Below are 144179 nucleotides of genomic sequence, written 5' to 3'. Positions count from 1 at the left end.
GGATAGGCCTGACTAGCCAACAGCGGGACTGCAACTGATGAGTACAACCTTCCCACAATTTTCGTCTGTGAAGAAATGCCAACAGATGGGGCCAGAGAGGAAGTAACACACAATCTTGTACTGAAGGGAACAAAAACAAGAAATGCTGGAAATACTCGGAACTGAAGAAGGGGTCACTGACCCGAAACGTTAACTCTGCTTCTCTCTCCACAGATGCTGCCAGACCTGCTGAGTACTTCCAGCATTTCTTGTTTTCATTCCGTATTTCCAGCATCCGCAGTATTTTGCTTTTATTCTCGTACTGAAGGACCTGCTTAAATGCCACTCTGCACTCAGTATTGAGGATTGACGAAGACACTGCTGGGTCAATGGACCTTATTTTCTGATGTCACTCTTTCTCTCGCACTTTTGTGTCAATGCCTTTTTCCCATTAGCAACCTCTCTGTCCAGATTTAGAAAGGAAACTGGTCCTAACAACTGGCAGCAACTGCACAAACTGGCCACAGGATGGTGCTTACAGAGCTTCACGAACAATGAAGGTACGGTCATTATCACATTGCTGTTTGCACAAGTTTGCTGGGTACAAATTGACTGTCGTGCTTCCTGTATTACAACAGTGACTGCACTTCAAAATTATTCATTTGACTGTAAAGTGCTTACAGCCATCCTGTGACACAGGATTGAGATACATGCAGAGAAAAAGAGAGAGACACAGACAGATAGAGAGACAAACTGGCAGAATGAGATGGACATGAACCAATCGCAATGCACTCCAGTTCCACTGGGTCTCCTTGGGAGGAATGTTGAGTTTGGGCTATAGATCCACCTGAAAGGGCGAATGTGGCTTCAGTTTGGTGTCCCATCTGAAAAGCAGCATCTCTAGTAGTGCTGCACTCCCTCAGTCCTGCACTGGGAGTGTCAGCCTCGATTATGGGCTCAAATCTCTGCACCCACAACCTTCTGACCCAGGAGAGAATGCTGCACAATGACCCATGGCTGACAAACTAAGAGTGCGGTGCAGAGTTGGTGTGAGACTGCAGTCACATGTAGGCCCACACTGGGTAAGGACGGCAGGTCTCTTTCCCTATGGAGCATTAATGAACCTGCTGGGTTTGTTTCCAACAATCCAACAGCTTCGTGGTCATTTTCATCGGGTCCGGATTGTGATTTCCACATTTTTTAACTTCATTCAGCTTGTCAAACTGCCGTGGTGGGATTTGAACTCTTGTTCTCTGGATTATTGGTCCAGGCCTCTGGATTACTAGTCCAGTAACATAACCAGTGAACTAGGCCAATATTGGGCCACAATAGTAATTGAAAGTCAGGGACTGCCCAAATGATAGAGTGGAACTATAAAGCAGCACTTAAAAGCAATAACTGTTCACTGACGCTCAGTGACTCACTGATCTCCTCAACTCATTAAAGCTTTCGTCCAAGCATAGACAAAAGAGCTGAACTCAAGAGGTGTGGTGAGAGTGACTGCCCTTGATATCAAAACAGCATTTGACCGAGTACAGCATCATGGAGCCTCAGCAAAACTGGAGTCAATTGGAATCAGGGGGAAAACTCTCCGCTGGTTGGAGTCATACCTAGGGCAAAGGATGATGGTTGTGGTTGTTGGACGTCAATCTTCTCAGTCCCAGGACATCACTGCAGGAGTTCCTCAGGGTAGTGTCCTTGGCCCAATCATCCTCAGCTGCTTCATCAATGACCTTCTCTCTATCATAAGCTCAGAACTGGGATGTGAGCTGATGATTGCACAATGTTCAGCATCACTGGCAACTCCTTAGATACTGAAGCAGTCCGTGTCCATTTGTAGCAAGACCAGCAAGACCTGGACAACATTCAGACTTGGGCTGATAAGTGGCAAGTAACATTCGTGCTACACAACTGCCAGGCAATGACCATCTCCATCAACAGAGAATCCAACAATCGCCCCTTGGCATTCAATGGCAATACCATTGGTGAATCCCCCATTAGCAGAATCCTGAGGATCACCAGAAACTGAACTGGACCAGCCATATAAGTCCTGTGGCTACAAGAGCCGGTCAGAGGCTGGGAATTCTGTGGCGAATAACCCACCTCCTGACTCCCCAAAGCCTGTCCACCATCTACAAGGCACAAGTCAGGAATGTGATGGAATACTCTCCATCACAAGGGCACAAAATGTACTCTGGGTGGGGGATTTCAATGTCCATCACCAAGAGTGGCTCGGTAGCACCACTAATGACTGAGCTGGCCGAGTCCTAGCTGTTAGACTGGGTCTGCGGCAGGTGGTGAGAGAACCAACAAGAGGGAAAAACATACTTGACCTCGTCCTCACCAATCTGCCTCCCGCAGATGCTTCTATCCATGACCGTATTGGTAGGAGTGACCACCGCACAGTCCTTGTGGAGACGAGGTCCCGCCTTCACACTGAGGATACCATCCATCATGTTGTGTGGCACTACCACCGTGCTAAATGGGATAGATTTCGAATAGATCTAGCAATGCAAAACTGGGCATCCATGAGGCGCTGTGGGCCATCAGCAGCAGCAGAATTGTACTCAACCACAATCTGTAACATCATGGCCCGGCATATCCCCCACTCTACCATTACCATCAAGCCAGGAGACCAAGCCTGGTTCAATGAAGAGTGCAGGAGGGCATGCCAGGAGCAGCACTAGGCATACCTCAAAATGAGGTGTCAACCTGGTGAAGCTACAACACAGGACTACTTGCATGCCAAACTGCACAAGCAGCATGCGATAGACAGAGCTAAGCGATCCCATAACTAACGGATCAGATCTAAGCTCTGCAGTCCTGCCACATCCAGCCGAGAATGGTGGTGGACATTTAAACATCCAACTGGAGGAGGTGGCTCCACAAATATCCCCATCCTCAATGATGGGGGAGCCCAGAACATCAGTGCGAAAGATAAGGCAGAAGCATTTGCAACAATCTTCAGCCAGAAGTGCCGAGTTGATGATCCATCTCGGCCCCCTCCTGAAGTCCCCAGCATTACAGATGCCAGACTTCAGCCAATTCGATTCGCTCCGTGTAATATCAAGAAACGACTGAAGGCACTGGATACCGCAAAGGCAATGGGTCCTGACAATATTCCGGCAATAGTACTGAAGACCTGTGCTCCAGAACTTGCCCCACCCCGAGCCAAGCTGTTCCAGTACAGCTACAACACTGGCATCTATCCTGCAATGTGGAAAATTGCCCAGGTATGTCCTGTACACAAAATGCAGGAAAAGTCCAACCCGGCCAATTACCGCCCCATCAGCCTACTCTCAATCATCAGTAAAGTGATGGAAGGTGTCATCAACAGTGCCATCAAGCGGCACTTGCTTAGCAATAGCCTGCTCAGTGATACCCAGTTTGGGTTCCGACAGGGCCACTCAGCTCCTGACCTCATTACAGCCTTGGTTCAAACATGGACAAAAGAGCTGAACTCAAGAGGTGAGGTGAGAGTGACTGCTCTTGACATCAAGGCAGCATTTGACCGAGTATGGCATCAAGGAGCCCTAGCAAAACTGGAGTCAATGGGAATCAGGGGGAAAACTCTCTGCTGGTTAGAGTCATACCTAACGCAAAGGAAGATGGCTGTGGTTGTTGGAGGTCAATCATCTGAGCTCCAGGACATCACTGCAGGAGTTCCTCAGGGTAGTGTCCCAGGCCCAACCATCTTCAGCTGCTTCATCAATGACCCTTCCTTCAATCATAAGGTCAGAAGTGGGGATGTTCGCTGTTGATTGCACAATGTTCAGCACCATTCGTGACTCATCAAACACTGAAGCAGTCTGTGCAGAAATGCAGCAAGACCTGGACAATACCCAAGCTTGGGCTGATAAGTGGCAAGTAACATTTGTGCCACACAAGTGCCAGGCAATGACCATCTTAAACAAGAGAGAATCCAACCATCTCCCCTTGACATTCAATGGTATTGCGATCACTGAATCCCCTGCTATCAGCATCTAGGGGCTACCATTGACCAGAACCTGAACTGGAGTAGTCATATAAATACCGTGGTTACAAGAGCAGGTCAGAGGCTAGGAATTCTGCAGCGAGTAACTCATCTCCTGACTCCCCAAAGCCTGTCCACCATCTACAATGCACAAGTCAGAAGTGTGATGGAATACTCTCCACTTGCTTGGATGGGTGCAGCTCCAACAACACTCAAGAAGCTTGACACCATCCAGGACAAAGCAGCCCGCTTGAATGGCACACTATCCGCAAACATTCACTCCCTCCACCACCGACGCACAGTGGCAGCAGTGTGTACCATCTACAAGATGCACTGCAGCAATGCACCAAGGCTCCTTAGACAGCACCTTCCAAACCCACGACCTCTACCAACTAGAAGGACAAGAGCAGCAAATGCATGGGAACACCACCACCTGCACGTTGCCATCCAAGTCACACACCATCCTGACTTGGAACTATATCGCCGTTCCTTCACTGTCGCTGGGTCAAAATCCTGGAACTCCCTTCCTAACAGCACTGTGGGTGTACCTACCCCTCATGGACTGCAGCAGTTCAAGAAGGCAGCTCACCACCATCTTCTCAAGGGCAATTAGGGACAGGCAATAAATGCTGGCATAGCCAGTGACGCCCACTCCCCATGAATGAATTTTTAAAAAAACTTGCCTGGATGGGTGCAACTCCAACAACACTCAAGAAGCTCGACACCATCCAGGAAAAAGCAGCCCGCTTGATTGTCACCCCATACACAAACATTCACTCCCTCCAACACCGACGCACAGTGGCAGCAGTGTGTACCATCTACAAGATGCTCTGCAGCAACTCACCAAGGCTCCTTCAACAGCACCTCCCAAACCTGCGATCTCGATCACCTCAAAGGACAGGGGCAGCAGATGCAGCGGAACACCACCACCTGCAAGATCCCATCCAAGACACACACCATCCTAACTTGAAATACTATCTCCGTTCCTTCATTGTTTATGGGTCCAATTCCTGGCACTCCCTTCCTAAAAGGATCTTGTTGGTGTACCTGAACCACATGTACTGCAGCGGTTCAAGAAGGCAGCTCACCACCATCTTCTCAAGGACAAGGAGGGATGGGTAATAAATGCTGGCCTGTAAAAGAATGAGAAAAAAAACTCATTTACACATACATCCCGAATGAAGAGAGAATCAAATGGACATACTGGCGATGAGCATGAGATCAAACGGTTAACTTGGAGCCTATCTAAACAGAGATGACTCCTTGATGGTACCAAAGATGTCGGTTGTAGAGGCTGATCATGTTACAGTGATAAAATATGGTCTCAAAACCTTGTTACAGCGGAAAAAAACAGCGATAGGCAGTGCAGACGTGACTTAGAATGAGGAATCGAGACAAAATAAAGGAAAAGTAGAGAATATCTACTGTCTGTTTAAGACACAGTAAGTTCCTCTTTATATAATAAAAGCAAAATATTGCAGATGCTGGAAATCTGAAATAAAAACAAGAAATGCTGGAACCACTCAGCAGGTCTGGCAGCATCTGTGGAAAGAGAAGCAGAGTTAACGTTTCGTGTCAGTGACCCTTCTTCGGAACTGACAAATGTTAAAAATGTCACAAGTTATAAGCAAGTGAGGTGGGGGTGGGGCAAGAGATAACAAAGGAGAAGGTGTAGATTGGACAAGGCCACATAGCTGACCAAAAGGTCATGCAGCAAAGGCAAACAATATGTTAATGGTGTGTTGAAAGACAAAGCATTAGTACAGAAAAGGTGTTAACGGACTGAATATTGAACAGCAGCAAGTGCAAACATGAAAAAAATGGTGGGTAAGCAAACTGAACAAACTAAGGTGAAATGAAATAAATGCAAAAAAAGGTTGTAAAAAATGTAAAAAAGAAAAAAAGAAAAAACAACTAAAAATGAAAGTAAAATGGGGGCTGTCATGCTCTGATATTTATAAGTTCCTCTTTACATGGGTCATGTGCACAGCTCATTCTCAAAGCATACTCCACATTTTGACCTCATACATTAACTCCAAAAGTTAACTCCTTGCCCAGTCTACAGAAGTTCAATTGTGTTAACAGTAGTAATTAGTTGTACAGGTCTAGTCATTTCAACAATTAATAATTCTATAGTTAACATCCAGCTCTTGGTTAAATAAATAATAGGTGTTGTCTTTCTAATGTTAAAAGGGAAGACTTACTTTTATACAGTGCCTTTCATAATCTCAGGATATCACCAAGTATTTTATAGCCAATACAGTATTTTCTGCTGTACTAGGGAAACATGGCAGAAAATTCAAACAACAGTGGGATATGAAGCAGGTAATCTACGTCAGTGATGCAGGTTAAGGGAATGGATATTGGAGCAAACACCAGAGTCAACTGCCCTGCTTTCCATCCAATAGTGGGCATGGGATCTTTTATACCCACCTGGGAGGGCAGACAAAGCCTTGGTTTAAGATCTCATCTGAAAGGCGGAACCTCCAACAATGCAGCACTCTCCCAATGCTGCACAGGGAGTGACAGCCTAGACTGTACTACTCTAGTCTCTGGAGTGGGGCTTAAAACCACAATCTTCAGATTCCGACATGAGAATGCTACCACTGAGCCATGGTTGACCGAATACACTATTAAATAATAGCTTTAATATTATCACCTGACTACCACCACCTAGCAACCAACAAGAATACAAGGTGTTGTTTTTATGAGGCAGTGATGGGCCCCACGCAAACGTTTCAAGGACTCCCTGAAGAAGTCCCTCTCCGTGTACCACATCGACCATTGCCAGTGGGAAGCACAGCCGTAGATCGTGATGCCTGGAGATACTACATCAGGAGATCTATATACACCTTTGAGACTGAGCGAAGAACCAGCGTGAAAGAGAAAGGAGGAGAAGGATAGATCCATTTTCCCCCAGCGGCAACTACACCTTCACTTGTCCCGTTGTGGGAGAATCTGCCGGTCATGGATAGGCCTGACTAGACACCAGCGGGCCTGCAACTGATGAGTACAAACTTCCCAAAATCTTTGTCCGACATGGGGCCAGAGAGGAAGTAACACACAATCTTGTACTGCAGGGCTTGCTTAAATGCTACTCTGCACTCAGTATTGAGGATTGACGAAGACACTGCTGGGTCAATGGACCTTATTTTCTGATGTCACTCTTTCTCTCGCACTTTTGTGTCAATGCTTTTTTCCCATTAGCAACCTCTCTGTCCAGATTTAGAAAGGAAACTGGTCCCAACTTAACTGGCAGCAACTGCACAAACTGGCCACAGGATGGTGCTTACAGAGCTTCACGAACAATGAAGGTACGGTCATTATCACATTGCTGTTTGCACAAGTTTGCTGGGCACAAATTGACTGTCGTGCTTCCTGTATTACAACAGTGACTGCACTTCAAAATTATTCATCTGACTGTAAAGTGCTTACAGCCATCCTGTGACACAGGGAGAGATTGAGATACATGCAGAGAAAAAGAGAGAGACACAGACAGATAGAGAGACAAACTGGCAGAATGAGATGGACATGAACCAATCGCAATGCACTCCAGTTCCACTGGGTCTCCTTGGGAGGAATGTTGAGTTTGGGCTATAGATCCACCTGAAAGGCAAAGCAGCAGCTCAGGCAGTGCTGCACTCCCTCGGTCCTGCACTGGGAGTGTCAGCCTCGATTATGGGCTCAAATCTCTGTACCCACAACCTTCTGACTCCAGGAGAGAATGCTGCACAATGACCCATGGCTGACAAACTGAGAGTGCGGTGCAGAGTTGGTGTGAGACTGCAGTCACATGTAGCCCCACACTGGGTAAGGATGACCGGTCTCTTTCCCTTTGGAGCATTAATGAACCTGCTGGTTTTTTTCCCAACAATCCGACAGCTTCGTGGTCATTTTCATCGGGTCCGGATTGTGATTACCAGATTTGGTTTTTTTAAACTTCATTCAGCTTGTCAAACTGCTGTGGTGGGATTTGAACTCTTGTTCTCTGGATTATTGTTCCAGGCCTCTGGATTACTAGTCCAGTAACATAACCAGTGAACTAGGCCAATATTGGGCCACAATAGTAATTGAAAGTCAGGGCCTGCCCTAATGATGGAGTGGAGCTGGGGTACAACAAGAACAATAAGAATAACAACAACTTGTATTTAGACAGGACCTTTAACTTCATATAAACGTTAAAAGATGCTTCGCCGCAGCACTGTTGAGCAAAATTTAATACCGAGCCACATAAAGTAGTGGGACATGTTGACTTATGTTTTGAGGAGCATCTTAAAGGAGGAGAGTGAGGTCGAGAGGTTTCGGGAGGGAATTACAGAACTTAGGGCCTAGCTGAAGGCACAGCCGCCAGTGGTGGAGCGATTAAAACCAGGGTTTGCACAGGAGAGCAGAATTAGAGGAACACAGGGAACTGGGAGGCTTGCTGGGTTGAAGATGCAGCTGGTGGCGATCTTGTCCTCGATGCGGGCTTTGTGATTCCCTTCAGCAGCTCGGATGCCTCGGCCAGGCTTTCCAAGTAGCACCATGCAAAGAAGGCCCAGGCTCCATCGGCAGCAGCACTGAGTTAGCTAATCTCACCCGGTGGGGGACTAAGCCCCAAACAAAGCAGGAAAGGCCCAGGCTCCAAGCCGGCCTGTGTTGAAATAGCTGGACTTTCCTTGTAAGGGAGGGATGGAAGGAAGCTGGAGGAGTTTGCAGCAATATACTGCTCTGAGTGACTGTCCTGTTTGACACTTTTAGAGGGGAGAAGATGGCATCGTGGTAATGTCATTGGATTAGTAATCCTCAGGTCCAGGCCAACGCTCTGTGGACATGGGTTCACCGCCCACCACGACAGCTGGCGAAATTTAAATTCAATTAATTAATTTAAAAATCTGGAATTAAGAGCTAGCTTCAGTAATGTTGCCACGTAACTGTCAAGGGAAATTAGTGATATGCAACAAATGTTCATTTGCCAGCAATGCCCAGATCCCATGACAAAAATAAAAAAAACAGAATTTTGCAGCTTGCACTGTGATTGGCACGTTGGACCTGCGCATGTCCTTCCAGTCAGGGTCAGCCTTCAGGTAGTCCACATCTAGGTATTTCTGTTTCTCCTGTCGGGAGAAAATAGATAACAAAGAGTTAACACGGGGCCAACAGTGAACAAAGAGCACTCGCTCCCTGCTCCACCTGGGAACAATGTGATATCGGACATTTGACACCAGAGGCCAAAATTAAAATTGCCGCCCCAACCATACCCTCCTTTTCAATTACAGCTGGAAGCTCCAACGTTTGGGGTGGGGGTGGGGCAGCTCCTCCTGCCTCTCCCTTTCATGGTGTGACGTGGTCAGAGGTGGCGGGGCATCCTGCGCCCTTTCTGCCTCACTAGCTGCCAGTGGAACGTACGCATGCACAGTGCAAGGAACATAGGAAGATTGGAACAGGAGTAGGCCATTCGGCCCTTCGAGCAAGCTCCGCCATGCGATAACATCATGGCTGATCAGATTGTGGTCTCAACTGCACTTTCCTGTCTGGCCCCCCCCATAACCCTTGACTCACCTGTCTGTCAAAAATCTAACAGCCTTGAATAAATTCAACGACCTTGCCTCCACTGCTTTCTGGGGAAGAGAACTCCAAAGACTAATGACCCTCTGAGAGAAAAAAATTCTCCTCACCTCTGTCTTAAAAGGGAGACCTCTTATTTTTAAGCTGTGTCCCCGAGTTCTAGTCTCCCCCACAAGGGAAAACATCTTTCTGGTATCCACTCTATCAAGTCTCCTCAGGATCTTATATGTTTCGATAAGATCACCTCTCATTCTTCTAAACTCCAATGGGTAAAGGCCCAAACTATTCAACCTTTCTTCATACTATACGTCCCTCATCCCAGGAATGCAAGGTAATAACAAATGCAGAGAGGGTGGCAGTGCAAATGACGGCTACCTAAAAAGGAAGAAAGAAGTCCTATTGACACGGTGCATTCCATGACCTCAGGACGTCCCTCAGCATGTTACAGCTGATGAAGTATTTTCGAAATGTGGTCACTGTTGTAATGTGGGAAACACGGTAGTTTACTTGTGCACAACAAGCTCCCACAAACAGCAATGAGATAAAATGGACATTTTTTTTTAACTGGATGCGGCAATAAATATTGGGCCCAGTGCACTGGGGAGAACTCCCCAGCTCTTCTCAAGTCGTGCCATGGGCTCTTTAATGTACACCGGAGAGAGCAGCTACGCTTCAGTCTTATCTGAAAGACAACAGCTCCAACAGTGCAGCTGTCCCTCAGCACTGTGAGTACCAACCTGGATTATGGGTTCAAGTCTCAGAGCTGGGATTTTAACCCATAACATTTTGACTCAGAGACAAGCGTGCTACCCACTGAGCCATGGCTGACAAGTGCAGTGGGTAGTTAAGAGTCAACCACATTAGTGTGGGACTCAAGTCACTATCGACCAGATCAGATAATGACAGCAGGTTTCTTTCCCTAAAGAACATTACTGAACCTGCTGAACAATCCAACAGTTGTGCAGCCATTTTCACTGGTCCCTGATTTTGATATCCAGTTCTTTAAACTCTATTCAGGTTCTCAAACTGCCACATTGGGGTTGGATCTCCTGCTCGACAGATTAATGATCCAGTAACATCAGGCCAATGTTCTTCACACTGATGTCAAAGCAGAATACTGCGGATGCTGGAAATCAATGCTTTTCCACAGATGCTGCCAGACTTGCTGAGTTTTTCCAGCACTTCCTATTTTTATTTCAATGAGTCCATCTCTGACACTTCCCTTCCCTCCCTCGACTTCTCTGTCTACTAATATTCATTGTCAGCCCACCGACTCCCACAGCTACCTCGACTACACTTCTTCACACGCTGCCTCCTGTAAGGACTCCATTCCATTCTTCCAGTTTCTCCATCTCTGACGCCTCTGCTCTGATGATGCTACCTTCCATGACAGCGCTTCTGATATGTCTTCCTTTTTCCTCAACTGAGGATACCCCCCCCCCCCCCCACCCACTGTGGTTGACAGGGCCCTCAACCATGTCTGGCCCATTTCCCGCGCCTCGACCCTCACCCCTTCCACTCCCTCCCAGAATCGCGACGGGGTTCCACTTGTCCTCACTTTCCACCCCACCAGCCTCCATATCCAAAGGATCATCCTCCGCCATTTCTGCCACCTCCAGCGTGATGCCACCACCAAAGGCATCTTCCCCTCCCTTCCCCTGTCAGCATTCCGAAGGGATCGTTCCTGGAGTGGAGCTGGAGTGCAGGAAAAACAACTTGCATTAAATGGCGCCTTTAACATCATAAAACATCCCAAAGCTCTTCACAGGAGCGCTCGTAGACAAAATAGGTCATGAAGCCACATGAGATATTCTAACGTCTGGCCGAAAGCTTGATGAAAGAGGCCGTTTATTAAGGAACGCCGTAAAGGAAGAGAGAGAGGTAGAGTGAAGGAGAGGTTTAAGGAAGGAATTCCAGAGCCAAAGTGCGGCCGCCAATGTTGCAGCACTTAAAATCGGGGATGCGCAAGAAGCCAGAATTGGAGGAGCACAGAGATGTAGGAGGGTTGTAGGGCTGGAGGGGGTTAGAGGGCTCTGGAGGAGCGAGGCGTTGGAGGGATTGGAAAACAAGGCTGCTAGTTTTAAAATTAAGATGTAGCTCAGCGAGCACAGGAGTGAGGGATCGGTGTACGGGACTTGGTGCGAGTTTCGACTCGGGCAGCAGAGTTTTGGATGAGCACAGGTTGATGGAGGGTGGAAGATGGTTGTTCAGCCAGCAGTACGTATGGTGAGTCAAGTCCTGAGGATTTCAGTGGCAGATCAGCTGAGGCAGGAGCAGAATCAGAAGTTACAGAGATGGATATAGGTGGTATTAGTGATGGTGGGGATATTTGGTCGGAAGTAGGTAGTCTTAGTGATGACATGAAGCTCATCTTGAGGTCAAGTACAATACCATGGTTTTGAAAAGTCTGGTACAAGGTCCAGAGTCTTTCCCCAGCTGGTACGATCCTGCTCAGTATTTATATAATCATAAAAACACAAATAATACAACACAGGAGCTAGTCATTTGGCCCATTGCACCTGTGCCAACTCCCTGAAAGAGAGCTAACCAATTTTTCCCACTCTTCTCCTCACCCATAGCCCTGCAATTCTTTTCTTTTCAGTTATGTATTCAATTCTCTTTTGAAAGTTATTACTGAGTCTACTTCGGCCACCTCACCCGATGTGGTACCGAGGCACACAGACACACACACACACATGTACACATGTACGCACCCGCGAACACATGCGCACACACACAGACACAGACACACACGCACATATGTACACACCCGCGAACACATGCGCACACACACAGACACACACGCACACATGTACGCACCCGCGAACACATGCGCACACACACAGACACACACGCACACATGTACGCACCCGCGAACACATGCGCACACACACAGACACACGCACACATGTACGCACCCGCGAACACATGCGCGCACACACAGACACACATGCACACATGTACGCACCTGCGAACACATGCGCACACACACAGACACACACGCACACATGTACGCATCCGCGAACACATGCGCACACACACAGACACACACGCACACATGTACGCACCCGCGAACACATGCGCACACACATACAGACACACACTCTCTCTCTGCAGGAATGGCCCATGCTCCAAATCTGTGAATTCAAATCAAATGAACTTCACCATAACAAATTGATTATAAATCGAACTGTATCATAAAATCTGTTCTATTATGTATGCTTCTACTTAACATGAGTGTAACAGGTGCTGTCATACTAAATATGTTTTATGCAAACGTTGGGTGTGTGAAAATGTATAAATTATCCAGTGACTGTAATGCTGCGATTGTTGATACGATTAGTTGTGCCTTTAACAACAGAGGGGTACTGCTTCTTTAAAAGTGGTTGTGTTGTTTCATAGAAAGCAGTTGGGGCTGAGCACCACACAGAGAAAAGTCAGTGGCAGCTTCAGGGCCTTGCAGAGCTGCTCATTGTAACCAAGTCACCAACCAGCAGACTGTTACGGACAGAATTGAGAGGGAACTGAAACCCCACTTTTCACTTTACTGCCCGGAATCAGCATGTTTTTGACAAGGAAAATGAGTGTGTTTCTTAAGCCCTGAGTGTATGGCCAATTTGAATAACCAGCAACACACGTTTCATGGGTTTCAATAAAGAGGATTATTTTTATTCACACGTTCACACCGAAAGTCTAACACTACTTCACTCACTCACTCACCACGCACGCGCACACACTCGAGAAAGAAAGCCATTAAAGAGGACAGTGCACTTTTACCAATTACAAGCAAAGGAATAGCTTGTCTTGGGGAAAAGGCACGTGCTGCGGGTCTGGTGAAGAAGGCATTTTCGCTCCTGAAGTGCAGTTACGTGGATTCGACAGACGGAGTCAGATATCAAAGTTGTTGCAGGATTCTTTCGAATAGGTGGATTTTCAGCAGGTCATGAAGTTAGTAGCTGTCGTCTCATTACCAGGAGGTCAGTTTTCTGCACTGGAACAGGCTTAGAGATCTTAAGATGTTACAGCCTCCTGTTCTTTTAAGGCACAACAGTACTGCCTTGTCTGCTTTCTCTGAAGCTGTTGCTTGCTGACTGCCCAGCTTCTCCCTGGTGCTTCGAGTAATAAGATCCGATATCCGTGTTTAGTTTCAGTCATGTAACTGTTCATGGCCATGACTACACAATGGGGAATGGATGGTGGCCATTTGCACCGACTTATGGTTTAACTGGTTTCTTACAATGCCCTCGATAAGCAAGGGGGTGAAAGGTAATCGGGGGTAGTTGGAAATGTGGAGTAATCCATTCAGCCGTGAATTTATTGAATGGCAGAGCAGGCTCGAGGGGCTGAGTGGCCTACTCCTGCTCCTAATTTGGATGTTCATATCTATTCTCGCATCTTCATTAAGTTTTGAACTCGGAGACAGTGAGGAGTCCGTAGACAGTGAGTTTTGGCGAGGACCACAAACAATAGGAGGTGTGAATTTCATAAATGGTTTCATCTTGGTATGCCCATTCAAGGGAAGCTCTCCATCTATGGTCATTCAGTTGCAAAAGTCACCTGGCTTTCGGTGGCCATCTTTATGCAGCCCTTTTACTGTTCATTGTAAAAAAGGAAAATTCAGTTCGTGAAGATTCTATGATGGATACAGTCTACGTATAAAGTTATGAATCGGACATGCCTTTACTGGGTATGACAAGGCAGAGAGTCAGCAACCCGGTCAGACCTGGCTCTCCGAGCCAAATATAAGCCGCAGAAAAATCTCAAGATTTGGAGTTTTCTTGCGAGTGAGCCTGAATTTGACTGAAAACTCACAACTCTCACGGCAAATCTGCAAGAACTGGCATGCAAGATGTACAGCATGGAATCAGGCTATTCAACCTAACTTCTCTGTGACACTGTTTATGCGCCACGCAAGCCTCCTCCCACCTATCAGCTGACCTTTCTACCCATTGCTCCCTCACGTATTTGCCTGGCTTTCCCTTAAATGGATCTACTCTAATCGCCTCAACGATTACATTTCATAATCTCACCATGCTCTAGTAAAGAGATTTCTCCTGAATTTCCTATTGGATTTATTAGCGACTATTTTATATTTATTTTTTCTAGTTTTTGTCTTCCCTGGAAACTTCTCCTCCACAACTGCCTTATCAAACCATTACATAATCTCAAAGAACCTTTTCAGGTCACACCACAGTCTTCTCTGTTCTAGAGCAAGTTCCCCTCCAAGTCACACACCATCCTGACTTGGAACTATATCGCCGTTCCTTCACTGTCGTTGGGTCAAAATCCTGGAACTCTCTTTCTAACAAGGGGTTCACTAATGTCCTTTAGGGAAGGAAATCTGCTGTCCTTACCTGGTCTGGCCTACATGTGACTCCAGACCCACAGCAATGTGATTAGCTCTCACATGCCCTCTGAAATGGCCTAGCAAACCACTCAGTTGTATCTAACCGCTACAAAGTCTATAAAAAGGAATGAAACCGGACGGACCACCCGGCATCGACCTAGGCACCGGAAACAACAACGGCAAACCCAGCCCTGTCGACCCTGCAAAGTCCTCCTTACTAATATCTGGGGGCTTGTGCCAAAGTTGGGAGAGCTGTCCCACAGACTAGTCAAGCAACAGCCTGACATAGTCATACTCACGGAATCATACCTGACAGACAATGTCCCAGACACTGCCATCACCATCCCCGGGTATGTCCTGTCTCACCGGCAGGACAGACCCACTAGAGGTGGTGGCACAGTGGTATGCAGTAGGGAGGGAGTTGCCCTGGGAGTCCTCAACATCAACTCTGAACCCCATGAAGTCTCATGGCATCATGTCAAACATGGGCAAGGTATCGTCCTACTGATTACCACCTACCACCCTCCCTAGGCTGATGACTCAGTACTCCTCCATGTTGAACACCACTTGGAGGAAGCACTAAGGGTGGCAAGGGCACAAAATGTACTCTGGGTGGGGGACTTCAATATCCATCACCAAGAGTGGCTCGGTAACACCACTACTGACTGAGCTGTCCGAGTCCTAAAGGACATATCTGCTAGACTGGGTATGCGGCAGGTGGTGGGAAAACAATAACGAGGGAAAAACATACTTGACCTCGTCCTCACCAATCTGCCTGCCGCAGATGCATCTGTCCATGACAGTATTGGTAGGAGTGACCACTGCACAGTACTTGTGGAGACGAAGTCCCGCCTTCACATTGAGGATACCGTCCATTGTGTTGTGTGGCACTATCACCGTGCTAAATTGGATAGATTTCGAACAGATCTAGCAATGCAAAACTGGGCATCCATGATGCGCTGTGGGCCATCAGCAGCAGCAGAATTGTACTCAACCACAACCTGTGACCTCATGGCCCGGCATATCCCCCACTCTACCATTACCATCAAGCCAGGAGACCAACCCTGGTTCAATGAAGAGTGAAGGAGGGCATGCCAGGAGCAGCACCAGGCATACCTCAAATTGAGGTGTCAACCTGGTGAAGCTACAACCCAGGACTACTTGCATGCCAAACTGCGTAAGCAGCATGTGATAGACAGAGCTAAGCGATCCCATAACTAACGGATCAGATCTAAGCTCTGCAGTCCTGCCACACCCAGCCGTGAATGGTGGTGGACAATTAAACAACTAACTGGAGGAGGTGGCTCCACAAATATCCCCATCCTCAATGATGGGGGAGCCCAGCACATCAGTGTGAAAGATAAGGCTGAAGCATTTGCAACAATCTTCAGCCAGAAGTGCCGAGTTGATGATCCATCTCGGCCTCCTCCTGAAGTCCCCAGCATCACAGATGCCAGACTTCAGCCAATTCGATTCACTCCGCGTAATATCAAGAAATGACTGAAGGCACTGGATACTGCAAAAGCTATGGGCCCTGACAATATTCCGACAATAGTACTGAAGATCTGTGCTCCAGAACTTGCCGCACCCCTAGCCAAGCTGTTCCAGTACAGCTACAACACTGGCATCTACCCTGCAATGTGGAAAATTGCCCAGGTATGTCCTGTACACAAAAAGCAGGACAAATCCAACCCAACCGATTACCGCCCCATCAGCCTACTCTCAATCATCAGTAAAGTGATGGAAGGTGTCATCAACAGTGCCATCAAGAGGCACTTGCTTCGCAATAACCTGCTCAGTGACACTCAGTTTGGGTTCTGCCAGGGCCACTCAGCTCCTGACCTCATTACAGCCTTGGTTCAAACATGGACAAAAGAGCTGAACTCCAGAGGTGAGGTGAGAGTGACTGCCCTTGACATCAAGGCAGCATTTGACCGAGTATGGCATCAAGGAGCCCTAGCAAAACTGAGGTCAATGGGAATCAGGGGGAAAACCCTCCGCTGGTTGGAGTCATACCCTGCGCAAAGGAAAATGGTTGTGGTTGTTGGAGGCCAATCATCTGAGCTCCAGGACATCACTGCAGGAGTTCCTCAGGGTAGTGTCGTAGGCCCAACCATCTTCAGCTGCTTCATCAATGACCTTCCTTCAATCATAAAGTCAGAAGTGGGGATGTTCGCCGATGATTGCACAATGTTCAGCAACACTCGCGACTCCTCAGTTACTGAAGCAGTCCGTGTAGAAATGCAGCAAGACCTGGACAATTTCCAAGCTTGGGCTGATAAGTGGCAAGTAACATTCGCGCCACACAAGTGCCAGGCAATGACCATCTCCAACAAGAGAGAATCTAACCATCTCCTCTTGACATTCAACGGCATTACTATCGCTGAATCCCCCACTATCAACATCCTAGGGGCTACCATTAACCAGAAACTGAACTGGAGTAGCCATATAAATACCGTGGCTACAAGAGCAGGACAGAGGCTAGGAATCCTGTGGCGAGTAACTCACCTCCTGACTCCCCAAAGCCTGTCCGCCATCTACAAGGCACAAGTCAGGAGTGTGATGTAATACTCTCCACTTGTCTGGATGGGTGCAGCTCCAACAACACTCAAGAAGCTCGACACCATCCAGGACAAAGCAGCCCGCTTGATTGGCACCCCATCTACAAACATTCACTCCCTCCACAACCGCCGCACAGTGGCAGCAGTGTGTACCATCTACAGGATGCACTGCAGCAATGCACCAAGGCTCCTTCGACAGCACCTTCCAAACCCGCGACCTCTACCAACTAGAAGGACAAGGGCAGCAAATACATGGGAACACCACCACCTGCAAGATTCGCTCCAAGTCACACACCATCCTGACTTGGAGCTATATCGCCATTCCTTCACTGTCGCTGGGTCAAAATCCTGGAACTCCCTTCCTAACAGCACTGTGAGTGTACCTACCCCAAATGGACTGCAGCGGTTCAAGAAGGCAGCTCACCACCACCTTCTCATAGGCAATTAGGGATGGGCAATAAATGCTAGCCTAGCCAGCGATGCTCACATCCCATGAAATAAATAAAAAAAGGTGGAAAGAGGACTGAGATGGAGATGAGTTAGTGAGTGAGACACAAACAGACTGTCTTTGATGGGAAGTGGGAGAGAAACGGAGAAGAAAGATTGCAACAGTAATGAGATGGGGAAGGAGGAGAAAGAGGGATAGTGAAATTGGGAGAGAGATAGAGGGAGAATAATCAGATGGGGAGAGTGAAAGGGAGAAAGAGAAAGGGAGTGTGTCAGAGCACGAGTTAGAGGTCGGTGAGTAACAGTAAAATGAGATCGGAGAAGAGATTGGGGAGTGAGAGTAACAAGGTAGGTGGAATAGAGTCAGTGACTGAATGAGACAAAGAGACAGGGGCAAAAAGACAGGCAGGGATCTGATAAAAATACAGTGGCGCAGTGGTTAGCACCGCAGCCTCACAGCTCCAGCGATCCGGGTTCAATTCTGGGTACTGCCTGTGTGGAGTTTGCAAGTTCTCCCTGTGTCTGCGTGGGTTTCCTCCGGATGCTCCGGTTTCCTCCCACATGCCAAAGACTTGCAGGTTGATAGGTAAATTGGCGATTATAAATTGCCCCTAGTGTAGGTAGGTGGTAGGAGAATGGTGGGGATATGATAGGGAATATGGGATTAATGTAGGATTAGTAGAAATGGGTGGTTGTTGGTCGGCACAAACTCAGTGGGCTGAAGGGCCTGTTTCAGTGCTGTATCTCTAAATAAATAAATAAATATTTTATCACCAAGCGACCGAAGGACATATTGTGAGAGCTGACCAAAAGCTTGGTCAAAGAGCGAGGTTTTAAGAAGCATTTTAAAGGAGTAGAGAGACATCGAGAGGCGGAGAGGTTTAGCGAGGGAATTCCAGAGCTTAGGGCCTAGACAGTTAGAGTCATAGAGTTATACAGCACAGAAACAGGCCCTTCGGCCCATCATGTCCGTGCCAGCCATCAAGCACCTAACTATTTTGATCCCATTTTCCAGCACTTGACCCATAGCCTTGAATGCTCTGGCTTTTCAAGTGCTGATCTAAATACTTCTGAAATGTTGTGAGGGCTTCTGCCTCTACCAGCTCTTCAGGCAGTGCGTTCCAGATTCCAACCACCCTCTGGGTGAAATTTTTTTTCCTCAAATCCCCTCTAAACCTCCTGCCCCTTACCTTAAATCTATGCCCCTTGGTTATTGACCCCTCCGCTAAGGGAAAAAGTCTCTTCCTATCTAACCTATCAATGCCCCTCATAATTTTGTATACCTCAATCATGTCCCCCCTCAGCCTTCTCTGTTGTAAGGAAAACAACCCTCGCCTTTTCGGTCTCTCTCCACAGCTGAAACGCTCCAGCCCAGGCAACATCCTGGTGAATCTCCTCTGCATCCTCTCCAGTGCAATCACATCCTTCCTATAGTGTGGTGACCAGAACTATACAGTGTACTCCAGCTGTGGCCTAACTAGCGTTTTATACAGCTCCATCGTAACCTCCCTGCTCTTATATTCTAAGCCTCGGCTAATAAAGACACGTATCCCATATGCCTTCCTAACCACCTTATCTACCTGTGCTGCTGCCTTCAGTGATCTACGGACAAGTACACCAAGGTCCCTCTGACCTTCTGTACTTCCTAGGGTCCTACCATCCATTGTATATTCCCTTGCCTTGTTAGTCCTCCCAAAATGCATCACCTCACACTTCTCAGGATTAAATTCCATTTGCCACTGTTCTGCCCATCTTACCAGCCCATATAAGTCGTCCTGTGTTAGCGGGAATGAATCTAGAAGAATCACTTGACACTCAGGTCTGCTCCAATGTCAAACAGTTTATTTAGTTACGCCAGCGGGGAGCAGGTCACTGGGCTGTCCAGATGCCTCTCCACTGAACAAAGGAAAATCATCCATACTTATACATTTTCAAACAGTTACTCAGCCCATCCCGGCCGGACATGGTCCAATCACAATGATTATCGATTATATACATTGATTATTAGAGCCAATAGAAGCAGTTACTAGGCATAGAGGGGCTGCATGACCGGCCCCTACACAGATAGGGGATTACTCATGATGTTTTCCACACCCCCTTATCTTCACCTCGTTACAGGCTAGCACCCTTGTCACCATTCCACAAGGACGTCTGCTTTTCATTTTAATTAGCCTTTTGTTTGAGATTGGATTACTCAGCTCCTGTGGAATGTGGTCAAGTTAACTGAGCCCCATGGTGTTTTGCAACCTCTTCACTCTTCACTAATATTATATGTTACTAGTTACTCAAATAATATTTAAACATTATGATATTTACGGCAGGTGCCTCTGCGCTTGGGAATACCCTACAACATCCTGTAATCTAAGGCTTTTCTCCTCACGATTTACAACACCACTAATTTTCGTGTCGTGGAGGGTCAGTGCTGAGGCAGCACTGCACTGTCAGATGGTCAGTGCTGAGGGAATGCTGCACTATCGGAGGGCCAGTGCTCAGGCAGCACTGCACTTTCAGAGGGGCAGTGCTGAGGGAGCGCTGCACTTTCGGAGGGGCAGTACTGAGGGAGTGCGGCACTCTTGGAGAGGCAGTTTTGAAGGAGCACTGCACTGTTGGAGGGCCAGTGCTGAGGCAGCACTGCACTGTCAGATGGTCAGTGCTGAGGGAGTGCTGCACTATTGGAGGGTCAGTGCTGAGGCAGCACTGCACTGTCAGATGGTCAGTACTGAGGGAGTGCTGCACTTTCGAAGGGTCAGTACTGTGGGAGCTCTGCACTGTCAGATGGTCAGTGCTGAGGGAGTGCTGCACTATTGGAGGGTCAGTGCTGAGGCAGCACTGCACTGTCAGATGGTCAGTGCTGAGGGAGTGCTGCACTATTGGAGGGTCAGTGCTGAGGCAGCACTGCACTGTCAGATGGTCAGTGCTGAGGGAATGCTGCACTATCGGAGGGCCAGTGCTGAGGCAGCACTGCACTTTCAGAGGGGCAGTGCTGAGGGAGCGCTGCACTTTCGGAGGGGCAGTACTGAGGGAGTGCGGCACTCTTGGAGAGGCAGTTTTGAAGGAGCACTGCACTGTTGGAGGGGCGGTTTGAGGGAGAGCTGCAGTGCCGGAGGGTCAGCACTAAGCGAATGATGCACTGTCTGAGGGGCAACACTGAGAAAGCGCTGCACTGCTGGAGGTGCTGCCTTTCGATGCAATGTTAAACCGATGCCTCATCTGTCATCTCAGGTGGGCATAAAAGATCCCACGGCCAATTTCGGAAGAAAAACAGGGGAGTTACCCTGGTGTTTTGTGGAGTTCCTGTAGGTAAGGACATAGGAAGAGATTAGAGAAAGTATACTTGGGACCATTAGTGGCAGGGACTTTGAAATTATAATGGTGAATAAGGAAATCACAGAGACATTGAACAAATGCTTTGTACTGTCTTGACATTAGAAAACACACGATATAAACATTCTGGAAATAATGGGGAACCAAAGGTCTAGCAAGAATGAGGAACTGAAATAAATATGTATAAGTAAATAAATAGTACTGGAGAAATTAATGGACTAAGTGGAAACAAAACCCCTTGACCAAATGACCAGTATCCTAGCATTTTAAAAGAGATGGATGCAGAGATGGTGGATGCATTGGTTTTGATCTTCCAGAATTCCTTTAATTCTTAAACAGTTGCCAAGGATGGAATGTAGCAAACATGAGTCCGCTTTTTAAGACAGGAGGAAGAGAGAAAATGGGATACTATAGGCCAGTTAGCCAAACATTAGTAGGAGGCAAAATGATTAAATTAGGGATGTGGTAACAAGAAAATCATAACATGATTAAGCAGAGTCAACACAGATTTATGAAATTTAGGAAATTGTGTTTGACAAATCTGTTAGAATTTTTTGAGGATGTAACAAGTAAGATGGATAAAGTAAAAGGTGTCGCTATGGGTACCCGCATGGGTCCTAGTTATGCCTGTCTTTTTGTGGGATATGTCGAGCATTCTTTGTTCCAGTCCTACTCAGGCCCCCTCCCCCAACTCTTTTTCCGGTACATTGATGACTGTATCGGTGCCGTTTCCTGCTCCCGCCCCGAACTCGAAAACTTTATCAACTTTGCTTCCAATTTCCACCCTTCTCTCACCTTTACATGGTCCATCTCTGACACTTCCCTTCCCTTCCTCGACTTCTCTGTCTCCATCTCTGGGGATAGGTTGTCTACCAATATCCATTATAAGCCCACTGACTCCCACAGCTACCTCGACTACACTTCTTCACACCCTACCTCCTGTAAGGACTCCATTCCATTCTCCCAGTTTCTCCGTCTCCGACGCATCTGCTCTGATGATGCTACCTTCCATGACGGTGCTTCTGATATGACCTCCTTTTTCCTCAACCGAGGATTTCCCCCCACTGTGGTTGACAGGGCCCTCAACCGTGTCCGACCCATTCCCCGCACCTCTACCCTCACCCCTTCCCCTCCCTCCCAGAACCGTGACAGGGTTCCCCTTGTCCTCACTTTTCATCCCACCAGCCTCCATATCCAAAGGATCATCCTCCGCCATTTTCGCCACCTCCAGCGTGATGCCACTACCAGTCGCATCTTCCCCTCCCTTCCCCTGTCAGCATTCCGAAGGGATCGTTCCCTCCGCGACACCCTGGTCCACTCCTCCATTACCCCCACCACCTCGTCCCCGTCCCAGGGCACCTTCCCTTGCAATCGCAGGAGGTGTAATACCTGCCCATTTACCTCCTCTCTCCTCACCATCCCAGGCCCCAAACACTCCTTTCAGGTGAAGCAGCGATTTACTTGTACTTCTTTCAATGTAGTATACTGTATTCGCTGCTCACAGTGTGGTCTCCTCTACATTGGGGAGACCAAGCGCAGACTGGGTGACCGCTTTGCGGAACATCTCCGCTCAGTCCGCAAGCAGGACCCTGAGCTTCCGGTTGCTTGCCATTTCAACACTCCCCCCTGCTCTCATGCTCACATCTCTGTCCTGGGATTGCTGCAGTGTTCCAGTGAACATCAACGCAAGCTCGAGGAACAGCATCTCATCTACCGATTAGGCACACTACAGCCTGCCGGACTGAACATTGAGTTCAATAATTTCAGAGCATGACAGCCCCCCACTTTACTTTCATTTTTAGTCATTTTTAGTTATTTTTTCTTCCTTTTTTTTGCATTCCTTTTTACATTTTTTGCATTTATTTCATTTCATCTTAGTTTGTTCAGTTTGCTTACCCACTGTTTTTTTCAGGTTGTTTTTCTTCAGGTTTTCACCTGCTGATGTTCTATATTCAGTATATTCACACCTAATCTGTACTAATGCTTTGTCTTTCAAAACACCATTAACATATTGTTTGCCTTTGCTCCGTGACCTTTTGGTCAGCTATGTGGCCTGGTCCAATCTGCACCTTCTCCTTTGTTATCTCTTGCCCAACCCCCACCTCACTTGTTTATAATCTGTGACTTTTCTAATATTTGTCAGTTCCGAAGAAGGGTCACTGACCCGAAACGTTAACTCTGCTTCTCTTTCCACAGATGCTGCCAGACCTGCTGAGTGAATCCAGCATTTCTTGTTTTTATTTCAGATTTCCAGCATCCGCAGTATTTTGCTTTTATTAAGATGGATAAAGGGGTGCCAATGGATGTAGTGTACTTTGACTTTCAAAAAATTATTTGACAAGGTGCCATGCAAGAGGTTATTACACACAGTTATGACTCATGGGATTGGGCTTTAGTTATCAGCAGGAATTGATGATTAGTTAATGGACAGAAAACGAAGTGTAGGATTAAACAGTCATTTTTGGGTTAGCAAGCCATAACTAGCCCACAGTACACAAAGGATCACTAGTTGGGCCTTAGTTATTTACGATCTATAGTCATGACTTAAATGACGGGAATGAGCAACTTATCCAATTTCAGAACATGACGGGTCCCCCCTTTTTATTTTTAGCTAATTTTTTCTTTTTTCTTTGATAATTTTATTTCAGTTTGTTTCATCATTCATTTTTTTACCATGTGCCTACCCAGTTTTTTGTTTCATGTTTGTGCTTTGGGCCGGGGGTGTTAATTCTTCTGTCAATTAACACCCTCTCTGCACTAACAATTTGTCTTTCAGCAGACCATTAACATACCGTTTGTCTTTGCTCCATGACCTTCTGGCCAGCTTTTCTCAATGACCCTCTGTCATCAACACCTTCCCTTTCGTTATCTCTTGCCCCACTACCGCTTTTTTTGCTTAAAACCTATTACATTTCCAACATTTGCCAGTTCTGATGTAAGGTCACAGACCTGAAACGTTAACTCTGCTTCTCTCTCTTCAGATGCTGCCAGACCTGCTGCGTATTTCCAGCATTTCTTATTTTTATTAAAGGATTCCATATGCCTTCTTAACCAACTTATCGGCCTGTCTTACTACCTTCAAGGATCTGTGGACATTCACTCCAAGGTCCCTCACTTCCTCTACACCTCTCAGTATTTTCCCATTAATCGTGTATTCCTTTGCCTTGTCTAACCTCCCCAAGTGCATCAGCTCGCACTTTTCCAGGTTGAATTCCATTTGCCACTTTTCTGCCCATCTGACTAGACCATCAATATCTTCCTGTAGCCAAAGATATCCTCCTCGCTATCTACCACATGGCCAATCGTTGTGCCGTCTGCAAACTTCTTGATCATGCCCCCTACATTTACGTCCAAATCGTTAACATGTACCACAAAAGGCAAGGGACCTAGTACTGAGCCCTGCAGAACGCCACTGGAAACAGCACTCCAATCGCTAAAACACCCGTCAACAATTACCCATTTTTTACTGCCACTGAGCCAATTTTGTATCCACCTTGCTGCATTTCCCTGGATCCCATGAGATTTTTTTTTAACCAGTCTGCCATGTGGGACCTTGTCAAAAGCCTTGCTAAAATCCATGTGGACCACATCAACTGCACTACCCTCATCTATCTTCCTTGTTACTTCTTCAAAAAATTTGATCAGGTTGGTCAAATAAGATCTTCTTTTAACAAATCCATGCTGATTATCCTTGATTAAACTGTGCCTTTCTAAGTGACAGTTTATCCTGTCTCTCAGAATAAATTCCAATAATTTGCCCACTACTGAGGTTAGACTGACTGGCCTGTAATTATTCCGTCTATCCCTCAGTCCCTTTTTAAACAGAGGTACAACATTAGCAGTTCTCCAATCCTCCAGCACCATACCTGCATCCAGTGAGGGCTGGAAAATGATGGTCAGACCCTCTGCTATTTCTTCTCTTGCTTCTTTTAACAGCTAGGGTACAATTCATCTGGACCTGGTGATTTATCAACTTTCAAGGATGCTAATCCCATTAATACGTCCTCTCTCCCTATGTTTATCACATCCCATACTTCATACTCCTTCTTAACTACAACATCTGCATCGTTCCCCTCTTTTGTGAAGACAGACGCAAAGTATTCATTCAGAACCAAACCAACCTACTTCCGCTCCTACCTATCGGTTACCTTTTTGGTCTTTTATGGGCCCTACTCTCTCCTTAGTTATCCTCTTACTCGTAACGTATTGATAAAACATCTTTGGGTTCACCTTGATTTTGCTTACCAATATTCTTTCATGCCCTCTCTTTGCTTTCCTAATTTCCTTTTTGATTTCACCCCTCCACTTTTTATACTCCTCTTGGCTTTTTGTAGCATTGAATTCTCGGTGTCGGACTTAAGCTTTCGTTTTCTGCCTTATCGTACCCTGTAGGCTCCTTGACATCCATGAAGCTCGAGATTTGGCTGTCTCACCTTTATCTTGATGGGGATATGTTTACTCTGAACCCCTTGAATCTTCCCTTTGAATGCCTCCCACTGCTCTGACATTGATTTACCTTCAAGGAGCTGTTTCAAGTCCACTTTTGCTAGCTCACTCCTCAGTTTAGTAAAATTGGTCTTGCCCCATTTGAGAACTCTAATTCCTGTTCTATCTCTGTCCTTTTCCATAATTATGTTAAAACTGACTGAATTCTGATCACTACCACTGAAATGCTCTCCCAAAAATGCTCTCCCACTGCCACTCCTTCCACCTTCCCATCTTCATTTCCTAAAACTACGTCTATAACTGCTCCTTCTCTTGTTGGACTTGCTACATACTGGGCAAAAAGGTTCTCCTGAATGCACCTCAAGAATTCTGCTCCCTCAATTCCTTTCACACTAAAGCTATCCCAGTTAATATTGGGGTAGTTAAAATCCCCTACTATTACTGCCCTATTGCTCTTGCACTTCTCAGAGATTTGTCGACTTATCTGCTCTTCTAGCTCCCTCTGACTGTTTGGGGATCTACAGTACACTCCCAGCAGTGTGATTGCCCCTTTTTTGTTCCTTAGCTCAATCCATATGGTCTCATTTGATGAACCTTCCAACATATCACCCCTCCTCACAGCTGTAATAGTTTCCTTGACCAAAATTGCCACTCCCCCTCCTTTCTTATCTCCCTCCCTATCGTGCCTGAAAACCCTGTAACCAGGAACTTTGAGCTGCCATTCCTGTCCCTCCTTAAGCCATGTTTCTGTAATAGCTATGATATCATACTGCCCTCAGCTCATCTGCTTTATTTGCAATACTCCTTGCATTGAAATAGATACCCTTGAGCACTGCCAAACTCTTTTTCTTAATTTCCTAATTTTTGTTTCCTCTGTCTTCCAGACTCATCCATTAATTTTCTGCTTTCCATTTTCATTTCAGATTTTGTCCCAACTGAGCCCATCCTCAGGTCCCCACCCCCCTCCCAAACTAGTTTAAACCCTCCCCACAGGACGGGCAAAACGTCCCGCAAGGAATTCAGTCCCTGCTCTGTTCAGGTGCAACCCATCCGGCCTGTACAGGTCCCATCTCCCCCAGAGCCGGTCCCAATGCCCCAGGAATCTGAAGCCCTCCCTCCTGCTCCATCTTTCCTGCCACACATTCATCTGGCTTATGCTTCTATTTCTATACGCACTTGCGTGTGGCACTGGGAGTAATCCAGAGATTACTACTTTTGAGGTCCTGCTTGCTAATTTCTGACCTAGCTGCCTAAATTCTGACTGCAGGACCATATCCTATTTCTACTTCTACCTTCTATTTCTACCATATTTCTACCTGTGCCTTTGGTTCTGATGTGGACCACGACTGCTGGCTGGTCACCCTCCCCCTTCAGGATGCTCTGCACCCGCTCAGTGACATCCTTGACCCTGACACCAGGAAGGCAATACACCATTTTGGATTCATGTCTGCAGCCACAGAAATGCCTGGCTGTTCCCCTGACTATTGAATCACCTATCACTATGGCTCTTCCAGTCTTCCCTGTACCCCCCTGTGCAGCTGAGTCACACGTGCCATGGACTTGGCTCTGGCTGTACTCCCCAGGTGAAGGATAACTTTCCTCAGTATCGAGAACTGAATACCTGTTGGAGAGTGAGATGCACTCAGGGGTCTCCTGCACTACCTGCCTGATTCTTTTTGACTGCCTGGAGGTCACCCATTCCCGCTCTCCCTGCATACTGTTAAGCTGTGGGATGACCACATCTATAAACATGCTATCCACATAGCTCTCATCCTCATGAATCCTCAGTGTTGCCCGCTGCTGTTCAAGTTCCAAAATGCAGTGCTCAAGCTGCTGCAATTGACGACACTTCCTGCACAAATGGTTCTCCAGGATACGGGAAGTATCCTGGAGCTCCCACATAGCACGGGAGGTGAACTCTTGAGGTTGAAGCACCCTGCCATTCCTTTATTTATTAGTTGACCCTCTGCCACTGCTAAAAAAATTACCAATACTGCAACCCCTTAGAATTAATAATAAAAGCTTACTAGTACTGACAAACCCTGCTAAAAATCAATTCAATGATGAAAGGCACGATAGAAATGCAAGTCTTTCTTTTTCTGTTTTGCGCTGTATCATTCCATAATGCAGAAAACAGCCCCAGACGCCATCCAGGTCTCTCTCTCTGGCTGACAGGAGCGGTGGAACTGAGACTTTTGCTGTCACTCACCCGCCCGCTGCCAGGGAGACAAGGGCGGGGTCAAAGGCCCTCCTTGTCAATCAATCGTTCAGTCGGCACGGCGTCGGGGCCAAACTGTCACTCACTTGTGCGCGGGTTGTCAAATTGGAGTTGGCGACGAGACCGTCTCTTTCTGCGCGCGCTCAGCAAGGGTCGAGGGGGCGGGGCAGAGATGTCAATCATCTTAGGTGCAGTGGTCAAGTAGGGGGTGGGGAGGTGTGTGTGTGGGTGGGCGCGCGCGGCAGGGGTGGGGGAAGAAGGGCGGTGCGAACCTGTCAATCACTTGGGTGCGATTATGAGCGGGGCCTGGGTGATGAGTGCGGCGGGGAGGAAAGGGCGGGATCAATCCGTCATTCAATGAGGTGCTCGAGGGGGTGACGGCAGGGGCGGGGAAGGGGAAAGTGTGGACGAGCATGCGTCGGTGTTTGCGCCAGCGGGGGGGGGGGGGCGGGGCCTAGTTGTCAATCACGTGTGATTGCGACGGTATGACGAAAGAGTGCGCAGGACCGGAGGTGTAGGGGGCGGAAATCCGAACGACGCAGGCGCACGGCGTCTCTGGCGGACAAAGGAGGCGGTGTATGTGTGTGTGTCGCTCGGTGTTTGTGATCGAGTGTGCGCGTGTTTGTTTTGAGCGCGCGCCCGAACGCTCGGTCAAGCCGCTGTGTGCGCGCGCTCTGGGTCGCGCGCGGTGACGGTTTTTTTTGTGTCTCTGTTCGGCCCTAATTCTGGTCAACATGGCGGCGGCGGCCAACCGGAGCGGGGGAGGCGGCGGGGCAGCGGCGCAGTGTCACCGGGCAGGCCCGGGTCCCGGACCCGGGGGCCCGCAGCAGCAGCAGGGGGACGAGGAAAGACGGAAGAGGAGGAGGCAGCAGCAGCAGGCCCCAGGTTTGGGCCTGGTCGCGCCCTGTGTCGTGAAGCAGGAGGAGGAGGAGGAAGACCAGGTGGTGAAGGTGGAAGTCCAACAGGAGGAGGAGGAGCAGGGGAAGCAGCGGGCCCAGGCCGTGCAGCCGGACTGCCCACCTTACCCACCGGCCCCGGCCCAGGGTAGGAGCGGGGCCTCATGTAGGGAGCGGCAGCAGGTGAGTGAAAGAGGAGTAATACTGTCAGTTACCCTGTATCTGTGTGAGGGCAGGGGGGATTAATACTGTCAGTTACCCTGTATCTGTGTGAGGGCAGGGGGATTAATACTGTCAGTTACCCTGTATGTGTGTGAGGGCAGGGGGATTAATACTGTCAGTTACCCTGTATCTGTGTGAGGGCAGGGGGGATTAATACTGTCAGTTACCCTGTATCTGTGTGAGGGCAGGGGGGATTAATACTGTCAGTTACCCTGTATCTGTGTGAGGGCAGGGGGGATTAATACTGTCAGTTACCCTGTATCTGTGTGAGGGCAGGGGGATTAATACTGTCAGTTACCCTGTATCTGTGTGAGGGCAGGGGGGATTAATACTGTCAGTTACCCTGTATCTGAGGGCAGGGGGGATTAATACTGTCAGTTACCCTGTATCTGTGTGAGGGCAGGGGGATTAATACTGTCAGTTACCCTGTGTCTGTGTGAGGGGCAGGGGGGATTAATACTGCCAGTTACCCTCTATCTGTGTGAGGGGCAGGGGGGATTAATACTGTCAGTTACCCTGTATCTGTGTGAGGGTCGGGGGGATTAATGCTGTCAGTTGCCCTCAGTATCTGTGTGAGGGGCAGGGTGGATTAATACTGTCAGTTGCCCTCTATCTGTGTGAGGGGCAGGGGGGATTAATACTGCCAGTTGCCCTCTATCTGTGTGAGGGGCAGGGGGGATTAATACTGTCAGTTGCCCTCTATCTGTGTGAGGGGCAGGGGGGATTAATACTGTCAGTTGCCCTCTATCTGTGTGAGGGTAGGGGGGATTAATACTGCCAGTTACCCTCTATCTGTGTGAGGGTAGGGGGGTTAATACTCAGTTACCTTCAGTATCTGTTTGAGCGGCAGGGTGGATTAATACTGCCAGTTACCCTCTACCTGTGTGTGGGGTGAAGTGAATTAATATTGTCATTTACCTTCAATATTAATCTACCTTGCTCCTCACGCACATAATGTCAGTTACCCTCAGTATCTGTGAGAGGGTTGGGGAAGGGATTAATACCTTCCGTTACCTTCAACATCTGTGAGGGGCAGGTGGCTTTAATACTGTCAGGCTCAGTATCTGTGTGAAGGATGGGGGTGGGTTTAATATTGTCAGTTACCTACAAAATCTGTGTGTGGGAGTGGAGGAATTAATATGCCAGTTACCCTCAGCATCTATGTGAGGGCCAGAGGTATTAATACTGTCAGCCACTGTATCTTTGTGATGGGGAGGGGATTAATCCTGTCAATTATCCTCAGTACCTCTGTGATGGGTAGGGGGATTAATGCTGTCAGTTACTCTCAGTATCTGTGTGAGGCCAGCGGCGCCTTAATACTGTCAGTTGCCTTCAGTATCTGAGGGGTAATGGTGGGATTAATATTGTCAGTTACCCTCAGTATTTGTGTGAGGGGCAGGTGGATTAATACCATTATTTGCCTTCAGTATCTGTGAGGATCAGGGCGGATTCATACTGTTGGTTATCCTCAGTATCTGTTTGGTGGACAGGGTGGATAATAATCCTGTCAGTTAGACTCTATCGGTGTGAGGGGCAGGGGGGATTAATAGTGACAGTAACCCTCAGTATCTATGTATGTGGCAGGAGCGTGATTAACACTGTCAGTTACCCTCTGTCTGTGTGAGGGGCAGGATGCATTAATACTGTAAGATACCAACAGTATCTATGTGAGGCGTAGTGGGTTTGGGTGCATTATTAATCCTGTAGTTACCCTTAGTATCTGTGTGAGGGCCCTGCAGAGTATCAGTACTGTCAATCACCCTCTGTTTCTGTGCGGGGGCAGGGTGCAATTAATACGGTCAGTTACATACAGAATCTTTGAGGGTAAGGGGGTTAATACTGTCAGTTACCTACAGTATCTGTGAGGAGCAGAGGTGGTATTAAAACTGTCAGTTATGCTTACCTGTGTAGGCGCGGGGCCTATTATTACAGTCAGTTACCATCAATATCTGGTTGAGGGGTGGTGGGGGGGATTATTACTGTGAGTTACCCTCAGTATCTGTTTGAGGGCAGAGGGTATTAATACTGTTGATTACTGTCAGTATCTCTGAGGAGCAGGAGGGGGCTGAATGCTATCAGTTTCCCTCAGTATCATTGTGATGGCACAGGTAATTCTGTCAGTTGCCCTCAGTATTTGTGAGGAGTTGGTGAGGGGATTAATACTGTCAGTTGCCCTCACTATCTGTGTGAGGGGTAGAGAGAGATTAATACCTTGTTACCCACCATATCTGTGTGAGGTGTGATTGTGGAGGGGGGTTATTAATACTGTCAGTTACCCACAGTATCTGCGTGAGAGGTAGAGAGAGATTAATACTGTCAGTTACCCAAAGTATCTGTGTGAGGGACAGGGTGGATTAATGCGGTCAGTTGCCCTCAGTATCTGTGTGAGTGCAGGGGGATTAATACTGTCAGGTACCCACACTATTTGTGACTGGCAGGGTGAGATTAATACTGTCAGTTAGTGCCAGTATCTCTGAGGGGAAGTGGGGGTTACTAATACCATTATACCCTCTATTTGTGTGATAGGTGGGGTGATAAATACTGTCAGTTACCCTCATTCTCTGTGTGAGGGGCGGGGGATTAATACTGTTAGTTGCCCTCAATATGTGTCTGAGGGGCAGGAGGGATTACAATTGACTGTTACCCCCAGTGTCGGTGTGAGCGGGATTAATACTTTCAGTCACCCGAAGTGTTGGAGTGAGGGGTTAGGGATGGTATTAATACACCCTTTCCTATCCTGAGTGGCGTGAAACAGGGCTGTGTTCTCGCACCCACACTTTTTGGGATTTTCTTCTCCCTGCTGCTTTCACATGCATTCAAGTCCTCTGAAGAAGGAATTTTCCTCCACACAAGATCAGGGGGCAGGTTGTTCAACCTTGCCCGTCTAAGAGCGAAGTTCAAAGTACGGAAAGTCCTCATCAGGGAACTCCTCTTTGCTGACGATGCTGCTTTAACATCTCACACTGAAGAGTGCCTGCAGAGTCTCATCAACAGGTTTGCGGCTGCCTGCAATGAATTTGGCCTAACCATCAGCCTCAAGAAAACAAACATCATGGGGCAGGACGTCAGAAATGCTCCATCCATCAATATTGGCGACCACGCTCTGGAAGTGGTTCAAGAGTTCACCTACCTAGGCTCAACTATCACCAGTAACCTGTCTCTAGATGCAGAAATCAACAAGCGCATGGGAAAGGCTTCCACTGCTATGTCAAGACTGGCCAAGAGAGTGTGGGAAAATGGCGCACTGACACGGAACACAAAAGTCCGAGTGTATCAGGCCTGTGTCCTCAGTACCTTGCACTATGGCAGCGAGGCCTGGACAACGTATGTCAGCCAAGAGCGACGTCTCAATTCATTCCATCTTCGCTGCCTCCGGAAAATACTTGGCATCAGGTGGCAGGACCGTATCTCCAACACAGAAGTCCTCGAGGCGGCCAACATCCCCAGCTTGTACACACTACTGAGTCAGCGGCGCTTGAGATGGCTTGGCCATGTGAGCCGCATGGAAGATTGCAGGATCCCCAAAGACACATTGTACAGCGAGCTCGCCACTGGTATCAGACCCACCAGCCGTCCATGTCTCCGCTATAAAGACGTCTGCAAACGCGACATGAAATCCTGTGACATTGATCACAAGTCGTGGGAGTCAGTTGCCAGCGTTCGCCAGAGCTGGCGGGCAGCCATTAAGACGGGGCTAAAATGTGGCGTGTCGAAGAGACTTAGTAGTTGGCAGGAAAAAAGACAGGCGCAAGGGGAGAGCCAACTGTGCAACAGCCCCGACAAACAAATTTTTCTGCAGCACCCGTGGAAGAGCCTGTCATTCTAGAATTGGCCTTTATAGCCACTCCAGGCGCTGCTTCACAAACCACTGACCACCTCCAGGCGCGTATCCATTGTCTCTCGAGATAAGGAGGCCCAAAAGAATGTGCAACGAGAAAGGGTTGATCAAGAATGTCTGACCCTCATTATATCTGAGAGGCGGGGATGGATTAATACTGTCAGTTACCCTCAGAATCTGTGTGAGCTGTAGGGGGGCTTAATATTGTCAGTTACCTTTGGTTTCTGTGAAAGGGCGGGATGGATTAATGCTGTCAGTATCTGTGTGAGGGACAGGCGGAAGTAATACTGTTAGTTACCGTCAGTACCTGTGTGAGGGGCAGAGAGAGATCATTACTGTCAGTCACCCTCTGTATCTGTGTGAGGGGACAGCAAGGCATCAATCTTGTCATTTACCCTCAGGGTCTGTGTCAGGGGCAGGGAGAGATTAATACTGTCAGTTACCCTCGGTATCTATGTCTTTGAACGTTGGGTGTTGATTAATAGAGAGTTACCCTCCGTATCTGTGTGAGTGCAGGAGGGGGATTAATATTGCCAGTTACCCTCATATTTGTGAGGGTCGGTGGGGGGAGTTAATGCTATGTTATCCTCAGTAAATGTGAGGGGCAGGGTGCGGTTAATACTGTCAGTTACCCTCAGTACCTCTGGTGGGCGGGGAGGGGATTAGTAATGTCAGTTGCTCATCGTATCTGTGAGTGGCAGGGATGGTATTAATACAGTCAGTTATGCTCTATCTGTCTGAAGTGCAGGGTCTATTATTGCTGTTAGTTACCGTCAGTATCTGGCTGAGAGGTGATGGGGGGGCAAATTAGTTTTGTCAGTCACCCACGGTATTATGCAAGGCGTGGTGGGGGCATTATTATTACTGTGAGTTACTCTCAGTATCAGTGTGGGGGCAGGAGGGGACTGAATACTATCAGTTGCCCTCATTGTCAGTGTGATGGCGCGGTTAATTAATTCTGTCAGTTGCAATTAGTTTATGAATACTGTCAGTTACCCTCCGTATCAGTGTGAAGGGCAGTGCAGGGATTGATACTGTCAGTTACCCTTGGTTTTTGTGAGTGACACGGGGAATTAATGCTGTCAGTTACCTTCAGTATCTGTGTGAGGGCCGAGCGGGGCATCAGTATTGTCAGTTACGCTCAGGATCTGTGTCAGGGCCAGGGATAGATTAATACTGTCAGTTACCCTCGGTATTTATGTGATGGAATGTTGGAGGTTTATTCGTAGAGTTGCCCTCAGTAACTGTGAGGAGCACCGAGCAGATTAATACTGTCTGTTACCCATGCTATCTGAGAGGGGCAAGGAGCGTTTAATACTGTTGGTTACCCCATCAGTATCTGTTTGGGGGCAGTAGGGGCAGGGCTGTTATTAATCCTGTCAGTTACCCTCTATGTGTGAGGGGCTGAGGGGATTAATACTACCAGTTACTCTCATATTTATGTGAGGGGCTGGAAGCTAATATTGACAGTTACCCTCAGTATCTATGTGAGGGGTGGGGTATTAATACTGTCAGTTACCCTCTATCTGTTTGATAGGCGGGGGATTCATACTGTCCGGTTCCCTCAGTATCTCTGTGAGGGCAGTGGGTGGTTATTAATACCGTGAGTTACCCTCAGTGTCTGTGAGGGGCAGTGGGGGGATTAGTACTTTCAGTCACACAAGCTATCGGTGTGAGGGGTAGGGGTGGTAGTAATACACCTTCAATATCTGCGACAGGCAGGGGATGGATTAATACTGTCAGTTACCCTTGGTTTCTGTGTGAGGAGCACGAGTGATTAGTACTGTCAGTTACCGTCTGTCTGTGTGAGGGGAAGGGGGAAAATCAATACTGTCAGTTACCATCAGTATCAATGTGAGAGGCAGGTGGATTAATACTGTCAGTTGCACTCAGTGTCTGTGAGTGGCGAGGGGCAGTTATTAATACTGTCAGTTACCTTCAGCAACTGTGTCGGGGTGCTTAGAATGTGAGGGGCAATGAGTAATGGACCAGGGGGAGCATTAAATCTGTCATTGCCAGTTCATGCCAGTGTGAGGGACAGTATTATAGATTGGTGTGTATTTCCCTTGGGATCAATATGTGAGGGCAGAGTCAGTAATAGAGTAAGGAATTGTACACCACAGGAGGAGACCATTCAGCCCGTTATACCTGTGTCTGATCTTTGAAAGAGTTATCCAATCCCCATAGCCCTGCAAGTTTCTTCCCTTTTGAGTATTTTTCTTCTTCCCTTTTGGAAGTTGGCCTTCAATCGGCCTGTAGTACTCTTTCAGGCACTGCATTCAGATCATAACTCATTCTGTGCAGAAAAAAGTATTCTGCTCATCTCTCCTCAGGTTCTTTTGGCAGTTAAATCAGTGACCTCAAGTTGCCAATCCTCTTGCACCTGGCCATGTTTTTTCCTTATTTATCAAAACCCTTCATGAGTTTGAATGCCTCTATTAATTTTCCCCTTAACCATCTTTGTGCTATGGAGAAAATTCTTGGCTGCTTCAATCTGTCCAAATATTTGTAGTCCCTCACCCCTGTGGTGTCATTCTGGTAAATTTCTGCAACCTCTCCAAGGCCTGTATATCCTTCCTAAAGTGGTAAAGTTTTGGCATAACTTCCTCGCTTTTGTCCCGTATTGACGAAGCCCAGGGTCCTGTACACTCTTCGGTCTCTGTTACTGCAGCCGCTTTAAAGTTAACTTTATATTGCCTCTCCTCATTCTTCATTCTAAAATGTATCACTTCGCACTTCTCTGTTAAATTTCGTCAGTGATTTGTCAGTCCATTGTGCCAGTCTCTCTGCCGTCCTGTGAAGTCTGTTAGCATTTTGCTACTTTTGTGTTTTGTATCATCTGCAAAGTTTTAGATGATGCCTTGTTTATGTCCAGCTCATTAATATATACGATAGAGCGAGGGGCATATTAATACAGTCAGTAATTCAGTGTGTGAGAGCATTGACATAATAGGAAAGGAATATTAATACTGTAAGTAACCTTCAGTGTACGAGTTTGAGAAATAGAACCAGGAGTAGTAATCTGTAGTTTTCAGTATCTGAGGATTTGGCTCAGTAATAGAGCAGAAAGAGCATTAATAATGCTTTGTGTCAGTTTGAAAATCAGGGTCAGTAATAGGGTGGTGTGGTAATACTCCTCTAATAATCTTGACCATTGTAGAGCAGAGGAGTGTATTAAAATTGTCAGTGACTCCCAGTGCTGTTGTGCAAGGGGCAGGGTCACTATTAGTGATGATAGTGTTAATAAGTGCCAGAAGAAGTTATAAAAGTTATATCACCAGAAACAGATGATTTTGCCCAACAAGTCCGTGTTGCCCTTTCTCTTCCATGATAGAAAATAGTCTGAGCCCGCTCTACTTGCCGTGTTCCGATATCCCTTTATCCATCTATCAATTCTCATCTTGAATCTTGACGTAGTTTCTGCCGTAACCACTAACCCGAGATTTAAATTCCACAGCCTCGTATATCTAATAAGATTTCTCCAACTCTGTTCCAAATTTTATTTTTGCATGGGATGTGGGCGTCACTGCAAGGTGAGCATTTGTTGCCCATCCCTAATTGCCCTTGACAACTGGGTGGCTTGCTAGGCCATTTCAAAGGGCAGTTAAGAGTCAATCACATTTCTGTGGGTCTGGAGTCGCATATAGGTCAGACCAGGTAAGGACAACAGATTTCCTTCTCTGAAGGACATTAGTGAACCAGATGTGTTAGTTTCCTGGCACCATTACTCAGACTAACTTTCAATTCCTGATGTTTTTATTAATTATTTGACTTTTTTTTAAATTCCACCAGCCGCCTTGGTGGGATTTGAACCCATGTTGCCAGGGCATTCCCCTGGGCTTCTGGTCCAGTGACATTATCACTACGCCACCCCCAAATCTTTAATTTAGTCTATATTCATGGCCCTGAGTTCTCGAACCCCTCAACTACTGGAAATTTTAGAGGGACAGAATTGAATAGCAGAAAAGTTATATTAAACTTGCATAGAGCCTTGATTAGCTCACACTTGGAGTACTGTGCCTAGTTCTGGTCTCCATAATATATTAAAAAATAAATAGAGGCACTGGAGAAGGTACAAAAAAGATTTACGAGGCTGATGACCAGAAGTGAGCAGGAAAGATTGAATAGGCTGGAAAAGAATAGAAAAGACGTTTTCTCGCAAAGGAGAGCAAAACTTGGGGCTATAAATATAAGGCAGTCACTAATAAATCCAATTGGCAGGTCAGGAGATACTTGTTTACCCAGAGAGTGGTGAGAATGTGGAACTCGCTACCACAGGGAGTGGTTGAGACAAATAGCATAGATGCATTTAAGGGAAAGCTGGAGAATCACATGAGGGAGAAAGGAATAGAAGGAAATGTTGGTAGGATGAAATGAAGAGGGGTGGGAAGAGGCTTGTGTGGAGCGTTAACACTAGAACGGATCTGTTGGAGTTGATGGTCTGTTTCTGTACTGTAAATACTAAGTGATTCTATGAATTAGTTTGTTTCTGTCTATCCTGATCCTGTCTTGCATGATATTAAACACTTCTGTTATGTTGCCCTGCCATCTAGATTGTAACCTAAAAAGAACACTTTTCCAAGTCTTTGTTCACTTTTGTATTTCTTCATAGCAGGTTGCATCCCAGTGTATTGTTATAATGTACTCTTTCTGAAGCCCCAATATAGTGTGGAGCCCAACAGTGCTCAAACTGAGGCCTTGCTGAGGTTTTGTGTGGGCTTATTATTACTACTTGGCCTTTATATTCTACACCTTTACAGATAAAAGTTGTATCAGATTTTTTTGGAAACTGAGGTGCTTACTTGTAATGTTTTGTGAAGCTGTTTCTTTTACCCCCTGCCTCCCACCAAACTATCTCTCAGCACTGAGCCTACTGTCAGTAACAAAGACAGAAAATGCTGACCTTTTTGCTGGTTCGTTTTCTTTCCACCTGCCCCCATTTCATTCATTATTCCTTTACTTTGTCCTCGGACCGCAATAATTTGCTGTTATACTACTGTCATCTGTTGCTACTAAGTATCATCACCTCATTTCATGACAATATGAAAGGCACAATTCAGCATAGCAGCACCTCATCAGACCCCTTTCCTATCCTGAGTGGCGTGAAACAGGGCTGTGTTCTCGCACCCACACTGTTTGGGATTTTCTTCTCCCTGCTGCTCTCACATGCGTTCAAGTCTTCAGAAGAAGGAATTTTCCTCCACACAAAATCAGGGGGCAGGTTGTTCAACCTTGTCCATCTAAGAGCGAAGACCAAAGTACGGAAAGTCCTCATCGGGGAACACCTCTTTGCTGACGATGCTGCTTTAACATCTCACATTGAAGAGTGTCTGCAGAGTCTCATCGACAGGTTTGCGGCTGCCTGCAGCGAATTTGGCCTAACCATCAGCCTCAAGAAAACGAACATCATGGGACAGGACGTCAGAAATGCTCTATCCATCAATATCGGCGACCACGCTCTGGAAGTGGTTCAAGAGTTCACCTACCTAGGCTCAACTATCACCAGTAACCTGTCCCTAGATGCAGAAATCAACAAGCGCATGGGAAAGGCTTCCACTGCTATGTCCAGACTGGTCAAGAGAGTGTGGGAAAATGGCGCACTGACACTGAACACAAAAGTCCGAGTGTATCAAGCCTGTGTCCTCAGTACCTTGCTCTATGGCAGCGAGGCCTGGACATCAGCCAAGAGCGACGTCTCAATTCATTCCATCTTCGCTGCCTCCAGAGAATCCTTGGCATCAGTTGGCAGGACCGTATCTCCAACACAGAAGTCCTCGAGGCGGCCAACATCCCCAGCTTATACACACTAAGTCAGTGGCGCTTGAGATGGCTTGGCCATGTGAGCCGCATGGAAGATGGCAGGATCCCCAAAGACACATTGTACAGCGAGCTCGCCACTGGTATTAGACCCACCGGCCGTCTGTGTCTCCGCTTTAAAGACGTCTGCAAACGTGACATGAAGTCCTGTGACATTGATCACAAGTCGTGGGAGTCAGTTGCCAGTGATCACCAGAGCTGGCGGGCAGCCATAAAGGCGGGGCTAAAGTGTGGCGAGTCGAAGAGACTTAGCAGTTGGCAGGAAAAAAGACAGAAGCGCAAGGGGAGAGCCAACTGTGTAACAGCCCCGACAACCAATTTTTTCTGCAGCGCCAGTGGAAGAGTCTGTTACTCTACAATTGGCCTTTATAGCCACTCCAGGCACTGCTCCACAAACCACTGACCACCTCCAGGTGCTTACCCATTGTCTCTCGAGACAAGGAGGCCAAAGAAGAACTACTGTCAATAATTGAGCGGGGGTGTATTAATATTGTCAGTAGTTTAGCGGGGAAGTACTAATACTTCTCGTGGCTGAGGCAGGATTAGTAATGTGGGGTTAGAGGAATTAATCTGTCAGCCTGAGTATCCGCATCGGAGGCAGAGTCAGTATTAGTGAGACAGTATTAATACTGTCAGTAGCTCCCAGTATTAGTATGAGGGGCAGGGACAGTATTGGAAGACAAAGGAAGCATTAATCAGGTCCATAATTGCACTATCATTGTGTGAATGGAGGAAATTTTGCTATACAAAGGCTCATGTCAGGACTACTGTGAACAGCAATGGGTGTGACACCTTAGAAAGGATATATTGGCCTTGGACGGAGTACAGCGCAGATTCTCCAGAATGATACCAGGGCTCCAAGGGTTTGATTGTGAGGAGAAATTACATAGACTGAGCTTGCAGTCCCTGGAATATAAAAAGTTAAGTGGCGATTTGATATTTTAAGCATTTTGAAAGGAATTGATAGGGTTGATAGAGATAATGTTTTTGCACTGGTGGAGGAGTCTATGAAAAGTGGACGATACTGTTAAAACCACAGACCATTCAATGTAAGTGAAGAAACACTTCATGCCAAGGGTGGAGAATTGTGGAATACTCTCCCACAAAAAGCAGTAAAGTATAGCTCAATTAATCATTTTAAATCTGAGGTCACTAGTTTTTGCTTGCCAAGAGCATGAAAGGATATGGGGCTGAGGCGGGTGCATGGAGTTAAGATATAGATCAGCCATGATCTCAGTGAATGTTGGAACACCTTGAGAAACTTAATTCACAGGCTGTGACTGCTAGGTGGCAAGGACAGCATTTATTTCCCTTGAGATGAAACTGAGTGACTTGCTCAGCCATTTCGGAGGGCGTTAGAGTCAACAACATAGCTGTGAGTCTCAAGTCACAAAGAGGCCAGATAGGGATAAGAACCAGTATTCCTTCTGAGCTGCAAAAACGTGCAGCAGCCCAGAAATTCATGTGCAGACCATGCACAAGTAGGGCCCTTTTAATTACTGCATATGCACGGATGCGCAAAAAATTTAAAGGGCATGCGTACATAGATAAATTGCCTGCTCGCGACAAAAAAATTAACGTGTACATTGGTAAGGCCGACAGGTTGACTTCCAGATTTGAGAAACATGGGTTTTTCATGTAATCCGGTAGTTACGTGATCGTCACTACTGATACTAGCTTTTTATTTCAGAATTATTTAAATTCCCCCAGCTGCCGTGATTCGATCTATGTCTCCAGATCATTAGCCGAAGCCTCTGGATTACTAATCCAGTAACACAATCACTGCTACTGTACCCTGTCTAAATGGGATGAGACATGTTCAGGAATAGAGTAAGGTGTAAGAATAGACAGGTAAAGGAAGATTCTAACAAGACCCCATGAAGATACTGTGCATAAAATTTTTAATTACACTGCCTGGCATTGAAACAGTTGAAACTAAGGTGCTGATATAACCTGTGATTAGGTTAGCTACTGCAATCTTAGATAATGTTTTTAAAAGAATTTAGTATGAATGCTTTGTTGAGGTATGCTGTTCATGGTTGACCAACCTTATCTTAGGACATTGTCCACAGCTACAGTGACTGTCTCTGAAAGAAATTTAGCCTGTTGAGATACACTGCTTATGGCTTATCGACCTTGTCCTCTTCCGATTAAAATTATATTTATCTTTATTTATTTTTTATTTAGAGATACAGTACTGAAACAGGCCCTTCGGCCCACCGAGTCTGTGCCGACCAAGAACCACCCATTTATACTAACCTTACAGGAATCCCTTATTCCCTACCACTGACCTACACTAGGGGCAATTTACAACGGTCAATTTACTTATCACCTGTAAGTCTTTGGCGGTGGGAGGAAACCGGAGCACCCGGCGAAAACCCACGCGGTCACAGGGAGAACTTGCAAACTCCGCACAGGCAGTACCCAGAATTGAACCCGGGTCCCTGGAGCTGTGAGGCTGTGATGCTAACCACTGCGCCACTGTGCCGCCCACTTTGTGATAAACCATTGTTCCAATACAGCTCTCCCTGCTAGTCTTTTGTTCCATTCTACTCTGGCTAGATCCCTTCTCATTGTGTTGAAATTAGCCCTCTTCCAATCTGGACATTCTACCTTATTTTGTTCCTTGCTTTTCTGCCTTACTAGCCTAAACCTTATGATATGTACGTCATACCTTCATAGGCTTGTGCTTGAATGTTCCTTGACCTGCCCATTCTGTTGATCCAGTCAGTGACCTCAAGGAGCTGGACACAGTTCTGGGCACCACACTTTAGGAAGCGGTAGAGTGGGCACAAAGATTTACCAGGGATGAGGGAGTTCAGTTATGTGGAGAGACTGGGATCGTTCTGCTTCGATCAATGAAGATTAAGGGGAGATTTAATGGAAGGGTTCAAAATCCGGCAGGGCTTTCATAAAGCAAGTAGGGAGAAACTGTTTGCTCTGGCAAGTGGGTCAGTAACCAGAGGTCATAAGATTTAAAATGATTGCCAGAAGAATGGAGGCAAAACGAGGAGAAATTTCTTCACACAGATGTGGTTAAGATCTGGAACACAGTACCTGAAAGTGTGTTGGAAGCAGATTCCATAGGAACTTTCAAAAGACAATCAGACATGTACTTGAAGATAACTAATTTGGGGAGAAAGCTCCGGTGAGGGACTAAATTGGACAGCTCTTTCCAAGAGCTGACACGGGCATGACTGGTAAAACAGCGGCAGACTGTGCTGCTGAGTTGGTCCATAGCAGTTGAGAACTGGAGTGTTAATACTGTCAGAAATCACTGGTATCAGCGTGTGAGTCAGGGTCAGTAATAGAGAGGGGGGGAGCTGCAATGTTAACCCACTGTCAGTGAGAGAGAGAGAGAGACAGGGTCATTAATAGGTTGAGGAAATATTCACTGTTACTAAGAGAACAATATGATTGTGAGGGAAGGTCAATAATAAAGATGCAGGGAGAAGTAACCCCAAGTGTGAAGCAGGATCATTAATAGATAAGATGCAATGCTAATTTGTCAGTGGGAGCTTCAGTATTAAGTCAGTAACACCCAGTATCAGTGTTGGAGGTAGTGACAGTTATGGAGTGGGTGCTGCAGAAGATTGGGAGTGTTTTAGAAACCAGCAAAGGGTGTCCAAAAAGGTGATAAATGAAAAAAGTACAGAATGAGCATAAACTAACCAGGAATTTAAAAACGGCATAAGAGCTTTAACAAGTATATAAAAAGGAGAGTAGCTGAAGTAAACATTGGTCCCTGAGCGGCAGAGACGGAAGAAATTATCATGGGGAATAAGGAAATGGCAGAGTCATTGAACAAATATTTTGTCTGTCTTCACGGTGGAAGACACAAATCACATAGAAGTAGAGGGTAACCAAGAGTCTAATAAGAGTAAGGAAATTAAGGCAATTGATACCAGCAGAGAAAAAGTATTGGAGAAATTAAGGGACTAATATCTGACAAATCCCCAGGACCTGATGGCCTACATCCAAGGGTTCTAAAAAGAGGTAGCTGCAGAGAAAGTGGATGTGCTGGTTATCGTTTTCCAAAATTCTAGAACAGTCGCAGCAAATTGGAAGTTAGCAAATTCAACTCCACTATTCAAGAAAGGAGGGAAGAGAAAAAGTGGGAAACTACAGATCAGTTAGTCTGACATCAGTCATCAGGAAAATACTGGAATCTATTATTGAGGAAGTCTGAAAAAGGCACTGAGAAGATCGTAGTATGAACAGTCAAAGTCGGCATAGTTTTATGAAAGGGAAATTTATTGGCGTTTTTTGAGGTGATGACTCATAGGCTAGATAAAGGGGAGCCAATTTATGTAATATACTTGGAATTCCAAAAGGCGTTCAATAAAGTGCTACAGAAAAGGTGAATACACAAGATAAGGGCTCATGGAGTTGAGGGTAATATATTAGCATGGAAAGTGGATTGGCTAATGGACAGAAAGCAAAGAGTAGGGATAAACGTGGCAGTTTGAAGTTGGCAGGTTATGACTAGTGGAGTGCAAGGATCAGTGCTGGGGCCTCAGCTATTTACAATCTATATTAATGACTCAGGTGAAGAGCAATGTATCTGGCGAGTGGGAATGTAAGCTGTGAGGAGGACACAAAGAGGCTGCAAAGAAATGTAGACATTTTAAGCGAGTGGAGTAAAAGGTAGGGACGTGAGAGTTTATTCACTTGTTCGTAAGAATAGAATTTTAAAAGGTGTGAAACTTGCTGATGTTCAGAGGGATTTGGGTATGCTTGTGCAATGAAGTGAGATATAGAAAGCAATTAGGAATGCAAATAGCACGTTGGCCTTCACTGCAAGGGAATTGGAGTACAAGAATAAGGAAATGTTGCTACAATTGTATGAGGCTTTGGTGAGAGCGCACCTGGAGTACTGTACAAAGATTTTGTATCTAAGGAAGGATATACTTGCCTTGGATGCAGTACAGTAAAAGTTTTCCAGATTGGTTCCTGGGATGAGGGGCTTGTCATATAAGAGGCTGCGTATATTGGGCCTATAGTCTCTGGAGTTTAGAAGAATGAGATGTGATCTCATTGAAACATACAAGATTCTGAAGGGGCTTGACAGGATATATACTGAGATATTGTTTGCCCTGGCTGGGGAATCTAGAACATGGGGACACAGCTTCAGGATAAGGAGTCGATCCTTAAGGAATGAAATGTGGCCAAACTTCTTCACTCAAAGTGTTGTGAATGTTTGGAATTCTCTACCCCAGAGGGTAGAGTCTAGATGGATGCTCCATTGTTGAATATATTTAAGGCTGAGATGGACAGATTTTCGGGGTCTCTGAATTTGGGGAGTGGGTGGGAAAGTGAAGTTGGGGCTGAGGATCGGCCATGATTGTATTGAATGGTAGAGCTGGCTCGCCGGGCAGTATGATCTATCCCTGCTCCTACCACTTACGTTATCTTTTTATATCATTGCTGTTGGTGACATCAAGTATCAGTGCGTTGAATGGCATCAGTAATCAACTGCAGTATTAATGCTGTCAAGTGATCCACAGTTGTCAATGTGTGAAGTCGAGATAGTAATATGCTCAGTGCTGCGCTGTTGTTACGACCAAGCCCCACTTCTCCACAGGTCGCAGCATATCAATAAATTTTCACACTTAGTGAAACAGCCAGTTAAATACTCTATTTGTCCCCAGGATAAAGTACACCAACCAGGTTTCTTTAATCAACAACAAAATTAACAGTTTATTACAAAACCATGTCTTAACTAATAATGAAGCATATCTATATATGAATTGAGATGTTAAAGTTCCTTTTCTCTAGCCCTCATGCACACGCACATACATCCAAAAAAAAATGGTTAACTGAGGAAAGAAAAATGATTGAGTCACAGCTGTTTGAAAGGAATAATAAACTTAAGACTGTCATGACCTGGAAGGAAGTTCTTCAGCTTGATGACGTGTCCCAAAGTCAAATAGTTGGAGGCTACGCAAAGTTGTTCCAGGTGAGGTTGATGAACAGTCTGTGATGGGTAGGCATTCAAGGAAATTCAACTGCAGCAGGCATTACATAGGTCTTCCATCAGGGGTGTAGCAACAGGCGTCATTTCTCGCATTCAATGCGAAAGTCCTTTTTTTTTAAAAGATGCAAGATTTTCTGCAAATTCAGGGTTTATTCGAAACGCAGGAGGCAACATTACCACTTCGTTCAAGCTTTTGCTTCTCCAGAGCAGGGATTCTTTACAGAGAGGTAATATGTTTTCCTGGTTCAACTTCTGATCTCCAGACAGGTCAAAATCAAATTTCAGAATGCCTGCTTTTGTCAAAACCCACTGGCTTTCAAAGTTCAAAAATGAAACCAAAACCTTCGGTAAACAAGTCATATGCCCAGTCATAAATTCTCTCTTTTCATAGGATACCTCTGAGGTCAGCCCCCTGCTGGATTCTTTGAAATTATCTGCATTCCAGTCCTTTTCTACCAGTTCAGCTTTTATATTGTTGCAAATAGAGACATATTGTTGAAGCTTTTCGTGTTGCACTCATCAGGACAATGGCAAGAATAACCAATGTCAGGGAAAATAACAACTTAAACTGCACGAGAAGAGAGTGCTGATTGGCAAGTGAACTGATTGGTAGAGGCGTTGTCGTGGAGAATGCGCCAGTTTACGGTGACTGACAGTTAACTGCCAAGCTTTGTTTGAAATTTAAATCGGGGAGCTTGATTTCGTTGGTCAAGGCATTGCCCTGAGGAATGAACCAGCAAATGGCTCAACAAAAAGTGCTGAAAATACTCAGCTGGTCTGGCAGCATCTGTGGAGAGAGAAGCAGAGTTAACGCTTCAGGTCTGTGACCTTTCATCAGAACTGGGAATTTTGCGGTAACTCGCGTCCTGATTTCCCCAAAGCCCCTCGACCATTTTCAAGGCACAAACAGGAGTGTGATGGATACTGTCCACTTGCCTGGATAGGTATGGCTCCAACAACATTCAGGAAGCTCAATACAATCTGGGACAAAGCAACCTGCTTGATTGACATCCCATCCACCACCTTCAACATTCACTCCCTCCATCGCTCGCGCACGGTGGCAGTAGTGTGTACTGTATGCAAGATACACTGCAGCAACTCGCCAAGGCTCCTTCGCCAGCACGTTCCAAACCCACGACATCTATCACGAAGGAGCAAGGACTGCAGATGCATGGGAACACCACCACCTGCAAGTTCCCCTCCAAGCCACACACCGTCCTGATTTGGAACGATATCGTCGTTCCTTCACTGTCACTGGGCCAAAATCCTGGGACTCCATAACAGCACTGTGGGTATACCTACCCCACGTGGACTGCAGTGGTTCAAAAAGGCATCTCAGCACCACCTCCTCTAGGGTAGTTAGGGGTGCCAACAAATGCTGGCCTTGTCAGCGATGTTCACGTTGCAAAAATGAATTTAAAAAAAAAAGTCATACAGTGTGAGGATCTGAGTGATATCCCGTGGGACTCCGTTTTGATCTTGCATTGCCCTGAGGAATAAACCAGCAAATGGCTATCACTTATTTTGTTCAGATGAAACAGGTGCAATGTTTGTACATATTCTTTGTCTGCAAAGAACAGGGCCCTGTGTAGTAATATATGTAGCTTCCAGTACAAGCAAATGCGCCACAGTGCGAGCCCTACTGACCATCTTAAATTGGTTGTCAGTGTAATTCTTAGCACACTGGACCGCATTTGCTAAATAATCCTCAGTCGTGGAATCAAATGTAATGTTGGACACTGCATTTTGAGTTTTGCAAACACAGGCTGGTTGGGTGCGACCCCTACCTTGCCAGTTGCGAACAGCAGAAGGGGACATGTTTGATACGATTCGCCAGTCTTTGTGATGTACGGCCTATATACATCACACTGGTATTGAAATTCATATATCGCATTCCTCATTTGTGTGATAGGCAGGACGTCTTTTTGGCTTGAGGGCAGCATCCTGTTAGTGGCAATCACCACATGTGTTGCTACTCCATGGTTGTAGCGTGAAATAGCTAGCTTTACCTGTTGCTCAACCAGCCCTTACTTGCAAAACTCAAACTGTCTCACCTGGATGCGATCACTCAGGCTGTATGCGCTGTCCACAGTGTAGTTCTGGTTGTAATCGGGGCCATAATGCCGTGCTGTAGTTTATGCACCTTGAGTAGAAAGGCAGGTAAAGAATTGTACTCTGGTTCTATTTAAGTACAAAACACTTTCACTACCTCATGACATCCTAAGGCACTTTACAGCTAATGAAGCCCTTTTTTGAAAGTGTAGTCACCGTTTGTAATAAACGTGACAGCCAATTTGCACACAACAAGCTCTCAGTGATCAAATAATCTAATGCTTGTTGACTTAGAGATGCCTATTGGCCAGGGAACTGGGATTAGTTCCCTACTCTTCAAAATAGTGGCATTGGATCTTTTATGTTTACTTGAGAGGGAAGATGAGGGGTCACAGTTTAACGTCTCATCCGAAAGTTGTCATCTCTAACAGTGCAGCACTCCCTTAGCACTGCCCCTCCGACAGTGCGGAGCTCCCTCAATACTAGTGTCGGTTGTGGCTCAGTCGTAGTGCTCTTGCCTTTGTGTCTGAATGTTGTGCATTCAAGTCCCACTCCAGGGCTTTCGCACAAAAACGAAAAAGCTGACCTTCCAGTGCAGTAGAGAGGAAAGCGTTATCTTTCGGGAGGCATTAAGCCGAGGCCCCCTCTGCCCCCTCAGGTGAACTAAAAAGATCTTGTAGCACTATTTGGAAAAAGAACGAGGCAGTTATCCCCGGCGTCCTGGCCGATTATTTATCCCTCAATCAACATCACAAAAGAAAACGGATTATCTGGTCATTATCGTATTGATATTTGTGGGAGCTTGCGGTGCACTATTTGCTGCCACCGTGCCTGCATTGCAGCAGTGACTGCATTTCAGAAGTATTTAAATGGTTGTTGAGCATTTTAAGACGTCGTACGGTTATGACAGGCGTGATATAAATACAAGTCTGATGGTGCGGCAGTCCCTCAGTACGCCACTGGGGAATGTCAGCCTGGATTGTGGATTCAGGTCTCTGGGTGAGTCTTGAACACACAACCTTCTGATTTAAAGGTGAGAATGTTACAGCTGAGCCACAACTGCATATTCACTGGCCTGAAAGATTCTCCTGTTCAGTATTCAGTCCAGCAGTAGGTTTGTTTAAGAACTCACATCCTGATTCCCCAAAGCCCCTCGACCATTTTCAAGGCACAAATCAGGAGTGTGATGGAATACTGTCCACTTGCCTGGATAGGTATAGCTCCAATAACATTCAGGAAGCTCAATACGATCTGGGACAAAGCAACCCGCTTGATTGACATCCCATCCACCACCTTCAACATTCACTCCCTCCATCACTGGCGCACAGAGGCAGTAGTGTGTACTGTATGCAAGATACACTGCAGCAACTCGCCAAGGCTCCTTCGCCAGCGGCGCAGTGGTTAGCACCGCAGCCTCACAGCTCCAGCGACCCGGGTTCAATTATGGGTACTGCTTGTGTGGAGTTTGCAAGTTCTCCCTGTGTCTGCGTGGGTTTCCTCCGGGTGCTGCGGTTTCCTCCCACATGCCAAAGACTTGCAGGTTGATAGGCTAATTGGCCATTATAAATTGCCCCTAGTATAGGTAGGTGGTAGGGAAATATAGGGACAGGTGGGGATGTGATAGGTATATGGGATTAGAGTAGGATTAGTATAAATGGGTGGTTGATGGTCGGCACAGACTTGGTGGGCCGAAAGGCCTGTTTCAGTGCTGTATCTCTAAACTAAACTAAAACTAAAACCCTGCAGCCGGGTGCTCTGGTTTCCCCTCTCAGCCAAAGTCTTGGAGGTTAATAGGTAAATTGGCCATTGTAAATTGCCCCTCGTGTAGGTAGGTGGTAGGAGAATTGAGGGAAGGTGGGGATGTGGTAGGGAATATGGGATTAATGTAGGATTAGTATAAATGGGTGGTCTGCACAGACTCAGTGGGCCGAAGGGCCTGTTTCAGTGCTGTATGATTCTATGAACTGATGGAGAATGGATTGTTTGGGAGCCCTGAGGTTCCCAGTTCAGCAAATAGCTGACGACAAGGAGCAGTGGTATAAATCTACGCTCTTGATGTCTTCCAAACTGGGGGTATGCGTGGATTCTGTTAGACTCGGGATTATAAACTCCAAGATCAAGCGTACTCTTGCCAGAATGTACTTGGGGATATTACCAGGCTGTGTGTGACCTTGAATATTCTCTCAATCATTCGGGTCAGTTCGAAATCCTAAATAAATGATGCAGGATATTCCATCTGAGCCCCTCCCCCTCCTCACCACCCGCTGCCAGTGACAGATTCTGAATAAATAAATACTGCAAGATATACATTCCTTGCCCGCCCCCTCTTCCCCCAAACTGATGAGGAGCAGAGAAATTCTGAATAAATACTGCAGTTTATTCCCACCCCACTCGGGGATCTGAGAGAGATCCTGAATAAAAATTTCAGGATATTTCCCACTCATTGGGATCAATGAGAGATCCTAAATAAATACTGTAGGATATTCCCCACTCACTGGGATCAGTGAGAGATCCTGAATGAATGCTGCAGGCTATCTCCCCCTGCCCTGCCACTCCGGGATCAGTGAGAGCCTTAATAAATACTGCAGGATGTTCTGCTCCCACTCACTGGCATCAGTGAGAGATCCTAACTAAATACTGCAGGATATTCCCCACTCACTGAGGTCAGTGAGAACTCCTGAATCGATGCTGCAGGATATTTCACTCCCACTCAATGTGGTTTGTGGTGGTCTCAGTGATGTATCTAGTGTCTGGATTGACTGATTCTTCTGCATTCGTGCCTTTCCGGGACTGATATTAACTGATATCTGTGTATCTTTCTCTCTCTCTAGTTCTCCGAGAAGCGGAGGATCCTGATTGTCGATGAGCAGCAGCAGCGGGTGGAGGAGGCTGTGCTGTGTCAGGAGGTGGAGTGGGACCGTGCTGAAAGACAGGCTGGCCAACTGGTGTGGCAGCGCTCCGAGGACTGGAGCCAGGACGTGGAAGAGCCGGGGAAGGTGGTCGTGTCGGTGGCCAGCCTGCGGGGGCGGGAGCAGCGTCCGCAGAGAGCACTCCAGGCTCTGGCCCGCGACAGACCCGGGGCTGCCCCGGCGCAGCGCAGGCGCAAGTCGGAATATCCCCGTCGGCGGAGCTGCATCTCATTCACCTTCAGCGGCACAGAGCCTACCGGAGGCCGTCCCGAGGAGGGCGAGGAGCCGATGGAGAACCGGTAGGTGGAGACCACATGTGGTGATGGGTGAGCTGCCCGGGTTAGAATCTGCACGGCCTGTGGTTGAGGCAGGAAGGGATCAGCTTGAATTCCAGTCGGGGAGCGATTGGGGTCCGAGACAGGGCATTACACCAGGAGGCGAGAGCGATTGAGTGAACGCCCCAATCAAACATGAGGGGAAGTGCAATTTTGAAGAGTGACCAATTATCAAACAGGCTCTTCCTTCTCCCATGTGGGAATCAGCCACAGGAGTAATATAGGTTCCCATTACACTACTTGGTGTATTCTATCGGGCATCAACTATTTTCAGGGTAATTAGAGAAAGGTGCAAAAACTGCATATTAATGGTAATGGGGGACTTCAGTTAACTGAATGGAGACTGGGATATTAATCGCCTAAAAGGCAAAGGAGGAAAGAGTTTCTGAAGTATGATCAGGAGCGTTTTCTTGATCAATGTATTTCTGGCCCAAAGAGGAAAGAGGCATTGCAGGATCTGTTTCTGGGGAATGAGATGGGTCAAGTGGATCAACTGTCAATAGGGGAATATATAGGGAACAGTGATGACCTTATAACGTTTTGGTTGGGCGGCACAGTGGCGCAGTTATTAGCACCGCAGCCTCACCGTTCCAGCGATCCGGGTTCAATTCTGGGTACTGCCTGTGTGGAGTTTGCAAGTTCTCCCTGTGTCTGCGTGGGTTTCCTCCGGGTGCTCCGGTTTCCTCCCACATGCCAAAGATTTGCAGTTTGATAGGTAAATTGGCCATTATAAATTGCCCCTAGTATAGGTAGGTGGTAGGGAAATATAGGGGCAGGTGGGGATGTGGTAGGAACATAGAATTAGTGTAGGATTAGTATAAAATTGGGTGGTTGATGGTCGGTACAGACTCGGTGGGCTGTATCTCTAAACTAAACTAAAATACTAAATTGGAATGGGGTGTGAATGGATCTGTCCTAAGTAAATTGGAATCCAAGATTTGCAGGGAGATCTGTAACGGAACAATGGACTGTCTTTAAAGAGGTGGTTCCGTTACAATTGAGGTACAGTTCCAAGAGGAGAGCAACCAATGCCAGAGCTCCCTGCCTGGTGCGAGAGTAAGCAGGAGAAGGGTGCGTATGACAGTTGTCAGATTGGTAACATAAGTGAGAACTCGGACTTCAGTTACACGGATAGTTTGGAGAAGCTGGGGTTCTCCTTAGAGAAGGTTAAGAGATTTGATAGAGGTATTCAAAATCTTGAGGGGTCTAGACAGAGTAGATGGAGAGTAACTATTCCTATTGGCAGAAGGGCGGAGAGCCAGAGGACATTGATTTCAGGTGGTTGGCAAAAGAAGCAACAGCAACATGAGGAAAATCTTTTTTAGGCAGCGAGTTGCTAAGATCTGGAATGTACTGCTTGATGGCGTCAGATTCAGTCATGGCTTTCATAGAACATAGAACAGTACAGCACGGTACAGGCCCTTCGGCCCACGATCTTGTGCCGAGCATTTAGCCTACTCTAAGATCAAACTAACTACCTACCCTTCATTCTACTATCATCCATGTACCTATCCAAGAGTCGCTTAAATGCCCCTAATGTATCTGCTTCTACTACCACTGCTGGCAGCGCATTCCACGCACCCACCACTCTCTGTGTAAAGAACCTACCTCTGACATCTCCCCAAAACCTTCCTCCAATCACCTTAAAATTATGCCCCCTGGTGATAGCCCTTTCCACCCTGGGAAAAAGTCTCTGGCTATCCATTCTATCTATGCCGCTCATCATCTTGTACCCCTCTGTCAAGTCACCCCTCAACCTTCTTTGCTCCAATGAGAAAAGCCCTAGCTCCCTCAATCTTTCTTCGTAAGACATGCCCTCCAGTCCAGGCAGCATCCTGGTACATCTCCTCTGCACCCTCTCTAAAGCTTCCACATCCTTCCTATAATGGGACGACCAGAACTGAACACAATATTCCAAGTGTGGTCGAACCAGGGCCTTATAGAGCTGCAGCATAACCTCGCAGCTCTTAAACTCAATCCCCCTGTTAATGAAAGCCAACACACCACACGCCTTCTTGACAACCCTATCAACTTGGGTGGCAACTTTGAGCGATCTATGGACATGGACCCCAAGATCCCTCTGTTCCTCCACACTACCAAGAATCCTGTCTTTAAGCCTGTATTCCACATTTAAATTCGACCTTCCAAAATGAATCACTTCACACTTTTCCAGGTTGAACTCCATCTGCCACTTCTCAGCCCAGCTCTGCATCCTGTCAATGTCCCGTTGCAACCTACAACAGCCTTCCACACTATCCACAACTCCAGCAACCTTTGTGTCATCAACCCTTTCGAAAGGGTTAAGGTCTGCAGAGCGATGGGGAGTGGGACCAGGTGAATTGCTTGTGCAGAGAGTTGATGTGTACATGATGGGCCAAAGGGCCTCCTGTGCTGGAACCATTCTCTGAAACCAAGAGGGTGCTCCACAAGGTCAATCATAGCTCTGGGCTGAGTTTGCTAATCTCAGACAGACAAACAGCAGTGGATGTTACATTTATGCTTCGTCATCCTTGGACCAGGGAGTATTAAAAGAGAAATGAATAGATTCTGGTGATAGGGTGGATGAAGTGGAGTGGGAGGAGGCTTGTGTGGAGCATAAGCTCAAAGTCGAATGGCATGTTTCTGTGCTGTACATCCTGTGTTAATCTATGTATATGTGCTAGCGACCACCCCCTTAAGAGGGAGCCTGAAGTGGTATTGGGGACAGGCTGTAATGGGGTACTTGGGGAATGGGATACCCGGTGTCCGATCCTGACCCCACTTCAGGCTACTTTATTCTTATAACACTCATGCTCATATCTACTCAACTGGCTCTGAGAAATAAGGAACGGAAGTAAGTCATACTGCCTATTGAGCTTGCTCCACCATTCCATAAGATCGTGGCTGACCCAGCGACAGTGAAGGATTGGCTTACAGTTCCAAACAGGATGCCGTGTGACTTGGAGGGAAGCTTGCAAGTACTGGTGTTCCCATGCGCCTGCTGTTCTTGTCTTTCTAGGTGGTAGAGGCCGCAGATTTGGAGGGTGCTGTTGAAGGAGGCTTGTCGAGTTGCTGTCGTGCATCTTGTGGATGGTACACACTATGTTCTGGCGGTGGAGGGAGTGAATGTTTAAGATGGTGGATGGGATGCTAATCAAGCAGGTTGCTTTGCCTTGGATGATGTTGAGCTTCTTGATTGTTGTTGGAGCTGCACCCATCCAGTCAAGTGGAGAGTATTCCATCACACTCCTTACTAGTGCCTTGTAGATGGTGGACAGGCTCTGGGGAGTTAGGTGAGTTACTTGCTGTGAAGTTCCCAGCCTCTGACCTGTTCCAGTAGCCACAGTATTTATATGGCTGATCCTGTTAAGTTTCTGGTCACTGGTAATCCCCATGCTGTTGATGGTGGGGGAATCAGCGATATTAATGTTTCTGAATGTCAAGGGGAGATGTTGTTGCAGATTACCTGTGGCACAAATATTACTTGCCACTTATGAACCCAAGCCTGAATATTTTGCCAGGTCTTGTTAAATGCAGGCACGGACTGCTTCTGTACCTGAGGAGTTGCTAATGATACTGAAACATGATGCAACTATCTGAAAACATCCAAACATAAGAATTAGGAGCAGGAGTAGGCTACTTGACCCCTCGAGCCTGCTCCGCCATTCAATAAGTTCATGGCTGAACTGATTACTCGACATTTCCACCTACCCCAGATAACGTTCCACCCCCTTGCTTATCAAGAATCTATCTACCTGTACCTTAAAAATATTCAAAGGCTCTGCTTCCACTGCCTTTTGAGGAAGAGAATTCCCCACTTCTGGCCTTATTTTGGAGGGAAAATCATTGATGAAACAGCTGAAAATGAAAGAGGACACTGTCCTGAGGAACTCCTGTAGTCCTGGGGCTGTGATGATTTCCTCCAACAACTACAGTCATTTTCCATTGTGTTAAATATGGTTCCAATCAGTGGAGAGTTTTCCCCCAATTCCCATTGACATCAATTTTGCTAGGGCTTCTTGATACCGCACTTGGTCCAAGGCTGCCATGATGTCAAGGGCAGTAGTTCTAACCTCACCTCTTGAACTCGGACCTTTTGTCCATGTTTGCACCAAAGCTATAATGAGGTTTGGAGCCGAGTGGCCCTGGTGGAACCCAAACTGAGCATCAGTGAGCAAGTTATTGCTGAATAAGTGCTGTTTGACAGCACTATCAATGACACCTTCCATCCCTTAGAGTCAGACAGTTATAGAGTCTCTTATGGCATAGAAGGAAGCTGTTTGGCCCATCAAGTCAGTGTTGGCGCTCCACAGAGCAATCCAGTCAGTCCCACTCCCCCTGCTTGATCCCTGTAGCCCTGCAACTTTATTTCATTCAAGTGCCCATCCAATTTCCTTTTGAATCATTGATTGTCTCTGCTTCCCACCCCTATGGACAGCAGGTTCTGGGTCATTCCCACCCGCTGCATAAAAAAAGTTCTTCCTTGCATTCCCCCTGCCCAAAACCTTCAATCTGTGTCCCCTAGTCTTTATATCATCAGTTATTGGCAACAGTTTTTCCTTGTCTAATTTACTTAAGCCTGTCATAATCTTGTGCACCTCTATATCAAATCTCCCTCAGTCTCCTTTGCTCCAGGGAAAACGCTGTGCATCTATTTATGAAGCTGAAGATCTCAGATGTTTTGCTAACCACTCTCTTAATATGTCCTGCCACTTTCAAAGAGCGAGGCACATGCTCTCCCGGGTCCCTCTATTCCTGCGCGCGCTTTACAATTGCGCCATGGAGTCTATATTGCCTCACCTATCCCTTCTGGCAAAATGCATCACCTCCCCTTGTCTGTATTTAGTTCCACCTGCCATTTGTTTGCCCATTCTGCCAGCCCATTGATGTCCTGTTGCAGGCAGTTTATATCATCCTCACTGTTTGCCACTGCTCCAAGTGTGGTATCATTGGCAAATTTTGAAATTCGACCCTATTATTCCAAGATCCAAGTTTTTTATATAAGTGGCCCCAAAACTGACCTTGGGGAACACCACAGTCTACCACCTTCCAGTCTGAAAAACAGCCATATCCTAAGGACTTGCTGTTTTCTGTCCTTAAGCTAATTTTTTTTTATCCAGTTGGACACAGACCCACTTATTTCATGAGCCTCAATGGTGTTACCAGCCTTTTGTGTGGTACTTTATCAAACAATTTATTAAAATCCATATTAAGGACATCCATTGCATTCCCTTCATCAACCTTATCTGTTAATTCATGATATCCAAGTGTTGTCAAGAAACAACTGAAGGCACAGGATACTGCAAAGACTATGGGCCCTGATAACATTCTGGCAATAGTACTGACGATTTGTGCTCCAGAACTAGCTGCACCCCGAGCCAAGCTGTTCCAGTACAACTACAATAGTGGTACCGACTCAGCAATGTAGAAAATGACCCAAGAATGTCCTGTACACACAAAGCAGGACAAATCCAACCCGGCCAATTATTGCCCTATCACTCTACTCTCAATCATCAGCAAAGTGATGGAAGGGGTCGTCAATAGTGCTATCAAGCGGGACTTGCTCATCAATAACCTGCTCACTGATGCTCAATTTGTGTCCCGCCAGGGCCACTCAGCTCCTGACATCATTACACCCTTTGTCCAAAAATTGAAAAAAAAAAGCTGAACTCCAGAGGTGAGGTGAGACTGACTGCCGTTGACATCAAGGCAGCATTTGACCGAGTTTGGCATCAAGGAGCCCTAGCAAAACTGGAGTCAATGGACTTCAGGGGGAAATCTCCGCTGGTTGGAATCATACCTAGCACGATTGAAGATGGTTGTGGTTGTTGGAGGTCAATCATCTCAGCTCCAGGACATCACAGCGGAAGTTCCTCAGGGTAATGTCCTAGGCCCAACCATCTTCAGCTGCTTCATCAATGACTTTCCTTCAATCATAAGGTCAGAAGTGGGGATGTTCACTGATTGCACAATGTTGAGCACTGTTCGTGACTCCACAGATACTGAAGTAGCCCATGTCCAGATGCAGTAAGACCTGGACAATATCCAGGCTTGGGCTGATAAATGGCAAGTAACATTCACGCCACACAAGTGCCATGCTATGACCATCTTAAGCAGGAGAGAATCTAACCATCTCCCCATGACATTCAATGGCATTACCATCACTGAATCCCCCACTATCAACATCCTGGGGGTTACTATTGACCAGAAACTGAACTAGATCAATCGCATAAATGCTGTGGTTGCTAGAGCAGGTCAGTGGCTGAGAATTCTGCAGTTGTCTCCCCAAAACCTGTTCACGATCGACAAGGTACAAGTCAGGAGTGTGATGGAATATTCTCCACTTGCCTGGATGGGTGCAGCACCAACAACTCAACACCATCTAGGACAAAGCAGACCGCTTGATTGGTACTCCCATTCACCGCCTTCAACATTCATTCCCTTCACCGCCGAGGCACAGTGGCAGCAGTGTGTACCATCTACAAGATCAATGAACTACCCTCCATCATAAAGTCAGAAGAGGGGATGTTCGTTGATTTACAATGTTCAGCACCATTTGCGACTCCTCAGATACTAGAAGGGCAAGGGCAGCAGATGCATGGGAACACCACCACCTGTAAGTTCCCCTCCAAGCCACACACTATCCTGATTTGGAACTATATCGCTGTTTCTTCACAGTTGCTGGGTCAAAATCCTAGAACACCCTTCCTAAAAGCACTACCTAAACCCCAAGGACTGCAGCGGTTCCAGAAGGCAGCTCACCACCACCTTCTCCAGGGCAATTAGGGATGAGCAATAAATGCTGGCCTAGCCAGCGATGCCTAAATCCCATGAATGAACAAAAAAAAATACAATGAACCGACGGGGCAGTAATTGGCCCGATTGGATGTGTTCCTTTTGTGGACAAGACATAACTGGGCAATTTTCCACATTGTCGATAGATACCAGTGTTGTAGCTCTATTGGAATAGCTTGGTTAAGGACGCAGCTAGTTCTGTACTGCAGTCAGGATGTTTTCAGGGCCCATAACTGTTTCTGTATCCAGTGTGTTCAGCCATTTTCTCTTCAATCCACATGATATGAAGATTGTCTCTCTGTACACCATCAATAATGCTGAGGACCTTAGGAGGCTGAGCGTTGTTGCTAGTGCTTCAGCCTCATCTTTGCAATGATGTGCTGGGTTCTTCCATCGTATTTGGAGCCTGCTCTTCCAGTTAGCTGATTAATTGTCCACCATTATTTGTGACTGGATTTGGCAGGACTGCAGAGCTTTGATCTGATTCCTTGGTTGTAGGATCGCTTAGCTGTGTAATATGCTGCTTCCCCTTTTTATCATGCATGTTGTCTGGTGTTTTGCCATCTCTAGGTTGGCACCTCATTTTTCGGTATGCCTGGTGCTGCCCTTGGCAGGTTTTCTTACACTCCTTGAATGAGGGTTGGTATTCTGGCTTGATGGTAATTGTGGAGTGAGGGATATGCCGAGCCAAGAGGTTACAGATTTTAGTTGAATACAATTCTGCTGCTGCTGCAGGTTCAGTCTGACGGATATGTCCTTTAGGACTCGACCATTTGAGTCACTTGTGTGCTACCGAGTCACTCTTGGTGATGGGCATTGAGGTTCCCCACCCAGAGTACATTCTGTGCTCCTGCTACCTTCAGTGTTTCTTTCAAGTAGAGGCGTACTGATTCATCAGCTGAGGGAGGGCAGTAGGTGGTAAGCAGGAGGTTTCTTTTTCCATCTTTGGCCTAATGCCCTGAGTCAGTATTGTTACGATCACCTGGTTCATGCTTTGTTTTTATTTTTTCGAGGTAACTTTTAATTTGGGATTTTTTTTGTGCAAGACAAATGAAAACACAGAGTTTGAGAAGCTGGCAAACAAACCTAAGGTGGATACAAACGAAAGGGTGCCCCATGTTTATTTAGTAAGGTCACTTTGGGAAATGTGAAGACGCTACACAGTGGAACTCCTCATAACTTCTTGATGGAGATGGTGTGTCTGCAGCTACCTCAGTCAGGGGTTTAAGTTATTCATAATATGTCTCAGTACGAAGAAAGGATTTAAAGTCAACAATCTCTCCATGAGTGCGTACAGAGACAGAGTTAGAGAGGTGAGAGCCATAACAATGCGGATGGCCTCGTTTTGTTGGGCATTTGGAACCAGAAAGTCTAGGAGACTTTTGTTCTGTCATTGTTAGCATAGCATTTATTGATGTGGGTATCAGGAATCAAAGATTTGGAAATAATTAGTTTAAATTGCTATCTGGGACATCCCATTTGTCCCACATGGTTATGGAGAAAGATGATGCAGGGGGTGTCAATTTTTGATCTGTGTTCTTGCAGACACAGAGTCGGTTGGCATTCAGACAAGGAGTTGGCTTTTGGGAAAGCAGGTTGGCTGTTGGAAATCTGTTGGCTTTGGGAACAGCTGGAATCAGGAGCAAAGAGGCCATCAGGAAGCAGGGGTGTTTCTGTTTTGAGGCAGGCCCGTGCTCAAGCTAGGAAGTCCAGATTCGGGAGGTGTTCTCATGCTTTGGAAGACAACTGGGAAATGAAGGAAGTAGCAGTGAATTCCTAAGAGCTGCGGTACACTTTGGATTGGTCCCAGGGCAAGTGAACAAACCACCAAGATCCTGTAACATATAGGGGGCTCCTGGGGTGGAAGTACACGTCAAATGGGAGTGTTCTGTAAGATTTTAAATTTCGAATATAATTGTGTCAAGTTGTAGTGTTTAGTATTTTGCTTTGTTTACCTCTTGTACAGTAAAGTTTTTGTTTAAAATGTGAAATCTTGCGGCATAATTGAACATTCAATTTTCTCTTTTAAAAAATTGTGGGGTTGCAAACAATTTGGGGCTGTTGGCAGGATTTCGAATCTGCAGGCTGGAATGAGTACGCTGGAATTTGCTAAAGTTCAAGCAAGCACAATTTTACCATGAACTTTACTGTATATATTGACAAGCAGAATTGCTTTGTCAATTGCTAAGCCTTTTCTGAGACAGGAAGAATTATCCCTGAGTGTTTTGCAATAACCAACAAATGTTAGGTTGATGGCCTTGGCAGAAGAGTTGAAGATAAAGTTAAAAGCAGGGGCTTAAAAAGCAGAGATAGTGGAGACTTTAGCACAGCATTTGGAATTTGAAGAAAAGGTTGACCCAGATAAGGCACAGATAAAATGCAGATTGAGTTAGCTCGGATTCAGTTCAAATGAAGCAACTTGAATTGGAAAAAGAACAATTTGAACTTGAGAGCGAAAGAGATTGCAATAAAAAATCTTGAGCTCGATGGAAAGGAAAAAGAAAGAGCAATGCAGAAACTTGAATTTCAGGCTCAAAGAGAAAGGGAAGCGCAACAATTTGAATCGGAAGGAGAAAGGCTTTGTTCATGTCGACAGGGAATAACTGGTAGTTTGGACAATGATTCGAGTTCAACTCCGAGTTTTGATTTGACACGGAATATTTGCGTAGTGCCTAAATTCACTGAAGAAGGGATTGAAAAGCATTTTGTCACATTTGAGAAAAGCTACAAGGTTAGCTTAGCCACGAGAAAGGTGGGCCATTCTTTTGCCAAATGTTTTAATAGGAAAAGCATTGGATGTTTATTCAAGCCTTTCGGAGGAACAGTCTGAAGATTGAGACAGTTAAAAATGCATGCGTACTTGCGTATGTGTTGGCTCCAGAAGTTTATCGATTAAAATTTCAAAATTTGAGCAAGAGACAGAATCAAACTTTTGTAGAACTTGCTAGAGAAAAAGAAATGATTTTGACCGTTGGTATCGTTCAATGAAACTTGAAAAGAATTTTGAAAATAAGAGGTGTTGGAGGAATTTAATAATAGTGTTCCAGCAGGTATTAGGACACGCTTAGAAGACCATTAAAGTTTCCAATATAGGAGAAGCTGCTGTTTTAGCCGATGCTTATGATTTGTCCCGTAAGCAGCTAGCGGAGATAGCAGAAATGAGAAGACATATGCTTCTCAAAGTGGTTAAAAAAGATGGTATAGAGGACAGGAGCGAGTCAAAAAGACCAACATGTTTTCATTGCATAAGGTTGGACATGTAAAAGCAGAGTCTTGGAAGTTGAAACTGAAAGCTTTAGTGAGTGCAGGTAATTTTTTTTCAAAGGATACTGCACCAAAGAGTGAGGCTGGTGAAAAATTAGTACTGTCTAATGTATTGACAGTGGATGTAAATAGGGTGTTAAAGACTGAGGGTTTTATATTTGAGGGGAAAGTCACTCCATTTTTGTCTAAGGAAAGACCAAAAAAGATAGTTATCCTGAGGGATACTGGTTCAACTCAGAACTGAATGTTAGAAAATAAATTAGACTTTTTTTCAAAGTTTGCTGAATAAAAATATATTGGTATGGGGTATTGATAGGGATTGTGTGCCCATCCCTTTTTTTTTTAGAGTGAATTTAAGCTGTAATTTGGTAAATGGATCAGTTATTGTTGGTGTTGTGTTTGCACTAACCGTTACTCAGGTTGATTTTATATTAGTAAATGATCTTGCGGGGGGATAAGGTTTTTCTATTTTCTGGAGTGGTGGGCAAGAATATGAGAACTGTTCCTATGGCGAAAGACCACTCACCTGTTTTTAAGGATACAGATATATCTACCCCATTAATGGACTTAACAGAAGCAGCAAAAATAACTAAAAAATTTCAAATTAAAAGTTTTTCCCAAGAAGTGCTGAAAGTTCAGACTAACCCTGAAGGGTTAATGAGGCCAGAGACGAAGTCAAAGCTGTTTGCTAATGCTGATATAATACAAGTTACAGCAGCAGGAATCCAAGCAAGCGGACAGGTTACAGAAGACTGTTGGAAACCGCAAAATGATTGAGACGATATTATTCAGGAGTTACGTGAAAGATCATAGTGTTAGAACAGAAAGTGGAAATTCAAAATGAAGTTATCGAATACAGTCTTAAACAAGGCTTGTTATGAATGGGACCAAGAAAAACTGAAAGATTGCGAACTGTTCATTAAAAAAAAAGGGAAGTAATTTTAAACATGCTGTCTCAGAAAGAGTAACTTGCATGTTTGAGTCTGGGGAATGGACTTAAGAATTAAGATACGCTTGCAGTTAAGCAGAAGGATGATGGTTTTACTGTGGAATTAATTGGGGCGTTCTTTTCGAACTTAAACAATGAAGAACCTGGAAATATGGAAGAGAATGAAGTTCAGATGAAATCTGAACAGACTGATTCAAAGACTGAGTCTGAAAATTCACGTGGTTAACCATGCGAAATCTTCAAGTACAGAAGACCCAGATGGATTGCAATTCACATCTGGTATGCAAAAGTCAGGAAGACTATCAGAATCGAATGTTATTGTTTATCGTGAGGGGAATTGAATACAAAGGTAGGGAGGTTCTGCTTCATCTGTACAGGGCATTGGTGAGACCACATCTGCAGTACTATGTACAGTACTGAGTTCCTTATTTAAGGAGGGATGTAAATGCATTGGAGGCAATACAGAGAAGGTTTACTAAAATAATACGTCGATTGGATGGGCTGTCTTACGAGGAAAGGTTGGACAGGCTAGGCTTGTATCCGCTGGAATTTAGAAGAGTAAGAGGCGACTTGATTGAAACTTATAAGATCCTGTGGGGTCTTGACAGGGTGGATGTGGAAAGGATGTTTCTCCTTGTGGGAGAATGTAGATCTTGGGGGTCATTGTTTGAAAATAAGGGTCGCCCGTTTAAGACACGTGAGAATTTTTTTCTTTTAGAAGCTCGTGAGTCTTTGGAATACTCTTCCTCAAAAAGCGGTGGAACAGAGTCTTTGAATATTTTTAAGGCAGAGGTAGATAGATTCTTGATGAGCAAGGGGGTGGAAGGTTATTGGGGGTAGGTGGAAATGTGGATTAATCAGTTCAGCCATGAACTTTCTGAATGGTGGAGCAGGCTCGAAGGGCCGAGTCGCCTACTCCTCCTAATACGTGTGTTCGTATGTACATTTATTTGTTTGTTTATTTAGAGATACAGCACTGAAACAGGCCCTTCGGCCCACCGAGTCTGTGCCGACCATCAACCACCCATTTATACTAATCCTACACTATTCCCATATTCCTACCACATCCCCACCTTCCCTATATTCCCCTACCACCTACCTATACTAGGGGCAATTTATAATGGCCAATTTACCTATCAACCTGCAAGTCTTTGACTATGGGAGGAAACCGGAGCACCCGGCGAAAACCCACGCGGTCACAGGGAGAACTTGCAAACTCCACACAGGCAGTACCCGGAATTGAACCCGGGTCCCTGGAGCTGTGAGGCTGTGGTGCTAACCACTGCGCCACTGTGCCGCCATGGTTAAAAAAAATTAATTTTCATGCACAAAAGACAACTTTCAGAAAAGAAACGTTAAGTCTTGTTTTAGCTCTTAAAAAGTTGACGTATGTTTTGAGTAATCAAGGAGGAACATTAATTTACATTAATCACGATCCACTAGTGTTTTTGGAAAAGTTTCGCACAAACAGTCTTTGGTTGTTTCGCTGGAATTTGACGCTGCATCCTTTTTAATTAAAAAAAAATTATTCATCATGCAGAGAAGAGTAACTCAATTGCTGATGCTGTTTCAAAGAGTCAAACTTTTTTTTTAAATGACTTGCAACTGTCCTCAGACATCCTTGGCATACGATGGTTTTGGATGTGTCATTTCCATCTTTTTAAGTGCTATCATCTTTTTGTCAAGGATCATGGTTTCTGGTTACAAATCAGCAAAGGAGTAGTGTCAAGATCGACTGTCTGGAGGACAATGGGGAAGACTGTTATGGTTATTGCATGTCATAGGGTAATTTAATTGTATAGCATGTTTTAAGTGATTTTATTTCTGTTGGTGTAAATGAGAACACATCACTATGGTGATGAATTTTTATTTTTTTCTGGGGGGAAGGTGTTACGATCACAGAGTTCATGGTTTGTATTAATTTTCTAGAGGGAGCTTTTACTTTGGGATATAATTTTATTTCATGCAAGACAAATGAAATGATTTGAGAAGCTGGCAAACAAACCTAGGGGAGTTATGAATCAAAAGGTGGCCCATGTTTGTTTAGTCAGGTCACTTTGGGAAGTGTGAAGACCCTACACAATGGAACCCTCATAACTTTTTGATGGAGGCGGTGTGTCTGCAGCTATCTCAGTCAGGGGTTTAAATTATTCGTATGATGTCCCAGAACGAAGAGAGGATTTAAAGCTCAACAATCTCTCCATGAGTGCTTACAGACACGCAAGTAGGGAGGTGAGAGCCATAAAGCTGCAGGTTGGCCTTGTTTAATTGGGCAGCTGGAACCAGAAAGTCTAGGAGAGTTTGTTGCGTCATTGGAAGCGTAACAATTATTGATGTGGGTATCAACAATTGAATATTTGCAGTTGGAAATAATTAGCTTAATTTTCTATCTGGGACATCCATGGTTATGGAGGTAGGGAGTGCCTGTTTTTGATCTGTGTGCTTGCAGACACAGACAGGCTTTCAGACAAGGAGTTGGCCTTTGGGAAAAGCAGGTTGGCTGTTGAAAATCTGTTGGCTTTGACAACAGCTGGACTCGGGAGCCAAGAGGCCATCAGGAAACCAGGGGTTTCTGTTTTGACGCAGGCCAGTGCTGAAGGTGGGAAGTCCAGATTCGGGAGGTGACCTCATACCTCGGAAGACAGCTGAGTAATGAAGGAAATCATAGTGAATTCCTAAGAGCTGTAGTACACTTTCTAGGAGAAGTGAACAAGTCACCAAGATCCTGTACCGTATAGAGGACTCCTGGGATGGGAGTGTTCTGTAGGATTTTAAATTTACAATGTAAATGTCTCAAGTTGTATTGCTACGGTAGTAGTATTTTGCTTTGTTTACCTCTTGTGCAGTAAACCTTTTAATTTAGAATGTGAAATCTTGCGGTGTAATTGTTTCAGTAATTGGGCATTCAACTATCTTATTTTAAAAGTTAATGGTCCCGAATGGGATCTTGAGGACTGCAAGGGCCCCTCCCTCCTGACTGTGTACTACTGAGCCAGCACCTCTGGTGGGTCTGTCCTCCTTGTAGGCAGGACTTAGCCAGATAAGGTGATGGAGGAGTCTGGGACATTGGCTGGAAGGCATGATCCAGTGAGTATGACTGTGTCAAGCTGTTGTTTGGCTAGTCTGTGGGACAGCTGTCCCAATTTTTGAACATATCCCCAGATCTTAGTAAGAAGAACTTTGCAGGAGGTTCCGGCGTTGTTTCTGGTGCCTGGGTCGATGCCAGGTGGTCCATCTGCAGCAGTTTGATACAGTTGAGTGGCTTGCTTGGCTATTTCGAAGGCAGTTACGTCAACCACATTGCTGTGGGTCTGGAATCACATGTAGGCCAGACCACGTGAGGATGGCAGGCTTCCTCCCCTAAAGGACCTAAGTGAACCAGATAGTTTTTTTTGCAACAATTCGGTAGTTCCATGATCATTATTAATTCAGATTTATTCTGGTTTCCTCCCACCTCCAAAAGACTTGCAGGTTGATAGGTAAATTGGCCATTGTAAATTGCCCCTAGTGTAGGTAAGTGGTAGGAGAATGGTGGGGGTGTGGCAGAGAATATGGGATTAATGTAGGATTAGTATAAATGGGTGGTTGTTGGTCGGCACAGACTCGGTGGGCCGAAGGGCCTGTTTCAGTGCTGTATCTCTAAATAAATAAACAAAATTGATTGAGTTTAAATTCCTCCCAGCTGCAATGGTGGGATTTGAACACTCGTTTCTGGATGATTAGTCCTGTAACACTTTTTTCTATTTGTCCATGGCATGTGAGCATCACTGGCTAGCCCAGCATTATTGCCCATCCCTAATTACCCTTGCGAAGGTGGCGGTGAGCTGCCTTCTTGACCTGTTGCAGTCCTTAGGGTATAGGTACATACACCCACAGTGTTGTCAGGAAGGGAGTTACAGGATATTGACCCAGCAACAGTGTAGGGATGGCGATATAGTTCCAAGTCGGGATGGTGCGTGGCTTGGAAGGGAACTTGCCATGCATCTGTTGCCCTTGTCCTCCTCGGTGGGAGAGGTTGTGGGTTTGGAAGGTGCTATCGAAGGAACATTGGTGAGTTGCTGCAGTGCATTTTGTAGATGGTGCACGCTGCTACCACTGGTGAAGGGAGTAGATCTTGAAGGTGGATGGGGTGCCAATCAAAAAGGCTGCTTTGTCCTGGATCGTGTCAGGCTTCTTGAGTGTTGGAGATCCACCCATCCAGGCAAGTGGAGAGAATTCCATCACACTCCTGACTTGTGCCTTGTAAATGGTGGACAGGCATTGGGGAGATAGGAATTGAGTTACTCACCGCAGAATTCTCAGCCTCTGACTTGCTCTTGTAACCACAGCATTTATGTGGTTGGTGCAGTTCAGTTTCTGGTCGATGATAACCACCAGGATGTTGATAATGGGGAATTCAGCGATGGTAATGCCATTGAGCATTAAGGGGAAGTGGTTACATTCTCTCTTGTTTAAGATGGTCATTGCCTGGCACTTGTGTGGCGTGAATGCTACTTGCCACTTATCAAACCAAGCCTGGATGTTGTCCAGGTCTTGCTGCATCTGGATATGGGCTGCTTCAGTATCTGAGGAATTGCGAATGCTGCTGAACATTGGTGCAATCATCAGCAAATATCCCCACTTCTGACCTTATGATGGAGGGAATGTCATTGATGAAGCAGTTGATGACGGTTGGGCCTAGGGCACTACCCTGAGGAGCTCCTGCAATGATGTCCTGGAGCTGAGATGATTGACCTCCAACAATCACAACCATCTTCCTTTATGCTGGGTAGGACTCCAATCAGCGGAGAGTTTTCCTCCTGATTTCCATTGATTCCAGTTTTGCTCGGGCTCCTTGATGCCACACTCGGTCAAATGCTGCCTTGATGTTTAGGGCAGTCAGTCTCACCTCTCCTCTGGAGTTCAGCTGTTTTGTCCATGTCTGTAATGAGGCCAGGAGCTGAGTGGCCCTGCCGGAACCCAAACTGAGTGCCAGGGAGGAGGTTATTGCTGAGCAAGTGCTGCTTGATTGCACTGTCAACGACCTCTTCCATCACTTTGCTGGTGATTGAGAGTAGACTGACAGGGATATTGTTGGCCGGGTTGGATTTGTCCTGCTTTTTGTGCACAGGACATACTTTGGCTATTTTCTACATTGCTGTGTAGATGCCAGTGTTTTAGCTCTACTGAAACAGTTTGGCTAGGGGCACAGCTGGTTCTGGAGCACAAATCTTTAGCACTGTTGCTGGAATATTGTCAGGGCCCATAGCCTTAGCAGTATGCAGTGCCTTCAGCCATTTCTTGATATCGCATAGAGTGAATCAGATTGGCTGAAGACTGGCATCTGTGATGCTGGGGACTTCAGGAGGAGGCTGAGATGGATCATCCACTTGGCAGTTCTGGCTGAAGATGGATGCACGTGCTTCAGCCTTGTCTTTTGCGCTGATGTGCTGGGCTCCCCCATCGTTGAAGTTGGGGATAATTGTGGAGCAACCTCCTCTAGTTAGTTGTTTAATTGTCCACCATTCACAACTGGATGTGGCAGGACTGCAGAGCTTAGATCAGATCCGTTAGTTGTAGGATTTCTTAGCCCTGTCTATTGCAAGCTGCTTCTGCTGTTTAGCATGCTGTGTTGTAGCTTCACCAGGCTGACATCTCATTTTTAGGTATGCTTGGTACTGCTTCCTGCATGTCCTCCTGCATTCATCATTGCCACTGTGCTACCTTTCCCCCAAGTAAAAGTGAACCGTTTTTCACCTTCTCAGGCCACAACATCCTTCCTGAAGTAAGGTGAGCAAAACTATACACAGTGCTCCATGTATGAACTTTCCAAAGCTCCATAGAATTGCACCAAGTCTTCCTTATGCTTATACTACACCCATCTAGCGATAAAGGATAGCAACTCTTTTTAAAAATTTGTTTCTGGGATGTGGGTGTCGCTGGTTAAGCTTGCATTTATTACCCATTCCTAATTGCCCTTGAGAAGGTGGTGGTGACTTTGCGTAGCATTTTGGGATAGGTTTTCTACCTTAAAGTTATTATAGAAATATTAGTTGCTGTGCTGTACCCAGTGTGGAGTGTATGGTACAGCAGTGTAGGAGGATCTTCACTCTGTATCTAACATCTGCTGTACCTGCCCTGGGAGTGTTTGGGACAGTGTAGAGTGAGCTTTACTCTGTATCCAACCTGTGCTGTACCTGGCATGGGCATGTTTGACAGAATAAAATAGAGGGAATTTTACTCTGCATCTAAGCCATGCTGTGCCTGCCGTGGAAGTATTTGGTGGAACATGTAAGATTCTGAAGGGGGTTCACAGAATAGTGTCATGATGCTGTTTTTCTTTGGGGAAATATGCGGTGTGTCTTTAAGACAGCAAAGGATCAGGACTTCTTTAAGACAGCAAGATCATAAGTTATCAAGGAAAGTGCGTCTTGGTTGCCTTTGATATAATCATTCAGAGACCGAGAACAGGATATATAATGTTGCGATTGACATTTGAAAACTGGCTTTTGCAGAGTCAGTTGAGAGACAGACACAGACACAGCTGGGCTAGCATGAACTGAAAAGAGATCTCTCTCAATTTAAACTGAAGGAAGTGAATTTAGACTGGCTCCTTTTTTACCCCTCAAACTTCTAAGTTAAGCCAGATTGATTCTTTTGAAAGTTGCAAGTTGTTGATCTGTTGTGGTCATCGCTGGAAAGAAGAGTTTGAAGTTTCAAATATTGAACTGAATGGCCTATCGATGAAGAACTGTTTTCGTTACCTCATCAGGCCCTGGAAGATTATGAGTGGACTTTGAATCAGAGGACTGTTCTTCAAGAAGCATAAATCTGGAAGAACTTTATAATATTTTAAAATATTGTTTTAGTTTAGTGTTTAAGATTTTCAGTTTTCTCTAATAAACAGTTAATTTGTTGATGTCTGAAGATACCTGGTTTGGTTCGCCTCATTTGGGGGGGTCAGCTCGACTGTGGCTTTCTTTAATTTGGAAAGGTTAAAGTGATATATTATGGGACTGAATTGACTGCGTTCCTCCCACCGCAATCCGAATCATGTATTTTGATTGGGCGGCGCAGTGGTTAGCACCACAGCCTCACTGCTCTAGCGACCCGGGTTCGGTTCTGGGTACCGCCTGTGCGGAGTTTGCAAGTTCTCCCTGTGAATGCGTGGGTTTCCACTGGGTGCTCCGGTTTCCTCCCACAGCCTAAGACGTGCAGGTTGATAGGTAGATTGGCCATTGTAAATTGCCCCTCGTGTAGGTAGGTGGTAGGAGAATTGAGGGAAGGTGGGGATGTGGTGGGGAATATGGCATTAATGTAGGATTAGTATAAATGGGTGGTTGATGGTCGGCACAGACTTGGTGGGCTGAAGGGCCTGTTTCAGTGCTGTATCTCTCTATGACTTGCTCTTGAGCGGTGGTGTCGCATAACATAGACAGTGAGAGGCTGTTTGTCCTGGCTGGGGAATCTAGAACATGGGGGCACAGTCTCAGGATAAGAGGTCAGCCATTTAGGACTGAGATGACGTGAAATATCTTTGCTCAGAGGGTTGTGAATCTTTGGAGTTACCTTATTCAAGATGAGATCAATAGATTTTTTGGACCCGAGAGTAATCAAGTGATATGGTGATCAGGTGGGAAAGTGGAGTTGAGAATAATTATCAGCTGTTAACATATTGAATGGCAGAGCAGGCTCGCAAGGCTATATGGCCTATTTGTGCTCCGGTTTCTTACGTTAAGATGTATGGATGGAGCGTAACTTTGTAGCGAACCTGTGCCATACCTTCCCTGGGGGGGTTTTGATGGGACTGTGTAGAGGGAGCTTTACTCTCTATCTGACCCTTACTATACCTGCACTGGGATGGTGCGGCAGTGTGGAAGGACCTTTACTCTGTATCTAACCTGAAGTTGCTTGGCGTCCTCTTCCCAGCTACCATGACCCCTGTTTGTGTGACCAGATGTTATTGCTGTGTTCCCATGCCCATTAGCCAGGGATGCCACTGTTGATCTCCCTCCAGTCTGAATAATGGCCATTAACCACTACTATGTTTTCTCTCTTTCACTGTCCATGTGCACACCATCCACTGCATTTCCTTTATCAGTATGTTCCTTTATTTCAAATGTTGAATTAAATCTAATCACCCAAAGCTTGCCTTTTGGAAATCCACGCTGCCTGTCTTCTTTCAGCCCATACCATTCCCTATGTGGTATTAATTCACCACCTGTATTATTTTAGTAAATAAAAGATGAATAGCGCCTTTCAAGACCTTTGGATATCCCAGGACACATTACGTTTGAATACATACTTTTGAAGTATAGGCACTGATGTAATGTCATAAACGTGCCAGTCAGTTTTGCACGCAGCTCTTCAAAATAGTGTCATGGGACCTTTTATCTCCAGGGCAGATGGGACTTCAGTTTAATGTCCTATCAGAAAGATGGCACCTCCAACAGCACAGCCGTCCCTCAGTACCTCACTGGAGAGTCAGCCTGCATTTCATGTTCAAGTCCCACTCGAGGACCCCACACTTTTTAACTTAGATGTGAGTATGCTACCTCCTGAGTCATGGCTGACTTGTTATGGAAATCTAGAGGCCTCCCCATGACTGATGTTAGGCCTATTAGTCTGCACTTACCTGGTTTATTCCTTTTCTCCCCTGTCTTTTGTTTTAGAATGGAGGTGTTTGATTAGAAGCCCTCCAGTCCTCTGGCTTAACTTCCACATCCATGGTTGATGGAGCCTCTGCGAATTTCTCTGACTCCCTCAGCATTCGAGGTCAGTTGCCATCCGGACACTGCTTTTACCACTTTCAGGACCACTAACTTTGTGCATTAGGAAGTCACACAGACAATCACATAGTCCAGCCCACCCCCTCCACTACCTCCTGTCCCCTCTCAATCCCACTCCGACACTGGCATGAAGTGAAGTTCTCATTCAGTATCTTTGCCATTCCTTCATCCTCTTGTTTCCAACCCTGCCATCTCTTTGTTTAACTATCTTTCTACTCTTTCTGCCCATATTTCAAAAAAAAATGCAGAAGCCATTTCCCTTTGTGTTCCCCGTCAATATTTCTTCACACCTCCCTCATAGGTTTACAAGCTGTTTATTATCCCCAGCTTTGGCAGCCAGGTCTTTGTTACTTCGAGGCTCAGATTCTAATACTCTCCTCACCGACCTCATATCTTGCATCCTGCGTAATCTTGACCTCATCCAAAACCCTGCCGCCTGTGTCCTAACTGTCACTGTTCACCCATTAGTCCTGTGCTTGCTGACATTTATTGAATCCCTGTCTGGCACCAACAACATTTTACAATTTGTATCCTTGTTTTCAAATCCCTTCATGGCTTCGTCCTTCGCTATCTCTGTAAACTCCTGTCCTACAACCCTCTGGACTCTCTGTGCTGCTCCAATTCTGGCATCCTGTGCATCCCTGATTTTAGTCACTCCACCGTTGCCGGTCATGCCTTCAGCTGCTTGGGTCCTGAGCTCTGGAATTCTGTCCCTAAACCTCTCTGCCTCTTTCTCCTCCTTTAAGACTGTACCTTCACTGCTGCTGGGTCAAAAACCTGGAGCTTTCTAACAGCACTGTGGGTGTACCAACACCATATGGACTGCTGCAGTGGTTCGAGAAGGCAGCTTGCCATCCCCTTCTGAAGGGCAATTCTGGTCTTGCCAGCAATGCTCGCATCCCATGAACAAATTTTTTTAAAATGCTCTCCTTTCAACCTACTGTTGAATCTGTGCTTGAAAGCAATCTTTTAGACCCTAACTGAGAGGGAGACAGGTGCGGGAATGGGAACGGAAACGGTAATGGGGAAAAAAACTTCAGGTTTCCAGGGAAACTGACATCAGATGAAAGGAGACAGAGTCCTCCTCAGATTGGGCAGATCAGGCAGCAGGGAGCACCAGCAAGCAGAAGAAAGTGTCAGGCAAGCCCCCCACCTGCCAAGACTGAGGCACACATGATTTCACCACATGAAGATTAAAAGTTAAAAAGTGCAAGCCCCTGACTGGAAAGACATTTTTGCGTAGTAACAGACCGCGTTGAAACAATGGGGACCCAGTAGTTGCTTCCCCAATACACAGAAGTGGTCAGACCAGTTTTAGTCACATGACTAACTGGCTGTTGCCGAGGCTTGAACTGAGTTTGGAGCCAACAGTACTTGAGATCAGAAAGTTCCTGGTTTGAGAAGACCTGTCCTCTCCTGCCTGCTCATCTCTCGGGGAACTGAAACCATTGAAGACATGTAAACTCAGAAAAATCTCCCAAGTGATCAAGGTTTATGAAGAATACTGAGCCCAATGAAATGCAAGACCATATCTTCAATCAACGACTACAGCGAGCTCGAGAAACAGTAGCTAAATAATGCCTCAAACTGTTCTTATCTTCTCTTTTCTGTTCCTGTTTACATGTGTGTATCGCATGTGCATGCTAGCGTGGTCACGCAGTATATCCGCAGGCGTTAACAGTATTGGAGCTTAAGTTTAAAGTTTAATAAATTTCGTTTTCTTTGTTTTAAAGAAGATCTGTTTGTGCTCATTTTTTTGCCTTATAATTGGAAAGTTGTGAACAAAGATTCACAAAGGGGAAGCTCAAAACACACCGTGTTTAAATTAAAGCCAGTTACAATAAGACCAGGTGAAGGTAGTAACAGACCCCTAGATACCTTGTTTACCTGGTCGTAACAAAAGTGAAGACTGAATTCAGGAGCTGTTTCTGTTACTTAAAGTAGCCAACTAACCAGACCCGACCATACAGTGCACATGTTGTCACTGAAGACTCGGATACAAGGAAGACTGGTAAATCCGTGACATCAGGACTGTCGTGAGCAGAGCTGAGGAGGTTCTGGAGAAGTGCCCTTGTGCTGAATATCACACCTGTGGAGTTTGGATTGAGAAGGAACTGCTGTTGAAAGAAGAACAGCAGCTACATCCATGGAGAAAGGAGCTGATAATCTACCTGAGGGATTTGAGTTGTGAAGAACTGTGTAACTATAATTTGGTGCCATATATGCTAGGTGGAGTGCTCCGTTAAACTGAGAGGCCCATCTCTGTGGTACATGATATATTACAAATTCTTCAACTATATTAAGCATGATCTGTCTGTTGCTTTCTGTTTAATTTATGTTGGTTTTGGTTTGAGTGTTCGAGTCAAATTTATAGAAGTGAAATATTGTCCGTTTGACCCTGATTTAGGAAACCAAACCTATCAGTGAATTTGATTTCTTTTTGTTTTAATGGTCTGCAATGGGGATCATAACACCTACCTCCTTGACCAAGCTTCCAGTACCTACTTTTGTGGCCTGTTAATTTTTTTGTCTGATTCGCTTCCTGTGAAGTGCCTTTTACTATGTTAAAGATGACGTGCAAATGTAAGTTGTTGTCAGTTGGAGAGTGGAGTATTGGACAATGCTAATGGCTCTTTTTGCCCCCAAGTTAACAAGTTGGTGCTGAAACAATTTACAGAATCTCATAGGCTTTGTAATGTCTGTTTTATTATTGCCCCTGTATTCAGAGCAGGTGAGTTCTGCCTGGTGTCCTTGGTCAATATTTATTCCCCTAACCAATGTCATTAAAACTGACGATCTGACCATTATCAAGTTGCAGTTTGTGGGAGCTTGCTATGTGCAAATTGAGTGCTGTGAGTACCTACATTACAACAGTGACTGGGCTTCAAAAGTACTTCACTGGCTGTAAAACACTTTGGGACGTTCTGAAGTTGTGAAAGGCGCTATGGAAATACAAGTTCCTTTGTTTCTTATCAACTGTCATCAGTGTAGCCTGCTATGAAGGTGAGCTGCATGTCCCTGGGGTAAATTGTGGCTCCCCCGCAGGACCTGCATAGAGAACAAGAGCAAGTAAGTTAAACTAATGCTTTATCAATAGCTGGTTACACTTTAGCACAAAAGTGGGGGGCAGGGTCAGAGAGACCTAGAGAGTTTACATACACAAGTCTTTGAAGGTGATTAGAATAAGGTTGTCTTAAAAAAAAAAATGTGGATGGGATCTTTGGCTTTATGAACAGAACAATAGGGTACAAAATCAAGGAAGTGATACTAAACCTTCATAAATCACTGGCTATGCTAGAGTCTTGTGTCCAGTTCTGGGCACCCCACTTTAGGAAGGATGTCAGGACCTTGGGAAAGAGGCAGAGGAGATTTAGAAAAAGAGAATTTTATTCATGCATTGTCTTTGACAACCTTGGCATCCGAAAATGCTGTGCATTTAATGAACTTTTGATGTGTAGTCACTATTGTAACAAAGGAAACATGGCAACCAATGTGTACACAGCAAGAACCCACAAACAGCAATGTATTAATGATTATATCATTTTTTGTGATGTTGGTTGAGGGATAAATATTGGACACCAGGAAGACCTACCCTACTCTTTAGGTAGTGCCATAGGAATCTTCTACCCACCTGAGGGGACAGACAGGACCTTGATTTAACATCTTACACGAAAGATAGCACCTCGAGCAGTGCAGCTGACCTCCTGACTCCCTAATGCCAGTTAACCATCTACAAGGCATAAATCAGGAGTATGATGGAATATCCTCCACTTGCCTGGATGGATGCAGCTCCAGTAACGCTGAAGAAGCTCAACACCATCCAGGACAAAGCAGCCTGCTTGATTGGCACTCTATCCACCATCTTAAACATTCACTCCCTTTACCACTGAAGCAGAGTGGCAGCAGTGTGTACCATCTTCAAGATACACTGCAGCAACTCACCAAGCCTCCTTCGACAGCACCTTCCAAACCCACGACTTCTACTGCCTAGAAGGACAAGGGCAACAGATGCATGAGAACACCACCGCCACCTCCAAGCTCCCCACCAAGCCACACACCATCCTGACTTGGACCAAAATCGCCATTCCTTCACTGTTGCTGGGTCAGAATCCTGGAACTTCCTTCCTAACCAGCACTGTTGTTGTACCTACACCCCAAGGATTGCAGTGCTTTCAAGAAGGCAGCTCACCACCACCTTCTCAAGTACAATTAGGAGTGGGCAATAAATGTTGGTCTAGCCAGTGAAGCCCACATCGCATGAAGGAATAAACCAATCACGAGAATGGTGCCAGGGCTGAGGGAGCTGAGTTACATGGAACGTAAAGAGAAGCTGTTTACAGTGACAGGAGGGCTGGTAACCAGGGGACATAGCTTTAAGATAATTGGCAAAATACCCTGGAGGAGATGAGGGGAAATTTTTTTCCGTAGAAAGTTACTACGATCTGGAATGTATTGCATGAAAAGCTGGTGGAAGGAGAGTTAATAATTTTCAAAAGGGAATTGGATAAATACTTGTAAAACAAGAAACAGATCAAGATTATGGGGAAGGAGCAAGGGAAATGGGGCTAATTTGGATAGCTGTTTAAAAGACCTAGCACAAGCATGATGGGCTGAATGGCCTCCTGTGCTGTATGATTCTAGGACAAGTGCCAGGGTGGGTGACCCAGTCTGGAAAACAGGACTGTGACTTTAAGCGTGGCAGTGAGCAGCAGAGCTGATAATGAACAATAGCGAGCCTGTTAAAGAAGTCTAAAATACGTCGTGTCTCGAGACAGTGAGCCTCTTGCTTGCAGGCTGACAAAAGGGGCACTGTTCCTTCAAAGCAGGACCCTAAGAAATGACTCCAGTGAGTAACGGGATCCTACATAGGTTAACAACAGGGCCAGTGTTCCTCAAGTCAGCTATTGTACCAGGGCGATCAAATCGGCCACTTGTTTGTCCAGCCAAAGCAGACCAGAGAGAGAAAGAAGGAAAGTTTACCTATTGGATCCCGTTACTCCCTCGCTGTGCATTTTGCGTCAGTGACCAGATTCCCTTTACATGCTTGCTACGTGTGTTACAGCCATGAGCTAAATTCCTTTACTCCCTTGCTGCGTTTTACGGTAATAAGCAAAATCCCTGTATTTGCTGTATTTTTTACAATAATGAGAATTCCTGCACACTGTGATTTAAGCAATGAGCAGAATCTCTTTGTTGCTGTGTTTACAGAAATGAGCAGAATCCCTTTACTCTCTCGCTGTGTTTTACAGTAATGAGCAGGAACCCTTTACTCTTGCTGTGTGTTTTACATAAATGAGCAGAATCTCTTTGTTCCCTGTGTGATTTCCTTTACACACTTGCTATGTTTTGCAGCAATGTGCAGAATCCCTTTATTTTCTTGCTGTGCTTTACAGTAATGAGCAGAATTTCTTGACTGTAAAACACAGCAAGAGTGTAATGAGCAGAATCCTTTTACAGTAATGAGCCAAATGTTTTTACTTTGTCGCTGTGTATTGCAGCAAGGAGCAGCATCCCTTTACACACTCGGTTTGTTTAACAGCAACAAGCTGAATTCCTTGACACTCTCGCAGTGTTTTACATAAATGAACAGAATCCCTGCACCCCCCCCCACCCCTCACTGCTTTACCGTGATGAGCAGAATTCCTTTACCCTCTTCCTGTATGTCTTCAGCAATGAGCAAATCCCTTTACACTCTCTATCTGGTTTACAGCAATGAGCAGAGTCCCTTTGCTCTCTCGCTGTGTGTTCTACAGTAATGAGCAGAATCCCTTAACACTCTCTCTGAGTTATGAGTAATGAGTAGAAACTCTTTCCTATAAATATACAGCGTGCCAAAGCTGACCAATCAAGACAAGTGAAGCAGCAGCGTGTTCTGGAACAATCTGAGCGGAATCCGTATTGGTCAATTCAGTTATTAGTTCAAAAGTGAGAATTGCTTCTCTTCCAGCGAAGAGGAAGGACCCTGTCTAAAATCACCATCTTTAAACTACATGTAGGCAGAGACGGGAGTCGGCCTTGAACTCCCAACCAGAGAAATCGAACCAGGCTTTCGCCATTGGACTATGACTGAGATAACGAGAAGTTTGCATCCATACATCTGTTCTCCTGAGCCATCCAACTTTTTTTCTGGTTCACTGAAGAAAGAAAACAAAAGGAAGTTTTCACCCCGGGGAAAAGCAAGTTTTACAGCAAACTCTTTTCAAAAGCATCAGACCTAAAGGCATGTAATCTTTTAATCTCTATCTTGTATCTGTATGTGTGAGAGAGTGGGTGAAGTTACATATATTTTTGGGTGTTGTATAATAGTTTATTTTCCTTTTTACACTTGGGAGCAAGCCAGTCATTTGTCTGTTCGTTGACATTTAAAGCGATCAGGGGTTAAAACGCTTTCTAAAACACGCTGCCTTCGGTCAGTTGAGAGGTGAAAAAGGGGAAACCATCCCCATCACTTCCCACCTGTCCATTACAGACTGGGGGCTCGTCGTTCGGGATCTAAAGCATTAGATTAAACAAATGAATTGGACATGGGAGGTAAATTAATCACTAAAATTGTGAAGAAAAAAATCAAGTTTTCTCGTATTTTTACTATGATAAACTGAAGACATGGCTGCGTTCGCCAAAGGATTTGTAAAACAGGAAGAGTTATCCTGGGGTGCATTCAGTCGATTAAATGTTGAGGATCTAAAAGCTGTGGTTAACCAGGTGGGAGTAACTTCAAGGCTGAAAGCAAGGAAGCCTGAAATCCTTAAAGTTCTAGCTAATCATTTTAACATTGACTCAAACAGAAGAAACAGGTATGGAACCTGAGACTGACAAAATTGCATGAGCTAGACTTCAAATAGAAAAAGAACTTGCTATGCAAAAATTGGAATTAGAGTTTCAAAGGGAGACAGGGGTAGGGCAGTTTGAATTAGAGAGGGAAAGACTGAAATTTCAAAGTGTGGGTGCCACGAGCAATTCAAACACTGACCCCTATTTGGAGCAAAGCTTTGATTTTGAGACGCTTATGAATAGTGCCAAAATTTAATGAGAGTGAGGTCAAATTTTACTTAATCTCTTTTGAGAGAATTGCTCTCAGGTTAAAGTGTCCAAAAGAGTTTTGAACCCTCCTTTTACAAGATGAATTAGTGGGACGAGCACATGAAGCTTACTCCACGTTGTCAGAGGAAAGTTCTTTAGATTATGAGCAAACCAAAACTTCTATTTTAACACCTACGAGCTCGTCCCTGAGGCATCCCGTCAAAAATTCAGGAATGCGTGAAAAAGGTCCATTCAAACCTTCCTTGACTTTGAGCGAGTTCAGCACATGACTTCCGATTGCTGGATGAGATTACTGAAGTTGTAACTCTTGTATGAGAATGTAAGAGAACTGATCCTATTCGAGGAAGTAGAAATAGTATCCCAATTAATAAAGACCCATATTGAGGACTAAAGGGTCACAACGATGAGGGATGCTGCTGCAATGACAGACAATTATGAACTCTCTCGCAGACCCTTTAATCAGGGATAACCCTTCACTAATAATCCGCAGAAGTCTGGGGTGGATAGAAACTGTGGATAGGAGTGAGAATGTAGGGGGCTCACCACAGGTCAGAAAGGAAGTGCAGAGGGTAGGAATGACTCCCGAAGACTCGTGTGTTCCAGTATTAGTAAAGCAGGGCATGTGAAAGCCAACTGCTGGAATTCAAAGGGGAAGCCAGTGGGTTTTGTTAGGGTTCACAAGGCAAGTCCAGGAAAGGGTGTCCTGACAGTAAGACCATGGCCCTAGCCATGGTGTGTCATTGCTCTAAGAACACCGCCATGGATGTGGTTAAAAACAGACAAAATCCCCGACGGTTATCAGGAGTTTGTCTTCGAGGGAAAAGTATCCCCGTACCCCTCTAATGAGGCGAGCAAGTGAATTGTCCTGCTCCGATATAGGGGCCACCCAATCACGAATGTCACCAGAGAGCTCGGTGAATTCAAAGGTTCTGGTAAAAATGCATTGAAGGCAGTTACGTACCCATTTCCCTATATCGTGTCCACTTGGAGCGCGAGCTTGTCTCTGGACTGGTTACGGTAGGGATTGTCCCTCGTCTGCCTGTGGCTGGGATAGATTTGCTGTTGGGTAATGATTTGGCAGGGGCTAAAATGATATAATTCATGGAGTGTATGCGGGATGGTTTTCTGGACCAATACGTTGAAGAACCAACTGGAGAACAGGCCATCCAAGACTGGGTATTGTGTAATGAGAGAGGAATAATTGACTATAGAGTTGTGCGAGACCCCTTGGGGACGAGCGACCATAATATGATAGAATTCTTCTTCAAGATGGAGAGTGATGTAGTTGATTCTGAGACTAGGGTCCTGAATCTTATTAAAGGAAACTACGAAAGTATGAGACTTGAGTTGGCTATGATGGATTGGGAAACATTACTTAAATGGATGACGGTGGATAGGCAATGGCAAACATTCAAAGAGCGCATGGATGAACTGCAACAATTGTTTGTTCCTGTCTGGCGCAAAAGTAATATGGGAAAGGTAGCCAAACCATGGCTTACAGGGGAAATTAGAGATAGCATTAGATCCAAGGAAGAGTCATACCAGACCTGAGGATTGGGAGCAGTTTAGAATTCAGCAAAGGAGGACCAAGGGATTGATTAAGAAGGGAAAAATAGAGTACAAGAGTAAGCTTGCGGGGAACATAAAAACTGACTAAAATTTTCTATAGGTATGTAAGTAGAAAAAGATTGAAGACAAATGTAGGTCCCTTATATACAAAAACAGGGGAATTTATTATGGAGAACAAAGAAGTGGCTGACCAACTAAATGCATACTTTGGTTCTGTCTTCACAAAGGAGGACACAAATATCATACCAGAAATGTTGGGGAATACAGGGTTTAGTGAGAGGGAGGAACTGAAGGAAATCAGTATAGTAGAGAAATGGTGTTGGGGAAATTGATGGGATTGAAGGCCAATAAATCCCCAGGGCCTGATAATCTACATCCCAGAGTACTTAAGGAAGTGGCCCTAGAAATAGTGGATGCATTGGTGGTCATTTTCCAAGATTCTATAGACTCTGGAGTAGTTCCTACAGATTGGAGGGTAGCTAATGTAACCCCACTATTTAAAAAGGGAGGTAGAGAGAAAACAGGCTATAGACCAGTCAGCCTGACGTCAGTAGTGGGAAAAATTCTAGAGTCCATTATCAAAGATTTTATTGCAGAGTACTTGGAGAACAGTGGTAGAATCGAACAGAGTCAGCAATGATTTACGAAAGGGAAATCATGCTTGACAAATCTATTAGAATTCTTCGAGGATATAACGAGTAGAGTTGATGAGGGGGAGCCAGTGGATGTAGTTTATTTGGACTTTCAGGAGGCTTTCGACAAAGTACCACACAAGAGATTCGCGTGTAAAATTAAAGCGCATGGGATTGCAACTAGTGTATTGCGGTGGATAGAAAATTGGTTGGCAGACAGGAAACAAAGAGTAGGAATAAATGGTCTTTTTCCGAATGGCAGACAGTGACTAGTGGGGTACCGCAGGGATCGGTGCTAAGACCCCAGCTATTCACAATATAAATGATTTAGATGAGGGAACTAAATGTAGTATCTCCAAATTTGCAGATGACACAAAACTGGGTGGGAGGGTGAGTTGTGAGGAGGATGCAGAGAGGCTTCAGGGTGATTTGGACAAGTTGAGTGAATGGGCAAATGCATGGCAGATGCAGTATAATGTGGATAAATGTGAGGTTATCCACTTTGGTAGCAAAAATAGGAAGGCAGAGTATTATCTGAATGGCTGTAAACTGAGAGAGGGGAATATGTAATGAGACCTGGGTGTTCCTGTAAACCAGTTGCTAAAAGTAAGCATGCAGGTGCAACAGGCGGTAAAAAAGGCAAATGGTATATTGGCCTTCATAGCGAGAGGATTCGAGTACAGGAGCGGGGATGTCTTGCTGCAATTATACAGGGCTTTGGCGAGGCCACACCTAGAATATTGTGTGCAGTTTTGCTCTCCTTATCTGAGGAAGGATGTTCTTACTATGGAGGGAGTGCAGCGAAGGTTTACCAGACTGATTCCTGGGATGGCGGGACTGACATATGAGGAGAGATTGAGTCGGTTAGGATTATATTCGCTGGAGTTCAGAAGAGTGAGGGGGGGATCTCAGAAACCTATAAAATTCTAACAGGACTTGACAGGGTAGATGCAGGAAGGATGTTCCCGATGGTGGGGGAGTCCAGAACCAGGGGTCATAGTATAAGGTTCCCTGATAAACCTTTCAGGACTGAGATGAGGAGAAATTTCTTCACCCAAGGAGTGGTGAGCCTGTGGAATTCGCTAACACAGAAAGCAGCTGAGGCCAAAACATTCTATGCTTTCAAGAAGGAATAAGATATAGCACTTGGGTCGAAAGGGATCAAAGGATATGGGGGGAAAGCGGGAACAGGTTGCTGAGTTGGATGATCACACATGATCATCGTGAATGGCGGAGCAGGCTCGAAGGGCCGAATGGTCTACTCCTATTTTCTATGTTTCTGTGTATAATCCCCAGTAGTCTTATACAAGTCAAACGTGGCCAGGGAGATGGAGCAGTTACAGGAGGAAGTCCCTGGAATATTCCCTGACTCTGCACTGACCAGGACTATGGCTAAGCGAGCTCCACTGGAGAGTGCTGCGCCACTAATGCAGACAGATGATCTGGAGGTCTTGCTGGCCAAAACTTGTTTTTCGAGATTGAGGAGATGCGAACGAGATGTTCAGCTGACCCTTTTTGATTGAGCTCAATAGGCAGACCCCAACTTAAAAAGAATAGCACAGACCACCTGTTCGGAGACCGAAGGGGTTCCCAAGTGCTATTACTAGAACGGGGTAGTGACGAGCAAGTGAAGACCTCTTCGGCAACCTACAGAGGAGAGGAGTGGACAGTGGTCCACAAAGTTTTAGTTTCCCCCCAAATATCATACAGAAATCTTGAGGATTGCCCACAAAATCCCAATAGCTGGGGCAGGTAGGTATCCGAAAGACCCAGACCCAGATAAGCCAGCACTTTTATTGGCATCGTCTCCACAAAGATATGGCTACATTTTGTCGGACCTGCCATACCTGCTAGGTTATTGGGAAACCATAGGCTGAAATCATGGCCATCCCACTAATACCCTTAGCTGTTTTCCAAGAAATCTTTAGCAGAGTTCTGATAGATTGTGTGGGGTCTTTACCTCGAACTGCGACAAGCTTTCAATATCTCCTAACAATCATGGATATGGCTATCCAGTTCCCAGAGGTTATACCCCTTATAAAAATCACAACAAGAACCCTGGTCAAGGTGCTGGCTCAATTTTTCATCTGCAGACTGGCTAAAGAGATCCAGTTAAATCATGGATGCAGTTTTTTGTCCCAGGTATCCCAGGAGGTTATGCATAGCCTCAGTATCGAACAACTAAAATCCTTGGCATACCACCCACAGTCACAAGGGGCTTTGGAACAGTATCACCAAATCCTGAAAATCGTGATTGTCCCCACGATTGGGACAAGGGATTAGCTTTTCTGTTGTTCGCCACCCAACGAATCAGCAGACTGCAATCTGTTTGAACTGGCATGAGGTAAGAGGGCCCCCTTAAGCTGATCAAAGAAAAGTTTTTAGATAATGGGAGGAAATGTCATTGTTAACTTAAGTATCAGCCTTTCACAAATGACTTTAAAGCATGTGCTGTGGTTTAAAAAAAATCTTAAAGCCTCCCAGCAGGACATAAAAAGGCAGACAGACATGCTGAGACTCGAATATTTTAAACCAAGGGATTGGGTCCTGGTGCTGTTGCAGTCATAGTGAACCCCTGAAAACTAGTTTTACTGACCTCTACTGTGTGGGGAGAGTGAGGTCAGTTACTTGAGTAACATCTCTCACCGTAGAAAGAAACAACAGTTGTGCCCCATAAACATGTGAAAGAAATATATTAATTGGGAGCAAGATAAACCAGTGAATGTATGCCAGGCAGTGAGGACAGTTGAGGATGCAAACAATAGTGAAGAGGAACTAGGGGAAGAAGGGAACCTGAAAAATTCTCAGATTGAACCTCCTACTGTGAAATTAGCCAACGCAGAAATCTTAGGGAGGCCAGACACAGTATTTAATTATCTAACCGAAGAGCAGAGGAACGGCCTAGCTTTGAGAGTTTGGGGAAGTATGTAGAGCCAAACCGGGTCGTACCTCTTGGATCATTGAGCAAAACCCATATCGACTCAGTCCCAATAAATTGGCTCAAGTCCGAGAGGAGGTCCAATTTCTGCTCGTCAATGACCCAGTCGAGCCTAGTTCAAGCAGCTGGAGTTGTAATAGGTCCTAAGCCAGATGGATCGAAGATACTCTGCATCGACTATCGTAAAGTTAATGCAGTGAGCTGAACAGATTCGTGCCTGATTCCTCGCATTGACGATTGTGTTGATCGAGTAGGCAACTCGGCATACATTGGTAAAATTGATAGGGTATTGGCAAGTCCTCATGACCACCCAAGCCATGGAAATCTCAGCTTTTGTAACAACAGATGGTCTATTCCAATGCAAAGTCATGCCATTTGGGTTAAAGAACGACCCAGCAACCGTTCAAAGATTGATGAATCAGTGGTTGGCTTAAGAAACTGTCATCTACCTTGACCTCCTGGTCTCTAGCGACACCTGGGAAGACCACCGAACCCATTTAAGGGCATTGTTCAAAGGTCTACAAAACGCTCACCTAGTGGCAAGTTTCAATTAACAGCGAGTTCGCTAAGGTCAAAGTGACCTGCTTGGGACATGTTGTAGGCCAAGGTCCGGAGTTGCCAAAGGCAGCAAAAGTACAAGCCCTCATGTATTTCCCTGTTCCCAGGACTGAGGGAGATCGAATGCGATTCCTGGGGATGTGCAGTTTCTGCAGAAAATGTGTCCCTAATTTCAGCACCCTAGCTACGCTATTGACCAATCCGTTAAAGTAAAATGCGAAAATAGTGTGGACAGAACTGTGCCAGATGGCTTTCAAGGAATTGAAGGCTATTCTAACAAATGAATGCATATTAGCAGCAGCAAACTTTACCAGACCCTTTAAGGTGGCTATTGCCGTGAGCGATGTGGGATTAGCAGCTGTCTTACTCCATGAAGGTAACTAATTGGCTATTTTTCCAAAATTTTAAATAAACACAGCAGAAATATTCCATCCTCGAAAAGGAGGCTTTGTGGCTTTTGTTTGCCCTTCAACATTTCGAGGTTAATAACGGACATAGGGAGCTTTGAATATAAAAGCAAAATACTGCGGATGCTGGAAATCTGAAATAAAAACAAGAAATGCTGGAACTACTCAGCAGGTCTGGCAGCATCTGTGGAGAAAGAAGCAGAGTTAACGTTTCAGGTCAGTGACCCCTTCTTCAGAACTAGCAAATATTAGAAATGTAAAAGGTTATAAGCAGGTAAAGCGGGGGTGGGGCAAGAGATAACAAAGGAGAAGGTGTAAATAGGACAAGGTCACAGAATAGCTGACCAGAAGGTCGTGGAGCAAAGGCAAACCATATGTTAATGGTGTGTTGAAAGACAAAGCATTAGTACAGATGGGGTGTTAATGGACTGAAAATTGAACAGCTGCAAGTACAAACATGAAAAAAAAAGTGGGTAAGCAAACTGAACAAACTAAGATGAAATAAAATAAAATAAAAACAAAAAAAATTTTAAAAAAAGCTTTGCATATACTGACCACAACTAAAGGCCTGCTACCCGACGGGAACCGACGACATGTATTGGGTTCAGGTTGGGCTGCTCTTCCGGTTCTGGCCTTCGGGCTTGGGTTGCGTTGGGTCGGGCCGGACACACGCAGCAAGAATTGCAGCTAAGTGTTAAAAGTTTAAAAACTTACCTGAGCTGCGAGTCCGGGATGTCAAAGAAGGAAACTGAGTCTGCGCAATGAGCGTCTCTATGACGTCATCACGCTCTTGCTGCAGCTTCCTGACGATTGGGAGTCGGAGGGTAAGTAAAGAGAACGTTGCAGTGGTCGGGTCGGTTTCGGGTCCAATGTGGTTCTGTTGGGTTCAGGTCGGGTTTTGTTTTCATGACTTGAGCAGGCCTTTAACCACAACCCATTGAATTTACTAGAGAAATTCAAAGTTAACAATGCCATGCTGCTCAAATACAGTTTACTCCTCCAGCTGTTCAACTTAAAAATCACGTACATGGCTGGGAAAAACAATGTGCCACCAGTAAACTGTGAAAGATTTAGCAACAGTGATCCTGAGGAATGCATGTGAATAAATGTGTGTAAATGTCTGCTATTGTATGTTATTTTTCCTTCTTTCTAAAAAAAAAACAAGGAATTTCATTTTTTCCCCCTTTTTTGTGGGGTGGTGTCATGCTCAGTCAAGGAGAAATTATGGACTATATCATGAACTTATGAAACAAACCCAAACAGACTTGAGGCGCACCAAAGCGGCCCGCATTCAGACTGACCAATCAGATAAGTGAAACGGCAGCATGTTCTGGAACAATCGGAGTGGAATCAGTGTTTGGTTAATTCAGTTATTAATTCAAAAATTAGAATTGCTTCTATTCCAGCGTAAAGGAAGGACCCTGTCTAAAATCCCCATCTTTAAACTACATGTAGGCAGAAACTGGAGTTGGCCTTGAACTCCCAACCAGAGAAATTGAACCAGGCTTTCGCCATTGAACTATGACTGAGAGAATAACAAGAGGAGACTGCAACAATGCATCTGTCCAGCTGAACAATCAGAGTTGTTTTTCTTCCTTCAGTATACCAGAAAAAAAGGAAGTTCATGCCTGCACCTTTTCAATTTTTCACCCTGGGAGAAAAGCAAGTTATGAAAAAAAAAGTAATGAGCAGTTTCCCTTCCCCCTCGCTGTTTTTTTTTGTTAGTGATGAGCAAGAAGGTTAGGTTGGAAAAACGGAGGTTGTTCTCTCCGGAGCAAACGCGATTGAGGAGAGATTTGTTAGAGGTGTACACGATTATGACAGGCTTTGATAACTTAGATGAGGAAAAACTCTTCCCATTGGTGATGCAAAGACTAGGGGACACAAATTGAAGGTTTTGGGCAAGAGATGCAGAGGGAATGTGAGGAAGAACTTTTTTATGCAGTGACAGCTAATGAGCTGGAACTTGCTGTCCATGAGAGTGGTGGAAGCAGAGACAATGATTTCAAAAAGAAAATGGATGGGCACTTGAAGGAAATAAACATGTAGAGCTACGGGGGATTGAGCGGGGCCTGTAGGACTGTCTGGATTGCACTGTAGAGAACCGGAATGGCCGCCTTCTATGGCATAAAGACTCTCTGAATCCCTTTACACACTCGCTGTGCATTTTACAGCAATGAGCAGAATCCCTGTCCACTCTTGCTTTGTGTTTTACAGTAATGAACAGAATCCCTTTTCTCTCTCGCTGTCTGGTTTACTTCAGTGAGTAGAATCCCTTTATTGTCTTCGAAATACTGAGCAGGCCTGGCAACGTCTGTGGAGAAGCAGAGTTAACGTTTCAGGTCAGTGAGCTTTCATTTTCTCTCTCCACAGATTCTGCCAGACCTGCTGAGTATTTCCAGTACTTGTTTTTTATTTCAGATTTCCAGCATCTGCAGTATTTTGCTTTTATTATATTACCCTTTTATTGTCTTGCTGCGTTCACATGAAATAGGAGCAGGAGTAGACCAAATGGCTCATCAAGCCTACTCCACCAGTCAATACGATCGTGGCTGATTTTAGGCTTAAACTCCATTATTCCACCCACTCACCATATCCTTTAATTCCCTGAGACGCTAAAAATCTGTCTATCCCAGTCTTAAATGTATTCAACGATAGAGCATCCACAACCCTCTGGGGTAGAGAATTCCAAAGATTCACAATCCTTTGAGTGATGTAATTTCTTCTCATCTCAGTCCTAAATGATTGGTCCCTTATCCTGGCATTGTTGCCCACGTGTTTTAGATTCTTCGACCACAGAAACAATCTCTGTGTCGACCCTGTCCAGCCCCTTTAGGAGCTTGTGTGTTTCAATGAGATGGTTTCTCATTCTTCTAAACTGCAGAGAATATAGGCCCAATTTACTCAGCCTCTCTTCACAGGACAGCCCCCTCATCCCAGGGGCCAATTTAGTGAAACGTTGCTGCACTGCCTCCAATGCAAGTGTATCCTTTCTTCAATGTGGAGACCAAAACTGCACACAGTACTCCAGTTGTGGTTTCACCAAAACCCTGTGCAATTGTAGCAAGACTTCCTTACTCCTGTACTCCAATCCCCTCGCAATAAAGGCCAACATGCCATTTGTCTTCCTAAGTGCTTGCTGAACCTGCATGCTAACTTTCTGCATTCCTTGCACAAGTATAGCCGAGCCTCTCTGAACATCAACACTTACCAGTTTTACACCTTTTAAAAAAAAAAAAATTATGCTTTTCTATTCTTGTGATCAAAGTGAATAAATTTACACTTCCCGACATTATACTCAATGTCCCATCTTGTTGCCCACTTACTTCACCTGTCTATATCTCTTTGCAGCCTCTCTGTCTCCTTCCCACAGCTTACTTTTCACCTACCTCTGTATCTTTGGCAAGTTTAGATACATTACTCTCTGTCTTTTCATCTAAGTCATTTAATATAGATTGTAAATAGCTGAGGCTTCAGCACTGATCCTTGTGGCAATCCACTATTTACTGCCTGGCAACTTGAAAATGCCTCGTTTCTGCCCACTCTTTGCTTCCTGTCCATTAACCAATCATCTATATATGCTAATATATTATCCCCAACTCCATGAGCCCTTATCTTGCTGATTAACCTTTTGTGTGGTACCTTATCGAATGCCTTTTGGAAATCCAGGTGTACTACATCTACTGCAACAAAAACAAGAAATGCTGGAATCACTCAGCAGGTCTGGCAGCATCTGTGGAAAGAGAAGCAGAGTTAACGTTTCGGGTCAGCGACCCTTCTTCGGAACTACATCTACTGGTTCCCCATTATCTACCCTACTAGTTCGATCCTCAAAAAAAAACTCCAATAAATTTGACAAACAGGATTTCCCTTTAATATAACCATGTTGACTTTTTCGAATCATACTGTGCTTTTCTGAGTGAGCAGAATCCCTTTCCTCCCTCACTGAGTGATTTACAGTAATAATCCCTTTACACTGTCGCCGTATTTTGTACCATATTGCATGGAGTCTCTACCTTCTTGCTGTTTTAAAGTACTTAGCAGAATCCCTTGACTCCCTTGCTGTGTGTTTTACATATATGAGCAGAATCCCATTACACTCGCTGTTTTTTTTAAACAGCCTTGAGTCGAATCCCTTTACTTTCTCCCTGTCTGTTGTATAGTAATGAGCCGAATCCCTTTGCTCTCTCCCTGTGTGTTGTATAGGAATGAGCTGAATCCCTTTGCTCTCTCCCTGTGTGTTGCAGAGGAATGAGCTGAATCCCTTTGCTCTCTCCCTGTGTGTTGTATAGTAATGAGCTGAATCCCTTTGCTCTCTCCCTGTGTGTTGTATAATAATGAGCTGAATCCCTTTGCGCTCTCCCTATGTGTTATATAGTAATGAGTTGAATCCCTTTGTTCTCTCCCTCTGTGTTGTATAGTAATGAGCTGAATCCCTGTACTCGGTCGCCGTGTTTCTCTTTAACTATGCTTTTCCTCATATTGATGTCTCCTGCTGTGGCTTCATGTCACAAATATTTTTATTGATTACTGTCTCGTTAAGTACCCGAGGATATCTTTTGTTGGAGGAGCTATGTAAATGCAAGTTATCAATTGTAACAAATTGCTGGATGCACTCAGCGGGTCGGACAGCATTTGTGCAGAGAGAGAGGGTTAATGTTTCAGGTCAGAAATGGTTAGGTTATTGCCCTGAAGCCTTTGCTTTGTTTCTCTCTCCGCGGGTGCTGACTGACCTGCTGAGTATTTGTAGCATTTTCTGTTTTGATTTCAGAAGTGCAGCGTCCACAGTATTTTGCTTTTGTTATGGAGTGTGCCTCATTGTTCCTGCACCTGTAGTCACTCTTGTTCTTCTTCTTGTTGCAGAGATCTGCAGCGATTCGATGCTGCTCACAGAGGTAAGCACACTTCACGTTCCATTCATTACCCCCTTCCCGTCAGCTCCTGAGATCACAGGCTGCTGGTATCAGTCAGTACTGGGTGTACAGAGCTCCTACAATCCAGCCCCTGCTGCCTGAGTGTCATACTAGAGTAGAGAAACAGTTCTGATTGGGTGTTTAGTTCCACTGTTTGCTTATCCCAGCAGAGCCCAGTGACGCCCCAAGCTTCAGTTGAGAGAGAAGTTTATTGGAATATGTAATGAGGGTGCTCCAGATTTTTGGAAATAATGGGTTACACTGATTTACCTGATTCCTGATGGAGTTGATGTATAATTTAATCTTATTGACATCATGAGTCACCGCCGTAAATGTGTGAGATACAGTTTGGAATGAAGAATATACTGAGATAATATCTAAAAGTATTTTTAAGGGGTTGCAGGACCAGAGAGACCTGAGGGTTCATGTACACTACTCGATGGGTGGCAGAACAAATTGAGAAGGCTGTATAGATAGCATACAGGATCCTGGACTTTATATGTATATAGAGGCCTGGAGTACAAGAGGAAGGAAGAAAACTTTATGAATCATTGGTTAGACTTTAGCTGGCGTATTGTCAAAATTCTGGGCACAGTGCTTGTGAAAGGATGGAGAGGGTGTAGAAGAGCTTTACTTGAATGACACCAGGATGAGGGGTTTCCATTACTTGGAGAGACTGGAGAAGCTGGGGTTGTTTTACTTAGAGCAGAGAAAATTAAGGAGAAATTCGCAATATGTTGAAACTATTGAGGGGTTTAGATTGAGTAAATAAGGAGAAACTATTTCCATTGGGAGGAGGGTGGAGAACAAGATGACATAGATTTAAGGTAATTGGCAAAAAATCCAGAGGGGAGATGATGTGTTCTTTTACACAGGAGTTGGTGATCTGGAACCCACTGCTTAAAAGGGTGGAGGAAGCAGATTCAGTGGTAACTTTCAAAAGGGTGTTGGATAAATACTTAAAAAGACAAAGTTTGCAGGGCTGTGGGCAAAGGGCAGGCAATTGGTACTAATTGGGACAGTTTTCAAAGAGCTGGCCGAATGGCCTGCTGCTGTGCTCGGTGGTTCTGTGTGGATGTGGCTCTTAAAATGCTTTGTCGTTCACCAGCAGTGTGCTCGATTCTCTTGTTCATCTCGAATCCCTCATGGTCTTTGTGTTTTGGGCAGAGTAATCGCAGGGGCTGGGAAACTTCCCGGCAATCTGAGGGGCTGGGAGGTGGCTGTTGAATAGTGTCTATGGGGTTCATGAGCAGAATTGTAATGCCACATTGCCTACCCTTGTGCTGCCAGTGCGAAGCATTGCTGTCTGTACAGCTCGCCAGGGCCCTCTGGTGGCGCAGGCTGCTGCTGCTGCTGCAGCTCGGCTGGCTGCTCCGCAACGGGTTCCAGAGCTCGCCTTCCATTCCCTCCAGTTACTGCATCCATCACTTCTTCACCTCATTTGCTGTCGTCACCGCTCACTGGCAAAACCATTCAGCTGGCGAGCGCCATCCTGCTGGCACTGTTTGTCATGTTAAGTATTGTGTTTTGCTGTTGTTTAATTATTGTGCTTGTTAAAGGACAACTAAAACCTGGGCTGGAACATGTGTGGGTTGGGCAGGGAGGAGTGGGTGGAAAGGTGGAGGGGAGGGCCGGTGCTTCCTTTGCAGATCAGGGAATGGGGGCTCCTCTCATCCGGACCCCTTGCACACTTTGGAACGCAGCTTTAGTTGTCCTTTGAGGTGATGGATGATAGTGCTGGAGAATGGAACTGACTTTATAGTCTCGATTTTGTATCCAGTGCAATACTTGAGCATTTCATTTGCGTTTTTTTTTGTAATTTAAGGTTTCACTGAGACACTTTGAAACGGAGGGGGTTGCCCCTCTGCCACCCCCACCACATGCCCCCTTTTAAATTGGCGCTTGGTATTTCCTGATCTACCCCGTTCCCCATCATGTCCGTTCTCCCTTGAACACCCACTAACTCCCCCACGTCATCCAGCCCCCTTTCCACCTGCCACCGTATATCGCCCCGTGTGTCCATTCTCCGCACTCTCAATCCTGCAGCCAGATTCCAGAATTGAGGAGCATGGCAGTTTTGTAACGCGAGCCTGCTCGCAGCTCGAGACTGCTGGATACTCTCCAATTCGCTTTGTTACACTGGAAGAGGGACCTCGAAATGTCAGCTTGCTAATGTGTGATGTGGCGCGATACCATCAATCCTGGAGCTGGAAGGGGTCATTGGGATTAAATACGGGTTTATATACACTGCTGAGTGAAGCCCTGGGTTAGAGAGAGAGGAGAATCAGCCAGGGTTCCTGCTCTTAGTCACTGTCAGCCAAGGTTCATGGTCGCTGCCATAGGATAGCAGGGGCTGTGGGAATGGTGGAGGATGGCGGGGCTGTGGGGATGGTGGGAGGGGCAATGTGAGGGATGTGCCAGTGCTGCGGGGGGGGGCAGGGGCTGTGGGGACGGTGGGTGCGCAGGGGATGTGGGGACATATGAGGTTGGCGAGAGGCTGGGGATGTGGGGATTGGGGAGAATTGCTTTGAATCAATTCTTAGGTATGGAGTTAATGGAGAGCAAGGGGAGTGTGAGCGGTAGCTGTTGCCAGCAAATGGGAGGGTACAACGGGACTTGGCGGGTTGGTGGGGGAGTGGGAGCTGGAGAGTCCGGTTGTCGGGGTGCTGGGGAGGGAGTGCTGGTGGGTTTGTGGGGGATGGGGTAGCTTGTTCAGTGAGAGGAAGCTGGTGGAGGGGAGAGGGAGGTGTAGAGCTGGGAGGGGGGAGGAAGATGTGTGCTTGGTCAACAAATCCAGCAGCTTGCATTTATGATTGCTCCTATAACAGTAAAACATCATAGGAGCATTTTGGACAAAAAAGACTGACAATGAGGCACATAACAAGATATTGGGGCAGAAAGCGTAAACTTGGTTAAAGAGGGAAGGAGATTGAGTAGGAGTTGCTGGCTGAGTGGGACCCTGGGGAGATCTTTCTGTTGGGATTTGCCTGGGTCTTTGGAGCCAGTTGGCCCAGGGCTTGGCGGTGAACTCCTTCTGTACCAGTTGGACTGAGTGCTATGGTGATGCCAGCGCTGGGATTGATGGTGTCATGGGTATTGCCTTTAGGAAGCTGGCGTTGCTGTGGGCTGCCCCTGAAGTGCCAGCGAGGTGACCTCGAGTCTTGTTCTCCTCCGCAGAAAACGGTGAGGCCCCGGCGAGCCGGCAGGACCTACGCACGTGTGGTGAGGCTTTGGGGGAGCTGGTAGGCTGGACACACCGCCACTGCCAGGGCTGTCTCCACCCGCCCAGACTGAGGTACCTGCCGCCCGGCAGCACCACTGTGGCTGTCTGGGCCTGCCAGGCCGGCCACACCTACCGCTGGCACGCGGCAGGGCGAAGGCGGAGGGGGCGGCACCGTGCCGCGAAGAGCAGCGAACCATCGACGGGGGCGTCAGAGTCCCAGGAGACGGAGCGTGGCCCCAGCTCGGAGCGGGAGGAGGCACGGGAGACAGAACGCGGCCTGAGCTCAGAGGAGGAAGATGGGGAGGAAGAGAGCGACGGGGGCTGTGCATCCAACCCCATCACCTCCCTACGGATCGTGGAGTGCGAGCTAGAGGAGCAGGGACAGGGAGGCAGGGGTCCACAACCCGGCTGGAAGGTGATCCCCTGCAAGGACGAGCGCTCGGAGGAAGAGGAGGCGGAGGAGGGGCTTGACCCAAGTACGTTACCCAGCAGTGTTGCTCCCCTGGCCGCGTTAGTTTAATCCCGAGAGTGCGAGATTCCAAGGCCCTCTTGCCCAGTCTCTCGCGCATGTCACTTCTGTACCGCCACTGATGGGCGCTCTCCATTTTTAAAAGAACCACTTGGAGACCGCAGATTGATTTGTAGTCAGTGTTAAATGAGCTGGGTCTCTAAAATGGAGCAGCCTCGTCCCTCAGCTTTTACATCTTGAAAAACTGCTGTTCTGGCCCTCTGTGCTGGACCAATATCTCAATCCCCACTTCCCCTAGTCTCGCTTAAACCCAGTCAGTCCACTGCAGTGAAGTAGTGCGCACTGTGCCAGCTGGCTAAATCACGGGTTACCTGCGTCTGTACCAGACACATCAGGGAGAGTCTGGACGTCACCGTGTACAGGAGTGTCTAGGATGAGCTGGGGCGGGTCTACTTGACACACAGCAGTGTCAGGTTAATGCGTAATAGAGTCTATATGGACAGTGTTAATGTATTAAGGGGGGTGGTGTTCTCGGGCTGCAGTAGTTAGAGTTTTAAGGCTGTGTTCAACATGTGCACCTGAACTCAAAACTGATTTGGGCTTTTTTTCTTTAAAAGTGAGGAGACTTGATAGTGGTCTTCAAAATTGTGTGGGTTGGGCATGGTAAATGTGAAGAGATTGTTTTCACTTTTGGACCAATCCAGACCTTGGGGACCCTGAATCCAATAGTGTTACTAATTAGTCCAGTGGGAAAATAAGGAGAAATGTCTTTGCTCGAAGAATGTAGAACTTGCTACCACAGGAGGTGGTGCTTAGATGCTTTTGAAATGAAATTAGATGAGTGCATGAGAGAAAAGGAAATAGAAAGATGTGCTGAAAGGCTGAGATGATGCAGCTGGAATGGGAGGAGATTCTTATGTCATTATAAATACCAGCTCAAACTAATTGGGCCGAATGGCCTGTTTCTGTGCTATAAATTCTATGTAAGTGTAAGAACATAGGAACAGGTGGAGACCATTCAGTCCCTTGAGCCTGTTCTGCCATTCAATAAGATCCTGCTTGATCTGTATCCTAAATCCATCCACCTGCCTTGGTTTCATATCCCTTGATATCCTTGGCTAACAAAAATTAATCAATTCCTGATTTAAAATGAATGATTGATTGAATTAGTGCCTACTGCCTTTTGTGGGAGAGAGTTTAACACTTCTACCACCCTTTGTCTGAAGCGGTATTTCCTACCATCTCGGCTGAATGGCCATACTCTGATTTTTAAGGTTATGTTCCAGCGACTCTCCTCGCTGAAAGAGTTTCTCTCCATCTACCCGAGCAGTTCCTTTCAAAATACAAAATATCTTAATCAGTTTTCCCTTAAACCTTCTATAGTCCAGGGAATACATGTCTTATGTAATCTCTTCATAATATAACTCTTGGGAGACTTGGTAACATTCTGATGAATCTGCACTGAATTTTTCCAAGGTCACTATATCCTTTCTAAGGTGTGGTGCCCAGAACTGTACACAGTCCTCCAGGTGTGGTCTAACCAAAGCCTTATATAGCTGCAGGAAAGCTTCCTTCCCTTTATATTCTAGCCCTCTAGTTCTGAAGGCAAGCATTCCCTTAGTTACCCTGATTTGATTTTTGTACCTGCCTGCCACATTTATTGATGTGTACATGGACCTCGAAAATGCTTTGGGCCTCCACTATTCCTAGTTTTAGACTAATAAAAAACTTGGATCTGTCTTTTCTCGATCCAAAATGGATGATCGTGCCTAAGCCTAATACTACATTTGCCACAGGAGTGGACTGTTTAGCCCTTTATATCCGAGCTAGCTGTTTGGAATCAGTGCTGGACTGATCCCACTGTAAAAGTGACTATTTATGTTGCATCGAATGCACAGCATAGAAAGAGGGCATTCGATGCAGTGGGTCTATGCCAGTGTTTTATGCACCACATTGTCGATTGTTGTAAAAACCCATCTGGTTCACTAATGTCCTGAAGGAAGGAAATCTGCTGTCCTTATCAGGACTGGCCTACATGTGACTCCAGCCCCACAGCAATGAGGTTGACTCTCAAAATATTCAAGGGCAATTAGAAATAGGCAATAAATGCGGACCTCGCCATCCCACAAATACAAAGAACAAAGAAAATCACAGCACAGGAACAGGCCCTTCGGCCCTCCAAGCCTACGCCGATCCAAATCCTCTATCTAAACCTGTCGCCTATTTTCTAAGGGTCTGTATCTCTTTGCTTCCTGCCCATTCATGTATCTGTCTAGATACATCTTAAAAGACGCTATCATGCCCGCGTCTACCACCTCCGCTGGCAACGCGTTCCAAGCACCCACCACCCTCTGCGTAAAGAACTTTCCATGCATATCCTCCCTAAACTTTTCCCCTTTCACTTTGAACTCGTGTCCCCTAGTAATTGAATCCCCCACTCTGGGGGGAAAAAGCTTCTTGCTATCCACCCTGTCTATACCTCTCATGATTGTGTACACCTCCAATCAGGTCCTCCCTCAACTCCGTCTTTCTAATGAAAATAATCCTAATCTACTCAACCTCTCTTCATAGCTAGCGCCCTCCATACCAGGCAACATCCTGGTGAACCTCCTCTGCACCCTCTCCAAAGCATCCACATCCTTTTGGTAATGTGGCGACCAGAACTGCACGCAGTATTCCAAATGTGGCCGAACCAAAGTCCTATACAACTGTAACATGACCTGCCAACTCTTGTACTCAATACCCCGTCCGATGAAGGAAAGCATGCCGTATGCCTTCTTGACCACTCTATTGACCTGCGTTGCCACCTTCAGGGAACAATGGACCTGAACACCCAAATCTCTCTGTACATCAATTTTCCCCAGGACTTTTCCATTTACTGTATAGTTCATTCTTGAATTAGATCTTCCAAAATGCATCACCTCGCATTTGCCCTGATTGAACTCCGTCTGCCATTTCTCTGCCCAACTCTCCAATCTATCTATATTCTGCTGTATTCTCTGACAGTCCCCTTCACTATCTGCTACTCCACCAATCTTAGTGTCGTCTGCAAACTTGCTAATCAGACCACCTATACTTTCCTCCAAATCATTTATGTATATCACAAACAACAGTGGTCCCAGCACGGATCCCTGTGGAACACCACTGGTCACACGTCTCCATTTTGAGAAACTCCCTTCCACTGCTACTCTCTGTCTCCTGTTGCCCAGCCAGTTCTTTATCCATCTAGCTAGTACACCTTGGACCCCATGCGCCTTCACTTTCTCCATCAGCCTACCATGGGGAACCTTATCAAACGCCTTACTGAAGTCCATGTATACGACATCTACAGCCCTTCCCTCATCAACCAACTTTGTCACTTCCTCAAAGAATTCTATTAAGTTGGTAAGACATGACCTTCCCTGCACAAAACCATGTTGCCTATCACTGATAAGCCCATTTTCTTCCAGATGGGAATAGATCCTATCCCTCAGTATCTTCTCCAGAAGCTTCCCTACCACTGATGTCAGGCTCACCGGTCTATAATTACCTGGATTATCCCTGCTACCCTTCTTAACCAAGGGGACAACATTAGCAATTCTCCAGTACCTCACCCGTGTTTAAGGAAGTTGCAAAGATATCTGTTAAGGCCCCAACTATTTCCTCTCTCGCTTCCCACAGTAACCTGGGATAGATCCCATCCGGACCTGAGGACTTGTCCACCTTAATGCCTTTTAGAATACCCAACACTTCCTCCCTCCTTATGCCGACTTTACCTAGAGTAATCAAACATCTATCCCTAACCTCAACATCCGTCATGTCCCTCTCCTCAGTGAAATGACTTTAAAAAAAAACACGTACCTCCTCCCACTATTACTTTTCTAAACCTATCAGCGTATTCTTCCATTTCTTTCTCCCTCATGTATTTGTGTAGCTTCCCCTATCCTTCATGCAGAATCCAATGTAATCGTGGGTTGCAGTCTTGCCGCAGATCCTGAATACGTCAGCAAATGGAACCTCGTGACTGACACAGGAAGACTGAGTGGAGAAAGAGAGGGAAGGAGAGATGTGCAACAGCAACTTGCATTTATATAGTGTCTTCAATGTGGTAAAATGCCCCAAGGCACTTCACAGGAGAGTTAACAACACAAAATTTGACACTGAACGACAAAAGTGATGGAAAGAGTTCGCGACGAGGAGAGTGAGCAGAAAAATGTGGGAAAGTGATGTGCAGGGAAAGTGGACAGGTGGACATTAAAAAATTGAAGAGTTGGAGAGATGCAGAGGGGCCATTACAGGTAGTGAGCAAGATTAGTCAAAGAGAGCGTTGAGAGAGAGCGAGAGAGACTATCTGATTCTCCTGTGTAAAAATGACATGGAACATTAAGCCTGAAATATAAGGGTAGGTTCAACAGGAGCACAGTGTCAGGACGAGGCTTCAAGATCCGCGCTCTGCTGACCTGTGAAGATTCATGCAGGGTTGCAGAATAAACTCGGTGTCAAACGCTTCCACAGAAAGAGAAAAATGTTCCATCCGCGCAGTCCCATATCAAATCCTCAGGATATCCCAAACCACTTTACCACAAGTGAGGTGGCAGAATATCTCCCAGAACAGTCATGTGCAGGTATCCCTCTTTCCCCCAGTAGTGTCCATGTGGAGTCTCTACAGCTATCCCCTGTTCCCCAATAGTGTCCATGTTTAGTCTCGACAGTTATCCCCTATTTCCCAGTGGGCACCATGTGGGGCAACATGAGCTTTCCCTACCCCACCCTTGTCCTCCCAGAGCAAAATAGGTGCTGGAAATCTGTCGATAAAACCTGTCAGCAGAAATGTCCAGTGTAGCTTTGGCAGTTTATAATGTAGCCATAGGATGCCATCTTTGCTGCTGGTTCACCTGCTTCCTCCTGTAACTGGTGTGTTGAATTGGAGGGCTACAGTACCAGGGAGTGCCATGAACTGCTCACTGAGGACCTGAGAGTGAGATAACAGCAGTCCTGCTGACCATCGCCTACCCTTATGCTGTGTTAGGGAGGTTCTGCAGCAGTTCAAGGTGTGCGCCTGTACACATCAATCACAGCTCAACAAAAGTTAGGGTACAGGAGGGGCCCAGTCGGTCCATCATATCTGTGCAAGCTCTTGGGAACAATCTAACACTGGCACTGTAAAAGTGACAATTTGTTCTGCTTTGCCCCCGCTCTCTCCCTCGTTGCCCCCAGCCTCCACCACCCCCACCCCCCCCTCCACGCCGCTGCTCCCGCTTGTCGCGCTGCCCACCCACATCCCTGGCCTCGCCCCTTCTCAGGCCACACGCCCCTGCCTCGCCCTCCCCCTTTCCTGGCCATGTAAACCCACTTCGCCCACTGCCTCCGGCCTCACTCTGACCCCGCTGCCCCCCATCCCCCGCTTTGCCTCAGCCGCCCTCACCCCCTTTTGCCTTGGGCCCCGCCCGACCGGAATTGTTGCTGCAGCTCCCTGTGGCATGTCTCTCCTCCCCTTATCTGCCCCCGTCTCGCTGCTGCGCCCCCCCCTCCCCCATCTCGCTGTCCCGCCCCTTCCCACGACGCGCTGCCTCGCCCTGCCCCTTCCCACGATGCGCTGCCCCGCCCCTTCCCACGATGCGCTGCCCCGCCCCTTCCCACGATGCGCTGCCCCGCCCCTTCCCACGATGCGCTGCCCCGCCCCTTCCCACGATGCGCTGCCCCGCCCCTTCCCACGATGCGCTGCCCCGCCCCTTCCCACGATGCGCTGCCCCGCCCCTTCCCACGATGCGCTGCCCCGCCCCTTCCCACGATGCGCTGCCCCGCCCCTTCCCACGATGCGCTGCCCCGCCCCGCCCCACGATGCGCTGCCCCGCCCCGCCCCACGATGCGCTGCCCCGCCCCGCCCCACGATGCGCTGCCCCGCCCCGCCCCACGATGCGCTGCCCCGCCCCGCCCCACGATGCGCTGCCCCGCCCCGCCCCACGATGCGCTGCCCCGCCCCTTCCCACGATGCGCTGCCCCGCCCCGCCCCTTCTCTCCCTGCCCCGCTCCGCCTCTCCCTTTCTCACAGTTTCTTTGTCTCTCTCTCTTTTCCCCCCCCTGCTAGTAGAGCCCTTACCGGAACTCCCGGTGCTGAAGACAGCCCCCGTGGTTTTGATGAAGACAAAGCCAGGCCGAGGGCGATGGAGAGCCAAAAGCGCATGCGAGGAGCCAGAACCCGACGCCACTCCGGAGCCGCAGTGGGAGCTCCACTACTGGGAGACGGCATCACCTTCCACATACCCTGTACCAGAAATTCACACGCGCGTGGTCAACAGCCGTGACCTGGCCAGAGAGCAAACGGCGGACACAGAGCCTGACATGGAGACCGAGACAATGCAGCTCATCTGTAAGTCGGTGTCAGACCCTGACCAGAAGGACGAGAGCATCTCACTGGCTGGTGAGTACAGCTGGACCGTTGACACAGTGAAATAAGCCAGAGACTGGCGTGACTAGCCCTGAGGTGCCAAGTGCAGGAGCGGCCTTGCTAATTGGCAATGTCCCTCGACATCCTGGGGTCACCATTGACTAGATATTTAACTGGACCAAACACACGCATTCTACTTCAGCTCCCCTCTCATCCTTTTATCAATCACTTTAGGTCTTTGCCCTGATTATTGACTTTTCTATTTATCTAAGCCCCTCATAATTTTGTACACTTCAACTATATTTCCCCTCAGCCTCCTCCGTTCCAAAGAAAACAATACTAACCTATCCAATCTATGCTCAGAGTTAACATTCTACATTGCTGGCAACATCTTTTAATAATAAAAGCAAAATGCTACGGATGCTGGAAATCTGAAATAAAAACAGAAAGTGCTGGAAGTATTCAGGTCTGGCCATATCTGTGGAGAAAGAAGCAGAGTTAACTTTTCAGGTCGGTGACCTTTCATCAGAACATCCTCGTAAATTTTCTCTGTAACCCTCTCTAGTGTGAGCGCGTCTTTCCTGTGATGCCATGACCAGAACTGTACACAGTGCTCTAGCTGTGGTCTAACAACTATGTTTTATATAGTTCCAGCATAAGCTCCCTACTCTTAAGTTCTTTGCTTCAGCTAATAAAGGCAAGTATCCCTTATTCCTTACTGCCTGCAGTTGGGTTCTAAATTCTTCGCGTGCCGTAACTAAGTTAACGACAGAGCTACAGAGCCAAGAGCAGACAAAAATTCTTCACTGTCGCCTCTGCAACTGTCTGTCTTCTGCAAGTGAGCTACTAACTGAGGCGAGCAAACAGTTAACATTGGGATGAACTCTGTTTGAAGTGGACCGAAAATGTGCTGGGTGTTTTCCACTGCTTGCGTTGGTAAATAAAATTGACCAGACTCCGAGACTGTCGGCTTTCCTGGAATCAAGGTAGCCCTGCGTTGTGCGGTGGCATCACCCTTATCCTGGTATTTGCTGAACCAGTTCACCACCATGTCCACACATCATGGCGGCCTTTTCTCCCCACAACGATGTGCAACTTGGTTGGGGGAACAACATTCATTGATCTCAATTAGTGGTTTCTCCGGGGCTGGTACCAGTTGCCACTACCAGGCAGTGCGGCCTTTCAGCAGGTTGGCCATGATGTTGGCCTTGGAGACGCTGCCAAACAGCTCGTCTGGTTTGGGTAAAGCGGCCTGTGGGCCCAGGTCTCCTCCTCTGCCGTGGCCTTTGTCAGGGAGAGGACCAGCGCAGACGCCGCGTCCCTGTCCGGGTCTGAACTCCCTATAGCGGCAAAATACGACAGGATTGCTCCTTCCCACTGCGGTGACAACCACCCACCCCAGCTATCAAAGACAGCCCAGGCACTGCACTGCAACAACTTGCCAAGGCTCCTTCAAGAGCACCCCTCCCCAACACATGACCTCTACCATCTGGAACAAGGGCAGCAGATATTTGGGAACACCATCACCACCTGCAAGTTCCCCTCTAAGCCACACACCATCCTGACTTGGAACTATATTGTGGGTCCTTCACTGTCACTGGGTCAAAATCCTAGACCTCCCTATCTGATGGCACTATGGGTATACTTGCACCTCATGAACTGCAACAGTTCAAGAAGGCGACTCGCTGCCACCTTCTCGAGGGCAATTGGGGATGGGTGAAAAAGGCTGGCCTATCCAGTAATGCACACATCCTGTGAAGCAAAGAAATAAAAGAGGCTGGGGTTGGGGGTCTAGCGCTGAGGCACACAGTGCAGGAGAGCCCAGGCTCAGCTATAGGCTTCCTGTAGGGTTCTCTGGACCTTCCCTCACTCCAGGCTCGGCAGGTATTGACCCTCCTGGGGATCCTCCTAGTGCCCGACTGACACTGGCGTCCTGGGATCACAGAATGGTTGTAGCACAGATGGAGGCCGTTCGGCCCTGTGTCTTTGCCGGCTCTCTGCAAGAGCAGCTCAGCTAGTCCCACTCTCCAACCTGTAGTCCTGCAAATATTTCCCCTTCGTACGTGCAATGGGGATATGAGTTAGCTTCACTTGCACTATTTGAAGTTGTCTCAGAAGTCTAGTATTCCACGCATGAATTGGAAGACAGGGAACAAAAAAGATCAACTTGGAGTCAACATTTGTAAGCACTCGAGCCGAGGAGGCCCAATTATTATTTGAAAGAAACCGCTTCCAATATGAAAATGACCCTCTGGCTTAAACGTCAGCATTGCTGTGCCAGGTAGAAGTCCTACTGCTGAATCGCATTGCATATATCAGACTGTCCTTCAAAGTGAGAGGTAGTTGGGGGGCACGGGGCCAGTGTGAACCAAGAGAAATCCTTTTGTGACTATTAGACGAAAATGGTTGCCTTCCATCAGATTAGAACTACTGCCAAAGTAGCGCAAGAAGAAAGAGGCTTCGGCAGATGTTCCTCTCCTCTGTACCGGAGGAGATTGGGATTCCCCAGGTACAAGGAGGAGGGAAAAGGGTTCCCCAGTATTAACTTGTTGCGTTCTCCCTCATCCCCTCATCCTTTCACTTTTCTCCTTTCTCTTCTGCCCAGGATTAGCTGCTGCCGCTGGGCTTCCCGATTCTATCAGAGATCCGGAACTGGAGAACAGGTAGGAGACAGCCCCTGCCATGCCCGCCCTCTCGGCCTGCCCACTGCCTGGCCACCAAGCCTCCCTTAAATACAGCAGCATACTGGCCTAATCTCCCCTGAGGGAGTTAGATGCATGGGAGTCTGTCATTTGACAGTAAGGCAAGGGGTGGGATGGTGAAGGGGGTGGGTATGATATTCCAGGCAGGACAGTGAAGGGTGTGGGGAGGTGGTATTACAGGGCGGGACAGTGAAGTGGGTGGAGTGTGGTATGCCGGAGCAGGACAGTGAAGTAGGTGGGAGGGAGTCTATTCTGGAGCAGGGTGATGATGTAGGTATTCCAGGTGAGATGTAAAGTAGGTGGGTGTGGTATTCCAGAGCAGAACAGCAAATAGGGGGATGGTGGGGGCGGGTGCGGGTGGCGCTATTCTGGAGCGGGACAGCAAAATGGGTTGGGTGCAGTATTACGGAGCAGGACGGCGAAGCTGGGGGTAGGGGGGGTTCTATTCCGGCGCGGAATAGCAATGTGGGTGGGGGGGTGACATTCAGGAGCAGGGTAGGGAAGGAGAGGTGGTGCGTGGATTCTGTGGTCTGATGCTGAAGGGAGGGGTTGGGAATGCCAGGATTGGTGACATTGAGGAGGTGGTCCTGGATGTTGTTGCAGGGTGAGTGGGTAGTCAGATGGTGGTGGGGAGGGCAGTGTTGTTGCTCCCTCTAACTGACCCCGTGTGTGTTTTTGTAGTGAGGACGAGGAGCCGGAGTTGGTGGAAACGGATGATGACGTCCCATTCCACGATGATCCCAAAGACGAAATGTACGAACCGTCGCCACACAGGTAATGAGGGGCGGGTGGGAAGGAACCTTTCGCACAGCCCGTTCCGCCCACTGACCTGTCTTTTATGCACGGTCACTGCTCATCTCTCCCTCTGCCCCACTTCTCTCACCCACCCCCCACCGCCCCTCACCCAAACCCATTTCCCTTTCCCACCCCACCCCAACCCTCCCACATCCCTGGCCTGCCTTGCCTCCATTTTCTCTTCCTTCACCCCCCCCTTTCAAAACTCAGACCCACCTTCTCTCAGATTGTCTCCACCTCCCCCAAACTGACCAAATCCAATTTCTGCCTTACCTCCCTTCCCCCACTCCCCCTACCCACTTTCCACTCCATCCCCACTCCCGAGCCAGCCTTCAAATCCTCGTGTGCCCTTCCCCAACCATTCCTGGACCTTGCCTTCCCTCCCTTTATACCAGCCCCTGCTGGCCAACCTTACCTCGCCGCCCCACCCCCCCCCCGCCTCCTTCCTCCAGCCCAATTCAACACCCGTCCCCACGTCTGTTGGCATTTCCCCTTCCAGCAACCCCATCTTCTCCTGATTGTTTCCTCCCAATCCCCACTCTCCCTCCTACCTTCGCTTTGCCCCACCTATTTCTCTCTGCCCTCTCCACAATCTCTCCTCAGTGCTGCACTTTGGGACTCTCTGTGGGTGGTGGATCTTGCATCTTCATTTGGTCGAGAGCTCTTTGTTTCTGATATACTCTGGGGTGTTTGCTTTAATCCTCAGGGAACGTGGAAAACAGAGGCGGAGACCACGGAAAGAGAAAGAGAAACTGGAGACGGTGGAGAAGGTGGAGCCTCCCAAAAGGTAGAGGAAGCCTCCGTTTCCCCCATTGAATGATTGCGTGATCCTCCCTGATTCTCCCATGAGGAGAGCTCCTTCCTGATTCGGTTCCCCCATCGGGTGATTCCTCCCCAAATCCGTTCCCTCGCATTGGGTGACCTCACCCCAGTCCCCCCCCACTCCCCCAGCTGAATCCACTCCTCCGTTGAGTGAGTCCCCCCCCCCCCCCGCGTCCCCCCACAGCCAATTTCACTCCTCTGACTGTTTTCACTCCCCTGTCTGTTTTCATTCTCCCCTGCACCCCTCACAGTCATTCTACTCCTCCGTCCGGTTCTTGGCTCCCACCCCCCCCCTCCCCCCCGCCCCATTCCCTCCACAGCCAATTCTTCTCCAGTGACTGTATGTCAGGCCATTGGGAACAGCAATCAATCTGGTATTATTTTGAAGTAGTGAAAGAGCTAAGGGGCCTGGAGTGCATATTCCAAAATTTTAAAGGGATCATGGCAAGTTGACAAGGCAGTTAAGAAAATGTTCTGATGAAAGGTCACTGACCTGAAGTGTTAGCTTTGCTTCTTTCTCCACAGGTGCTGCCAGCCCTGAGTATTTTCCAGCACTTTGTGTTTTTATTTCAGATTTCCAGCATCTGCAGTGTTTTACTTTTATTATATAACAAAATGTTTTGGGTTTTTTTGGCTTTGCAAATAGGGGACATTAAATATAAAAACAAAGCCATGATACCTTTACAAATCATTTAACCCTCAGCTGGAGTGTTGTGTACCGTTGTGAGCCCAACATTTGAGGTTGTGAAGGCCAATGTTCCCTCTAATTTCTCTTTGTTGTGTGAGGCCTATTTATTGCACTGCCCTGTACCTTTCTGATTGCTGGGTAGGCACGCAGCTTAGAGGGAGGTTGGTCAAGGCCCCGGAGCGGGTAACAACAAGGTTTGCCAAGAAGATACTCAGGACCAAGGACTTCAGTTATGTGGAGAGATTAGCGAGGTGGACGACTAACTAGAGGTCAGCCATTTCAAAATGATCTGGTTACTGATCCTCCTGATGGTGGAAACAGTTTCTCCTTATTTACTGTATCAAAACTCCACAATTTTGAGCACCTCAATTAAATCTCCTTAACCACCTTTATTGTAAGGAGACCAGTTAACCCCAGCTTCTCCACATAACTGGAGTCCTCCACTTCTCTCATTCTGGTAAATTTCCTCTGCACCCTCTCTTCCTAAAGTTTGCTGTCCAGAATTGGACACCATGCTTCAGCTGGGGCATAACCACTGAATTATAAAGCTTCACAACTTCCATGCTTTTGAAGTCCCTCAGGGACGCCACTCACGCCTCCTGTCAATTTAAGTACAGACGCATTATCACTACTCTGTTTCCTACCTCCTCGCCAATTCCTTATCCAGTGCTCCTTGTTTATGTGTCTGCCGTGCATTAGGTTGCGAAAGGAATTCTATCCATTTCAATTCTTGAAACAAGCCGAAGACCATTGTATTCACCTTTCTTGGACCTTCTGGTTAAGAGTCGTTTCTTGTCCAAGTTCTTATCATATAATCTTATCCTTTGTATCCTGGATATTGCTAATACTCATCTTAACTAAAACATCTCTTCACGTCTTTCATTCTGATTTTTCTCCTGTCCCAACATTCAGGTCTGTATAATAATAATGAGATAACTGTGGCTTCATAAACTCCTGCCTGCTGGCAGAGATGAGGGACTTCAATTATGCGGAGAAGCTCAGATTGTTCTCCTTGGAGGAAAAAAGATGAAGGGGAGATTTAATAGAGGCATTTAGGATCATTAAGGTTTTGTTAGAAAAGTAGGGAGAAGCTGTTTGCTCTGGCAAGTAGGTCAGTAACTAGATGTTATGGATTTAAAATAATTGGGAGAAGAACTGGAGGCAAAATGAGAAATTTGTCTTCACAGAGAATTGTTAAGATCTGGAGCACACCACCTGAAAGTAGTGAGTGGAAAGGTGGAATTGGATTCTGTCGGAACTTTCAAAAGTAAATTGGACATGTGCTTGAAGGGGACTAATTTGCACGTTTATGCAGAAAAAAGTGGGATTTGGGACTAAATTTGACAAAGAATGAATGGGACAACAGACTGATTGCTGCTCCTATGCTGTGAGACTCTGATTCCTTGATAATGTGCTGTTTGCAATAATATAACATTTAATTGCCTAATTATGTGGCTGATGCTTCATCTCTTCAATCTTCGACAGGAGGCCACGAAGATCCAAAGAAGACAGAGGCCCTCGTCCACCCAAAAAGCGGTAGGTCTATCGCTGGGGGTGGGGGGCAGTGATTGGTGCATATAACCAGTGGGCCAGAGACTTTACCACTGGGGAATTCTGCTTCCAATGCAAGACTGGTTGAAATTTGTTACAAACGTAGTTGTCCCAGCTACAAATGGGAAAGCAGGAGGCTGGGACTTCCTGTAAGATGAAGCTGGGTGTAAGTGAACGTTCTGGTCTAACTACTAACTCCTCTGCCTTAGGAAGAAGCCTCCTATCCAGTACGTGCGCTGTGAGATGGAGGGGTGCGGAACCATTCTCGCCAATCCAAGGTATCTGCAGGTCAGTGCAAACTTGATCCGTTGGCACACTTCATTCTTTTTATAAACCTTCCTTTCAAATTGCTTCCTGCAGAGGCTTAGACGTCAGTGTCCTCATGACCTAGAATACAATTAAAATGTGTCACTCAGACCTCGGATAGAGGTAAACAGTACAGTGTCACTCTGATCTAGAATATGGTTAGACTGCAGTGTCAGAGATCTAGAATAGGATTAGACTGTGCAGTATCACTCAGATCAAGAATAGGGTTAGACTGTGCAATGTCACTCTGATTGGGAATAAGGTTAATCAGTGGATTGTCACTCTTATCTAAAATAGGGTTAGATGGTGCAGTGTGTCACTCTGACCTGGAATAGGGTTGAACTGTGCAGTGTCACTCAGGTCTGGAAGAGGATTAGACTGTGCAGTGACACTGTGACTTGGAACAGGAAGCTAGACTGTGCAGTGATTTATATAATAGAAATGTGTGTTAATGGCAGTGTCACTGATGAACAACAGACAGTTAGACTGTGCAATGTCACTTTGACCCGGAACAGAGGGTAAGACTGTAGTAAAGACAGTGCTGGAAATGCTCAGCAGGTCTGGCAGCATCTGTGGAGTGAGAAACAGAATTAACGTTTCAGGTCTGTGACCTTTCATCAGAACTGGCAAAGTTAGAAATGTAATCGGTTTTAAGCAAGTGGGCAAAATAATGAACAGCTGTGTTCAAAAGCACAAACGTGAAAAACCAAGTTTAAGGCAGGCACAAATAATAAAACAATTTTTTTTTTAAAAGGCCAGTCATGCTCTGAAATTGTTGAACTCAATGTTAAGTCCAGAGGTCCATAGAGTGCCTATTCAGGAGATGAGGTGCTGTTCCTTGAGCTTGCGTTGATGTTCACTGGAACGCTGCAGCAGTCTAAGGACAGAAATGTGGGCATGAGAGCAGGTGGGTGTGTTGAAATGGCGAGAACCAGAAGCTCGGGGGTTATGCTTGCAGACTGAGTGGCGGGATTCTGCAAAGCAGTCGCCCAATCTGCTTTTGCTCTCCCCAGTGTAAGACTGCAGTGTCACTGATCTTGAATAGACGTTTGGACTATGCAGTTTCAAACTGATTAGAACAGTTGGATAGACTGTGCAGTGGCACTCTGATCTAGAACAGACATTTGTACTGTGCAGTGATCTGATCTAGAATGGTTGGGTAGACTGTGCAGTACTAATCTAATTTAGAACAGATAGTTGTGCCATGTAGTGGCACTCTGATCCTGAATAGATGGTTGGACTGTGCAGTGTCACTCTGAGCAGGAATGGTTGGATAGACTGTGCACTGGCACTCTGATTTTGCTCATAGGGCTAGACTGTGCAGTGATACTCTGACCTGGAACAGAGGGTGAGGCTACCGTGCCAATTACATCGGTATGAGGGGAGAGCTGGCTAAGGTTGAGTGGATAAATAGATTAAAAGATATGACACGTTTTTTAAAAATTCAAAATGTTCAAGAAAAGTGCGTTCCATTTTTTAAACAAAGTTCAGCAAGAAAGGTTCATTGTGGCTCATTAGGAAAGTAACAGAACGTATTAGATCGAAAGGAGAAGTTTACAATTTTAAGAATAGCTGTAAATGTGAGGATTGGGAGAGTTTTAGAAACCAGCAAAGCGCAACCAAAAACTTGATTAAAAAAATGGAAAACAGGGAATGAGAGTAAACCAGCCAGAATATAAAAACAGATTGTAAGAGCTTTTACAAGTATGTAAAAAGAATAACAAAAGTAATCATTGGTCCCTTAGAGACCAAGGCAAGAAAAATTATTATGGGAAATGCCGAAAAGGCAAAGACGTTGAATAGGTATTTTGTCTGTTGTTACTGAGTCGGGAGCAATGCACTGTCAATTCAGACCCATCACTCCACAGGTTGCAGCGTATTAAAGTTTTCCCACCCAACCGGAACGCAGCCAAATTAAACACTGTTGTAACCCTCAATAAAACAGACCAAACCAGGTATCTTTAGACAACAACAAATTAACTATTTATTAAAAACTAAATCTTAAACACTATTTAGCTAAACCTAACGCCACCCATTCACATCCATACACTCAAGAATCAATGGTTAACCGTTTTTTAAAAAAAATGATCTTTTAAAAATTAGCTGCTTCTTAATAAATAACTGGGTTGTTGGTCTTTGTGGGTTATGTTCCTGATGGGTGAAGTATTTTAGTGTAAAAAATAAATGCCACTTGAAGTCTCCACGCGGATTTGATGAAACAGACTTTTAGTAGATAGGCATTCAAACACTTCGGTTGCAGCAGCTGTCTAACAGTTCATTAAACAAGGAGTATAGCAATGGGTCCAAAAACCGACAGTGTCTCAGTTGAAACTTTTCTGCGAATTCCAGAAAACACAATCAGTCAAGAGAGATCCAATCTTGAAACAAAGACTTATTGGGTTAGAAGTAAAAAAAAAAAGGAATTTTGCTACCTCCAGCAATACAAATAGTCTCTTCAAAGGGTTTTTCCTCCTTAGGCAATTAACGTGGCCTGTAGCTCATTGCAGAGTTTCTGTTGAGGAAGATGGACAGCTCTTTCCTTCAGTAAGCACTCTTTGCTGGTGTGTCTCAAAACTGGTTTTAGCTGGTTTTTCCATAGTCAAATTGAAAATTATACCATGTGACCTTACTCTCCTGCCATTGCCTAGCTAACAAATGCAGCTGGCACACTGTGCCTTTTAGTTTTTAAAGGCACACTGTTTCAATCCAAGGAGAAAATAAATACAGTTCCGTGACACTGTCTTCACAGTTAAAAACACAAATTACATTCTAGAAATAGAGGGTAACCAAGGGGCTAATAAGTGTGAGGAACTTTATTACTTTTCCTCTGCTGATATTAATTGAGAAACTTAAGGGACTAAAAAAGCTGATATCCCCAGACCTGATGGCCGACACCCCAGGGTTGTAAAAGAGGTAACTAGGTAGTGATGCACTGTTCATGATTTTCCAAAATTCCCTAGATTCTAGAACGATTCCTGTGCATCGGAAGACAGCAAATGTAACATTGTTGTTCAACAAAGGAGGGAGAGAGGAAACCGGGTATTACAGGCCAGTTTGCCTGACATCAGCCATTGGGAAAATGCTGGAATCTCTTATGAAGGAAGGTTTACCAATGCACTCAAAATTGTATTATCAGACAAAGCCAGCATGGTTTTACAAAAGGGAAGTTGTGTTTGACAAATTTTAGAGGAGCATAGATAAAGAGGAGCCAGTAACATAGGAAATAGGAGCAGGAGTAGGCCATTCGGCCCCTCGAGCCTGCTCTGCCATTCAGCTAGATTGTGGTTGATCATTACCGCAATGCCATTTTCCTGCGCTATCCCCATATTCTTGCTGTCTTTAATATCTAGAAATCTATTAATCTCTTTCTTAAGCATACTCAATAACTGCGCCTCCACAGCTCACTGGGGTAGAGAATTCCAAAGATTCACCACCTTCTGTGAAGAAATTCCTTCTATTTTTCAGTCTGTAATGGCCTACCTCTTATTCTGAGACTCTGTCCCCTGTTTCTAGAACCCCCAGTCAGGGGAAACATCCTTCCTGCATCAACCAGGTCAAGCCCTGTAAGAATTGTGTCTGTTTCAATGAGATCACCTCTCATTCTTCTAAACTCTAGAGAATACAGGAACAGTCTACTTAATCTTTTCTCATAGGGCAATCCCACCATCCCAGTGATCAGTCTGGTGAACCTTCGTTGCACTCCCTCTATGACAAGTACATCCTTCCTTAGGTAAGGCTTGCATCCGCTGGAATTTAGAAGAGTAAGAGATGACTTGATTGAAACATATAAGATTCTGAGGGCTCTTGACAGGGTGGATGTGGGAAGGATGTTTCCCCCTGTGGGAGGATCTAGAACTAAGGGTCACTGTTTAAAAAAGAAGAGTTGCTCATTTAAGACAGAGATGCGGAGAAATGTTTTCTCTGAGGGTTGAGAGTCTTTGGAACTCGCTTCTTCAAAAGGCGAGTCTTTGAATATCTTTAAGGCAGAGATAAATAGATTCTTGATAAGAAAGTAGGTGAAAGGTTATCAGGGGTAGGCAGGAATGTGGAGTTGAGGAGACAATTCGGGGAAGGTTCCCTTCGATTGGAACATAGCGAATGTAACTACTTTATTCAAAAAGGGAGGGAGACAGAAAGCAGGAAACTGTAGGCCAGTTAGCTTAACATCTGTCTTAGGGAAAATGTTAGAAGCTGTTATAGCAGGGCATTTAAAAAAAATTAAGGTTATCAGGCAGAGTCAACATGGATTTGTAAAAGGGACATCATATTTAGCCAATTTATTGGAATTCTCTGAGGAGTTACATGCGCTGTGGATAAAGGGCAACCGGTGGATGTATTGTATGTAGATTTCCAGAAGGCATTTGATAAGGTGCCACAGCAAAGGTTATTGCAGAAACTATAAAAGCTCATGATGTAAGGCGTAACATATTGGCATGAATAGAAGATTAGCTAGCTAACAGGAAACAGAGTATGCATTAATGGGTCATTTTCTGGTTGGCAAGATGTGCCACAGGGATCTGTGCTGGGGCCTCAACTTTTTACAATTTATATAAATGACTTAGATGAGGGGACTGAAGGTATGGATGTTAAATTTGCTGATATGACAAAGATAAGTAGGAAAGTAACTTTGTGAAGAGGACTTAAGGGGATACAGATAGATTGACTGGGCAATTCCGCTGGAATTTAGAAGAGTAAAGGGTGACTTGATTGAAACATATAAGGTCCTGAGGGGCCTTGGCAAGGTGGATGTGGAAATGATGTTTCCCCTCGTGGGAGAATCTAGAACTAGGGGTTAATTTTATTTTTTATTTATTTAGAGATACAGCACTGAAACAGGCCCTTCGGCCCACCGAGTCTGTGCCGACCATCAATCACCCATATATACTAATCATACATTAATCCCATTACCCCCTCTCATCCCCACCTTTCCTTAATTCCCCTACCACCTACCTATATACTAGGGGCAATTTATAATGGCCAATTTACCTATCAACCTGCAAGTCTTTGGCTGTGGGAGGAAACCGGAGCACCCGGCGAAAACCCACGCGGTCACAGGGAGAACTTGCAAACTCCACACAGGCAGTACCCAGAATCGAACCCGGGTCGCTGGAGCTGTGAGGCTGCGGTGGTCGCTCATTTAAGACACAGATGAGGAGAAATGTTTTCTCTCAGAGGGTCGTGAGTCTTTGGAATTCTCTTCCTCAAAAGGCAGTGGAAGCAGAATCTTTGAATATTTTCAAGACAGAGGTAGGTAGATTCTTGATAAGCAAGGGATGGGAGGTTATCGGGGGTAGGTGGAAATATGGAGTAATCAGTTCAGCCACGAACTTATTGAATGGCGGAGCAGGCTCGAAGGGCCGAGTGCCTACTCCTGCTCCTAATTCATATGTTCATGTTTGTATGTAAAACTGTACACAGTACTCCAGGTGCCGTCTCTCCCAGGATCTATACAATTGCAGCAAGACTTCTTCACTCCTGTACTCAAATCCTCTTGTAATAAAGGCCAACATACCATTTGCCTTCCTAATTGCTTGCTGCATCTGCATATTAGCTTTCAGTGGTTTATGAACAAGGACACCCAGGTCCCATTGGGCATCAACACTTCCCAATATCTCACCAAATAAGAAATGCTCTGCAGTTCTGTTTTTGCTACCAAAGTAGATAACTTCACATTTTTCCACATTCTATTCCATCTGCCCTGTTCTTGCCCACTCACCTAGCCTAAGTCCTCTTGAAGCCGCTTTGCATCCTCTTCACGACTCGCGTTCTCACCTTGTTTTGTGTCATTAGCAAACTTGGAAATATTGCATTTGGCCCACATGCAAATCATTGATATAGATTGTGAGTAGCGGAGGCCCAAGCACTGATCCTTGCTGTCCCCAGTAGTCACAGTCTGCCAACCTGAGAATGACTCGTTTATTCCTGATCTCTGTTTTCTGTCCATTAACCAATTCTCAATCCATGCCAGTATATTACCCCCAATCCCATGTACTGTAATTTTGCTTACTAACCTGTGTGGGACCTTAACAGAAGCCTTCTGAAAATCCAAATACACCTCATCCCCATATCTAATCTAAGTTACATCCTCAGAAAACTCCAACAGGTTTGTCAACCATGATTTCCCTTTCATAAATCCATGTTGACTCTGCCCAATCCTACCATTATTTTCGAAGTGTCTAGTTATCACATCCTTTATAATAGATTCTAGCATTTTCCCTACTACTCATGTAGTATACTTAGATTTCCAAAAAGCATTGGGTGAGGTGCCACACAAAAGAATAATATGCAAGATAAGAGCTCTTGGAGTTCAGGGCAATATATAGCATGACTGGAGGATTGGTTAACGGACAGGGAATAGGGATAAATGTGGCATTTTCAAGTTTTCAGGCTAACTAGTGGAGTGCCACCAGGGTCAGTGCTGGGGCCTGAGCTATTTACAATTATATTCATGATTTAGATGGAGAGACTAAGAGTAGTGTATCCATATTTGCTGATGATATAAAGCAAGGAGGGGAAAGTAACTGGTGAGGAGGACACAAATAGGTTGCTAAGAGATGTAGACAGGTTAAGTGAGTGGTCAACAAGGTGGTAAATGGAGTGTAAAGCAGTATATTTTATGAAAGGTGTGAAACTTAAATGTTGATGTTGAGAGATGCTGGGGTGTACTCATACCAGGAACACAAAGTCAGCATGCAGGTACACCAAGCAGTTAGAAAGGCAAATGGCATGACGGACTTAATTGGAAGGGGATTGAAGTGCAAGAATAAAGAAATCTTGCTCCAGTTGTACAGGGCTTTTGTGAGCCACACCTGGAGTACTGTGTGTAGTTTTGTCTCCTTTTCTAAGGAAGGATATATTTGCCTTGGAGGCAGTAAAACAAAGGTTCACTAGATTTCTTTCTGGGATGAGACTGTTTCTTATGATGGGTTGAGTAAATTGGGCCTATGCTCTCTGGAGCTTAGAAGAATGCAAGGTATATTGTAATCTACAAGATTGTGAAGGGGCTTGACAGGGTAGATGCTGAGATGTTGTTTTCCCAGGCTGGGGAATCTAGAACACCGGGGCACCATCTCAGGATAAAGGGTCGATCATTAAGGACTGAGATGAGGAGAAATTTCTTCACTGAGGGTTGTGAATGTTAGGAATTGTCCAGTCCAGAGAGTTGTGAATGCTTCTTCATTGAGTACGGTCAAGGCCAAGATAGACAGATTTTTGGTTTCTCGGGAATCAAGGGATTATGGGGAACAGCAGAAAATCAACTATAATTGTATCAAATGGCGGAGCAGGCTCAAGGTGCCTATTTCTTGTGTTCTTATGGTCTGTTCTAGAACAGAAGATTAGACTGTACTATCAATCCGATCTAGAACAGTTGGGTGGACTGCAATGTCCCTTTGATCCTGAGCAGAGGGTTGCACTTTACGACGTCACTCTGATTCTGAACCGAGCATTAGGCTGTGCAGTATCATGCTCATCCTGAACAGTGTATTAGACTGTAGTGTCACACTCTAGAACAGTGCGACAGACTGTGCAAAGTCACTGAACTGGAACAGTGGTTCAGAGTGCAGTGTCTCTCTCATTTGAAGAGGGTTAGAGAGTGCAGTGTCACTCTGATTATGAGGTTCAGAATGTGAAGTGTCACATTGACCTAAAAACAGAGGATTCAGGAATGAGAAATTTCCAACAAATGGCAGATTTCTGCCATTGGCTTCCTCCTATCCGATTTGACCGGCTTTAAAAAGAAAATCATAACTCTCAATTTCACAGCTGACATTGCTGCGAATAGGAACTGCTGCTTCCAAAAAAAACAATCGGAACTGCCACTTTTTTTTTAAAAGCTGCCAGAAAACCATGGAGCTGCCCCGAAGGTTAGAAGCAGCAATCCCGACTTGGGGTTACGCTTGTCTCCCCTAGTGTGATGGTGAGTTGGGGTTACGCTCGTCTCCCCTCGTGTGATGGTGAGTTGGGGTTACGCTCGTCTCCCCTCGTGTGATGGTGAGTTGGGGTTACGCTCGTCTCCCCTCGTGTGATGGTGAGTTGGGGTTATGCTCGTCTCTTGTGCAATCCCGACTTGGGGTTACGCTCGTCTCCCTTTGTTTGATGGTGAGTTGAGGTTACGCTCATCTCGCCTAGTAAGACGGTGAGTTTGGTTACACTCGTCTGACCTCGTATGATGGTGAGTTGGGATTGTACTGATCTCCCCATGTTGTTACGACCAAGGCAGGATTAATGCACTGTTAATTCAGTCCTACTACTCCACAAGTCACACCATATCAAGAAAGATTTTCACCTAACGAAGAATAGCCAAATTTGGCACTATTTTCCCCCAAAAAATAATCACACCAAAACTAGGTTTCTTGAAACAGTAACATCAACTGTTTATTAGAAAAGAAGCAATAAGTCTGAACTACTAATGAGATAAATCTATATATATATATGAAAAACTCCTTATTTCCTTAACCCTCATGCGCGCGCGCGCACACACACACACACACACAGTCAAAAAAACTGGTTAACTGGGGAAAAAGAAATTTGGTTTACAGCTGTTTCTGAGGAATAGCAGGAATAATAAAAATAATTGAGTTTATCATGTTGTGGTAGGATGTTACTGGTACCATGAGGTGTCCCAGAGTCAAATAGGCGGGTGCCACTCGCAATCTCTCCAGGCGAGGTTGATGAACAGTCTGTGATGGGTAGGCGTTCACAGTAATTTAACTGCAGCAGGCGTCACATAGGTCTTCCATCAGGAGTGTAGCAACAGGTCTGCTTAGGTCAGCAGCAGTCTAGCAGTAGAAGAATTCTTCAGATTTCAGGATTTCTTAGAATAGAAGGCAGCATGGACCACACTGGATGCAGGGATTCTTCTCAAAAGCTGTAGGATTCCTTTACAGAGAGAGGTAACACTTTTCTGGGTCATCTTGCTCCAGGCAGATCAAAGCAAAGATTTCAAATGCCTCCCTTTGTTCTACTCACTGGCTTTTTAAAGGGTCCAAAGTGGGGGGGGAACCTTCCTGAAGATGGTCACTTGTCCAGACACAGTGTCTCTTGTCAATCAAAAAAAAAATGCTCTGAGCAAGGCCAAACTCCTGTGGGTTCCTTGAAATTGCTGGCTTTCCTGGCCTTGTGCAAGTTCAACTTCTTTTCAAAGCACCCGTAAAGTTCAACTTTTGTTATGAACTTTCTTTCAAAACATTGCTAGAATTCCAACTATTTGCAGGTGTCTTCCATTGAGCAAAAATCCTTTTCTCAGTTTTTAAAGCACACAGAATTCTAAGTTCTGAGTACAAGGATAAAACCACTTTTATCAATGTGTGATGGTGAGTTGGGGTTATGCTCGTCACACCTTCTGTAAGGCTGACTTGTGTTTCAGTCGTCTCCCCTTGTGTGATGGTGGGTTGGGATTACACTCATCTCCCCTCGTGCCATTCTGACTTGGGGTTATGCTAGTCTCCCCTCGTGTGATGGTGCGGTCCACTTCACTTACCTTCAGGGAGCGGAGAGGAACTGGACCTGCACAGGAGAACTTACTATCAGGAGCAGATAAATAGAGAGCAAGGCTTGGGGCCTGCACCTCCCTTCATGGAGGGGAGAGGAACCGGACGTGCGTGGGAGCACCTAACAGCAGGAACGGATAAATACAGAGCGAGGCTCTGGGCCTTCACTTCAGTTACCTGGAGAGAGCGGAGAGGAGCCGCATCTCCATGGGAACATCAGGAGTTGGCATGTGCAGACTGAGTTTGACAACAAAATCAAACCGTGACATCATAGGAAAGCTGCAAGTTGATTTGGTTGGTGAGTAACTGCTGTTGGAGAGTATCTGTAAATAGCTAGGTTAGTACTCTGCTGTTGGGGGGTGTGTGTAAATAGCTGGAAATTAGAAAAATGTAACATTAAAATTTAAGTAGCTACCTTATAATTCATTAAGATGCACAAGCAGAAGGGAAGTAACAAGCTGGTGAGCCTACTGTTTTGTTTTATTTTTAAGCTGTAAGGTTTATTGTATTACCAATGTTTAAATTAGTACAGTAATTGCCGGCGAGAAGAAGCATTAATTTAAAAAATATTAATTAGTTTAAAATGCACTCAGGATGGCAGGGCAGGTGATGTGTTGTAGCTACAGTATGTGGCGCTCGTGGGCACCAATGTGATTCACAGCAGCCACGTCTGCCGTAAGTGTCTACAGCTCGAGGAGCTTTGGCTCAGCATTGATGCGCTGGAGGCTGAGCTGCAGACACTGCGATGCATCAGGAAGGGGAAAGTGACCTGGACACTTTGTCCAGAAGGCAGCACCTCCACAGGATAGTGTCTTTTGATTTGTTAGTGGTCAGGGACAGCGTGCTGGGACCAGTGTTCGGGCGAGTTGTATAACTCGGGCAGTAGAGAGGCTTTAAACTAAATGGTGGGTGTGAGGGAAGGTGGACAGGTTGTGACTGCGAGTCAGGCAGGTATGGGGATTGGAGGTGGAAGTGGAGGAGCCTCAGCCCTTGCAGTTGTCCAGCAGGTTTGATGTTCTTTCAACTTGTATGCATGAGAGTGAGGGCTGCAGGGCAGATGAGTGAACTGACCATGGCACCTTTGTACAGGAAGCCATTCAAGCAGGGGGAGTAAATAAGAATGTAGTGGCAATAGGAGATAGCATAGTCGGGGATAAATACAGTTCTCTGCAGCCGAGAGCATGAGTCCAGACGGCTGCTTGCTGCCAGCGTTCGGGACATCTTCTCAGGGCTGGTGGGGAACTTGCAGTGGGAGGGGGAGGATCCAGTTGTCATGGACCACGTGGGCACTAGTGACATAGATAGGACTAGGAAAGAGGTTCTGCATAGGGAATATAAACAGCTAGGGGCTAAATTAAAAAGCAGAACCTCAAACGTTAATAAACACTGGATTGCTACCTGCGCCAGGAGCAAATTGGCATCGGGTAAATAAGAGAAAGTTTATTATGTGGTTCAGAAATTGGTGTTGGAGGAATATGTTCAATTTGTGGTAGCAGTACTGGGGAAAGTGGGAACTGTACCATTGGGATGGTCTTCACCTGATCTGTGCTGGGACCAGTGTTCAGGCAAGTTGTATAACTCAGGCAGTAGAGCGAGCTTTAAACTAAATGGTGGGTGTGAGGGTCAAGTGAGGGAAGGTGTGATAATTTAAAAAGAGAGGAGAAGGCAAGAGAGCAAGGTAGCAATAACACTAGGCGAGATGAGTAACCCCAACTCTCAATCACACGAGCGTGACTAATCTAACCCCAACTCACAACCACAGGTGGGGAGATGAGTGTAACCCCAACTCAGCGTCACACGAGCGAGTGGCTCTGGGATTACTCAACAATGACTCTGGACCTCATGACATCTCAAAGTATCAGTTCAAACATGGGCAAGGAAATCTCCTGCTGATTACTACCTACTGCTGTCCCTCAGCTGATAGATCAGTACTCCTCCAGGTTAAACGCCACTTGGAAAAAACGCTGAGGGTAGCAAAGGCACAGAATTTTATCTGAGTACGGGACTTCAATGCCCATCACCAACAGTGGCTTGTTAGTACCACTACTTAGAGGTAAATGATTTAGATTTAAGCGCCATGACAGACATGGTTATAAGGTGAATAGGTTTGGAAATAAATATTCCAGGGTGCACAATATTTCGGAAAGACAGATCATGGCAAAGGAGGAGGGGTAGCCTTGATAATAAAGGATGACAAAAGGACATTAGTGAGAAAGGATCTGATCTCAGAAGATCATGAAGTAGAATCAGTATGGGTTGAAATTAGGAATAACAAGAATCAGAAAACATTGCTGGGAGCAGTTCATAGGTTCCGTAACTGTAGTTATGCTGTTGAACAGAGCATTAGGCAAGAAATTATTGGAGCTTGTAACAAAGGCGATATAATAATTGTGGGGGATTTTAATCTTCATATAGACTGGGACAATGAAATTAGCAAGAGTGGTCTAGATGATGAGTGCATAGAATATTTTTGGGACAGTTTCTTGAAGTAATACATTGTGGAACCAACTAGGGATAAAGCTATCTTCGATCTAGTGTTGTGGAATGAAGCAGGGCTAATTAGTAATGTCATAGTAAAAGATCCACTGGGTAATAGTGATCAGAAAACCATTGAATTCCATGTTAAGTTTGAAAGTGACATATTCCAATCACAAACAAGAATCTTAAACTTAAACAAAGTCAATTATGTAGGTATGAGGGGAAGAACTGGCTAAGGTAAACAGGGTAAATGGAATAAAAGATATGGTGGTAAGTGCACAGTCGGAAACCTTTGAAGAAACTATTCAAAATGTTCAACAAAAATACATTTCATTGAAAAACGAAAACTCAGCAAAAACAAAAACTATCTGTGACTCACTCAAAGTTAAGGATAGGATTAGATTAAATGAAGAAGCTTACAACAAAAGCAGCAAGTCTGCAGATTGGGAGCTTTTTAGAAGCCACCAAACATTTGATTAAAAAGGAAAAAATGGAATGAGAGTAAACTAGCCAGTAATGTAAAAACAGATTGTAAGAGCTTTTTATAGGTATATGAAAAGGAAGGGAGTAGCTAAAGTAAATGTTGGTCCCTTAGCAGAGACAGGAGCAATTATCATGGGGAATGAACTAATGGCAGAGGCTTTGAATAAATATTTTATGTCTGTCTTCACAGTAGAAGACACAGGTTTAATACCAGAAATAGACAGTAACCTATGGGCTAAAAAGAGTGAGAAAATTAAGGAAATTAATGTCAGCAGAAAAAAGTATTGGAGAAACTTAACGGATGAAAATCCGGCAAATCCCCAGATCCTGATGACCAACACACTAGGATTATAAATGAGAAAGCTGCAGAGATAGTGGATGCGCTAGCTATGACTTTTCCAAAATTCCTTAGATTCAGGAATGGTCCCATGAGGTTGGAAATTAGCAAATGTTACACCGCTTTTCAAGAAAGGAGGGAAGAGAAAACACAGAACTACAGACCAGTTAGCCAAGCATCAGTTATTGGGGAAAGTGCTGGAATCTATTATGAAGGAAGTCTTACCAATGCACTTAGAATAGCACAATCCGATTAGAACAAGTCAACATGGTTTTGCTAAAGGGAAATCCTGTTTGAGAAATTTATTCAGGTTTTTTGAGGATGTCACTAATAAGGTAGATAAAGGGGAACCAGTGGATGTAGCAGAGCTGGATTTCCAAAAGGCATTCAATAAGATGCCACACGAAATGTTAATTGGCAAGGTAAGGGCTCATGGAGTTGGGGGTAATATAGTAGCATAGATAGATGATTGGTCAGCAGACAGGAAAGCAAAGAATAGGTATGAATGGGGCATTTCAAACAGGCAGGCAGTAAATAGTGGAGTGCCACAAGGATAAGTGGAAAAGTAAGCTGTGGGGAAGACACAGGGAGGCTGCAAAGTGATATAGACAGATTAAGTGGGTGGGCAACAAGACGGAGTATAATGCAAGGAAGTGTGAAATTATTCACTTTGCTCATAAGAATAGAAAAGCAGAATTTTTTTTCAAGTTATGAAACTTGTAAGTATTGATCAGAGAGACTTGGGTGTGCTTGTAGACTGAATGCAGAAAGTTAGCATGCAGGTACAGCAAGCAATTAGGAAGGCAAATGGCATGTTGATTTTTATTGCAAGAATAAGAAAGTCTTGCTACATTTGTACAGGGTTTTGGTGAGACCACATCTGGAGTACTGTGCGGTTTTGGTCTCCCCATTAAAGAAAGAATATACTTGCACTGGAGGCAGTACAACAAAGGCTAACTAAATTAGTTCCTGCGATGAGGAGGCTACTTGCCTCCCCCTGTGTGATGGTGAGTTGGGGTTACACTCGTCTCCCCTTGTGTGATGGTGAGTCGGGGTTAGATTAGTCTTGCTCGTGTGACGGTGAGTTAGTTAGGTTGGTCTGGTTCCTGTGCCGGTGAGTTAGGGTTACACTCGTCTGACCTCGTCTGGCAGTGAGTTGGGGTTGTACTCGTCTCTCCTCAAGACGGGTGAGTTGGGGATCACACCCGTCTCTCTTCGTGGGATGGTGTGTTCAGGTTACACAAGTCTCTCCTTGTGCTAGTGACGATGACTGTGATCCTCTTTCAGCACCACATGAGGTACCAGCACATGCTAAAGAAGAAGTACGTCTGTCCGCACCCATCCTGTGGGCGCCTCTTCCGACTTCAGAAACAGCTGCTGCGGCACACAAAACACCACTCAGGTACCTGGCTGTGATTGCGATGGCAGGCGGTTTTGGTGGGATAGTGTGGAGGGGTTGCCGTGGTCTTTTGTTGGCATGGGGCCTGTGTTGGACTCTCTGCACAGGCACCCTGTAATCGGGTCTACGAACGTATAAACTAGGAGCAGAAGTAGGCAGCTCAGCCCCTCGAGCCTGCTCCGCCATTCAATACGATCAAGGCTGATCTCATCTCGGCCTCAACTCCACTTTCCTGCCAGTTCTCCATAACCCTTCAGCCCATTACTAATTAAACATCTGTGTATCTCCTCCTTAAATTTACTCAATGTCCCAGCATCCACCGCACTCTGGGATAGTGAATTCCACAGAATCAAAACCCTTTGAGAGAAGTAATTTCTCCTCATCTCTGTTTTAAATCTTCTACCCCATATCTTAAAACTATTGACATCTCTTTCGAGATTGCCCCACCAGAGGAAACATCCTCTCTACGTCTACTTTGTGAATCCCTTAATCATTTCATATACCTCAATTAGATCTCCTCTCACTCTTCTAAACTCGAGAGAGTAAAGGCCTAAACTGCTCAATCTCTCTTCATAAGACAAACCCCATATCTCTGGAATCAATCCAGTGAACTTTCTCTGAACTGTATACAAAGTATACAAGTTCCACAGACTTTAGGCTAAGGAACTTCAGCAAGCATAAATATTTTAAACCACAAACATTTAAATGTTGAAGCGTGACTTTTCTCAGTTCAATAAATGCATGTGAGATCTGGAAACCAACTTGCTGATTAATGAACTCAACACTAAGGGTATGGGAGCAGTATGGTTATGTTACTGGGCTAGTTTTCCAGAGGCCTGGACTCATGATCATGAGGCACGGCAGCTGGGGATTTTAAATTCAGTTAATTAAAGAAATCTGGGAGAAAAAGCTTATATCAGTTATGGTGACTATGTAACTACCGATTTGAGCTGAAGTCCCATCTGGTTTTCTAAATGTGTGGGAAGGAAATCGGCCATCCTTATCCATTCTGACCTCCATGTGATTCCAGACTCACAGCAATGTGGTTGACTCTAAATAGCCCTTTGAAATGGCAGAACATGCCATTCAGTTATACAGCCACTGCTACGTGTATACCAGACCGGCCATTTGATAGCGACCTTGGCAGCGGAGTTGGACATGAAGAAGGAACACTAAGCTCGGTGGACCCTGCAAAGTCCTCCTTGCTAACAATCTTGCCAAAATTGTGAGGGCTGTACCGCAGACTCGTCAAGCAACAGCCTGACATACCCATATTCACCGAATCATACCTTACAGCCATGTTCCAGACTCTTCCATCACCATCTCTGGTAGAACCACTACTTAACATGCTGGTCAAGTCCTGAAGGGCTTATCTGCCAAACTGGGCTTGTGGCAGGTGGTGAACAAACCAACACATGAGAAAACCTGCTTGACTTTGTCCTCACAATTTACCTGCTGCACATGCAGCTGTGTATGACAGTATTGGTATGAGTGACCACCAAACAGCTGTTGTGGAGACAAAGTCCCATCTTCACACTGTGGGCATCTTCCATCGCGTTGTGTGGTATGTGATGTTAAGAAACCGCTAAAGGCACGGACTAGTGCAAAGGCTCCAGGCCCTGACAACATTCCGGCAATAGTACTGAAGACTTGTGCTCCAGAACTAGCGCGCCCCTAGCCAAGCTGTTCAAGTACAGTTACAACACTCTCATCTACACGACAATGTGGAAAATTGCCCAGGTCCTGTGCACAAAAAGCAGGACAAATTCAACCCGGCCAATTACTGCCCTATCAGTCTACTCCTGCTCATCAGCAAAGTGATGGAAGGGGTCATCGACAGTGCTGTCGAGCAGCACTTGCTCAGCAATAACCTGCTCACTGATGCTCAGTTTGGTTCCACCAGGACCACTCCGCTCCTGACCTCATTACAGCCTTTGTCCAAACGTGGGCGAAAGAGCTGAACTCAAGAGGTAAGGTGAGAGTGACTGCTCTTGACATCAAGTCAGCATTTGACTGACTATGACATCAAGGAGTCCTAGCAAAACTGCATTATTTACGACTCAGATACTGAAGCGGTCTGTGTCCTTATGCAGCAAAACCTGGACAGCATCGAGGCTTGGACCTATAAGTGGCAAGTAACATTCATGCCACAAAAGTGCCAGGCAATGAGCATCTCAAAGATAATTTAAGCATCTCCCTTTGATGTTCAATGGCATTACCATCGCCGAATCTCCCACTACCAACATCCTCTGGGTTACAATTGACCAAAAGCAACTGGACCAGCCATATATAAGTAATGTGGCTACAAGAGCAGGTCAGAGGCTGGGAATTCTCACTGCCTGTCTGGCATCTACAAGGGACAAGTCAGGATGGAATACTCTCCACTTGCCTGGATGGTTGCAGCTCCAGCAACACTCAAGAAAAGCTTGTCACCACCCAGGACCAAGCAGCTCGCTTGATTGGCACCCCATCCACCACCTTCAGCATTCACTCCCTTCGCCACTGGTACACAGTGGCAACAGTCTGTACCATCTACAAGATGCACTGCAGCAATTCTCCAAAGCTCCTTGGACATCACCTTCCAAACCCACGACGTCTACCATCTAGAAGGACAAGGGCAGCAGACGCATGGGAGCACCACCGCCTTCAAATTCCCCTGCAAATCACACACCATCCTGACTTGGAACTACATCGTTGTTCCTCCACTTGCTGGGTCAAAATCCTGGAACTCCCTTCCAAACAGCACTGATGAAGTCCATGTGGTGTACGTATATCAACGGTTCAAGAAGGCGGGTCACCATCACCTTTTCGAGGGCAAGTAGGGATGGGCGGTAAATGCTGGCCTAGTCAGCGATGCCCATATCCCACAAATGAATAAAAGCTAAGAATGGAACCAGGCGAGAGCAGTCCCACCCAGCTGGGCGATGGTGGAGACACGTTTGGGGAGGATGGTGTGGTCAGCTGTGTCAAAGGCTGCAGACAGGTTGAGAAGGACGAGGAGGGCTCGTTTACCTTTGTCACAGTCACGCAGGATGTAATTTGTGACTTTAGTAAGAGCTGTTTCAGTCCTATGGCAGGAGCTGAAACCTGATTGGAGGGATTCATCCATGGAGTTCCAGGAAAGATTGGCATGGATTTGGGAGGTAACAAGTGCCAGGCAAAGGCCATCTCCAACAAGAGAGAGTCTTCACCACCTCCCTTTAATAGTCAATAGTATTATCATTGAAACCTCCAACATCCTGACCATCCTTACCATTGACCTGTAACTTTACAGGACCAGCCTCATACATACAGTGACTATGACAGTCGATCAGAAACTGGGTATTCTGTGGAGACTAACTCACCTTCTGACTTCCAAAGCCTGTCCCAATATCTGCGAAGCACAAGTCAGGAGTGTGATGTGTGTGGATGAGTGCAGCTCCAACACTTAAGCTCCGCACTGTCTGGAACAAGTCAGCCTGCTTGATTGATTGCCACCACATCTACCATCTTAAATATTCACTTCCTCCACCGCCAACGCATAGTGGCAGCAGTGTGTATCGTCTGCCAAGATGCACTGCAGCAACTCGCCAAGGCTGCTTCGACAGCATCTTCCAAACCCGCGACCTCTCCCACCTAGAAGAACAAGGGCAGCGGATGCATGGGAACACCACCACCCGCAAGTTCCCCTCCAAGCCCTACGCCATCCTAACTTGGAAATATATTGCCGTTACTGCACTATCGCTGGGTCAAAATCCTGGAACACACTCCCTGAAAGCACTGAGAGTGGACCTATACCCTCACGGACTGCAATGGTTCAAGAAGGTGGCTCTCCACCTGCACCTTGAGCACAATTCGGGTGAGCAATAAATATTGGCCTTGCCAAGGACACATCATTCCCGTGAATGAATATAAAAAGAAAGCCCTGAGTTGAGGCTGTGCCTGCCTTCGGGATTGACGGCATCAGCTGAGAATGATGCACAGTAAGGATGTTCCCTACAGGAATAAAGAGTGAAGCTGGAAATGTTTCCCCACTGCACTTTTCTGACGATGGAATCTGGTTCTGTAGGGGGCTTTAGTCTAGAGATGTTGCTCCATTTAAAAACTAACTGGCTAAAGCATAGAAAAGGAAAGAAAGCCCAAGGATTCTGGAAAAAAGTGTTTGTCAATGGCTGAAGTTGGAGGGCCTGCTTTTGTGTTGACATTTCGATGGGCCGTGTATCTATCTGTTGCGTGCTCTTTGTCATTCACAGTGTGTTTTCTGTCTGTCTTTCTCTCGACTTGTTTTTCTCCCCCTTGTGTTCGACCCCTTAACTGCTAGAAACCGTCTGCTTCTAACTACCCTGTCTCATTCATTCTTAATTTTCAACAGCAATTGTGCATCTGGTTGTCCCTCTGTCTGTACTTTTGTCACTGCCTATCTCTCTCCTTGCCTCTGTTTGTGTGTCTTTCTCTCTTTCACTTTCTTTCACAGAAGTGTGGGAAAGAGGGTTTCCAATTCATGGGGCACTGGCATCGGTATTGGGACAGGAAGGAACTGTGCCGTTGGGACGGGCTCCACCTGAACCGATCTGGGACCAGTATCTGAGCGGAAAGGATAAATAGGGTGGTGACAAGGACTTTGAAGTAGTAACTGGGGGGGAGGGGGAGGCCTCCGGGGAAGTCGATACAGTTTCAAAAACAAGTAACAGGGCAGAGAGTAAAGAAACAGTCAGGAACCCTACTGCAGGTAGTGGCAAAACTGCAAGAAGTATACTTTGTAAACCAGAAGAGAGAAATAATAAACAGGCCAATAAAGCATCAGTGCTGAGGGACAGGTTAGGGGGTATAGCCCAAAGAATAGTTCTGTGTACAAATGCACGGAGTGTAAGGAGTAAACTAGATGAGCTGCAGGCGCAAATTCAAATGGAAGATTATGATGTAGTGGCCATTGCGGAGACGTGGCTGCAGGATGGTCGGGACTGGGAACTAAATATACATGGTTATGAAGTTTACAGGAGGGACAGGGAAAATGGCAGGGGAGTGGAGTATCCTTACTGATTAGAAATAATATCACCTCATTGGTGAGGGAGGATATAATGAGGGGAAAGCATCCATTGCAGACCTTATGGGTGGAACTGAGGAATAGAAAAGGATCTGAAACTGTAATAGGTGTTGTGTATAGACCCCTTGGTAGCAGTTCTGAAGTGTTAGATTGTATAAATGCACATATTAGGCAGAGTAGTATTAATGGGGGATTTTAACTGACACATAGATTGGGAGAGGCAGACTAGCACTTGTCAGAAAGGTAGCGAATTTCTGGAATGTGTCTGGGATAGTTTCCTATAGCAATATGCCCTAGATGTAACAAGGGGACAGGCAATATTAGATTTAGTTATGAGTAATGAGCCAAATTTAATTCGCCTAACTGTGCTTGAACATTTATCAAATGGTGATCACAACATGATCGAATTCAAGGTAGCGTTTGAAAGTGAAAAGCACGAATCAGCTACTAGAATTTTAGACTTGGGTAAGGCTGACTTTAACAGGACGAGACAGACTGTCCACGGTAAACTGGGTAGATCTGTTAATGGGTCAAACAACTGAAGAACAGTGGAGAATATTTAAAGAAACATTTAACGAAATACAGAGCAAGTATATACCCCTGAGAGTCATATACCACTTGACAAAAAACAGCCATGGACAACTAAAGAGATTAGGAATAGCATAAAACTAAAAGAAAGGGCTGACAAAAATGCAAAACGCAGCACAGATCCGGCCGAATAGGATAGATACAAAGACCAGTGAAGGGTCACAAAGCAGCTTATAAGATCTACTAAAAGGGATTGTGAAAGGAAACTTGCACGGGATATCAAAATTGAAATTTTATACTTGCATAAAGGGAAAGCGGGTGGTCAAGAGCAATGTAGACCCACTAAAAGCTGAAAATGGAGATATTGTCAATGATAATGGGGAAATGGCAGACATGTTGAACAATTACTTGGCCTCCGTATTTACAGTTGAAAAGGAGGATAACTTGCCAGAAGTCCCAACAAAATTAATAGTCGATAGGGGACAGGGACTTAATACAATTAACGCAAGTAAAACATCAGTAACAAGGAAATTAATGGAACTAAAGAGTGAGAAATCCCCAGGACCTGACGGTTTCCATCCGAGGGTGTTAAAGGAAGTAGGGGAGCACATTGTAGATGTCCTAACTATAGTCTTTCAGAGTTCCCTAGATTCAGGAGTGGTCCCTCTGGATTAGAAAGTTGCACATGTCACTCCACTTTTTAAGAAGGGTGAAAGGGGGAACCAAGGAAATTACAGACCAGTCAGCCTGACATCTGTGGTGGGCAAGTTGCTGGAGTCTATAATCAAGGATACGGTGACTGAACACCAAGAAAAAATTTAGTTAATCAGGGACAGCCAGCATGGATTCATGACGGAAAGGTCATGCCTGACAAATCTCATTCAATTTTTTGAAGAGGTGACTAAGGTAGTGGACAGGGGAATGTCTATGGATGTTATGTATATGGACTTCCAGAAGGTATTTGATAAAGTCCCACATAAGAGACTGTTAACTCAGGTAGAAGCCCATGGAGTTGAGGGAAATTATTGACATAGTTAGGAAGTTGGTTGAGTGGTAGGCGACAGAGAGTGGGGATAATGGGTAAGTACTCTGTTTGGCAGGATGTGACTAGTGGTGTCCCACAGGAATCTGTGTTGGGGCCTCAATTATTCACATTATTCATTCACGACTTGGATGATGGCATAGTAAGTCATATATCCAAATTTTCTGATGATACAAAGTTAGGCGGCATTGTAGACAGTCTAGATGATTGCATAAAGTTACAAGGAGATATTGACAGACTAGGTGAATGGGCAAAACTGTGGCAAATGGATTTCAGTGTGGGCAAGTGTGAGGTTATCCATTTTGGACCAAAAAACGATAGAGCAGGGTACTTTCTAAATGGGAAGAGGTTAAGTACAGTGGATGTCCAAAGAAAATTGGGGGTTCAGGTGCACAGATCTTTAAAATGCCACGAGCAAGTACAGAAAATAATCAAAAAGGCTAATGGAATGTTAGCCTTTATATCTAGAGGATTGGAGTATAAAGACACAGAGGTTATGCTGCAGCTGTACAAAACCCTGGTTAGACCCCACTTGGAGTACTGTGAGCAGTTCTGGGCACCGCACCTTAGGAAGGATGTATTGGCCTTGCAGGGAGTGCAACATAGGTTTGCAAGTATGAGACCTGGACTAATGGGGTTAAGTTACGAGGAGAGATTACACAAATTAGGCCTGTTCTCTCTAGAATTTAGAAGGTTAAGGGGTGATCTGATTGAAGTCTTCAAGATATTAACAGGAAAACACAGGCTAGATAAAATTAAACTATTTCCACTGGTTGGGGATTCTAAAACTAGGGGGCATAGTCTAAAAAATTAGGGCCAGACCGTTCAGGAGAGATGTTCGGAAGCACTTCACGCAAAGGGTGGTAGAGGTTTGGAACTCTCTCCCACAAACATCAGATGAAGCTAGAACAGTTGTTAATTTTAAATCTGAGATAGATTTTTGTTCAGCAAAGATATTAAGGGATATGGGCCAAAGGCAGGTATATGGAGTTAGGCCGTGGATCAGCCATGATCTCATTGAATGGCAGGACAGGCTCGAGGGGCTGAATGGCCTACTCCTGTTCCTATGTTCCCTTACCTTCCAGTCTTTCATGGGCTGTGTCTGTCCTCTTTTCTCTTTCTATTGTTGTCTTTCTGCCTATTCGTTTCTATCTGTGTGGTTCTCCCTCTGCATCACTCTTTCTATGTGTCTGTCACTCGCACTCTGGCTCTTGCACCCTGGCGTGCACTCTCACGTTCTCCCACTGTATGTGTGGTGTGTGTGTGTGTATATCTCATAAGGACATGAGAAACAGGAGCACGAGTAGGCCATTCAGCCTCTCGAGTCTGCTCCGCCGTTTAGTAAGATCAACCTGAACTCCACTTTCCCACCTCGTCCCCATATCCTTTGATTATCTTAGAGTCCACAAATCTATCAATCTCAGTCTTGAATGAACTGAACAACTGATCATCTTGCAGGAATAGAGAATTCCAAAGATCCACAACCATCTGACTGAAGAAATTTCTCCTTATCAGTCTTATATGGTTGACCTCTTACCGTGACACTAGGCCCCTGTTCAAGACTGACCAGCCAGGCGAAACGGCCTCTCAGGATCTATCCTGTTGAGTTCTCCCAGAATTTTGTGTTTCAATAAGATCACCTCTCATTCTTCTAAACTCCAGACAGCATCGGCCCATTTTACCATGTCTTTCATCAGAAAATGCTCTCATCCCAGTATTCAGTCCAGTTAACCTATGTTGCATGACCTTTAAGGCGTGCACCCTTCCTTTGGTACGGAGACCAAAACTGCAGCAATTCTTCCTTATTCATATTCTGACCCACTTGCAGTAAAGGCCAGCTTACCATTTGGCTTAATTGTTTGCTGTACCTACATGTTAACTTTGTGTTTATTGTACAAAGACACCAAAATGTCTCTTAATACTAACATTTAACAGTTTCCTATCATTTAAAAAGTATTCAGTGTTTCTATTCTTCCTACCGAAAGATTCTGAATGGAACTGACAGGGTAGACATTGAGAGGTTGTTCCCCTAGCTGGGGAATCTAGAACACGGGCACAGTTTCAGGATGAGGGGTCGATCATTTAGGAATGAAATGAGGAGAAATTTCTTCACTCAAAGTGTTGTGAATGTTTGGAATTCTCTACCCCAGAGGGGCTCCATCGTTGACTATATTTAAGGCTGAGGTAGACAGAGTTTTGATCTCTCAGAATCAAGGGATGTGGAGAGTGGGCAGGAAAGTGAAGCTGAAGCCAAAGATCAGCTGTGATTATATCGAATGGAGGAGCAGGCTTAACGGGCCATATGGTCTGCTCCTATTTCTTACATTCTTATGAATAACCATGCATTTCCCCACATTATATTGCATCTGCTACTTTCCTGCCCACTCACTTAACCTGTCTCTGTCCCTTTGCAGACTCTGACCTCACAGCTTACATTCCCAGCAGCTTTGTATTATCAGCAAACTTGGGTTACATCAATCTCAGTCCCTTCATCTAAGTCAGGAATGTAAACTAGCGGAGACCCGCAAAACATTTGTGGTGAAATTACTATCTATATTGCAACAGTACTACTTTAAATGCCCAACCCATGCCACGTCATCCTTACCTTGCCATCCTTCTCATGCCGTACCCATCCTTTCAACCCTCTCATATCATTTCCATCCCATTCCACCCGTTCTTCCTATACCATCCCTTCCATGCCATTCCCCTACTCCCGTGCCATTCCCACCACCATGCCATCCACCCCCACACCGATCCATCCAACCAGAGTAACTTCGTTGTTGGGCTGCCATCACCTTCCGCTGTTCTTATTCTCCACCAACACCCTTCCAACCTGCCGTCGCCACCACCAACCATTGGCAGCCGCGTGTGGATCCTGTGCTCCCGTCCTCCGTGCACTCAGCATGCGCCAGACTCTGCAGACCAAATCCACCCACCAACCCATCAGAACAGTGTGGGCAGACAAAACTCTATTATTTTTATTATCTTTTTATAGATTTTAGATAGCTGAGTTCCCAGCACTGATCTTTCTGGCACTCCACAAGTACCTGCTTACCAACTTGAAAATTGTACATTTATTTTGACTCTGTTTTCAGTCCTTTAACTAATCCTCCATCCATGCCCATATATCACAACCAAGTTCATGGCCGTTATTTTGGGCAACAAGGTTTTGTGTCCCTGTCTCAAACACTCCGCCTCTGTCTGTCTGTCGCATGTTGTCTCTAATCACTCTTTGTGTCTGACAGATCAGCGGGATTACATCTGTGAGTATTGCGCCCGTGCCTTTAAGAGCTCGCATAATTTGGCCGTTCACAGAATGATCCACACTGGAGAGAAGCCTTTACAGTAAGTATCTGAGACAGTTACACATTCTAAGTCCAGAGGTGGGCTCAGAATAGCTTTAATCAGGCTGCCCTCCTTCCCTCTTCATTCCTCTCTACCCGACTGCAAAGCCACACCCGACCTCCCCACCACCAGACGTATGCATGGCCCTCCCCCTCTCCCTGTCCAGGTGTGGTACTGGCCCTCTTTTCCCCCCCCCTCCCCCTGTCCAGGTGTGGACCTGGTCCTCCCCCTCCCCCTGTCCAGGTGTGGACCTGGTCCTCCCCCTCCCCCTGTCCAGGTGTGGACCTGGCCCTCCCCCTCTCCCCCTCCCCCACTCTCCCTCAGTGTGGACCTGGCCCTCCCCCTCTCCCCCTCCCCCACTCTCCCTCAGTGTGGACCTGGCCCTCCCCCTCTCCCCCTCCCCCACTCTCCCTCAGTGTGGACCTGGCCCTCCCCCTCTCCCCCTCTCCCTCAGTGTGGACCTGGCCCTCCCCCTCTCCCCCTCCCCCACTCTCCCTCAGTGTGGACCTGGCCCTCCCCCTCTCCCTGTCCAGGTGTGGACCGGGCCCTCCCCCTCTCCCTGTCCAGGTGTGCGGATGGCACTCCCCTTTTCCCCCTCCCCCTCGCCAAGTGTGGACCTGACCCTTTCTCTCCCTCTCTCTCTCCAGGTGTGAGATCTGCGGCTTCACCTGCCGACAGAAGGCCTCGCTGAACTGGCACATGAAGAAACACGATGCTGACGCTAACTACCAGTTCTCGTGCAATGTGTGCGGGAAGAAGTTTGAGAAGAAGGACAGCGTGGTGGCGCACAAGAGCAAGAGCCACCCGGAGTTGGTCATCGCTGCCGCCCTGGCTGAGAGTGCAGTCCTAGACCCTCCCACCACAACCTGAGACAGACTCGTGCGGTTTGCAACCTCCCCACCCCCTCCCCTCAATGTCAGAGAGGAGGAGGAGAGGGTGGGGGAGGGAGACACAGAGCGAAAGACTCTCCTCATTTCAACTTAACTGGTGTGCACAAGTGGATTGGAAGAAGGACATCTTCAATCAAACCCAGACACCCTCCCCTCCCCCTACTGTTGCTCAGACTGCCTGCCCCTCCGCCTCACCTTGTCTGCAAGGAGAGGCTCAAGCCGAGGCCCAGAGTCATGTGGGGGACCATTCCTCACAAACTGTGAGTGGGCCTGGATCGTTCATGGGCAGGGCACTACGGAGATGGGTGTGCTGGCAGTGAAGTTTGTCACTGCATACACAAGGCAGATGATGACTGCCTGAAGCATCAGCAGATTGATACTGGAGCATGTGATTTGTGTTTCTGTGTGTGTGTGTGTCTGTCAGTTATGTTAATATGGAGGGAGGCATCCTACATATGATCTGAACTGGAGTGGGATTTAGGGGTGCTATCTATCCTTGTGCAATCTGCCAGGGTTAGAGAGAGGGGAAATCAGCCAGGGTTCCTGCTCCTGATTACTGTCCACTGGGTTAGAGGGAGCAGAAATTATTCAGGATTCCTGTGTGAAGAGGGGTTGTGGTTCTGGGCGGTTCCCTCTCCTCCACTTGCTTTCCAATGCAAGGTTAAAAGGACTGGTTGGTTAGGAGGCAGCTCCATCACAGTGACGGAAAGGGACCCATTAAAGAGAAGTTTCATCCAACCATTCAGCCTGCAGTGTCAATGTTGTTGGGAGTGCCTGGGATCTGACTGCTGTCAGAGGCTGGATTAACTCAGGAGCTCAGTGTGCGAGGGGATTAAAACACAGAACCATCTCACATCACTTTCAGACCGCCTGGGAGTCTTCTGACGGAAAGCAGCGAAGTTGCCCCGGGACGATAAGAGTGCGAGCACTTGCGCAATTGTGTGTGTTCACTTATGCATGATGCGCAAGTGACTGAAGGTGTGTGGGTGTGAGTATGTGTACACATTGGTGTAAAGATGTGCGGCACAGGGTTGAGGTCAGACACAAATGAGTGTGAGCACCAGGGACGGTCGTCGTAAGCATGGAGCTGAGAAGGTAAAGGTGAGCTTGTGCACGGGGGTGGCTGTGAACACAAGCTTGTGCAGGTGGTAGTTGTGGATATGTGCACATGGCTGTGTGTGTGTGTGTGAGAATGAATGTGAAAAGGTGTGTGTGGAAATGCACACAAGGAACCTATAAGTGCATGTTTGTGTGTGCCTGTTCCTGAGAGTTGTGCTGAGCTGGATTGGAGGTCTCTCTGCTTCTGATGGTGTAAATACCTGTAGCTAAGTGGGCCTGTAGTCAGACCCTGTCGGAAGGAGTTGATGGCTATAGTTGGATTTATACTGAGCTGGAAATCACACGGGGTTTTTGTTACAGTTTCAAGTTACTGGATTGCATAGACAAAACCATTAGACTCCACTGTGAGCACTGTTTAGTAGAAAGAAATCTGTATAATTAACTATTAAAAAAGAGCAATAAACACAGTATTTTCTTCCATTGTGTTGTCTTTTTACAGGTTCCACTGCGTCTGTCTGCACTGTTATTGTGTCTATTGTGTTTGCCTTTACTCTGTCTTTATTCTGTCTGTCTGCACACTCTGCATGTGTCTGTATTCTGTGTGTGTGCCTGTACACTGTGTTTGTGTTTTTATCCATGTGTCTGCCTGTACACTCTGCTTGTGCCTGTATTTCCCATGTGTCTGCTTGGTCTCTGCATCTAACTGTGTGTCTGCCTGTACTCACCCATGTGTCAATTCCGTGTCTGCTTTTCTTCTCTACATGTTTGTTCCTCTTTGTCTGCCTGTAACGTCTGTACTCTGCGTGTGTCTGGCTGTACTCTGCATATCGTGGTCTTAGCACAAAAGGAGGCCATTTGGCCCGTTGAGTCCGTGTGTTATATGTGTCATAATTCCCTGTCTGCATGTATGTTTCCTGTACAACTCTGCATGTGTCTTTGTTCTGCATCCTTGTCTCTGCCCCTGCTAGGAATGTATCTGTTTCAGCATATAGATACAGGCTGCAGTCCTACCTGTGCCTCCGTTAATAATTGAAACACATCACCAGAAACACTTTGCAGGTTTGTTGAACATACTCATAGCCAGTAGCCAAATGCTGCTGTAGAAGAATAGTTTATTACAGCCAGCTGACCTCAACCTTCCAGGTCCTGTTGCTTTTGATCTCACTTCATTTTTGCTCTTTCCAAGTTGTACTTATCTGTAGCCTTTGCCTCCATGACCCTTGACTCACTTGTGATACCCAAGTTGCTTAGAAAGTTTCAATGTTCAGGCAAGTGAGGCATAGAATGGGTATGGAGTCTCAGAATGCTGAAGGGAATATGAATGTAAATAATGTGACCAAGCTCAACAGCAGGACCTGTGAGCACTGTCCTCCAGCTCTGCACATGACCCCTATGTGGTCACATTCTCACCTCTCTTCAGTCTTTCAATTTTAGATTTTATTTTTAAGTACAGAAATCTAAAATGTAGTAGATTATGCACATTTTGTATGGATTTCAAAATTGCATCTCAATGGCTGCCATCTTTCAGATGAGACACTAAACTCAGGCACCAGTTGCATTCTCAGGTGGAAGTATAAGATCCTGTAGTGTTGTTTCAAATAGGAACAGGGGAGTTCTCAGTGTCTTAGCCAATATTAGTCCTTCAACCACCATCACTAAAACAAATGATCTGGTCATTTATCTCATTACTGTTTGTGGAACCTTGCTGTGCATAAATTGGCTCCAACCTTTTCTATGTTGCAATAGTAACCACTTCAGAAGTTCATAAGCTGTGAAGCTTTTTGGGATGCCCTGAGGTCATCAAAAGAGATCTTGACACACAAGTTTATTTATATAGTGACCCTCTCCCCTTCGCTCCATGCACCATCTGTGTCTCCCTCTTTCTGCCCTTTGTGTATATATGACAGGCCATTGTGTGTCAGTTTGTGCAACTTTGTCTTTGCAGTTTCTGTGAATGTGAGATTACCCTTTCTGTGGTGTGTGTGAGACAGAGCACCTGTCTCTGTCTTGCTCGGTGCCTCTTAAGCCTTATATACTATGACTAAATTCCTGAACATCAGCTTAGCAGCGACAATGAATTCGCTGTCAGTTCTGGACTAGCCCAACTTTAATCATTGTAGAATCAAAGAATGATATAGTACAGGAGGAGGCCATTTGGCCGATCCTAGCAGTTTGGTGTTCAAGCTATCCAATTAGTTTCACTGCCGTTATTTTGAAATTCTTTACCGCAGAGGCCTGTGGATGCTCAGCCAATGAGTATATTCAATACTTCAGAGCAATAGACTTCTGGCCACAAAAGGAACTGGGAAATATGGATAAGGTGGGAAACTGGAGTTGATGCAGCATGCGAATTAGGAGCAGGAGTAGGCCACTCGGCCCTACGAGCCTACTCCACCTTTCAATAAGTTCACGGCAGAACTGGTTACTCCACATTTCCACCTACCCCAGATTACCTTCCAGCCCCTTGCTTATCAAGAATCTATCTACCTCTGCCTTAAAAATATTCAAAGACTCTGCTTCTACTGCCTTTTGAGGAAGAGAATTCCAAGGACTCATGACCCTCTGAAAGAAAACATTTATCCTCATCACTGTCTTAAATGGGCAACCCCTTATTTTTAAACAGTGACCCCTAGTTTTAGATTCTTCCACATCCACCCTGTCAAGACTCCTTAGAATCTTGTATGTTTCTATCAAGTCACCTCTTACTGTTCTAAATTCCAGCGGGTACAAGCCCAGGCTATCCAATGTTTCATCATAAGACAGCCTGCCCATTCCAGGTCTTAGTCTAGTAAACCTCTGTACTGCCTCCAATCATTTGCATCCTTTGGGAGACCAGTACTGTACACAGTACTTCAGATGTGGTCTCACCAGTGCCCTGTATAGCTGAAGCATAACCTTCCTACTTCTGTATTCAATTCCCATCGTGATAAGCTATAAACATTCTATTAGCTTTCCTAATTACGTACTGTACCTGCACACTAACCTTTTGCGATTCATGTACTAGGACACCCAGATCCCTCTGCATCTCAGCTCTGCAATCTCGCAGCATTTAGATAATATGCTTTTTTTATTCTTCCTGCCAAAGTGGACAATTTCCCACTTTCTCCTCCATTTGCCAGGTCTTTGCCCACTCACTTTATCTGTATCCCCTTATGTCCTCTTCGCACGTTACTTTCCTACTTATCTTTGTGTCATCATGAAATTTAGCAACCATACCTTTGGTCCCTTCTTCTAAGTCATTTTATATGAATTGTAAAATATTGAGCCCCTGGCACACCACTTGCTACCTCTTACCAACCAGAAAATTACCCATTTGTGGCTACTCTGTTTCCTGTTAGCTAGCCAATCTTCTATCCATGCCAATATGTTACCCCCTATACCATGAGCTTTTATTTTCTGCAATAACCTTTGATGTGGCAACTTATCAAGTGCCTTCTGGAAATCTAAGTACAATACCAGTTCCCCTTTATCCACAGGACAGGTAACTTCAAGCCTGGCTCCGGTATAAAATTCTAACCCGACCTGAGCCCGAGTCCTTTAATTTTCTTAAATACCCGACCCGAAGCCGACACATATTCGGGTTTGGTCGGGAGCCAGGCATTAAACCAGTGATCGAGTACAGGTGCCAGTTGTTGATGTACCCGTCTTCAGTTAACATCATAAAATTTAAATAAAACACAAAACACTGATTTGTAACAGGCGAAGGTGCCGCGACCCTGAGCACATGCGGGGGGATAAAAGTATCCACTTCAGGAAATCATGCAATGTAACAAACAAGCTTCTGAACTGTATCAAGTTCCGATGTCATTAATAAAACAAAATCTCCGCGGAGAACTCAGGTTAGGAAGTTTAATCTCCCATTCGCAGATAATTTTAAATCCTTGGGGCAAGTATAGATTAAAGCAAGAGCTCAGTTGATGTTTCTGTACTTACTGCAGTTACTGGTATCTTCCCCGGGCTTGTCAGTTTCTCACGGACTTGATCTCAGAGTGTAAGGGGTTGAGTTAATTTCATTTGGGTGCTTTATGTTGGAAATTGTAGCCGTTTCCCCTGCTTACCCCCTCCCCACCCACCCTTACCTCTGATTTCTGTTTACCCTGACCTCTGTCCACGTCCAGCCCGACCCTACCCAAGCCTGAATTTTGAAGCTGGAAGAGAGACCCAACCTGATCCCAACATGTCGTCAAGTCCTATCTGGTTCGGGTCGGGTAGCTATGCGCTAATGTAACTCCTTCAAAGCACTCCAATAAATTGTTTAAACATGATTTCCCTTTCAGAAAACCATGTTGACTCTGCCTGTTTACCTTGAATTTTTCTAAATGCCCTGCTATAACGTCTTTAATAACAGCTTCTAACATTTTCTCTAAGACAGATGTTAAGCTCACAGGCCTGTAGTTTCCTGCTTTCTGTCTCCCTCTCTTTTTGAATAAAGGAGTTACATTCGCTATTTTCCAATCTAATGGAACCTTCCCCGAATCTAGGGAATTTTGGAAAATTAAAACTAACACATCAACTATCTCGCTGATCATTTCTTTTCACACCCTAGGATGAAGTCCATCAGGACCCGGGGATTTGGCAGCCCGCACTTCCAACAATTTGTTCAGTACCACTTTTCTGGCGATTGTAATTTTCTTGAGTTCCTCCCTCCCTTTCATTTCCTGATGTACAGTTAATACTGGGATGTTACTTGTATCCTCAACAGTGAAGACTGATACAAAATATCTGTTCAATTCATCGGCCATCTCCTTATTATCCATTATTAATTCCCCAGACTCACTTTTTATAAGACCAACACTTATTTTGTTAACTTTTTTTAAAAAAAGATCTCCAGAAACTTGCTATCTGTCTTTATATTTCTAGCTAGCTTTCTCTTGTACTCTAATTCTACCTTCCTTATCAATCTTCTTGTCATTCTTGGCTGTTTTTTATATTCTGTGCAATCTTCTGCCCTGCCTCTAATCTTTGTGCAATTATAGGCTTTTTCTTTAAGTTGTAAAAGTTCAGCCATAATCTTACTGAATGGTGGAACAGGCTTGAGGGGCTGTATAACCTACTCCTGTTCCTATTTATGTTCTAATCCCTACTCTATTTCTCCCACCTCCTAATCAACTTCCTATTGACTGCTTTCTTTTCATTTATCTGTGTGCAAGACAATGAAAGGAATTATCTTGCCATTCTTGAAACAGGCCTTTATTAGCCGAGGCATAGAATATAGGGAAGTTATGATGGAGCTGTATAAAATGTTAGTTAGGCCACAGCTGGAGTACTGTGTACAGTTCTGGGCAGCACACTATAGGAAGGATGTGATTGCACTGGAGAGGATGCAGTGGAGATTCACCAGGATGTTACCTGGGCTGGAGCATTGAAGCTATGAAGAGAGATTGAAAAGGCTAGGGTTGTTTTCCTTAGAAAAGAGGAGGTTGAGGGGGGATATGATTGAGGTATACAAAATTATGAGGGGCATTGATAGGTTAGATAGAAGAGACTTTTTCCTTTAGTGGAGGGGTCAGTAACAGGGGGCATAGATTTAAAGTAAGGGGCAAGAGGTTTAGAGGAGATTTGAGGAAATTTTTTTTCATCCAGCGGGTTGTTGGAATTTGGAATAGACTGCCTGAAGAGGTGGTAGAGGCAGAAATCCTCAACATTTAAGAAGTATTTAGATGAGCACTTGAAACGCCATAGCATACAAGGCTATGGGCCAAGTGCTGGAAAATGGGATGAGAATAGATGCTTGATGGCTGGCACAGACACAATGGGTCAAAGGGCCTGTTTCTGTGCTGTATAACTCTGACACACATGGGCCCCCGCCCCATTTTTATATTGCTTGTTTGGTTGAGAGAAAGTCCAGGGTCACCACACTGCACGCATTCTGCACTCGTTACCCACACCTCAATGTTACAACTGCTACAGCTGGCATTGTCTGTAACAGCCATTTCTTGTTCAAGTTGGAGTTTTTCATCATCCTTTCTTTGAATAAGCCACAATTATAATTCAATTTCTTTTTTGGGCATTGAAGTTTTGCCTCGGAAAAGCTTCTGTTTTGAAAATTTGGTGTTTTCTATCCTTATCCAACTTTTAAATCCCAGTTACGTGGGGTCAAAAGGGGTTCAATTTCTCCAGCATCTATTTGCAGTACTTTGGGAGACGGCCGGAGAGACATCTTTTCTGCCCCAAGGTTTGGAATATCCAAATTTCCGTCACTGCATTGTTCTTGGCTGTTGGCAATCAGGCAGCTGGCAAATTTTACTGCCTGCACAGGTCTGATCCCCTTAACTGCTTCTTCAACCACAATCTGTAACCTCAAGACCTGGCATATCCCCCACTCTACCATTAACATCAAGCCAGGAGACCAACCCTGGTTCAATGAAGACTGCAGGAGGGCATGCCAAGAGCAGCACCAGGCATACCTCAAAACGAGGTGTCAACCTGGTAAAGCTACAACACAAGACTATCTGCGTGCCAAACTGCATAAGCAGCATGCGATAGACAGAGCTAGCGATCCCATAACCAACGGATCAGATCAAAACTCTGCAGTCCTGCCACATCCAGCCGTGAATGGTGGTGGACAATTAAACAACTAACTGGAGGAGGTGGCTGCACAAATATCCCCATCCTCCATAATGGGGGAGCCCAGCACATCAGTGCGAAAGATAAGGCTGAAGCATTTGCAACAATCTTCAGCCAGAAGTACCGAGTTGATGATCCATCTCGGCTTCCTCCTGAAATCCCCAGCATCACAGATGCTAGACTTCAGCCAATTCAATTCACCCCACATGATGTCAAGAAATGACTGAAGGCACTGGATACTGCAAAGGCTACGGGCCCTGACAATATTCCGGCAATAGTACTGAAGATCTGTGCTCCAGAACTTGCCGCACCCCTAGCCAAGCTATTCTAGTACAGCTACAAGACTGGCATCTACCCTGCAATGTGGAAAATTGCCCAGATATGTCCTGTACACAAAAAGCAGGACAAGTCAAACCTGGCCAATTACCGCCCCATCAGCCTACTCTCAATCATCAGTAAAGTGATGCAAGGTGTCATCAACAGTGCCATCAAGCGGCACTTGCTCAATGATGCTCAGTTTGGGTTCCGCCAGGGCCACTCCGCTCCTGACCTCATTACAGCCTTGGTTCAAACATGGACAAAAGAGCTGAACTCAAGAGGTGCGGTGAGAGTGACTGCCCTTGACATCAAGGCAGCATTTGACTGAGTATGGCATCAAGGAGCCCTAGCAAAACTGAGGTCAAAGGGAATCAGAGGGAAAACTCTCCGCCGGTTGAAGTCATAGCGAGTGCAAAGGAAAATGGTTGTGGTTGTTGGAGCTCAATCATCTGAGCTCCAGGACATCATTGCAGGAGTTCCTCAGGGTAGTGTCCTAGGCCCAACCATCTTCAGCTGCTTCATCAATGACCTTCCTTCAATCATAAGGTCAGAAGTGGGGATGTTTGCTGATGATTGCACAATGTTCAGCATCATTCATGATTCCTCAGATACTGAAGCAGTCTGTGTAGAAATACAGCAAGACTTGGACAATATCCAGGCTTGGGCTGATAAGTGGCAAGTAACATTCGCACCACACAAGTGCCAGGCAATGACCATCTCCAACAAGAGAGAATCTAACCATCTCCCCTTGACATCCAATGGCATTACCATCGCTGAATCCTCCAATATCAACATCCTAGGGGCTACCAGTGACAAGAAACTGAACTGGAGTAGCCATATAAATACTGTGGCTACAAGAGCAGATCAGAGGCTAGGAATCCTGTGGTGAGTAACTCACTTCCTGACTCCCCAAAGCCTGTCCACCTCTACAAGGCACAAGTCAGGAGTGTCATGGAATACTTTCCACTTGCTTGGGTGGGTGCAGCTCCAGCAACACTCATGAAGCTCAACACCGTTCAGGACAAAGCAGCCCGCTTGATTGTTTGTAGATGGGGTGCCATTAACTCCCTCCATCACCGACACACAGTGGCAGCAATGTACCATCTACAAGATGCACTGCAGCAACACACCAAGGCTCCTTGGACAGCACCTTTCAAACCCATGACCTCGACCAACGAGAAGGACCTGCAAGTTCCCATCCTGACTTGGAACTATATCGCCATTCCTTCACTGTCACTGGGTCAAAATCCTGGAACTCCCTTCCTAACAGCACTGTGGGTCTCCCTATCCCATATGGACTGCAGCGGTTCAAGAACGCAGCTCACCACCACCTTCTCAAGGGCAATTAGGGATGGGCAATAAATGCTGACAAAACCAGTGACGCCCACTTCCCACGGATAGATTAAAAAAAACTTGTCTGGATGGCTGCAGCTCCAACATGAAGAAGCTCGACACCATCCAGGAAAAAGCAGCCTGCTTGATTGGCACCCCATACACAAACATTCACTTTCTCCACCACGATTGCTCACAGGTGGCTGTCCAGCTTCCACTGCACTGCTGTGTGGCACTTCAGCTATGTGAAGCATCTCCCTCACTCTTGGCTTGCCTGTTTGGGAACTTTTCTTGTCCCTATTTCAATTTTTAAAGAAGGCTTTTGCTAACAATACCTCTGGTGCACTTGCTTCAACCTCTCATTTTTTATCTTAGCTCCTTCACTTTATCTTAGCTCCATCATGGCCTCTTTAAATTCTACTGGCTTTCCTTTAGCCTCTTTAGTCTGTACTGGTCCCAGTGCCCTTTGTGGGAATTTTGGGACTTCCTCAACCCTCTGCAGAATTTTGTTTGTTCCCCTCAGTTTCCCCAATCTCAGTGGTCTGTTCTGAACCCTCTGGATACACAGTATTGTGCTTCCTGCCATGTCATTGCCCAGCAATGTCGACCCCCTGCATTGGTTAACGCGGAATGACCCAACCTTTACTACTCCATGACTGAATTACTCTGTGGGTAGTCTTGAACTGGAGGAACCTTCAAGCATTTGCCAGTAAGCCTGTTTACTGATACCATGGTGTGTTCTCTTCATTTGGGTGACATCTCTGTAAACTTTCTCGCTGCTTCCTCTCTTCTCTGCAATTGTGCGCTCTCTATTTTCAACTGTAAGTCTCTTTCCTCTTTTTTTCTTCTGAAACTGCATCGCCTCACCTCTTCCCTTTTCCATTTCATTCTAACACTGCATTCGAGCAAGGATTATCTTTTCAGATTCCATAGCATGCCTCTTCCCCAGGCTCAGGGATAGGCTTAAAATGGTTAGCTAGACTCTTTGTCAGTTCAGGTTTCTTTGCTGTTTGTTTGAAACTGGTTCCCATCTCTGTAGCTTAACTTTTTAAATTTTCAATAATTTATTTAACTTATCATGGGATTTGCCTCCCTGCTCTACAAACTTCAACATTAAATGTGGCCTTTTTTTGTTCCTAGCACTGCAGAGAGAAAAAAAAATACAAGAAAACCTGTGTTTACTTTTCCAGTATCTTAGAGGCCATTTTTCCTCCTGTTTCCAAATCAATCATGACGGTTCAGATGCTTGCTTCAAGCCCTCAATTTGTTCCGACCATGTGGTAAGGGATATAAATGGGGGTTCACACTGTTCACCTCCCAACTGACCACAGCAAGTCTATTTGTTACCAGAGTTTTAACCCCTTGTGCTTTATTGGTCAAATAAACAGACAGTTATAATGACCAAATCACCTGCTTTTAGTTTTGTTGGTTGAGAGATAAATATTGGGGCCAAGATACCAGTGAGAACTCCCCTGCTCGTCAAAATAGCGCCACAAGATAGGAATTTAGGAAGATAGAAACAGGAGTAGGCCATTCAGCCCCTCGAGCCTGTCCCGCCATTCAATGAGATCATGGCTGATCGTGATCTAACTCCATATACCTGCCTTTGGCCCATATCCCTTAATATCTTTGATTAACAAAAATCTATCTCAGATTTAAAATTAACAACTGTTCTAGCTTCAACTGCTGTTTATGGGAGAGTTCCAAACCACTACCACCCTTTGCGTGAAGAAGTGCTTCCTAACATCTCTCCTGAATGGTCTGGTCCTAATTTTTAGGCTATACCACCTAGTTTTAGAATCTCCAACCAGTGGAAATAGTTTATCTTTATCTAGCCTGTCTTTTCCTGTTAGTATTTTGAAGACTTCAATCAGATCACCCCTTAACCTGTTTTCGCTCGAATCTAGCAGGTCTTATTTGTGTAATCACTCCTCGTAACATAACCCCTTTAGTCCAGGTATCATACTTGCAAACCTATGCTGCACTCCCTCCAAGGCCAATACATCCTTCCTAAGGTGCGGTGCCCAGAACTGCTCACAGTACTCCAAGTGGGGTCTAACCAGGGTTTTGTACAGCTGCAGCATAACCTCTGTCTTTATACTCCAATCCTCTAGATATAATGGCTAGCATTCCATTAGCCTTTTTGATTATTTTCTGCACTTGCTCGTGGCATTTTAAAGATCTGTGCACCTGAACCCCCAAATCTCTTTGGACATCCACTGTACTTAACCTCTTCCCATTCAGAAAGTACCCTGCTCTATACTTTTTTGCTCCAGAATGGATAACCTCACGCTTGCCCGCATTGAAATCCATCTGCCATAGTTCTGCCCACTCACTTGGTCTGTCAATATCTCCTTGCAATTTTATGCTATCATCTAGACTGTCTCCAATGCCGCCTAACTTTGTATCAGCAAATTTGGATACATGACTTACTATGCCATCATCCAAATCGTTAATGAATAATATGAATAATTGAGGCCCCAAAGCAGATCCCTGTGGATATTTTACATCCATGAGGGGGAAGATGGAGCCTCCGTTTTGTGTATCATCTGAAAGGCAGCACCTCTGACATTGCACTGCTCCCTCGGTACTGCACTGCAGTGTCTGCCCAGATTATACCTTTAAGTACAGAATGGGATTTTTTTTTTTTATAAAAGAGATACAGCACTGAAACAGGCCCTTCGGCCCACCGAGTCTGTGCCGACCATCAACCACCCATTTATACTAATCCTACACTAATTCCATATTCCTATCACATCCCCACCTGTCCCTATATTTCCCGACCACCTACCTATACTAGGGGGAATTGCTAATGGCCAATTTACCTATCAACCTGCAAGTCTTTGGCATGTGGGAGGAAACCGGAACACCCGGAGGAAACCCACGCAGACACAGGGAGAACTTGCAAACTCCACACAGGCAGACCCAGAATTGAACCCGGGTCACTGGAGCTGTGAGGCTGCGGTGCTAACCACTGCGCCGCCCCAACAAGCTTCTGCCTTAGATACAAGAGTACTACCTTTGATCTAAACCTTCTAATAACTCTCCTCTACATGTTCCAGTTAGCATTGTACAACCTTGCAGCACAGAAGGCCCATCGAGACTGTCAGTTCTTTGGTAGAGCTATTTACTTAGTTCCACTGCCCTCCTTTTTCTCTATCACCCTGTAAATTTTCTCCTCTGCAAGTGTTTATGCAATTCCCTTTTGAAAGTTGCTGAATCCATTGCCCTATCAGGTGCTACGTTCCAGATCATAAAAATTTGCATCTCTAGTGGAAACAGTTTTTCTATCTCTACTTTATTAAAACTCCTCAACTGTGAACACCTCTTGCAACTTTCTCCTTCATCACCTTTGCTCAAAGGAATACAGTCCCAGTTTCTTTAGTCTCTCCATGTAGCAGAGTCCGTCATCCCTGGTATCATTCTGGTAAATCTCCTCTGCATCCTTCCTAAAGTGTGGTGCCCAGAATTGAACACAATACTCCAGCTGAGGCCTAACCAGTGTTTTATAATGGTTTAAGCATAATTTATGCACAGCCTGTGCCTCAATTTATAAAGCCAAGTATCCGAGATGTTTTCTTCATAGCCATTTAGACTTGTCGTGTTACATTCAAAGATTTGTCTATGTACAACCTCAGGTACCTATACTCCTGCACCCCATTTAAAATTGTACCATTTAATCTATATTGCCTCTCCTCATTCTTCCTTCCAAAATGAATCATCTGCCATCCTGAAGTCAGTTACTAACCTCCTTTAGATCACATTTACACACCGAGGTCTCCAATTATCAGTAATTACTTGTATTTATATAGCACTTTCAACACTAAGCGGTTTCACAGGAGTGATTATCAGGCAGGATTTGACACCCAACCAGAAAGAGAAAGTAGGACAGGTGCCCAAAATCTTGGTCAAATTGATAGGTATTAAAGAGCATCCAGAAAGCATTTGATAAAGTCCCTCATGAGATTGTTAACATGAAATTGAAGAAAACTATTGACCTGGTTAGAAAATTGGCTAAGCAGAAGGAAACAGAGAAAATAGGAATAATGGGCAGGTAGAATTGAAAGGATATGCTGAGAAGTCTCCTGCAAGGATCTGTGTTGGGGCCTCAACTCTTCATTGTATTCATTAACAGCTTAGATGATTGGACAGAAAGCCCCACATCCAAATTTGCCTAAGACGCAGACAGGTGACAATGTAAGCAGCTTCAATGGAACCATAAAATTACAAGAGATATTGATAGACTAAATGAATAGCAAAACTATGGCAATAATATAAAAGCAAAATACTGCGGATGCTGGAAGTTGGAAATAAAAACAAGAAATGCTGGAACCACTCAGCAGGTCTGGCAGCATCTGTGGAAAGAGAAGCAGAGTTAACGTTTCGGGTCAGTGATCCTTCATCGGAACTGACAAATATTAGAAAAGTCACAGGTTATAAGCAAGTGAGGTAGGGGTGGGGCAAGAGGTAACAAAGGAGGTCTAGATTGGACCAGGCCACATAGCTGACCAAAAGGTCACGGAGCAAAGGCAAACAATATGTTAATGGTGTGTTGAAAGACAAAGCATTAGTACAAATTAAGTGTTAATACACTGAATATTGAACAGCAGCAAGTGCAAACCTGAAAAAAAGTGAGTAAGCAAACTGAACAAATTAAGATGAAATGAAATAAATGCAAATAAAAGATTGTAAAATTTTTTTTAAAAGAATGTAAAAAGAAAAAAAAAATCACTAAAAATGAAAGTAAAATGGGGGGCTGTCATGCTCTGAAATTATTGAACTCAATGTTCAGTCCGGCAGACTGTAGTGTGCCTAATCGGTAGATGAGATGCTGTTTCTCGAGCTTGCGTTGATGTTCACTGGAACACTGCAGCAATCCCAGGACAGAGATGTGAGCATGAGAGCAGGGGGGCGGGGGGGAGTGTTGAAATGCCTACAGATTCACCATCCCGTGAGTAAAGACATTCCTCCCCATTTCAGTCCGAAATGACCTGCCCCTTATTCTGAGACTACGTCCCCTGATTCAAGACTCACCAGCCAGAGGAAACATCTGGTCCACATCTAGCATGTCATGCCCTGTAAGAATTTGATTTGATATCATTAATTGAAAGGATTAGAGTATAGGGGATAGAAGTCATGCTTCAGCTCTCCAAAGCCCTGGTTAGACCACATCTGGAGTTACTGTGAGCATTCTGGGCACCACATCTTGGTAAATAAATACCCGCCTTGGAGGGAGAGCAGCATATGTTTACCACTATGATAA

At 45.8% G+C, this 144179-nt stretch overlaps 1 protein-coding gene across 5 annotated transcripts; it reads left to right on the top strand.

Moving 5' to 3' along the window:
• Positions 1–28424: 28424 nt before the first annotated feature.
• Positions 28425–131179, top strand: LOC137385150 (E3 ubiquitin-protein ligase ZFP91-like). 5 transcript variants are annotated; one of them, XM_068060086.1, is made up of 13 exons: positions 28425–28921; positions 49476–49852; positions 87652–87683; positions 90879–91400; positions 97464–97793; positions 100366–100423; positions 101144–101236; positions 101964–102044; positions 104253–104303; positions 104528–104606; positions 118701–118815; positions 128651–128750; positions 129398–131179. In XM_068060086.1, exons 1-13 carry the CDS (start codon positions 28577–28579, stop codon positions 129618–129620), a joined length of 2406 nt encoding a protein of 801 aa, XP_067916187.1. In that variant the 5' UTR covers positions 28425–28576; the 3' UTR covers positions 129621–131179. The 5 variants fall into 5 exon arrangements, with proteins under 5 accessions (XP_067916187.1, XP_067916186.1, XP_067916191.1 ...); XM_068060085.1 differs by having other exon boundaries at positions 97461–97793; XM_068060090.1 differs by lacking the exon at positions 90879–91400.
• The last annotated feature ends 13000 nt before the right edge of the window (positions 131180–144179 follow it).

This window comes from Heterodontus francisci, chromosome 28, assembly GCF_036365525.1.
Source record: "Heterodontus francisci isolate sHetFra1 chromosome 28, sHetFra1.hap1, whole genome shotgun sequence".
NCBI lineage: Eukaryota > Metazoa > Chordata > Chondrichthyes > Heterodontiformes > Heterodontidae > Heterodontus > Heterodontus francisci.
Note: the sequence above shows the minus strand (reverse complement) of the source record. Positions and strands in the feature narration are given on the sequence as shown.

Bases quoted from the DNA above. Each gene is read 5' to 3' on its own strand.
- LOC137385150 (XM_068060085.1), top strand. From the start codon at position 28,577: ATGGCGGCGGCGGCCAACCGGAGCGGGGGAGGCGGCGGGGCAGCGGCG. The intron at 91,401-97,460 runs GTACGTTACCCA...CCCCCCTGCTAG, and splicing joins GGAGGAGGGGCTTGACCCAA to TAGAGCCCTTACCGGAACTC. The intron at 100,424-101,143 runs GTAGGAGACAGC...GTGTTTTTGTAG, and splicing joins GATCCGGAACTGGAGAACAG to TGAGGACGAGGAGCCGGAGT.